Source organism: Pseudopodoces humilis, chromosome 28, assembly GCF_049639895.1.
Source record: "Pseudopodoces humilis isolate 2021_Gansu_Grassland_sample_001 chromosome 28, ASM4963989v1, whole genome shotgun sequence".
Lineage (NCBI taxonomy): Eukaryota > Metazoa > Chordata > Aves > Passeriformes > Paridae > Pseudopodoces > Pseudopodoces humilis.
In genome coordinates, this window is record NC_142227.1 from 1 (window position 1) to 111,561 (window position 111,561).

A 111,561-nucleotide genomic window follows, 5' to 3' on the forward strand; every position below is an offset into this window, starting at 1 on the left:
CGTGCTCCGTCCGGGGCCGGGAGGGCGGGGCCGCCCCCGGGTGCCGAGTGCCGCCGCTGGGGCAATTTTTTTGTATTCACTAATCGATGAGAAGTTATTTTTAAAAAGTAAAAAATGGATTTTTTGTAGTCTGTGTTAGATAATAGAGTTGAGAGAGAATTTGGGTGAGGCTGTATTGTATTGTATACAGATTTTATGTTCGAAGATTTTTTTTTTTAGTTTTGAAGTTAGAGAATTTATGTTTGGGCATAAAGCAAACGATAGGGGATATCCTATAATGTAATTTTAGAACATTTTATTTTTTGTTGTTTATATTTGGCTTAATGCTCCAAGTAATGTATTTTAATTGTAGATATACTTTTATGTAGATCCAGTTAAATATAGTGGTCGTAATATTTAGTAAGTAGAGGTGGTTTTTACTCAATATTTATTGCATTACTTATTTACTTTATTCAATATTAGATATTTTGGTGGTACATAGTGTGTTTTTTTATTGTGTTGTATAGTATGTGAAATTTGGTTTTTGAGTAAAGACAATTTGATGAATGGGTTTGTTTGTATTTTAGGTAGAATCAATTAAAATAGATTTTGATCTGTATTATTGGGATTTTAGTTTTGTTTATAGTATGTAGGGTTTGTTTGGTTAGCCAAGTTTTGGGTGTTAATTAGGTGGCTTTTGTTAGATGCAGTTGTTAATGATCTGAAGTTTTTTATCTAGTGGTTTTAAGGTGATTTTTAGTAATTGATTGTTTTATTTTGTTTGTAGTGGCGTATAGTACCGGATCTCTTTTACTTATTTCATGTTGTGTTTTTCAGTTTGGGTGTTGATGATACGTTTGGATTTCTTTACGTTGTGGTGTTTATTATTAGTTTTATTTTTGGGGACATGGGCATGCATACGGTCGATTTCTATAGGTGTTTTTGGGGGGATGGTGATATTTTTCAATTTCTTAGTAGCTTAGATGGGTATTTTATGTTTTTAATTAGCTTTAATTTTTTTTTTTTATCGAGTATCAGTAACTATCTACGTATTAGTTTAAAGGTAGATCTTTGGGGATTTTTTTAGTAATGTTTAGCGTTAGTTGAATGGTCTTGAGTTTCATGAGTTGGCCTGATTATTTTTTAATAGTTTGTGTGATTTGTTGTGTGGAGTCCCATAGGGTTACTTTTTATTTATGTTTAATTTTTGTGGTGTGACAAGAACTGTTAGTGAAAGAGCATAGTACCTTTTTTGTGGTACTTGGTTGTAGGGTGGATTTTTTTTAGTTTGTGTTACTTGTTTTGTTTTTTGGGGTTTTTTTGTTAGTGAGATGGAAGTTTTTATTTTAGGGTTAATTTTTTAATGATTTTAAAGATTTTAGGGCAATTTGCATTTTTGATATGAGTGCGCTGTGATGAGAATATTTTGTTTGTTTTATGCGGTATTGATGGAGTGGATAGAGGGAATATTTGTTTTCAAGATTAATTCTAGTATAGGTAGTTGAGGTGTTCAAATGCGTTGTGTTTCAGTGTTGAATCTTCTTGAGGTGGTTTGGGTTTTTTCATACAATAAGATTTTTTCTCTTAGTTGGTGGAGGTATTGTGATTTTATTGATGATATGGGTGGGAATTTGATGCTGCTTGTTTTTTGGTTATTTTATTTTTAGGAATGGGATTTTTGCCGTTGGACTGGAAAAATTCACTTTATTTCAAAACATACTAGTTTAATCATGTAAAGGTTCCCGTATTAACTCGTCAGTGTTTTAGATTTTTTTTCTCATTTAGGTTTCCCAGAATTTACTGTTAATTTAGCAATCCAGCAGGGATGGCACCCCGTTCTTGAAAAGATGGCTATGGAAAAACGTGTGTCTAACAACACGTACCTGACAGAGGGCAACAATTTTGCTGTTATTACAGGGCCAAATACGAGTGGCAAATCGACGCTGGCACGGATCTGCTGGAGGAGAGGAGTTTCTGGTAGGCTCCCGGTGGCATCTGATGGAGTGACGGTGAGAGCATCTCATAGGGTCTGGGGGAACACCTGGATGCACTTGGATGTGGAGCATTGCTCAGAGGAGGTGTTGATGGACAAACCATTTTGCCAGGAAGTAGCAGTTGAATGGGTGAGCCAGTGTGGATTTGCAGGGCTGATCTTTCTCCTTTTCCCTTTGGATTTCATCTTGGCAGTCCCTCCCAGTGCCCCCAGTCTGTCCCAAGAGCTTGTAGAAAAAAAAAGGCTGAGCAAACAGTAAAAATAAGGGGTACAGGTAAGGTATAATACAAGTGTACCCCATCCCTAACCCAAACCTTAAACAGCAGCCCTAACAGTGCTCCCATTTCCCTGAGGCAGCTGCAGGCAGGAGCCCTAAAGCAGCAGAGTGCCAGAACCCACGAGAGGTGCAGGCAGTACCCCTGGTGCTAGGGCCAGCCAGGAAGAGATAGTGGGGGGACGATCCGCAGGGTTGGGGAAACAGGGGGTTTCCCGCCCCGCCCCACCCTGGGCTCTCTGTCCCTCCGCAGCCGGGGATTGCTCCCACCCCTCCTCGAGGCGGCGGTTGGTAAGGCTTCGTGCCTGGCCTCCGCAAAGAGTTCGGCTCTGTCAGCCTCTGCCCTGTCTCAGGGCCAAACTTAGGTAGGGTAGGGAGCAACTGTGGATTGCCTGGTCCCGGCTAAGGGACATCTCTTGGGGCCTATGGATAAGGAGCATCCCCGGTTGCAAGCGTAGGGTTGTAAGTTTGTAGGGTTCAGCGCGGGAGCTTGGCAGTGACACAGGGAGGCTGAGGGAGGGCTTCAGAGGTAATAGGCTCGAGGAGTAGAGATAAACAATTAGAAGAAGGGGTACAGGATGGGATATAAGGTAGAGTACAAGTGTTCCCCACTGTGAACCCCAACTCTGAACAGCAGCTCTCACGGCACCCTTATTTCTCTGAGACAGCCGCAGGCAGGAAACCTAAAGCAGGAGAGTGCCAGAACCCCGGAGAGGTGCAGGCAGTAAACCTTGTACTAGGTCCATTTCAGAAGAGATAGCATTTGTGTACGGCCCACTGCTGTGGGATAACCGAGGGTTTCCTGATCCGGCCTGCCCTGGACTCCCTGTCCCTCCACAACCGGGGAGCTTCTAACCCCTCATCGAGGTGGTGGTCATTCAGTTCCACACCAATACTGCCCTGAAGAGTTTGGCTCTGCAAGCCTGAGCATCCTAGCAGGACTGAAGCATACAGCCCCAGGACCTGGGCATTCCCAGGAGACGGTGAGTGCTGGGTTTTCATAGATGTGCTGTGAAGATCTCACATTGATATTTGGTTTTCTTTATTGTAGCTGACAAGGAGACAACAGCCTGGTGATGGCAGGAACTCGGCAGACGATGAGGCAGCGTTCCTTGGCAGCCCGTGTGGACTCTCACCCCCGGACATGCGAGAGCTAATTCAAAGGCCACGAATCACAGAGGGGGATGGAAGCGGGGTGCCAGGCTGGGACTTGTGGCCAGGAAGTTTTGAATCACCTTTGGACATGGCGAGGTCCAAGAAGCGGCTCCTGAGGCCACCTCAAGGACAGAAGCCTCACTTTGGCTCCTAATGCTGAGGTGCACAGGGCAGAGCGGTCCGGGGATGTGTCGTGTCACTTGTCTGTCGTGCCTTTTGTGTCTTTTGTGCACCTCGTGTTCTATGTGTCTTGCCTTAGCCCTTCCAGGGGCTTACCAGAAACCCTGGTGTCACTCTTAACATCTCTAATCTCTGGGTTCCTCGGCCTGGCACTGACACTGTCGAAGCTGTGCCTTGGGACCTCTCAGAGGCTTTGGAATCCCATCTCTCTTTTTAAGCATCCGATTGGGTGTCTTTTGAGGTCTTGTTCTGAGCTGTGTCCACAGCCGTGCAGCGCAAGGATCCATTGTAGCGGGCTAGGACTTGTCCGAATGCAAGGATAGGTAGAGAATTGTGGCCGTAGGATTCTCGGGCATCCGTATTTGCGCTTCTCGGGATAAGTCGTCGTGTCAGCATCTTCTTTCTCCAGGGTTGTCTCAGCCTTGTCAGCTCACCATCATTCTCACCTAGGTCATCTTGTTCTGAATTCTCTCAGTCCTGGCAGACATTCTTCTGGCCCAGAGTTTTGTCTCCCTGTTGTGTCCCCTTGTCTGTTGTCTTGTGTATCACGGGTGTCTGGGTGTATTTGGGTCGGAGCTGCTCTGCCCTGCTGCATAGGCTGGCTGTAGGTGTAAAAGGACAAATCCTGGGTGGCTGTAATTAGAGATTTGTAATGTAGAATGCAGTTGGAGTCTAGATAGTATTCCTAGATTGACACAAGATGTCGGGAGCTGTGAAGTTGTCCTGCAGCACTTTGAGTTGTGTCTTTGCTTTCTTTCAGATGCGGATGGATGGAATCTGTGGCAGAGCGCCCCGTCCAGGGTAAGGGTGTTCCCACGAGAAGGTAAGTCACAGTTTGTCTTTGCAGGGGACCTGGAACCAGTCACTGTGTGACAGCTCTGTTCTTTGTTGTTATTTTTAGGAAGTAAAGCCAGCTATCCACAGTCAGGGCCAAGTGGGCAAGGTGAGCAGTGAGGGGTGGACAGAAGCGGTTGTTATTGCTGGGGTCTCAGTTTCAGGTGCAACTCCAAGCATCCCTTCTCGTTTGCGTGCTTTAGGCGGTCCAGCCACGTTTTACCGAGACCCCCTCGCCGACCGGCCGGCAGACCTGGTTCGCCGCTCCCGTGAGCCCTGCGGAAGCGTTAAGGGACCGCGTGCTGAAGCCTTGGCGTTTTCCACGTGACGGTGCCATCCGGGCAGCCTTTAGCAACAGCCGAGGGGTTGCCGTGAGTTGGGGATGTCGGGAGGAGGAGCGAGGGTCCGCTGGAGTTTCAGCAGTGCCAGATCACCTTGTCTCCTCCTAACGCAGGCGTGCCCCGCGATGATGGCATCTGGCTCCGGGCATGGCCGAAGCGTGCGGCCCCGGGATGCGGGCGTTCTCGAGAGACCGTGAGTTAGCAGACTTGCCAGGTTTTGCCCTATGTTCTGCTAAGATCCTGGGATGATGTTCTGTTCTTTTTCGTGTAGCTGATCAAGAGACAACAGCCTGGAGATGGCAGGAACTCGGCAGACGATGAGGCAGCGTTCCTTGGCAGCCCGTGTGGACTCTCACCCCCGGCCATCCAAGAGCTAATTCAAAGGCCATGAATCGCAGAGGGGGGATGGAAGCGGGGTGCCAGGCTGGGACTCGTGGCCAGGAAGTTTTGAGTCTGCTTTGGACATAGCGAGGTTCAAGAAGTGGCCCTTTAGGCCACCTCAAGGGAAAGCCTCTCTTTGGCTCCCAATGCTGAGGTGCACAGGGCAGAGTGGTCCGGGGATGTGTCGTGTCACTTGTCTGTCATGCCTTTTGTGCATCTCGTGCTGTATGTGTCTTGCCTTAGCCCTTCCAGGAGGTTACAGGAATATATTTGCGCTTCTCGGGATAAGTCATCGTGTCAGCATCTTCTTTCTCCAGGGTTGTCTCAGCCTTGTCAGCTCGCCATCATTCTCACCTAGGTCATCTTGTTCTGAATTCTCTCAGGCCTTGCAGACATTCTTCTGGCCCAGAGTTTTGTCTCCCTGTTGTGTCCCCTTGTCTGTTGTCTTGTGTGTCACGGGTGTCTGGGTGTATTTGGGTCGGAGCTGCTCTGCCCTGCTGCATAGGTTGGCTGGCCTGTGATCAGCTGCCATGGGAGAGGCTTCAGATTAAACCAACTGCTGAATGATTTAATTAGTCTGGTACCTAAGGCTTCTGATCATTTGCTTTGTACAAATGCATTTCAACAATTTGCTGTGCTGTAAGCATCTCATAGCTGCTACTATTGAGAACCTTGTTTTAGAAATGAGTTAAAAGGCATCTTTCCAGTTTAAAGCCTAGGCTCTGTCCAAGCCTTGACTTTACCTGGATAGAGAATTTACCAATAAACCCAGAAGTTTTCTGCATCAAAACAATATTCATGTCAATTTGACTTGGCAATTAGTGAATTAATATAGCAGCTGGATTTTACAGTGGGCTTGGAAAATTGTTATCCGGACATGATTTTCCAATCTTCCATTGATTTATCAGCTGTGGCAAACTCTGGGATGAGAGTATATATTTAGAATATTCAGTAATTCATATTACAGATTATTTAGATAATTTAAATATCGCATAATATCAATTATGCATCTTTTTAATAAGTTTTTGATTTCTGTAAAAATGTTATTTCCTATATATGTACACATATGCATGTGTTTGACGGTTTTTCATTGTCAGAACAAGACAGCAGATATTTTACCTTTGTTTACAAGAGAGGGGGAGGAAACAGAGGTTGCAGTTCAGAAGCATGGAAACACGATGTATGTATTTTAGATTTTGGAAAAAATGCAAAGATTGTATATCTATTGCAAATAATTCTTGAACAGTCCTTTTTAAACAAGTCTGTTACAAAGCAAATTCCATCAATTATCAGGTACTGTTCTAACAGTACTCAAGCAAAGTTGAGAGAGAATTCTTTGATTCTGGTCAAAAGTTCAGAAGCAAGATTAAAAATTCATTTCAATTAATAATTTGGAGGAAAGTCTATGTTTGTGTCTTCACAGGTTCAAAACAGAAGTAACTTCCTAGCGAAGAACATGGAAACTCATGAGCTGCAGAGACAGACAGGCCAAAGAGCAGACGAGCGAGCACGCAGATGTGAACTGTATCGAGACCACAGTTGACAGCTGAACAACTTTGATCCAACATGCGAGAGCAATGAACTTTGGGTTTCATGTGAAAGAGTGGGAAAATTGATATTGTAAAACCTCATTTGTAAAAGTATGGTGTGAACTGTGTCAAGATTCAGAATCTTGCACGAGAGATAAAGTCCTTGAAGGTGAATCAGGTATCAGACTAGAGCTGTATCATTTTGTTGATCACTTTGTGATGCAGTTTCACCTGCATTGCTTCTTTTAGTTAACTCAAAATAAAGTATACCTTATCTCAGTGAAAATAGTTTTTTGTATAATATTCCATTTTTCTTTTTATTTATATTTTTTATATTTATCTATATAAAGAGGCAACATCTTAGTGTAACCTTATATCAATCTTAGTCACACCTGATTGTGAAGAGTTTGACTCATGAAATTTCAGATAGAGATTTATAACAACTCAGCTTTCAATTCAAGTCGCTTCAGCAGAAACTTTAAAGCAATTAGACAAATTAAGCTGCTGGTTAAGTAAGCAACCTAGATCTATTTCTCTAGCTTTGAGTAGTTAGTTAACTGATGTTCAAAACTGGAGGCAGAGTTCTCTGTAGAGCAGAGCAGCAGTTCTGTTGTTGGTGCATAGGGCATGAGTGAAGGAAAAATAACCCTTCTTGAAAATTAATCAAAGAAAAGGTTTGGGTTGATTTTTTTTTTTTTTTTTTTTTTTAAAGAGACGGGCAAATGTTGGAGTCTGGAATACAGAGTGTGTGCCCTTGTTTCTGCTATTTAGTAATAAGATCCAGAAAAACACTGTATTTCATATTATATGAAATTCATGAGCACATTTTCATGGTGATACATGAAAACAAATATTTAAGTTAGATAGAAAAAGCTAAAAGTGTAAGTGTGTAGATTAGAAAGTTTTTTTAAATCACTGGGTAAAAAAGTTAGTTTAGAGAATAGGAGACAAGATAGAGGATTTACAGTGTTGTCTCTTGTCCCTTCTTTCTTCTTCATGTTCTTCTCCTGGAGGTTTTTGGGTAGTAGTAAGTGATGGGATAGAGAATGCCGTAGTGCATCACAGAGGAGATGGGTCATTGGGTCATTAAGAAAAATAATATACGTGTCTATTGTCAATTGGGTAAAAAGAGATATAAAGATAAAAGAACTGCGTATTTGGGGGCCATTCTGTGCATCAGAGACAAAGTGTGCCACAAGGTCTTGTTTGTACCGTCAGAAGAAAGAAATGTACCAGATTGCAAAGATTAACCTTGTGCAGCCAGCCTGGAGAGACCTGTCAAGTTCTGTGATGACCTTTTAAGAAGCACGAGAAACAAGATTCTAACGAGCTTGGGAGCTTTCTTTGAATAATAAGAACTGAGATAAGCAGGGCTCCCCATGAGGGAGGATCCCAAAAGAATTCAATCCAAAGGAGGCTGAGAGATCCAAGAATAAAAAGAAAAATACAGAAGACATGCAGCAGAAACAGAGAAACAGAAAAAGGATTTTTTAGAGAAAAGTTACAAGTGGCACTTGCTGTGCTCATTGTCAAAAGTTGCCAGTCCTCAGGTGACTGCAATCTGCCTACCTTCCTCAACAGCATCGGTGGCTACAAAAACTTACTCAAGTTTAAGCCTCCCCAAGAGGCTGTGGATTATCTTTCCTGCTCCTTGCAGGGAAGGCATGTCTTCTCTGTGACCAAATGAAGTCCCTCCTTCTGAGATGAACCCCAGGCTATGGGCCACCTAGAGCTGTGCCCATCTTAACCTACGAGAGAAAGATCGACACTTTAAAACTTGGGAGCATCACTGTTCACGCTGAAAAGCCAGAATGCACCATCTCCGGATAAGGCACAGAATCACTCCAGTTGCAGACACAAATTTTTAAGAACAGATTGGAAGTAGCTCAGGACACTTATTGCAACATTCAGATCTTGGGTGGCCTCTGCCATGCAACAGAAACTGGAGTGCCAAATCTTCCTAGGCAAAAATTCCTCTCCTTGACCAAATCAATCCTCAACTGGCACGTGGCAGCTGAACTTTACACCCACGTGTGGTGCTAAATACAAGAAGAAATTCAAGTTTCCTTCACTGAAATGAAGGCAACAAAGATCTGTCACTCACAACCGGTCAGGCACACCTCGGCAGACTCTGTTAGCTCGTGTCAGGCAGGGAGAAGGTGCACGAGGACCGTGCGTGTCCACCTCGACACGAGCGGAAGCGTCACTCACGTGTACCTTCCAACGTGCCCTGCAGCACACAGCCAGGAATACACTAATGAATTATTTGTTATGGGGAAGAAATAGACTGTTAAGGACTTTACCTTCATCTGTGTGCAGTATTCCTTGAACTGAGTCCTTTCTGCCTCACCGGTGGATTGAAGGTATTTCTTCCTAGACTCATCTCCCACCGCGTGGAGGCGTTTAGCGAACGCCAGGCTCGGACGGGTCTGTCGGAATAGGAGCAGAGTCAGAAAAAGGAGCTAAAAATGAGTAGGTGGAAACAGTTTCAGACACACAGCACTTCCAGGATGTAGTTACTTCTGGTACATCTATGCAGTACTCTAAGCAATGATTTCGAACCTTTTATCCCAGCTTTAATAGGTTATTCCTAATTATCACCACCTTTATAACCAGCGCTCGCCTGCCCCTGCACTACACAGGCACAGGGAGGACACTGCAGTTATTTAGACAACAGAAGAAGTAACATACCAAATTAAACACCCAGCGCTATACCTCACTTTTGGAAACAAAAACTGGGCACACACTTCAGTGTGCAAAACACCTGTAAGAATAAAACCTGCTTTAAATATATTAGGCATCTAGTCACACGCCTATGAAATTCAGTGCAGCAGTGACAAAAAAAGGAATTATTTCCTTAATGCCGTGTCCCCGCTCGAGCCCGGCCGTGTCACTTTACACACTTAACTCTCTTTCACCCCTCCCTGCTATTTACAGATACTGCCCCGCTCACTCCCTCCCCAGGCATCTGTGGTGCTCAAAAGCAGAAACTCTGTATCCGTGTGCACTAATGTCCATCATTCTTTACATTTCCATTTTTTCTTTACATTTGACTTCATCCCCAACAGTTGTCTAAGAAATAATGTTATTACATCTTTGTTTCTCTTGGTACACCGTGAGAACTTGGTGTTGCTCTGTATGTGTGGCTTTGGCCACACTTGTGGACATGTAAAGTCAGTACTTGGAGTCCTCTGGACACATAATGGGCAAAGTGTGTCAGAAGGCCCCGGTGGATAAATTGCTGTTCTGTGCATCTGTAGTGGTGCCGAGTTTTCCTTTGGTTAAGGAGACCTTAACCACGTTCACTGTGGGGAAAGCTGATGGACTCCTGACTACAGGGCTGGGGTGATGGTGCTGCCTTCTGCATGCCTTTCCTTTGTGGACACAAACCAGTGGAAAAGCAAAGCCCTGAAGCAACCAGGATCCTCCTGAGAGGGCCACTCCATTCCAGCAGCAGTGCTGAACACACTCCCCCTCCTCTTCCAGCCCTGGCCAGCGCTACAGCAGGCAGAGGAGGGAGCTGCCTGGGGAAAATGGAATCTTGGCCCTGCTCCACCAGGTACCAACCTCTTCCTCTGCCAGACAATGTGCCTTCACACAAAAGATGAATCCCCAAAGGATGGGCCTTGCAGGCTCTTGCCTTGGAGTGGGAGCAGCTCCACCCCGCTTTTATTCTGGTGGCAGCTTGCTTCCTCCCAAGGTAGAGACTGGTGCTCCCAGGGTGAGCACTCCCGGTGAAATGGCCAGGCCTCCCAGCCCTGCAGTTTAAAAATGACCACAGACACACAGAGAGAACCATGGACAGGTAAGAAAGAAATGCTGCGTGAGGCGAGGCTGGTTTGAACAGCTGCATCCTGGGCATTGCTTTGCCGTCTCCCATCACCCAGCTCTGCAGCCAAGAGGCCCCTGTGGTCTGTAGCACCCGCCTGGTGCACGTGGGACCGCTCGGGGAAGGCGGCCAGAGCAGGACGTACTGGGGACCCGGGTGCAGCAGCCACGTAGAAATGCTGTGAGGTCCAGAGACACCGAGCGGTTCGGCCAGCCCGGGTCACAGCCACGCTGGAAGGGGGAGCGGGAGCTGAGAGTACGGGATGGGATCACACTTTGTTCCAAGGCAGGTAAATTCCCCATCATTTTTGCTTATTATTTTGAACTCTAACAGCATCAAACACTTTGTGCTTCTCAGTGTTTAACATACAGTTTTCCAGTGAGTTGGCTGCTCATGGTTTTTCTCTGTTTCACCACAAAATCGGTTGTAAGATCTTTTGGATCAAATCCCAACATCTCCGGAAAATGTTGAAATATGCCTATAAAATACCTGTGAAAAAAAATCAAAAACGGTTGGGGGGGGTGAGTTTTTAAAATGCAGGTAATCAGATTTCACTCCAATGAACTTTACTGTTCAGTGAAATGGTATGATAATGAAATAATCACATATACACACACACAATATAACCATAATACATCTACTAGACACATCTCAATTATATACTTGGTTATATAATGGCTTACACAATTCATAAACAACTATGGGCCAAAAATCATATTCCAAAGATCAATTCCTGTCCCTTGCCAACATCTACCGTAAAAACCAGAACAACTCCACAGGTTTTTGGATTCTGCATCCAGCCCTCCCAGGGAATTTCCTGGCAGCCTGGGGTCCCCTCTGGGGAAGGGTACCCAGCACGAGCCCTCCCCATTCCCCGCTCACCTTGCTCCTCCAGCACAGCGTGTGCCTCCCTCTCCCAGGGACCTCGGTGTGCCCCAAGGGACATGGGAGCCCCCCAGTGTCCACCCCGTCCCCCTCAGCCTTTGCTCCTCACCCCCAAAGAAGGCAGAGAACAACTCCAACTGCCCTGGACAGCAGCACCTTGCTTTATTGGAACTCTGTCCAGGTATAGACCCCTCCCAAAAAGGAGCTCTGCTGCAAAAAGAAAGGGGGGCAGGTCCCAGAAATCCCTCCCCAGAACCCCCAGGCACAGGCCAGAGGCAGAAAGAGGGAGTGGTGGCAGAGAGGACAGAGGAACGGCTCGGCTCGGTTCTGCACGGCCCGGCCCGCTTCGGCTCGGCCTGCCCGGCCCCCTTCGGCTCGGCTCGGCCCGGCCCGCTTCGGCTCGCCTCGGCCCGGCCCGCCCCGCCCAGCCCGCTTCGGCTCGGCCCGGCCCGGTCCGGCCCGCTTCGTTCCCTGTTGGCTGTGATGCCAGCGCTGTATGGGATGGGCTGAGCTGTGTTTCCGGAAGTGGGATGTCTGCTCCGATTCCCTCGGACAGAGGGGGCCGTGCAGCACAGAGAGAGAGCAGCACGCGCTGCTCCTGTGGCCAAGGTTCAGTGGGAAAGTGATACCGTGTGTCCTACCCCCGTAATGGCTCTTTGCATCTTAGAGGGTAGACCCGATTCCTTTTCCACAGAGACTGGCAGGCTGAACTCACCTAAATTACAGCACCGTGCTTTAGATAGTTGAGTTTAGTGAAAGAAAAATACCCCATGAGGAGACCCCGGGCTTTTTTATCTGTGGTCTTTGTCGTATTGCCCTTTATTTGAGCAATATTTCATTTTATTACGTTCCGTTTGCTGTCCGCTGAGCTTCCCACACATCCACGTTCCGTTTTTTTCATCGTGCCCGTGGTCCGTATGTAGTTTAATTGGTCTGGATTGTCCTCCGAGGTGAACCGATACTAAATGAGATTAACTGTCAATTTTGTCTCTGATTTTAAGACCGAGAGCTCAATTATACTATATCTATGAATGAAAAGCACGCAAGAGGCCTTTATGTGTGTATCTAGCAAAAGTGTTTACTGCCAAAAATCCCTGACTACCCCATAGATAACCCTCAGCACTGAGCACAAAGAGAACAGGTTATCAAGTACATACAGTCAAATTAAAAGGTCAGTATTGGAGCTTTCTCGATCCTTTTTCTGCCTCTGAAAAATTCTGTACTACTGTGTTATTTTCTGCTGGTTTAATCTGTGGTGTGGTTCAAGTGTGCCTTTCAGGCACGAAGGAATCTCTTCACATCTCACTTGTGAAATGAAATGTTATCTCATTTTCAGAACGAGTAATGCGCAACAGTCTCCTGTCCATTTTAGGTGCCCACCTGAAAACTCCGGGACTATAATCTGTATCTGATGCCCCAGGTGTCCCGGGGTGACGTTATGATGCTTGTATCCCCAGTCGCCTTATGTTACATACTAAGTTCTGCACCTTTAAGACCGGCTCTGAGAGAGAAATGGCGGGGAAGAAGCAGCATCAAGTTTGCGTTCGGAAAGAGCCCTCGCTCCCCTGCATCCTGCTCTCGGACTGCGTTGTCCGCAGTACGGACAGGCAGCGGGACAGAGCTCTCCTTGGCTTTTAGTTAGTTTTTAGCTAGCTGAGGCAGAGAAGTTCCCTGGACTGTTTTTTTTCCTTTTTTCTTGGATCCGTTCAAACCTACTCTGGACCGAAAACCCAGACGAATCCCGGGAGCTCACGCCTGTGGCCCACCCGGCCTGGGCCTCGGCACTTTCCAGGGCCGGAGGGACCGGTAAGAATCGGACCGAGCCGAGACACGCCACACGAGAAGGACTTTTTTCTGGATTTGCCGTCTCACCGAACGGCGAGAGGTTTTATTGTTTAATATTACTCAATTTCTGCTAAATAGTTTTTTTCCGCTTTTCTCCGAGGAAATCTTTTTCCCTAACCAGTTGGGGGAGGGACCCCATTCGGAGGTTCTCTCCCAAATTTGCCCTAAACCAGGACACCGGGTTAATATCACTGACTTGAATCGCACCAAAACCCATTTGTGGGTCAAAACTTAACGTTCAAATGGAACACGAGAAGAAAACAAAAAAAAAAAAACAAACGACAAAACAAACCCTCCCCCCACAAACCAAACAGCTGTACTACACGCCGAATGTGTTGTTCAACCCTGTTTCTGTTACCTTTTAAGATAATTAATAATGCAAGCAAGCATTGGACCTGAGGCAGGTCAATTACTTTAACAGTAACATCCCACCCGTGTTGTTACTCGAACCGAACCGTTCGTTATCTCTCGTTTCTCGTTGTCATTCATTGTCATTCCCACCCCTAGCGCCGCTCCAGCCACGCGTGACCCGCGGCGCGCGCCGTCTCCATAGCGACGGGGCCGTAAAGTGCGGCCGCGCGACTGTCGCAGCTATTCCGTGCGTGCGGCGCGGCCCAGCGGCCTGGGGATTCGCGGCCATGGAGATGCCGCTGCCGCCCGAAGGTGAGGGGCGATCGTGGGGACCGGGGGGCAACCGCGGGAACGGGAAGGGACCGGGGAGAGCTGGGGCTGACGGCGCTGCCTCCCCACAGACCAGGAGCTGCGGAATGTCATCGACAAGCTGGCGCAGTTTGTGGCGCGGAACGGGCCCGAGTTCGAGAAGATGACGATGGAGAAGCAGAAGGAGAACCCCAAATTCTCCTTCCTCTTCGGGGGCGACTTCTACGGCTACTACAAGTACAAGCTGGCCCTGGAGCAGCAGCAGCGTGAGTGGGGCCTGTGGCTCGGGCAGGGCCGGCTCGGGGCTCCCTCCCTCTCCCGGCCGCGGGGTCTCTGGGTCGGCCGGCGGAGACACTTTTGTCTCTTCTGGTCTCGCCCTGCGCCGCTGGGACCGGTTTGCAGCCTCTTCCTAAGCTCTGGGTTCCGGGTGGCTGGCTCAGCGCTGCCCACGGCTCCTCACGGCCCCGGTTGTGGGTTTGGAGGCGGGCAGGGGGAGCCGTAGGGACGGGCAGCGTGGCGAGACGGAGCTCGGCACCTGGAGAGCCGGAACTCGGCTTGTGCAGGAGTTGTCCCTCTGGAAGTGCACAGGGAATTGCTGACTCTCCTCTTTGTCACCATACACCCGTGATTTTGCGTTAACCGTAGAATCGTAGAATACGCAGAGTTGGAAGGGACCTATCGGGATCATCGAGTCCGACTTCTGGCTCTGCGCAGGACACCCCGAGAATCCCACCAAGTGTCTGAGAGCGTTGTCCGAGCAGCTCCAAGCCCTCTGTCCCGCTCAGAGGGAGGGTCTGTTTGGAACCGGTGCCATTTTCACCCGAGGGATGGTGGTAGCAGGTTTCTCTGTGAGGTTTGCTTTCAAAGTTTACTCTGTCTGCTAGTGTTGTGCAAGCAAAGCCAAGATATTGAGGCTTCCGCGCAGATCCAGCCCCTGCCGCAGCCATCGCTCCCACCGGCTGCGCCCATCCCAGCCCCTCAGGGCACCCCATCTGTGGAGGAACTCATCCAGCAGAGTCAGTGGAACCTGCAGCAGCAGGAGCAGCATCTCCTTGCTATGAGACAGGTTGGTTTAAGGATGAATGCTCACCTGGGGTATCCTGGTCTGTCAGTGGCCGTAGGAATTAGGAATGAAGGGGGAGAGGACCGTGTGCCGCTGAGCGGCAACAGAGGTGAGGAGGAGGGATGTTGCTTTCCTTACTTTTGTTGTGTGGCAAATGCCATCGTACCCCTAGAATGGACGTATCTGATGCGTAGGTGGTGCTGGCATGATTGAGCTGTGATTAAAGCCTCTTATTTACTCTTTTAAAAACCTTGTAAGGTTTAGAGTGGAATAAATTGTGACCGCTTTAACGTTGGTTTAATGGTGCAGATTGCTGGGAACTGCAAGATGTTCCAGTTTGTAGTATTCCGACTTAGATGCGATTAGGGGTGGAAGGGTGCTATCAATCAGCTGACTTTTGCAGGAGACGTTTAGCTGTTAAAGCTGCGGAAAACCGAACCGAAGAGTTCTTGCGCCTGGGTTACGTTCCTTACATTTAAGAGCTTCTTGCAATTATTTTTTATTACATGATAGATTTTAAAAGTGGAAGTAAACTGGACTTCTCCCGAAAAATGTGAAGCATCTTTTCTTTTCAGAGCCAAAAAATTGAAACATTTTTATGAGGTCATAGTATCTGTAAAAGATTTTGGTCCTTGAGATGGCTACTCATGTCCAAGAGGATAAGGATACAGCAGTTCCGTTCTTTAAAAGAATGTTGGCTATAATGTAATTCCATCTTTTTTTTTTTTTTTTTCTTTTGTCTTTTTTTGTGTTTTTTTTTGTCAGGAACAAGTCACATCGGCAGTAGCGCTTGCAATTGAGCAACAAATGCAAAAGGTTTTGGAGGAAACCCAGTTAGATATGAATGAATTTGACAGTTTGTTGCAGCCAATAATCGACACTTGCACAAAAGATGCAATCTCAGTAAGTGATCTGAATCTGCATAGGGATTTGGTGGTGCTGTGGGTTTGTTTGAATTTTGAGATTCTCTGTATGTTAACAACAGCTTTATAGGCGTGTTGTGTGGCAGGTAAGATGAAAGCTGTTACCTCAAAACTCCCCTGCCTGCAGTTATTTCAGAGCTATAGGGAGCCCGTATCGTCGGAGCACATTAGACTGACTTAAAATATTTAAAATTTGATTTTCTAAGGCTGGAAAGAACTGGATGTTTAGTAATGCCAAATCTCCCGCGCACTGCGAGTTGATGGCCGGGCACCTGCGGAACCGGATCACCACGGAAGGAGCTCACTTTGAGCTGCGGCTGCACCTCATCTACTTAATCAATGATGTTTTGCATCACTGGTAAGAATTCAGTTATGGGTTTCGGTTTGCTGTTTTGATTAATTTGATCAAGTTTCTCTCCTAGGTACCAGTATTGGTTTGACTAGTCACTTCATATTTTTAATGTATTAGTTATTTTTAGCAGCTGTCCTCAGATAGCCGCTGCTTTGATATAGTGCTTTAGTAATCGGTTTTAGGTAAAACCATTTTACCCGCTTTGCATATTTTTCCTCTGGATGAGATTTTACAATAAAGTCGTTAGGGAGAGAACTCCATTTCGTGATTCCGCTACTTTTAGTATAGAAGAAGCTGAGATGAATTGAATATTCCGGTGTGGTGGAAAACGTAACTCTTCCCGTTCCTTTCTTGAAGCCAGCGGAAGCAAGCACGAGATCTTCTGGCTGCTTTACAGAAGGTGGTTGTGCCTATTTATTGTACCAGTTTTCTAGCAGTGGAGGAGGATAAGCAACAGAAAATTGCCAGAGTGAGTATCTGGTTTTGGTTTAACTGTGACTTCTGCTTTGTTAGGTTGGTGCTGTGTAAATTCACAAATAGGCAGGTGCAAAAAGATCACTGAGATTTTTCTGGTCTGATTGTCTTCATAGAGTGTATTACAGGAGGTGCTCTAGTTCTCATTTGAAATAGAACTCAAAAGTGCCTAGGCTTTATTTTGGACTTATCATAATGATGAATGCGTCTGAATCTTTACCGGTTCAAAAATAAGTACCGCAAATCCTAGGTCTTATGAAAGACTGAAGATGCAAAAATGCCGTGCCTCGGTTTTTCTTCGATTGTTCATAATTTTTAAAATCCTTTCACTCTTATTTGTGCAGCTTCTTCAGCTATGGGAGAAAAATGGGTATTTTGATGAGTCCATTATTCAGCAGTTACAAAGCCCGGCTCTTGGACTCGGCCAGTACCAGGTTAGCCACAAAAATACCGGTTTTCTTATTTATGCGAGTATTTTGAAAATTATTCTCCCCTTCAAAGGATAATGTTAATTTCTGATCCCCCTCCCCTCCCTTGAAGTTGCTTACGAGGGATTGCAAAACATAATGTAAAACATAACCTTGTTATTTCAAATGTTTGATAATCCAGCTGCTGATCTGGTCCTGGATACAGGATATGCACTGATACGGTGCTGTACATATTTGGCGGTGTCTTGTATGGCAGGGAGCATTTGGTCAAAAGGAAAGAAGCAAACGAGGCTTTAAATTGGATACACCGAATATAAAATTCGTTGTGGCAACAGGAACCTTTCCTTTTCATTATTAATAATGAACGCTGTTGATTCGAGCTGTATTGGAAAGACGGTACTAAAGATGGTGGGTTCCAGGCTGCGGAGGACGTTTTGGAAATCTCCGCAAAGCTTCGTAATGAGACTGGGTGGTTCTGCCAGCATTATCCCGCATCCTCGTGCATTTTTTGGGAGAGAGGGTGAAGGGCAATACAGGGAGCTCTGGCCAAGTGGATAGGGTAGGTATTATAGGTGCAGTGTTCATTTGTCCTCCTTGGCTTTTTTTATCAGGCGAATTTGATCACTGAATATGCAACGGTTGTACAGCCTGTGCAAGTGGCTTTCCAACAGCAGATCCAGAACCTGAAAACTCAACACGAGGAGTTTGTGAACAGTTTAACGCAGCAGCAGCAACAGCAGATCCAAATACCCCCGCTAGAGAATGAGGTGAAATCAACACCCCCTCCTCAAGCCCCAACAGCAGCCTCAGCCTCAGCTCCACCATCTGTTCCGGTCACACAAGCAGGTACTGAGCCGACCTGGGAAGTGTGCGAAAATCAGTGGGTGACAATTTTTTTTTACCTCCCCGCCCCCATTCTTTTTTAATAATGAGGCACAATGCACTGCTGGTTTGGTTCAGGCAAAAGCTTGATTCTGTTCAGAGCAGGTGCAGGCTGATGCTTGAGTATAAGAAGAATCAAAGAGATGAGTGTTAAATGAATCAGAAATCCTGTCTCCCAGTAATTAGATTTCTGCAGAAGGAATTCATCTGGAGCCCCGTGTGCTGATGTTTCATTGACCGCACTTGACTTTTGATGCTGACAGTAGTGTCTAAATTGTTCCAGATGATGGTAAATCTCAGCTGCCTCTGGCTGGTTCTACAGAGTATGACACAACCGGCTCTGGAGTGCAGGATCCTGCCTCAGGTGGACCACGTGGGCCTGGATCTCACGATCAGATTCCCCCAAATAAACCGCCCTGGTTTGACCAACCTCACCCTGTTGCACCGTGGGGTCAACAACAGGTAAGAAACGGTCCTGAAAACAGATGCGGGGGTTCGGAATGACTGTCTCGATTGTGGAGGTTGGGAATGACTGTCTTGGTCGTGGAAGCGCAGCGAAAAGCTGTGAAACTTAGAAATCCGGATTTCAATGCTAAGCTTTGTCGTTCTGAGCACAGTTAAAGGCAAAATGTTAATCGTATTTCGGTTTGTTAACCGCCACGCTATTCCTGTGAATAAGAGCTGTTTGGTTCAGTAACAGTTTGGTCTTTTCCCATCTTTTTTTCTGCAGTTGAAGTCATTCAGACTCCTATTTTAAGTGTTCTTTCACTTGTGCCCGTTGCCTATGGGCTGTATTTCCTTAAGAAGGTATGTTACTGTGTTCTTTCTTCTTCTAACCTAAAGACGGGCCTTCTGTACTTCACCTCCAGGGACCACCTCATTGTCCTCCCTGGAATAACAACCATGAAGGAATGTGGAATGAACAGAGAGATCAAGGCTGGAACAATCAGCGAGAGACACCTTGGAACAACCAGCCTGATCCTTCTTGGAACAACCAGTTTGAAGCACCGTGGAACAATCAGCATGAACAGCCTCCATGGGGTGGGGGTCAGAGGGAACCTCCATTTCGAATGCAGCGGCCACCTCACTTCAGAGGCCCATTTCCTCCACATCAGCAACATCCCCAATTCAACCAGCCCCCGCATCCGCATAATTTCAACCGCTTTCCACCTCGCTTCATGCAGGATGATTTCCCACCTCGCCATCCCTTTGAAAGACCTCCTTATCCTCATCGTTTTGATTACCCCCAGGGGGATTTTCCTCAAGGTAAAGTGTGTACCAGGCCAGGTTTTCTTACGTTGTAATGCTGATTGCCATTACAGAATTATTTAGTGATTTGGGGTGGCAGTTTTATCATTGGTGGACTGTTGTGATTTTCCTAAGCGACGTTTGGAAAGCTGCTGCTAAGAACTCGGTAGTAAACGCTTGCAGAGTCGGATGCTTCCATGCTTTTTGAGTCTGGCCTAATGGCTAAGAAATCGTAATCCAAATTCAAGTCGGCATCTCTACGGGCGCCTCTTTTGCGACTACTTTGCTTTAGGAGTAGTAAGTTCAAAGGTGAGAAGCAGCATCTTCCTGTGGATTTAATCGCCTGCACATCAGCCCCTAGGTGAGGGCTGATGAGAGCTGTGACCTGTGTAGACGGAAGAAGTTAAGAGGAAGGCTGAAAGGATTTGTTGCTGTGCATGCGGTCGTTCATTTTCTTTTTATTTTGTCTGCCAAGCGCTCTGGTTGTCTGCCTTTAATGTTGTGTGGCTCGGTAGTGTGTGGTGAAATGATCCCTAGCTCCGGTTCATCCTCTTCGTTGGGTCCGTTCTCTTGTTGGAACGTGGAAAAGTGCGGGAGTGTAACCAGGTGCCGCTTGCCTGGCTCGTGGCTGTCCGCAAGTCCGCTTCGGTTCTGCTCGGAGGTAGTTTCCATTTCACCTGTGGGAGTTACTGTTACTCTGAAATGATCCTTATCAGTGTAAAGACCAAAGATCACCCTGGTTCTGTGTGACAGGTCATGTAGAAGATACGTTATGTTTCTGTGTAGGAGTTGCTACATTAATCCTAAAAGTTTCTCAATTTTCCAAGTCTAAAAGTGGTTGAAAACCAATGGCTTTGAGTTTATGTATTTAGGGTTGAGTTTAACTTCTTTAGTAGACATTTTCCCTTTTTTTTTCCCTTGGGTTTTATTGCTTGGATGGTTTTTTTAAGAATTGTGGTAGAGAACAGGGAGAAAGGGAGAACTCCCTCTTGTCCGAGGGAGTTTAGGTTCAAGTTCAGAATGAGATGCTCAGTTTTGGATTCTAGTGGTGATTTAAAATGTTCGTTGTTTCACGCAAAGTTGTCGGAGGAAGGGATCTACTAAACCGGATGGTTAGAATTGGGACACCAGTGAAGCAATGACAATACAGATTCTGCTTGAGTTCTGATGACAATGAGTCAAATAGTACCGGCTTGAGATTGGGAAGTGGCTGTAATGGCTTTTCCTGGAAAAACTGTTAAACCTGCTGTAAATGATGTTGATTTTCAGTCTTGCGTTTTTCTTCATAGAGTGCAGTGAGTTCAGCAGGGTCTCCTGGCGTTCGTGCCGTTTGTGCATCAGTGGTTGGATGAGTGTCGCTCGCTTCCCCATTTTAATGGAATTATTATCTCTACCTCTTCTCCAGTTTTATTTTTCTCCAAAAGTATTTTCACCCACTGATGTGAATTAATTGCTGCCGTATGCGTTTCTTTATATACGTTGATTTGGCAGAGAGACGGAACTAATTACAGCTCCGAGCTGAGTCACGGTCGCGTACTTAGCTTCCCACCGGTAGCTGCCCTGCTTCATCCAAAACCTTTTGTTCCCGAGTGTGTCTTTGTTGTGGTCCTTTTGACCACGGTATGTCCCAAAGGAAGCGGTGGCTTGGGGCTGAGCTATCCTGTCGTCTAGAGAGCAGTTGCTGTGGCCGGGGAGGTACGTGCGCTGCAGGGTATTGGTGAGCGTGGACCTGTTGCCAGCCTCTGGTCCTTCGGTTCTGGTGCTTTGCCGGATCTGCCAAGATTGGGTTTTAGGATAAATGCAGAAATTGAAGTATGCCTCTGATTGCGTTCCTTTCTTGATAGCTAAATAAAGCATTTTAACCCTCCCGCTCTGCAGAAATTGGACCTCCTCATCATCATCCTGGTCACAGGTTGCCTCATCCTGGAATCAGTGAGCATCCTCCCTGGGGAGGACCACAGCACCCTGATTTTGGGCCTCCCCCACATGGATTTAATGGGCAGCCCCCTCACATGCGGCGCCAGGGGCCGCCTCACATGAACCACGATGATCCCAGTCTGGTGCCAAATGTTCCCTACTTCGATCTTCCTGCTGGACTGATGGCTCCACTTGTCAAAGTAAGTGCTTGCTGTGGGACTGACCGGTGGGATTGGAAGATCCAAAACCAGTTGCTGTTATTAGGGACAGTCCAACGTGGATGTGTATAATTTCAAATCCTTACGATCCGCAGCCAGTTGCATAGGGTGTGAGAGCGCAGGACTGGTTGCGGGGACTAGGTAGTGAAAATGGTGATCATTTTCATGTGTTGTGTGCTAGGGGAAGCTGGTTGAACTGTGTGAAAGACTAATTTGTACTTGAAAGTCTGACCCCTATTTGTAGGAAATGGTGATGGCCAGTGATTTCCAGAAGGCCAGAGAGACCTCACGGGTCTGATGTGGCCACTGTACTAGTTCTTCGTAATCAGAATTCTCATGAAGATGTTTTACAAGTGTTAATGTACAAAGAAGGATAGAGAACAGGAAACGTACTTATATCAGCATCTTCAGGGATATTTACAGTTATGTCTTCTGTATTTGAAATTAACGAAAAAGCCTCTTCCAGCTCTTTCTGTTATTCTCATACACCAGTTTGTGCCAGGCTTCCATCCAGCCACATTAGCACAAAGGTGGATGAGATCTGCATTTTATCTACCTGGTGACCCACTTAATACTGCTACCTGTGCACTGCAGGCTTTTCTCAGAGAACTCACAATAGTGATAGCACGAGTTAGCATCGGGTCATCTGCAGAATCCTTATTTCCAGATCACTTTTTATCTGGTTATTGAAATTTGAGGGCTCCACACAGCGAAATCTCTATTTAACTCTTCAGGTAGCCACCTGAAGAATGACACAAATGTAATTTGCTTTGTTTCCGGCAGCTTGAAGATCACGAGTATAAACCTTTAGATCCCAAAGACATACGTCTTCCACCTCCGATGCCCCCCAGTGAGAGACTCCTGGCTGCGGTTGAGGCATTTTATAGTCCGCCGTCTCATGACAGGCCTAGAAACAGGTAAGAGTAGATGTGATGTAGCCAATAAAATGGTAAGGAAAATGCCTTAGGAAGGTGTCTCAAACCACAAAGTGCCTCCCTCTCTTGCCTGCATCTGGTTCTCCTAATGCACTTGTTGCATTGCAACTGTAGTTGCCATTTGATCTTGTACTGAGTTTTGTGAGACGGCTTTGCCCAGACCCTTCGTTCTGTACAAAATCTGGTGAAAATCCTTAAGGTCGCCGCTGAAGTGGAATTTACACACGGGGGTTCTGTGTGGTTGATTTGTTGCAGTGAAGGATGGGAGCAGAATGGACTGTACGAATTCTTCAGAGCAAAAATGAGAGCAAGGAGGAGGAAGGGTCAGGAGAAGAGAAACAGGTGAGAGTTCCCATGTTCTGCCACCTTCTGCTTTGAGCTGTTCATTTGGAAGGTGCTTGGGCTAAATGCAGAGGGAAAGTCTACTCAGCAACATGCTGATGGAATAAGTGAGTTTCAATGTGCTGGAGTTTCTGTCTGATCTGCAAAAAACAGAACTGGTACAAGTTGCCCAGAGAAGCTGTGGCTGCCCCATCCCTGGAAGTGCGCAAGGCCAGGGGCATGGAGCAATCTCGTCTGGAGGAAGGTGTCCCTGCCCGATGGCAGGGATTGGAACCAGATGAGCTTTAAGGCCCCTTCCGACCCAAACCGCTTTGTGATTCTGTGAAACAGTTTTTCACACTCGAGCTTTCACTTTCTCTGCAGAAGTAGTGCTTGTGTGTAATTTGAATTTGATCGGGAGTAGATTTGTGTTTCTGATGCTTTTCCGTGGAATCTCACTGGAGTTTCTCTGCTCGTCTGTGCAGTGGGCCTTCTCGATCTCGCAGTCGGTCTAAAAGCCGAGGTCGTTCGTCTTCCCGGTCTCATTCACGATCTTCAAAGTCATCTGGCTCCTACTCGAGATCACGCTCTCGCTCTTGCTCTCGATCGCGATCCTATTCTCGCTCACAGTCCAGGTAGGGCACGGGGAGGGGGGCTGAACCTTGGGAACTGGGGAATAGGAAAAACCCGACCCTCCAGGCTGATCCAAGGAACTGCGGGGGTTGCTCTGGTAACTGGCGTGCTCTCCCTTTCAGAAGCCGGAGCAGGTCCCGCTCCTCTCACAGCCGATCGCGGTCTCGGTCACGGTCTCGATCCAAATCGTACTCCCCGGGAAGGCGGCGCCGTTCCCGCTCTCGCAGCCCCACTCCTCCGTAAGTTTTGGGTTGGTCCCATCTCCTTCTACCTGGGCTGGTTGAATGGAGCGCCTGCAGGGGCACTGCCTCGTTACCAGGGGACAATAAGCGTTTCAACAAAGAATGGAAAAGATGATGGAGAGCAGGTTTAGAAACAATTTATCTGCTACATGTGCTTATAGAGAGAATATTACTCCTTTGTGGTGGCTTTTTATTCTTACAAAATGTAATCTAATGGCTTTAATAAAGAATAGCTTAGTAGAGTGGATGGAATCGTGTTGGATGTTAATGCTTAACAGAATAGCACTGACAATGCTTTGTGTCAGAGTAGTATCACCGGTTCCTAATTTGTTCTTCTTATTTTCTTAGCTCTTCTGCTGGTTTGGGCTCCAGTTCTGGGCCTCCTATACCAGAATCGAGACTCGGAGAAGAAAATAAAGGCCATCAAATGCTAGTGAAGATGGGTAAGATGCTGCTCTAGAATCTTACGCGAGCCAGGGAACAATATTAGATGCCAAAGTCTTAGATATAATTAATTAATGCATGTTCATAAGGAATTATTCCTTGGATTCCAAGGTCAGCGTAAGAATATTCAGAGATCTAAGTATGTAGAGCAGTGATAGTTGCCTTTCTGGGAAAGATACAGAAGACAGGGACACGAGTTTGGCATCAGATAGAACTGACCCTACCTGAGGTATTACATCTCCCTGCAGTGCAGGTCAGCAGGGTCGACCTGACAGATGGGGCTTGCACTGCCTTTCTTCTTACCCTCCTAATGGTTTTTAGGAATAGCGCTGCCGTTAGCTCCTAGCATGTCTGCGTACGAATGCTTGTGAAATAAATGGGATGGTTCACATGTTGTTTCAGGTTGTCTGTTCCCATCCTGCTTTATCAAACTGATGCTGTCTTTGGTTGTTTCCAAAATGTCCACCTTTGTCTTCACAATTCTAGTAATAAAAATAAAACACTGTGAAAGGATTGCAATGTTGTGTCCTTGCTCTGCAGGATGGAGTGGATCTGGTGGACTGGGAGCCAAGGAACAAGGAATTCAGGATCCAATTAAAGGAGGCGATATCCGAGACAAATGGGATCAGTACAAAGGAGTGGGAGTTGCTTTGGATGACCCTTACGAAAACTACCGAAGAAATAAAAGTTACTCGTTTATCGCACGCATGAAGGCCAGGGATGAATGTAAGTGAATGTTTCTCATCAATTTAGAAACCTCTATGGACTTGAGAGTGATTTTTGTAAACCCAAATCAAAGTATTGGTAACTCTTTCTAATATAACTAATACAGTGAAACAACAGGTAAGTGGACACGTACTCTGATTAACCCAGCGGGTTTTCCTTTTTAGGCATTGTGCTGCGTTCTAATTTCTGAAATGTTAACTAATTAGCGTGTTCTGTGTAAGTCGCTTCCTGGCTGCGATACTGAGCCCCCATGTCTTTGAATGTTGCCCCACAAAAACTCGGAGCAGTCGCAAAGTTAGCGGAGGGGGAGCTGTGCCACACAAGGGATGGCTGCCGCAGCAGGGAGCTCTTCCTGGCTGGTGTCATGTTAGACTACACTTACTGTGTACACTCCTGCCCTATTCAGAGTTTCCTGCCGTTAGTCCCGTGTTCTGCCAAAGCCAGAACTGGTAATAAATTCCCTGTAGTGCAGGAAGGGTTCAGAAAAAGTGGAGGTGTTTATAAGAGGTGAAGACAGTTACCCAAATGATGGATTTTTGTAGAGAGTCTGTGATACATTGAACATCAGCACTTGCCAACAGCTAGAAGGAAAAAGCTGGCATGCTCAGCGAAATGTCACTTCTGCCTCCAGCTCTGTGCAATCAAATAGGTTCAAATAAAGCCCCATAAGGAAAAATTCCTTATTGACAGAACCCTCTTTCCATAAAACATTTCAGACAGCTTAGGTAGTGACTGCAGAATGTGTAAGAACTCTTCTTCCTATTGTTTCAGTGAAGCGTGAAACACAAGACCCTCCACCACCCGAATAAGACTCTGAAGAAAGATGTCTTGCATCTTCTGCAAAACATTAAACTTGTAGAAATCCGGATTAAAGTCTGGAGGAAGTGACAAATTAATTTTAAAACTATGGTGAAAAATGGAAAGCTATGACATGTACTTCAACACTTGTCAATTAGTGCTTAAAAAAGGCCAGTTGTTACTATGACATGTCTAGCAAGTTTAAAAATTTCCATTTATCTTGCAAAACTTTCTAATTAGTTCCCCATTTTATAGTAGAATTAAACCCCCTTCAAGCTCTTCCTGGTGCAGGACTGTGCCTCATTCATTCCCGTGGAATACAGACATTATCTGATGTGCTTGTATGTTCTCTAGTTCCATAATGTATGTTTATTTCTCTCAAAAGGTTAATTCTATTTGAAGTGGAGGGGTGCTGCCTTGGGATCAAGTCAGACTGATGCTGAGCAGTGTATCCTAATGTCTAAATGGGGAATGAAGCATCTAGTTCCAGTGCAGGTGACCTCTGAGCACTGTGCGAGCTTTTAGAACCTTCCACCCACCACCAGGCCCCGCCCAGCAGCTGCTGCAGCCGCCACTCGGGGCAGGACGCAAGGGTCAGTTCTCCGGTAGCTTTCCCAGCACTCTGAGGGATGAGCAATGCTTTGTAATGGAACACAGTCTTTGAGCTTTTTATATTTTTGTATATACCCTTCAATAAAAGCCAATTAGTTCATTAGAAGAGAATCCATTTTCTCTGCTCTACACGTTTCTATCAACCAGATGTCCTCGCAAACTTGCTGTAATCTAAATGAAAAAAGAAACAAACCTTTTGTAACTGTTTCCAGAGACCACCGGCTAGAGCTGTTTGGCCCTTGCACTGCACTTCCGCTCCCCGGGTCTGCGTGGTGGTTCCCTTTTCCAGTCACTTGTTTGTAGAGCAAAAACCCTCTTAAAATCATTCAGTTAATATGGTGGAATATCAGTTTATTCTAGATCTGCTGTAGTTGTGGAATTGTACCTGTCCATGAATCGGCGTACAACACCTGTATGTTACCAACTTGTGAATGTTGTTGTTTTGCTTTCCAATAAACAATTTTTTTTTTAAATAAAAAGACAGCTGAGATTTCAGAGTAAGTGGATTCCTGGACCTTCATTATAAGCTTCCCTTGTTTTGAATTTATCTTAATAAACGCACCCAAGCGTGTGTGTGGGCTTGTTGTAATCTGACAAGGCTGATTATATAGAAACACTGTTTGGATAATGGCAGGATATGGTTATTTTCTACTGTGGTCATATTTCTCAGGGGCTGTAGTACAGACTTTCATTTCTACCACGATCATAGATGCGGTCACGGATCTGACAATTCACGGGATAAGCGTGTGCATCGTGATGACTTATCACGGTCCCATTAGACACACGTGTTATCTCAATGTCTCTTTTGCGGACGTAGTCTCGCTGCGTATCCCTGTATTGTGCACGTGAGTAAAACTTTCAGGTATAGAAAAGTAAATGATATATAACAATTAGCAACTTGTACTAACTCATTTTTACTCAATAGCAGTTTGTACATATAATTTCAATACAGTTTATAACCTTTTGCCTGTACAACTTGGAAAAGTTTCTTATTTCAGCCTTAGAGCTGTAAATATAAATGTCACTTGAAGTTGAATAACTGCCCAAGCAGTTACTTCTCCTGGGCTCTCTGAATTTCTTCAAGCGCTTGCTCAATTGTTAGAGGTGGGGATTTGTGATTCTTGATGTACTGGGGAAAAAAAAAAAACACAAAAAGTTAATCAACTACTGTCTTAATTATGTAGATTATTATTTACTAAGCAGTAGAAAGCAACGTCAAGATATATGCATGTTTCTGTACTGCTCACTTGAGTACAGCTAAATGCTACAACAGGAACCTTAATCTTTTAAAAACTACGGCCTCCAGCAGGACTTGAGTCTTTTTTTTCCCTTTAAACTTATTCATTGATCATATGCAAAGAAACTGGGTTCACAGCAAATACCACAAGCATTTGGAAAGGAATATACACTCAGTCTCTGGTTTGTCATAAATACCTCTTTAGCCTCTTCCAGGGTATGGTAGTGGAACTTCTCATGCTCTAATGACTCCACGAGGGATGTGTGAAGGTGGTGAACATTCTCAACAAACTGCTGGGTCAGCATCACGTGCTGCTTGCACAGGGCATGTAAAACGAGAACTGAGGGGCTGTACGCGGTCAGGGCTGCAAGAAAGGGACGGGACGTACTGCGGTGAGGCACAGCCGGCAGCAAGGGCTGAACAAACCAAGCCAGATTTAGGTGCAGAAAATAGAGTAAAAAAGAATAATAAATGTGTTTTTGGTACCTTCTACTGAATCCATGCTGATCACGTGACTGGCAATTGGTACTGGATCGATGTAGCTGGTTCCAACAGATGGGGTGAGCACTGCAGAGGGGTTTGCTGTGCATAGGAGATAGCATCAGAATTACTGGGTGGGGAGAGTGGAAAGGCTTAGTGCTACTGCTTAGTTCTTCAGCAGTTTCTTGGGACAGCAGCTGCCCTAAGACCACTGCACAGCCTAACAGGAGAATTCTGTCAGCCAAAAAAATGCTGAGATAGTTATAGAACTTCCACAGTTTCTTTACTCTCAGGCTCACAACACCATTGCAGAAGGGACCTTTTCTAACCCTAGGCACAGTACAAATAAAGACTTTCGTACTCGATGCTTTGGTTTTCAAGCACACTAAAGTTTCTACTTCCTCCTTGAGTGTGGCAAGGAATAATGGCTCTTAGTGCTTTTTCCTTTAAGTAAAGAGACGTAGGCAGGGAGCTACCCCTCAGGATGTGAAAGCTCATATCTGATCCTGTCATGGGGCCATAATGCTTTCCCAAGAGAGAAGTTAAATGCAAAAGAACTCTATGAATGAGCAATCACTTCAGTAACGGGACAATGCTATTATTTACGATAGTAAAGATAGCAGAATGTTGAATTTCATTTGAAAGTACTACTCGTGCTATTGTGAGCTCTGTCGCTAACACTTGCTCATCCAGCCTTAGGTCCTGTGCAGAGTATTTTTAAGCAAAAAAAGATTTCTTACTATGATATTCAATCCCAGTCTTTTCTGTAGACAGCAGATCAAAGTGTTGGGCTTTGGAAAATTTTTTTATTTAGCACCAGTGAGTGTAAGCTGGCACTCAAGTGAAGAAGTCTATCGAGGCTGACTGCACTGGCATACATAAAAGTGTAAAACTTGCCCGACTAGGCCGGTAACTGCTGAACTCACCCTTCGCCCAGCAGTAGGTGAATGGAGGCTCTATTGTCTGAACCGCGGTTTCTGTGACGGTCACTTGGTGCCTCCGGTTGTGCTGCTCTTGGGTAGCCCACGAGGATGACGCTGAAGACGGGCATACTCCAGAACATGAGCAGCTCTCAGAATGCCCCTCTACAGATTCCCGGTCTGTTGTAGACAGAGACCTTTCAAAGTCTTCAGAATATTCTGAATTAAGAGTTCTCTCATTCTGATTAAGATAATCCTGTTTGCGTGGAGGAAAATGTGAGGAAACTCCACTTAAATGTTCACAGATTTCAGCTTCAGAGATGCATTTTTCAACTTCCTCTTCCTTCTCTGTGAGTGAAGAATCACTCACAACAGTCACTGCACTGGTCATTTTAAGAGCGGGCTGGTCCTCTTCCACCAGCAATGCATCTTTTTTCACATATTTGTTTGATTCTTGAGTAAACCAAATGTCCTTTCCCTGTAAAAGTATTTATTTTAGAACCTCCACACTCCACCAAACAAAGGCAGACTAGGAATATGTGCTAGTGGGGATTTTCTACTTACTTTGTGCTTTAATTCTGCTGCCTTACTGGAAGGATCTGGTGCCAAATCATCAAGGCTCAGGATATTCAGTCTGACATCTGCAAACAAATGACACCTACTCGTGAGAACTTGTATGAAAATTACAGTATGCTTTCCCTAAGTGAGAAAAGTGGGGGGAAAAAAATCAGTACTAACTGAAGTACTACAAGTACCTAACTACTAGTTTAGTATTAAAAAGTAACAGCAATCAGTCACTGATTCTTTAGCTTGGCAGGAACTCCTAAAATTTCCTCCTTTGATCTGCTGACATTCCTGAAGTTCAGGAGGTTTTTGTTGCCCCTCATTTCCAGCTGTTCTCACTCCGACCCACAGATCGGTACATTGTGCCACTGATACACGAAAACTACTCTGAATGTTCTAATTGTTTTGACATCGTAATGTCACCCAGGGCAGCATCATTAATCTGAACCCATTACAGTTATAAGAAATATACAAACCTATTACACTAGAAAAAAGAAACAGATTGAGATAATGACTTTGATCAGGCCTTGGTTTGTGTAAAATTTCACCAGTGAATCCTTTAAAAGTGACTTATTTGCCCATGTTTATTAAGAGAGTTTATCAGGAGGTTATCAGTACAATTCATACTGAGATGGTATTTTAGAAAACTTACGTTTCAAGCTGCTGCTGGTTGAATCTTCTGCATCAGCTCCTTTAGAAAATAATTCATCCAACGACTTTATGTCGCTTCTGTCACTTTCAAGGGATTCTTGGATTTGCTTGGTGTAGCCTGCTTTAGGCAGAGCAATCTTTACGGTGTTGTCTTTTATGGAAGGCGAAAGCAATCGAGATCTCATGGTATGTCCTGACAGGTTTCTGCTGGCGGGCAAAGGTGCTGGTGAATTAACTCTACCAAACACACTTTTCTCTGAGTCTTTGTTGTGAATAGAAGATGCTTGAGATAACTCTGCTGGTGAAACCTCCTTGCAAGGTGGAGGAGCCCTTCCTGATGGAACTGGAGTCTTGCTCTTTTTGAAGAACGTGACAAAGAGATTTATGTGTTACTCCACTGTTATGTGTAGATTGCAAAAGGGAGAACAAATCATTGTGGGTAAAACAGACTAATGTTAAGATGTGAATCTGAATTGTATCATGAGTGAGACTAAATTTAAAATTTAGTTCCTGGTGTTAGCTAAATAAAACCAATTAAAACAATTATATAAAAGCATTAATAAAGAGACATAATCCAGCAAAGTTTGTATTTACCTTTCTACCACACTGAGCATCACTTTCCAGAACTTCCTGATTCCCATTTCCAGTAGAAAACCCCAAAGAGCTCTTCATCAATTCTCTCATTTCCTCTTCATCGCTATCCAGATTAAGCTGTTGTTTAACCATAACATTCCTTTTAGGGCTTTGAATGCTTTCCTCGTCCTCAGAACAGGCATCCCTGCGGGTCCCATTCCCGCTGCTGGTACCGTAATTCTTCCGGTACTTCTTGCCCCTGGCACCGCCTTCATGCTCAGAGGCAGATGAGGTGCACTCCTCAGCCAAAGGCTTCGGGCCCGAGTCGGTGGTCTGCAATTCCAGGTACTTTTTTCGGCCCATAATTTTGCTTTCTAGTTGCGCCACTTTATTCAGGACTGAGCTTAACCGCGTGTGGGAGGCGCTGCCCAGAGTGCTCTGGGCTACACGGCTGCTCCCTGCCCACACGGGGCTTCCTGGCATCTGGCACCGCTGGATCCCAGAAGCGTTTCCATCGCATACTTTCAGGAATCTGCCGTGGTGGGACGGAGTTCTTCCAGCGTTCTCCAGCTCTACGTCCACCACGGTGAGGTCACCGCGGGCGCTGTGGCTGTGGCCCTGCCAAGAATCACAGAGTCGCTGATCTTAGGAAAGACCTGACATCATCGAGTCCAACTTGTGACTGATCCCCCCGCGTTGTTAACCAGACCAAAGCACTGAGTGCCATATCCATCCTTTCCTTAAACATCTCCGGGGATAGCTACTCCACGGGCAATCCCTCCCGATGTCTGGCCACCCTTTCTGTGAAGAAATTCTTTCTGACGTCCAACCTAAACCTCGCCTGGCACAGTCTAAGACTGTCCTCTCGTCCTGTCCTTGCTTCCCTGGGAGCAGAGCTGGTCACTACCCGGCTGCACCCTTCCGTCAGGGAGCTGTATGAAGGGGGTTGAAAAGATCCCTCCTCACTCAGGACGCGAACACCGGCCCCGGCCGAGGCTGCCTATGTACAGACCGAGATAGGGCGCTGGTGCCTCACCTGCCCTCGGCCCGCGGGTGCCCGAGAGATCGCGGCCATCCGGGAGGGGACGAGACAGAGATGAACGGGGCAAGACGGCCGGGACGGGGCGGGACAGGGTCGGAGAGCACGGCATCGAGTCCGCCCGGCCCGAGGAGGCGGTGCGCGGCCGTGTCCTGGCCCAGTATCCCGCCCACTCATTGGCTCCGCGCGAGCGACGGAGCCGCCAGCCAATCGCAAGCAGGTTTACAGCCGCCGGCACTGGACGCCCCGACTGCAAGCCCCAGCGTGCACCGCGGTCCATAAATGGGGATTTTTATGAACCCGCGATTTGCTAATTATTGGAGCGAGTTGGGAATTGATCCAGTTGTTCAGCAGGATTTGCGCTAAGACCCCTGACTGAAATACCATATTGTAGGCTATTACCTGCCCTTTGTACTTGCGTGTCATTTCCAGGGACTTGGTGAAACTTGTACTTCGTGTGTCGCAGTGAAATTTGGCATTAGGTATCTAACATCATTGTATAGTTGTAATACAATTATATAGCTATTGAACTTATGCCATGGATAATTTTTATTTTGCCTAGTTTTTTGTTTTTCTGGGATAATTTTCTAGTACTTTCTAGTGTTATTATTCTGTAAGGCAGTTCCTAGGACTTGAGTTTAAGGTTCTTAAAAACTTTCCCTTTGTATCTCTAAAGCCTTGTCTGACAGTTATGCGCACCTATATACTCCGATTATATATTTTGATTATAATGCCAGATAAGACTTACGAAATAAAAATTGATAATGAAATGCATCTGGCAACCCGCAAGATGATTTAGATTGCTTACCACTGAGGAAAATTAATGATAAAAGAAGCCCACGGACTGGGATGATTGAATCTGAATTTCTGATTGAAATTACATCAAACCTGAGGCCGGGCCGGGCTGTCCTTATTCTGTGTTAGTGTATTATTTAATTTCTTTTTAATATTGTTGAATTATGCACTGGGTTTTCCCTTTGACAGTTCTGAAATAGACATACAAAGTGCCTGGATGCTGTCTTAATAATTTATTTTTTTAATTAATTAATTAATTAATTTTCCCTAATGCCGTGAGGGAAATGAATTGGAAACAACGAATGACGTGCCTGATTTTTCTGTCTGGCCTGTCTTTTACCTCCATTTTGTAACTTTTTCAGTAATTTCCTTCAATCTTTTCTCAAGTCCTTCTTGTTTTCTGCACTTCCTTCCTCCCACAAGAACTAAGGCTTCAAATTTAGAAAAAAAATTTACGCAGACTTCAGAGCCCAGGGCTCTGCATTTACCTCTGGACGCCGGCTGAGAGGATTTTGTATGCTGAGGAGAAAGGAAGAGGTGGGAATCCCTGGAAGCCCCGACGTCAGCTGTGCCACTTTATAGTCTGTTGACTGAGTGAGGTCAAATTTTTCTTTTCAGCCCCAAGCACTGCAAAACAATTCCAGTGACGGTCTGGGGTGCAGAACTTTTAAAGCTCTGAAATACGACGGTTGCCCTGCACCTTTTTTTCCTAAATGGATTTAACTTTTATGTGATCGCAGTGGTCCAGCCTCGGTCAGGCTGCTGCTCAGGATTTATACTCTGCAATCAGGGGCTTGTTAACTTTGATGCGTTTGATGCCGAAAATTTGATCCTAGACCAGAAGAAGCTTCACTGGGGATGAAGGACCTCCAGTGGATGAAGGCTGCTTTGACAGGTTTTAGAGATACAAAGTTGATCTAGGACTGGAGCGTCTCTCTGCCGGCGAAGGGCTGAGAGAGCTGGGTCTGTTCAGCCTTGAGAGGAGGCGCCGAGAGAGGACCTCACCCCCTGTCTGTCAGTGTCTTCAGGGAGGGGTCAGAGCGTGGCCGGGCTCTGCTCCGCGGGCCCCAAGAATGGGACAACAGGCAGCAGGCAGAAGCTGATGCCCAAAAAGTTCCACCCGAGTATGAGGAAGAACTTCTTTTCTTTTCTGTGCGGTGACTGAGCACTGGAACAGACTGCAGTCTCTCACTGAAGATATTCCAGAACTGTGTCGACGCAATCCTGTGCCTTGTGCTCTGGGATGGCCCTGCTGGACAGGGACGTGGGACTTGGTGGCCCACTGTGGTCCGTTCCGTTTTGGGATTATGTGACTGCCCAGGGAGGTGGTGGTGAAGTTCCCATCCCTGGAGGTGTTTTAAGGAGCGACGGGACTTGGCACTCAGTGCCCTGATCTGGCTGACAAAGTGGCGATAGGTCAAAGGTTGGACTCAATGGGTTCTAAATGATGCTAAATAATTTAGATTTATTACCCATCAAATGGATTCTAAATGCATTCGAAATGATTCAGTGACTCTGTGGACCGCTGCGGGCAGCGGGAACTGCCGTCGGCGAGCGCCTGCCGGGCCCCGACAAAACCGCGGCCGCTCACCGGCGGGTATCGTTCGGGCACCTCGTCAGCGGCCGCCACCGCCTCCTCGGGCCCGCCCGGCCCGGCCGTGCCGCCGCCTCCCGCCTCTCGCTCCGCCCCGGCCGCGGCCCGACCCAGCGGGAGGAAGATGGCGGCGCTCATCCCCCTCAGCCAGCAGGTACCGGACTGCTTGGGGACGCGCGGCCCTCCGCGCTGGCGGCCGCGCGGGCGCGGGGAGCGACAGCGGGGCTGCACCGTACGCCGGTGCAACCGGGCCGGGACTGGCGCTGAGTACAGGCTCTGTGCCGAGAGGGGCTCGGCCCGCGGGGAATGAGGGTCGGGGCGCGGCGGGAACGGGTCCCGGTTGAGGCAAGGGCGGCAAGCGGCCCCCGCCGTGCGCCGGGGCGGGTGCTGTTGGGGGGCCGCAAGCTGCGCCGGCGGCCTCCCCTCATGGAGGCCCTGGGACTGCGTCCCTGGGGAGGGGTTGAGGGTCTCCTGACGCTTCCCTACCCCGAGCCGCCGGGATTACCGTAGGCCAGAGGTTCGAAGGCAAGGGCCGGTGCTCCGCACGTCATCCCGTTTTCCTGCTCGTACCGGAGGGTTGATGCCGCCTGGAGCTGCTGAGCTGTTGTGACAGGATGTCGTGACTGTGTAGGGTGTTTAGGCGGTACGTGAGGAGCGCGGCCGTAGCGCGGGGACACCGGGAAGGGACTGAGGGATGAGCGGAAGGTGTTCTGTCAGAAGGAGGATGAGCTTCTGCGGGGCAGGGGACAGGGCACATATCCCTGACTCTTGGGAGAGGCTGTTTCCAGCTCTGGTCGAATGCTTGGGATCCTTGGGTTGATTTCTGGTGTTACAAGTTTTTTGATTGATTTCTTACCCAAATAATTCAAGCCTAAGCAATGTGATCGCTGTTTATGATTTTCCATAGCCCTGTGATGACAGTCAGTTTACTTATTTGCTTTAAAGCAAAAGAAAAGCAACACCACCCCACTACCTTCAGTGTCTTGAAATTAAAACTATTTTCTATGCTGTGCCTAGGCCAGTCAGGCATTCCAAATGACTCCTGTTAGTATTTGGGATTATTTAAATATGTTGACTTCCTTTTAATAATGATCTTTGAGTTGCAATTCTCTAAAAATTTATCTCTCAATGGAGTTATGTGATGCTTGGATGACATAACTTGCTGTGTGTCTTACTAAGAACATGTACTGCTGTTTAGCTTCTGTTTAGTAGCTGTCCCGATTAACAATCCGTTTGATTAAGTGAACGTATTCAGAAACATCTGGAATCGTCCATGTATGCACAAACTGTTACGAAAAATTTTCAAGCGGTTAATGTGGTGCAATATGTGCAAGTCAAACTCTGGATGTGAAAAGTTCTATAGTACTTTGGTAAAAATCAAATAATTAGTGCATACTTACTCTAGAAATCCAGTTTCTCTGTTGTTTAAATTCTCATTGATCTTTGAGAAATTGGCATCAGTGGTATTCCTTTTGATAGAATATGTTATGTTTGGGGGGATAAAGGACCACGTTCTGTAAACACATCAGGTATTTTTATAGTATTTTCCAACTAATTCAGTGGAAGCATTGTAGTTCTAAAACTTGTTTTCCTATATTGAACTGTCGAGAGTAATCTAGCTATAATCGGGGCAGAAAACAGTATTTCCTTTACAGTAATAAAGTTCCTCTTTTAATAGCCTCAGTTTTGTGATTACTGAGGAGATGTGTGTTAGAGTAAATGCCAGAAATGGAATTAGACAGAATAGGAGAGGGTACGTGTGCTGTACTGTTGAGGCACGTCCACTCAGAAAGATACAAAGTAAGACTGTTGATACCAACATATTAAGAGCTGCAAACAGCATGGGTAATTCAAGCAGATTAAAATATTTGATCATATTTTATCATTAATCATTTATCATAATAATAATAATAATTTCTTTAAAAGATTTAATGTGATCCAGAGCTCTTTGTGGTCCTGAGATGACCTCAGGAAAGAGAACTGTATTAATTGTTCTGGTGGCAGGCACTTACTCCTGCCTGTTTCCCAGACCTTCACTAAGGGACTTGGAGCAGTATCCATGTGTGTGCACTGCGTACCACAAACACAGCATAAGGATCTGCTGTGAGTGTGCAGGCTCAAGAATTGAACTTCTGAACAGGAAATCAACTTGGATTAAACAATGAGGCACTAGGGCTCCGAACGGTCTGTCTGGGAGACGGTCTAAAGTGTTGGTCAGAGGTGATGTTTTGGGGAGTATAGACCAGGCGCAGGAACCATGGGGTGGATAAACTGTTAGTCAAACTGAACCTCTCTAACAGGTTATGCTTTGACATCATCAACTTTGCGCTCTTCAAAATTTTTGTCTCTGTTGGCATTGACGATCTTGGGTTGGTCCTTCATCAGCAGATGTCAGTAAATTACAGAATCCACTTGAATGATAGTGATGTCATCACATATAGTGGTGGGTAGATAGACAGCTGTGCTATTTTTATCACTTGAACCCATTTTGCCTGGTCTGCTTCATCACAGAGATGCAGCCATTTAGGTAAATCGGTCAGAGAGACTGAATCTTTGTAAAATTCTGCAAGTAGAGAATCGATGCCAAAGTGCTTTCAAGCAGCGCTTGGGTGAGTAGTAGAAGAAATTTCACAGCATTGAAGCACATCACCCTGGCTTCCCACCACCTCTGCCAGGTAAGTCAGCTCCGCATCACGGCTGACAATATCAAATGAGGGTGACAGGAGTGTCTGGTGATGGGATGTGATCATTTAGTCCTGCTGTTGGAGCAGTTTGCTCATGGTATCTTGGTATGAATCCAGTCTCTGCATGCTCTAGGCTACTCACCACATCATTTAGAGGAGCTTGTAGTTGGTGGTTGACTCTCTTGTCTGAGCTTTCTGATAAACAAGAGGGGCATAGTTTGCTGATAGTTGGCTGAAAACATGCTGGGTTTTATTCAGAGTGGAACAGGCTATTTCCTACTTCCACCTTTTCTCGGAATGATGTGTTTCCTGCTTGGACAGGAACACAGTACTTATATGTGTTGATCGTTTACATGCCAGCACAAAGAATAGTCAGGTTTATGAGTTATGCTTGCAGCATCCTTCTGAAATCCTGTCCACTATCAGGAAAAGCGAGAGCTTCCAGAGGGTGCTGATGTTGGAAAGTGCGGCGGCTTATTTTGTTGATGGATATAACTGAAATACATTCAAGATGCTTAGGAAAATGTTCTGAAAATGCAGGATTTTTCCATTCAAATAGAGCTGTAATCTTCAGAGATTCAGTGTTTGCTTGCGCTCGGTTCAGAGAACTTAGTTATTATGGATAGCTCCTTAAATGAAAATTTAGCATGTTTACTGTAAACTCGCAAGAAGGTTCTCTTGGTGTAAAATAAAGTTTTCATGTTCCTGATTGGTCTTTTCTTTCATCGTGTTCCTGCCCTCCATCCTCTCAGAGTAGGCAGAACATCTGGAAATCCATGAGGGTGACAAGAAAAAAAAGGTGACATTTGGGAGGGGACATAGGAGTTAGTGATAGGACTTAGTAAGAAATACTCCTTTTTGGGCATCTTACTGCTCCACCTGGAGGTGGAGAGTGGTTGTCCCAAGCGAGTTTTGTGACATCTCTGTGTCTTGCTCATTAAACTCTATATGGAGTTGTTCTGCTGCTTTCTTTTTAAAGCTTCTGAGTGGTCTAAGGACTGATGTGATTTTGATTGGATCAGTGTTGCTGTTGGCATTAAGGCTGAGGAGAACAGTGTGGAGGGACAACCTACCTGCGCAGGGCTAGAACTCATGTGGCAACTGTAGGAGGCGAGTGAGAAGATGGGTTTTGGAGCTTCTGTATCTTTTGGCATTCCAGTTCCCGTCTGCTCGAAATGTCAGCAAGAGGGACCGGGATCTGCTTTTTTGGTGCACTGAAAAGACAGGGCTTCCCTTGGGTCTGCAGCTTTCATGTAATGCAGTGATTACATCAAGTTTAAATCCTCCAAAGGTGTTGTCGTGGAATTGCGAGAGTTGTAATTCGCCATTCATTCTGTGTGTGTGTGTGTATATGTATATACATGTATATATATGTGTATATACATATATGTATATATGTATGTGTGTTTGGTTATTTGGGGGTTTGTTTTGTCTTTTGTTTGCTCTGTTTCAGTATAAGATCCTGAAAATGTGTTAAAGCAGGCACAGGTTCTCTGTGTGTGTGTGTGTGTGTGTGTGTGTGTGCGCGTGTGTGTATTTGTCTGCTGAAAATACTCTGTAAGGATGTATACGCGGCAGGTCAGCATTGTGTTGAAAGCTGGGCCTTTGTTATCGGTACTTCTCATACTGAGATCTGAAATACTTTGGCAAATAATTCAAAGGTGTTCTTTGAAACCTTGTCCCTAGGTATTGTCATTCAGTAGAAGTGTGAGGAGAGGTAGGAATCCTGATGAATGAGAAGTACTAAGAGATGACAATAGCCTGTGGTCTTGGTGGATCACTGTTATCCACACTTAAATTTCAAGTGTCCGGTTTGAAACACAGGAAATTAACACACTATTTTAGGTTTTCAGTAGAAGTTATACACAAAGTGCTATACATTTCTTTTCCTGTCAGTTCTGATTGTTGTTTGTTCTGTTTTCTTACTTGTGTTTCAGTTTTCTACTGGAAATCCAATATATGAAACATATTACAAACAGGTATGTTCTTAAAAAAAAAGTAAAAATAAAGTGCAGCTTCTTCTTCCCTGAGATTTCCTTCTCTCTCTTTTCCCCATTGCAGTGCTAGAACTGTGTGAATTGTGAGTGGTGACAGAGTTTGTGTAACTCCTTTTGAGCTAGAGGCGAGAGACACTTCATTTCTTAAATCTGCTTTCACAACAGTCATGTTTCAATTAAATGTTAATTTTTCTCCTTCAGGTAGATCCAACATACACAGGGAGAGTTGGGGCAAGTGAAGCTGCTCTGTTTCTTAAAAAATCTGGTCTCTCTGATATCATCCTTGGAAAAGTAAGTTGCAGGAATTTGATAATGCAGTAGTTGTCTGCACACTTCTTTTAAGTGAAAAGAAGAAAGTAAAAAGAAAATTTGTCTTTTGTGTAACATTTTTGTTGTTAACTCGACAATTCAGTAGCATTGTATGTCATTACTTGAAAGCTTAATGAACACTTTAAGAAGACCTACAGTAGGAACTGTTGAGCTAAGTCTTCTTTGAAATTCACAGCAGCATTTTTTTTTTTTTTTTGTATCTCCACAGATATGGGATTTGGCTGACCCAGAGGGTAAAGGATACTTAGATAAACAGGTAAATTAAATGTTCGTGTGGACTTCCTATATTACCTTTCCCAGATTAGCCTTGTTTCAGTCAAGCCCTGGTGCCACTAGTAGTTATCTTTATCTTTTTCAGGGTCGATTTTTTTTGTTTACAAGATGAGTTTTTTCCCCAGCACTGCTCATATCCAAGTGTATTACTCAGTGAGGCTGCAGGAGAAGTTTGGTTCTAATTTCCTGTATCTCTTTTGTTCTGTAAATACTTGGTGTGTGTACTGTGTAGATACACAGTCATTGAGTCACAAATGAAAATATTTTGATTTTAGAAGGCTTTAGTGTGTGAAAAAATTAGCATTTTTACAAAAAATGGTTTAGAATATCAACTAGCAAGTTACTTGCAGATACAAATAAACTCTTTCAAAACATTGCTAATTTTTAAGAAAAATGGTTGAATTTTAATTAGGAGAGCGTTCTTCATAAAAACCAACTTCCAGTTTTCTCCTCTTTGTTTCCTGTTACTGTAAAATTTTTCCTGACTCATCCTTAAAAGCAAAGGGGTAGTTGTCATTATGGGGTTGTACATCTGGGGTTTCTTTTTACCGAGTTGCACATGTACAGTGTCAGTAAAGATCATAAGTGGCTTTTTTTTTGTGATTTAAACTGGTTTTTAATAGACAACACAATTGTTTGTAGGGTTTCTATGTTGCATTGCGCCTTGTAGCATGTGCACAGAATGGCCACGATGTAAACCTGAGCAGTCTGAATTTGACTGTGCCACCTCCTAAATTTGTAAGTAATACCCATTTAAATGCAGGTATGTGTTAAATGAGAACTTAGGCTTCAGTTGGAACATTGGAATAATCTTCTGTTTCATAAATGTCATGGTTCTGGGGCTTCAGGCTGCTGTCTCACAGTTCCTTAGGACACAGCAGCCAGGGCTGTCGCAGTCTTGTCATGCTGAGTGACAAGAAACCAGCCCTTTCTGGGACTGCAAAACCAATGTGAGTTTAAGTCTGGTCAGCTCGGTCGGGAAGTTGATGTGGCTAAACTCTGAATTTATGAAAAAAAAAAAGGAAAGAAAAAAGATTGGTTTTGGGGCTGGGTCAATAGTAATGTGTAGTAAAAGGCACCGCTGCAGCTTTGCCCTGCAGTAGCTGCTGCAGAATCTCCTTGGGTTGTGTTGGTACTGTGTTCGGATACCGAATGCATCTACTGAATGTCCTTACCCAAGTACTGTAGTGCCATAAAATGAATGTGACTTTTATTTACATGTTCATACATACATAGGAACATGTGCAGCCTTTTTTCCTCAATGTAGTTAAGCTTTGTGTCTATAACCTTCTCGAATTTAATGCAATTAGTAAGTATTAGAAACAGAATTGTATCTATCTCTTTCTCTCTTTCTCTCTCTCCCCCTCTCTCTTTCTTTCTATCTGTATATATGTAGAAATAAAAAATTTTCTGATTTTTAGCATGATACTAGCAGTCCTTTGCTGATCACACCACCCTCAACAGAGACTCACTGGGCTGTTAGGGTAAGTGTAAAAGAGACCGCATTCCATCCATTTTTTAGAAGTAAATATTTTTCTTACGTGTAAGTTTCCCAGTGAGAATGTATTTCCCATTTCAGAAGTCCTCCCTTTCTATGCAAACCTGTGCACAATAGAGAACACCAAGGTGTAGTTTTAGATATGCAATAAGTATTAAAAAAAACCCTTGACAACCACTGGTGTGATGTTTTTGAGACAATGAATTTAAATCCTCTGCCTGGATTTCTTCCAGAATTCTACAGTTCTCAAATTTGTTTGTATAAAGGAATCCCACTGGGAACAGCAAATTATTTCACCACATCCAGTCTGAACTATTAATTTAAAGCCCAAGTTCCTGTGTTCTAATTAGTATTCAATGATACAAGCAATATATATCATTTGGGAAAAATAACTTTTGATGCATATGTGGGGGTATTTATATTTAGGTAATTTTCAACTGCAAACATTTCCAAAAGGTAGAAATTTAATGAAAAATTGTAGTTACGTGTACTTTGACGTGCGAAGAATAAGTTTTAGTTCTATAGAATTTATCGAAGTAGCTTTAAAACAGAAGAGTGCCTTGTCTGCTGCATGGTAAAATCTCTCAGCTATCAAAGCTGAGAGAGCTTCAAAGCTTTCTCTATGGGTTTGCAGTTAAATACAGTACAGTGGCACTTGCAAGAAAGCTTTGAAATTTAGGATGAATCCATGTTACTGACCAGTCTGACTCTCTTGCAAGATCTCATTTTCATTACTCACGCAGACACACTTTTTTACTTATTCAGACTATTTCTTACCAACTAGGTGGAAGAAAAAGCAAAGTTTGATGGTATTTTTGAAAGCCTTTTGCCAGTAAATGGTTTACTTTCAGGAGACAAAGTAAAACCAGTACTGATGAATTCAAAGCTACCTCTTGATATCCTCGGAAGGGTAAGTTGTTTAGATTTAGCTAGTCTCTATTTAGCTTCTCGTAGTTATAGTGTTAAAAATGTAATTTATCAGCAGAGATCGGCTTTTGGCTTTTGAGATTTTGCATCGTGTGCATGCTATAAAGCAGGAATGTTAAGACTCCAAACTCTTTCATTTAGAAATGAGAGTAAGAGTAGTAATTTTGGCCCTAGAGTAGATTGGCCTCATTATCTCTCTATTCATTTAAGAGCTGGAAATTTGATTTTGGTTGTTTAAAAACAAGAAACAGCTTTCCTGAACCATAATAGCTGTTATAACATTCGATTATTCTGTCTTGTCATTTTTACAAACATGAATTATTAGACATACCATTAAATCCATCGCCTGTTTGTACAAAACCCCTTAAAACATCCTCCTTTGTTTGTAGTACAAATTGTCAAGTTGTTTTTTCTTTCATGTGTATTTATAAATACTTCCAAGGTCTGAGTTTAGTGCATCCATTGTATATTTGAAAGGGAATTGGACCTTAAAGTATTTTTCTGCCTTCCTTAAAAACGTGTTCTTTAATGCTTTGCATATTGATATTTCGGAGAATGAGTACATTCTTTGTAAAAGCTCTATCTGCGTTACATGAATCTCTTCGGGAAGAAGTGCCTCTTGCTCTGTATTATCTACGAAATCTAAGTATGATTTGTTTTAATTCGGTACTTGAGTATTGTGAGGTGTTGAAAAGCTTTGGGTTTTATCTTGTTATTGTCACAATAGAAATTCAGGAAGCTTTTGCCTGTTCCAGAAAAGTTTGTGGACAAGATAAGGCACTGATGAAATGGACAAAGGACTAATCAAGGAGCTTAAATTTGTCAAGAGTCCAGTGATAAAGCAGAGTTCTTACAATTGAGCCTCAAATCTTGGCTTTTTGTGCACTCTACTGTCTCCGGGACATATTCATGATTAAACAGTGCTATGTTAGAGTTCACAAAGTTTTGTATCTCCCTAGATCTTCTTCAAGTTTCATTGACTGTGCCTGACCTGAATTTAATTGATTTAATTTAATTTAATTGATAAATGCTTAAATTCTCTCCAACAGGGAATTGAGGGGGCCAGAGGGAGCTGCACATAGTTTTAGTTTTTAGTAGAAAACCCTGATCATCTAGGACTGGAATAGGCGTTAGAGATGTATTGACTTTTTTATTGGACTTTCTTATGAGGAATTTGAATGATCTGCTAGCCCACCCCCTCTGGGCAGTTCTGAAAGCCATCTCTCAATACTTTTACTCAGCTTGATGACTCTGTAATTGCATCTCAGAAAGATGAAAAACATGCCTGTGTTGCAGCCAGAATTTGTTAGAGCCAGTGTTGATTCGTGTGGCCGGATAACTCTAATCCAGTCTGTTTCATCAGAGAATGTTTAGATAGGTAATATAGCTAATATGATCTCCTACCAAAATCTATGAGGAGTCTTTAGAGGGCATGTTAATACAATGAATACGTAAAATGTAACTTGGTCTGCAAATCATTTTTTATAATCTTAATTGCTGTAGGTCTGGGATCTCAGTGATATTGATAAAGATGGTCACCTGGACAAGGATGAATTTGCTGTGGTAGGTTGCTTTAAATTCTCAATTCACTGCTTAGTCTGTCTGTCAAAGCAAATAGCTCATTTCTTTCTCAAGAGCTTTGTGGCTTTCTGTGCTACAGACGACTGTTCTAATCTAAATTGTTCACATCAGCTATTAAATGACCTTCCTCAAATCCGTCTACTGACTCTTGACTGTCAAGATTAAACTTGTTGGAATTACATTCAAAATTAATTGCTCTGGTTTGCATCTCTAGTGTTACTGTCTTTGTTTTACTAATATGTAAACGACTGACACAGGAAGATCTTGTTGCTTTATCTAATAATTGTGAATGTTATCTGACCTTTTTGCCTTCGCAGGCAATGCATTTGGTTTATAGAGCTCTTGAGAAAGAGTCAGTTCCGTCACAATTGCCCCCTTCTCTCATACCACCTTCTAAAAGAAAGAAGACACCGGTCTTTCCTGGTGCAGTTCCTGTTCTACCTGCAAGTCCTCCACCAAAAGACAACCTCCATTCCACACCATCCCATGGCAGTGGCAACAGTCCGAACAGCGTAGGGAGCTTGTCTCCCAAGCACAGCATCAAACAAGTACGGGTGCACTTCTTTCTTTCTTATTTTTGCAGTTTTGTGTATTTGTAAGCTGTAGGAAAAATAAATCTACTTTTTGATTTCTACCTCATGTGAGCACTTATGTCCGGGAGATTTGGATGGAGAGGGTGAAATGAGAATGGTAAGACTTGGAAGGACATCAGGTGAATTTTAATCGGTGACCACGAGGTAGCAAAACTTAGGGGGAATTTTCACTTTTCGTAGACAGTGAAACCATGGAAAGGTTTTGCTTGTGTATCTGCTTTAATACTAAAGAAATCTACTTCTAAGTCTCCTGCTATTAGCATGAGGATTTTATATGCCTGTTTTGGTCTGTATTTCCAAAGAATTAATGCTTTTCAACTGATGAATAGCTGTTTATCAGTGTTTTTATTCCAATAAAAAGTGTGAAGTTAACATGCAGTGAAAATACTTATTTACCAGTCAGACTGGAGCATACAAGATGTTCAGCACATCCAGCTCTGGATAATGTCGTATGTACTCAGTGTGTTCATAAAGACTGCTTCTGTTCATCTGAAATACCAAATTTTGTTTTGCAGCCAGCTGTGAATTGGGTGGTACCAATGTCTGAAAAACTGCGATATGATGAAATTTTCTTAAAAACAGACACAGACATGGATGGGTTTGTGAGTGGCCAAGAAGTAAAGGACATTTTTATGCATTCAGGTCTGTCTCAGAATCTCCTAGCGCATATATGGTAAGAATTCCGTACTAGCTGTGTTTTTGTAACGTGCTGATCTGGGAACTCAGATTCAGAATGTGATCCTAACATTAAAAAATGCCAGAAACAAAAAACCCCAACTTCTTTTACTTGTCCACGTGTCACTGTTGGATGTGAAATGAGTCACATGGACGCAGCTTGAGGTGTGGTGAAAGAAAGATTTGTTTTTTTGTTCTTTCAATATTTATAGGTTTCCAACTACGACTAAGGATTGGATAGTCAGGTTAACGCTGAGAGACGTCCATCAAAAGGCATATCTTTAATGGAATGTATAAACACTTATGTTTATAGTTACTTTCCTGGGAAAGTGGCTAGAACTTGTAGAAAAACAATATCGAAGGCCTGAGTCTCAGGGCGACATCCACATACTGCAATATGTGGGCTATGTGGAAAATTAAGGGAGAAATAAATACTCCCTTTGCTTTTTTGGGGGTAGGGGCAGTAGGTCAGTCTGTTAATTGTGACTGTCTTTTGAAGTTCTAGTGCTCTAAATATTTTCTCAGACTAACGCTGCTCTATTCAGTTAAATATGTGTAATAAAATACTGCACTGTTTATGGAAATCTAACTAGAATAAGTAAGCTCTGGTGGGGATGAACCAAAAAGAAATTATGTGTATATACGTATTCAGGCTTTTTGGTAGAGCAGAAATAAGATTTTCTTGTTTGTGAGTATTATCTATTTTTATCAGGGCTTTGGCAGACACGAGACAGATGGGAAAGCTCAGCAAAGACCAGTTTGCACTCGCCATGTATCTCATTCAGCAGAAGGTCAGCAAAGGGATTGATCCTCCACAAGTGTTACCTCCGGATATGATCCCTCCCACAGACAGGAACACACCCATCCAGGTAAGTCAGCAATTTGTTGTTGATAACACTGAACTTACGGGCTTTGAGTATGGGTTTTTTTTTTTTAGTATTACGTTAAAGAATTGCCAGTACTTTTTCTTATCTCCGCTTACAAATTTCTTTTAATATTTGAAAATATAGCTAATTTTTTAACAACCAAGACAGTAAGTAAAGAAAAATGCAGTAAAGTACTCCATAAAGCAAGAAGTAATAATGCTGGAAAAAATCTAGACTAGAAAATGATCCTTTATAATACAGAGGGTTGAGTCAGGGAACTTGTAGCAGAAAATATTAAAAGCTGGTTGAGCAGCCTGTCCCCGACTATGATCAGCACCCAATTCCTCCCATGAAAACATAAAATTTTTTAATGGTTAAATGAGGAGTGATGACTTCTTAGTTTCTGGGATTCATCCTTTATAGCATGGCAGTCCACAGTCCTGTGTCCATCACTGCTAATACCACTTTACTGGAGCATCTTTTCCTGTGCTGACCCTGCTTTGTTCCTTTCCTCGAGAGCATATCAGTGCATTTCTGAAATGAAATTGAAGAAATACTTCTGTCATGTCACTACATTCACCTTTTCTATAAATTATATTGTGTTTTTCTTTACTTTTATTTACTTTCCCTAACCAAAAACCTTTGGAACTCTAAATAAATATTGTAATTATTGCTGTTGCTATGATCCTCCTAAGGTTTTTTCCTCTATCCTTTTCCTATAGACTCTGTCAGGTTACTTGACCTCTGTAGGAACTGAGATCTCAGCACTAACAGAAATGCGTCGTGTGAGTAATTGCATTGTCCAAAGGAATGCACATTTCTAATGTATGCTTTTTGCAACTTCAAAAAAGTTTTTATTTCTACACCTTTGCTTTTGAGTTCTGTGCCACTTGCTCTTGGTGTGGTGGTAATGTCACAGCAATGTGAAGTGCCCAGCACTGGCTGCCAACCTGGTGGTGTTCCTTCCTTCAACAGCTGGAGATGTATTGATCTGGCAGGAAGTTCCTGGGACAGGCAGCTCAGGGCTGTTGAAATTATTCCTGGATTAGTTCTCTGCAGCTGTGAGCAGCAAATACATCTTGGTGTGAGGGCTTTAAGCTTCCCACTATTTTCAGTTAATTGCAATTTTCTTTTTCTATGTGGTATGTGCTTAGCTGAGCATCAGATAAAATAAAAAAATAGAATATGCTACCGTGAGCTTAGTTAAGCGACTCTTATCCTAATCAGTGCAGCAGCTCATTTTAATATATTACGTAGTCATGTTGGGTGACGCCTGGCTGTGATCCTGTGAGCCAGCATTCAGTACAGGTCTCCCAGCAAATCTGTATCTGGCCTGACAGTATAAAAGTGGTTTTTGATTTGCTGCCTTGAAGAATTAGTCTGAATTGTTGTTGTTATTTGTGATTACTTAATAGCATATTACCAAAACAATGATCTGTCAAAAGTGAGGACTTAATTACATAATTTAAACTGTATATTCACCATTGTTTCTACAAAAATGTCGCATCTTACTCTGTGGATCTTGGCTTGTTGGTTGGGTTCTTGTTTGTTTTTTAATATTTAATAAAACCAAGTTTTCTGTGGTTACCACAGCACTCTCAAAGTGAGTGAAACAAGCAAACTCTCTATATTCTTCTTTTGAAAATGCTGTATAAAAGTTGTAGGTCTCCTGCTTTGTCATACTAGCAGTGAGTAGAGTGCGCCAGTTTTTGCTCAGTTTCAGTGTTTGTTTTTCCAAAGAGCGATCCTTTTTATAATAAGAAACAATTTTTTACCTAATGCTGACATCCTTCCTTAACTTCTGATAGTGGTTGCCTTATCTAAAAGGCAGGGAATGGCCTCTGTATCATCCCTGATCTACACTCGAATGAACGTAGAAACAACCTACAGGAAATGGGGTATAATTGCAGAAATTGCCATTAATTTGTGGCAGAGCTCTAGAAGACTGGAATTACAATCTGCTTTCATTAAGTCCCCTGTAAACTTTACTAGTGACTATAGCAGAACTGAGTCTTAGGTTTTGAATTTTAATTCTACCATAGCCTGCAATTTCCTTGTTGGCATTGTGCCTATCCTTTCGATGCTGTGTATTCAACTGTCCTGTTTGTTAAACAGCCATATTAAAAATTCTCCTTTCTCAGGGGTAGAATTGTGTGTCACATTCCTTGCTTGTTACAGAATAATGTGATGTCTCTCATAGAATTTTGCAAATGCAAATGGTAAGGATTTTGTATCCCACCTCTGTCCTCAGCCTTTGTTAAAGGAGGCACTTCTTTTACAACTTGACGTTTTAATAGATTGTTTCATTCTTAACAGGATAGTGCAAGTTCTGTTGGATCAGGAGAATTTACAGGGGTGAAGGAACTGGATGATATTAGTCAAGAAATTGCACAGCTGCAGAGGTAATAGTTGTGGACTGTTAACAAAATCTTGATGTAGAATAACAAAGTAAGTCTATAGTACTAATGTGTCAGTTACTTTTATTTTCTTTTAGTCATTTTGTCATTATTTGTTGCTGTAATTGGTGACGAATTTCCTAGTGATACCATATAGGCCTATCAGGGGACTTTGGAAGATTGATGATGGGCACGGATGGTATTTTTCAAAGAATAATTGATACATATGCACCTTTTCTCCTTTAAAGAATACATGAGAGTGCAGGCTGGCATTTGTCTGTGTGGTGTTTCCAGAATAATATTTAATTGATTTTTCCATGTGTGGTATTTTTTAACTAATCACAAATACATGTGCTTGTTTATCTGACAGAGAAAAATATTCTCTGGAGCAGGACATTAGGGAAAAGGAAGAATCAATCAGACAGAAAACCAATGAAGTTCAGGTAAAAACTCTGTTTATCATCAGTAGTTTTCATGTTTGTCTAAATAACAAATGACAATTTAGCATTTTTTCTGTCATTCTATCATTCTTTCTGTCATTCTTTCTTGGGATTTTCCTCTGACTGGCAGGAAAGAATTCATTTTACTGTTCTCCATCAGAGATGTTTTCATCTGATGCTGGCTAATATAAGCATAGTATATGTGAACAGTTTGAAATACCTTCTTTGTTAGTGTTTAGTTAACACTGTAATTTAGGAAATTGTTTGGAAAGTATTGGTTTTGATAATTGGGATGACTCAATACCGTGTGCTCTCCCTTTTCCTTCTTGTGAGCAGTGATTTATTTCCTGATGTCTTACACAAGTTCCTGCAGAAACAAAACAGGCCAATGTAGGGTGTAGCCTATATGTTGTAGAAAATAGTCTGAATTTTGCCAAGTTCTTTGTCTGTGGCTGATCCTTCCTTAAGACAACAGCTAAATGTGGGTTACAAGTTGCGGAATTTTCTTCAGGAACTGCAAAATGATTTAGACAGGGAAACAAGTAGCTTGCAAGAGCTGGAGGCTCAAAAACAGGATGCCCAAGACCGCCTGGATGAGATGGACCAGCAGAAAGCCAAACTGAAAGATATGCTGAATGATGTAAGGCAGAAATGCCAGGAAGAAACACAGGTGGTAAGTGTATGTTAATTCTGGACCTGCTCAAGAGTAATATGTCTTCTGTTGAGGGAAATTATATTTGTTTAATGAATAAGCTTGCTTGCTTGCTTGGTTTTTACCATGAGCAGTAATTTTCACACATAATATAGAGGTCCAAGAAAGGATTTTGCTATCCTCAATACCTTTCATAAAGGTCATAAATGAAAGGTTGAACCCGACGATCTCCAGGGTTCTCTTTCTACAGGAACTGTTGTTGTTCTGAGAATATATGAAACATTGATTCAGCCTCATAGGGCAGTTGAAAGTCAGTAGTCCTAACCCATGAGACTGTCCATGGCAGTGGTGCTGGTTTTGATCACTCTGAGTGTTATCAGGATTGAGTTTTCAGGTGGATGCAATTGCCAATGGAAATGGATGTTACATTAAGGTAGAAACTTACTGTGTAAGGAAGTCACATAAGAAAGTGTATAAGGAAGGTTATAAGCAACTCTGTAATTTTAACTCTTAACAGAGTTAAAAATCAAGCTCAAACTACTTGATAAATGTTTGAATGGAACCAAGTTCTGAAGGTGAACATCTAGGAAACAGCTTTTGATTACCTTTATGAGTAGTGGAGTATTTCTGTGATTTAAAATAGTAACTCATTCGTGGTCTTATTGAAGGTGCTTTTATCAAGGATTTTGTGTAACAGCGGAAGCAGCATGCATTTCTTCATAAGTTCTAAATATTTTCCTTAGTAGTTGATAGGTTGCTTTACCACTTTCTGTTACTTACTATAAATTCAGTTTAGTATGCCCCATTTATTCCAAATTTCTTTCTGATTTTTCTACTGTGTTGTTCCAGATTTCATCGCTAAAAATGCAGATTCAGTCTCAGGAATCAGATTTAAAACTACAGGAAGATGACCTTAATAGAGCAAAAGCAGAGCTGAATCGCCTCCAGCAAGAGGAGACTCAGCTAGAGCAGAGTATCCAGGCTGGAAAAGTGCAGCTTGAAACAATAATCAAATCTTTAAAATCAACCCAGGAAGAAATAAACCAGGTATTCATTGGTTATACTTTATAGAATTTTTTGCCTCTTGAAATGCTGAGTTGAAAAATTATTTTTTAGAGGAGGAAAAAGTCCTGGTTCCTGAAATAAGCCTTCATAGCTCATGTTTAGTAGGTTAATTCCTGGTCTAAGTTAGGAAGCATTCAGTTCTGGTGGGGATAAAATGCAACTGTCAGGCACCAGTTTTTAAGGAGACTATAAGAATGACAGAGTGTTGTTGAGTGTGTAACATGCTAAAGCATTTTTCCTTCTCAGGCAAGAAGTAAGCTCTCTCAGCTGCAAGAGAGCCATCGAGAAGTGAATAAAAGCATTGAAGAATACAATGAAGCGCTCAATGGGATTCATGGTGGGAGTCTGACAAATTTAGCAGACATGAGTGAAGGCCTTGGGCAGACAGAAAGAAGCAATTATGGAGCTGTGGTAAAAAAAAATACTGTTTAGTATATTTTACACTAATGAAGCTTCTGACTTGCACCTAATCTGAAGTATTGTTTAGTCGGTATTTGTCCCGCGGTCTTGCGGATTTGTAACCTGCCACGTGTTCAGTCTCAGGACAGAGATGGGGCTTTGTTTCCAGCTCAGGTGTTCTGTTTTTTCTTGTGTGTTGTCCAGTTTACCAAGGTGAAATCCTCTCATGCTGTAAATTTCCCTTTATCATGTACTTCCTTCTTATTTCCAGAAGAAGCTCTAAAAATTTCCACTTTATAGTGAGATACATTTATTACATATCTTATGTTCCCTTTCCAAAAGGATGGTTCTCTTTTGCTAAATAATTCCAACATCTTATTTCTCTTCTTTTTTTTATTTTCTTTTTTTATTACGTTTTTATTTAATCAGCATTTTTTCCCAAATCATAAAATCTTTCACATTCTTTAACATTTTTCAAGTCAATTTCTTTTGGATATCTAATGTCGATTTGGGTATTCAATAATCCTCTAAATCACAAGAATTTTCTTTTGTTTCTTAAGCCTATTTCTTGTCTTAAATAAGACAAGATAGAAGTTGCATACTTGCTTGATTCTGCTTGCACATCTACGTGGCCCTTCCTCATTATGAAAACATGTTTACCCTTGTAAGCACAGTATTTGTTATGGGTTTAGTATGAAGTTAAATATATAATGTGTAAGTAAATATTAACCAGCCATTGCTGCCTTTCTGCAGTACTTTATGCTTGATCAGTAAAAACAAACTGCTCAAAAGAAGAGCAGTGTAGATAAAAAAAAGCCAGTACATTGAGAAACATGTACTTAAAGGTCTTAAAAGACTTTAGTGCTAAGTTTCTGTGCTTGCGTGGCTTGCATAAATAGATTTAATTTCCAGTGAAAATTTCCTGATATTTCACTTACTGGCAAAACCTAGGAGCCACTTACTGGCAGAAAACACCAGTCTATGTTCATAGCAATTTTTTTTAAACTGTTGTGCCATTTTCCTGTTTCTCAATTCGGCCTTCCTCTTCCTTCTCTCCCCACCTCCCTCCCCCTATTCTGAGAAGTATTAATAGGGATGTTTTCATTTACATCTTGTAAAGGGATGAAAGAAATCCTTTCTCTTTCTGGTGTTGGGGGCAGTGTAAGTGGGTAGTTGTTTTTGGATATTCCTTATGTTGGGTTGGAATGGCTCTCGTTGTCCCTGGAATTCTGCTGTGCAGAAGTTGTCTGCTCTTGGCGCTTCATCCAAACCAGACCCAAGCCAGGGATATCGTGCAAATGAAATGTTATGAAGAGGTTTCATAACTTCAGCTTGCTGCTTGTTCATACACGGTATTTTCTGCAACTTGACAAATGTAGATGTGGCCTCTGCTGAGAAACCTCTTGTCATCAAAATGTTGGGGTGACTCTTCCTACATGAAGTGCTTTATCATGGGAAATCACTGTTTGGAGCTTTAAGCTCAAAGATGAGATAACAAGAAGCAATCTAGTATCTGACTACTCAGTAGTAATTTGTTGTAGTTGTAGTCCACAGATTATTTATGTATCCTTTCCTTTTAAATAAGTGTCTTACCTGAAGCTGAGCTGTAATGGCGGGGGGAGAATTTTTGGGTAGTGTGATGTTTGGGGTTGCTTTGCTTTTGTTATTTAAATGTTTGAGAGTTGAATATATTAATATGGGCAACAGTTTAACATTTAATTGCTATATGTACTGTTATCTTTTGGTTCCGTGTAGCCTTGGGGTACACCTTTCATTCTGCTGTATAGTTACTTCTACTTGGAAGTCGCATATTCAGGAAGTTCTATAGGAAGTAATTTTAAAGACTAAAGGTTAAACAGGAACCAAGATAACATACAATTTCTGCTAAATGGGTAACTGGACATTTTTATCATGACAAGCCGCTGTGAAGTTTCTCCTCTTATATTTTTAGGATGATCCATTTAAGAATAAAGCCTTAATGTTTACCAATAATACACAAGAATTGCATACAGACCCATTCCAGTCAGAAGATCCTTTCAAATCCGATCCATTTAAGGGAGCAGACCCCTTCAAAGGCAGTAAGTGACATCTAAGTGCTTATCTAAGACCTTGAAGTCCAATTGTTGAATAAATTATATTTTCGCATCTTGCTAATTAGTCGATAAAACAAATTGTTTTTCTCTTCTACTTAGGTGACCCATTCCAGCATGATCCTTTTGCAGAACAACCACCTGCTCCAGCAGGTAATAGCCCTTTTTAATGACAGTACAGATATAAACAATTTGTAGCCAAACACAAATATTAACAAACATGGAGAAAGCATAAAGGTTTCCCTGTCTTCAGATTTTTGGTTTGTATGTGGGAACATAGAAACTCAGCAGGATGTGCATTCAGAATCAATATGTTTAATGAGAAGTGTGTAACTATTGAGTCTGAAAGCTTCATATAAGCATCTACTTGTTCAAACTTAGTAAATACCCTCGGTAGAGCGGTCCCTGGAAGTCTGTCAGATTTACCAAAACGCTGTATGTTTGTGTAAGAAAAATTGTACGAGGGAGTATGAGGTCAAATATAGAATGTTCCTTATAGATGCACTTGTGCTACATTCTGTTTACCTTTTAATGTTCCTTCTAGATCCCTTTGGAGGAGATCCGTTTAAGGAAAGTGACCCATTTCGTAGTTCCGCCCCTGAGGATTTCTTCAAGAAACAGGTGAAGAGTGACCCATTTACCTCCGATCCATTCACAAAAACCCCCACTTTACCCTCAAAGGTCAGTAATTTTTAAATCTACACTTAATAGTTTTCTTTACTATTGACAGACTTATTGTCTGAAAGCTAAAAGGAGTGAAGTCACACCAAATACTTTTTTTCTAACTGATGAAATATTATTAATTGTAGTCTTAAAATGTAAGTATGGATTGTTAAGGCAATCAGCAATGTTCTTTCTGGTTCCATGATAATAGAACGTTCATCATGAAGGTACTGGTAGCTGGCTATTTTTTCTCTCTGTTGGGAATTTCAAGCCAGCAGCAGCCAGTCATTCCCACCATTCCCTCCATACCGTAGATTTGTGATAGTAAATGAGATGGAGGAACTGCTCTGGCTAAAGGATTCCTAAACCTTCAGCAGATGCTGAATCTTTTATTTTTTCTCATGTGTTCAATAGGGACTGCACAGAACACGCTTGTTAGAGCCATAGTCACAGTTCTAAGCTATCCCGATGTACATGTGTGTGTTTGTTTGGGGGGCAGTATGAATTTGTTTTGTTTTGTTTTGTTATTACTATTTTCCTCGCTCTTACGCAGTTCATTGAGTGTTGCTACCCAAGACCGGTTTCATTTAGTGGGAAGTTAGTTCGTCTTACAGTATAGGATTGTTATAGGTTTTCTTTTAAATAAAATCTAATTTGTCAAACTGAAGAGAAACTGTAAAAACCATCTGTTTAAAAAGAAGTAGTATACAGACTCTCTGAATTAATAATAATATAAATGCATAACCTGCATATTCTGTCTCTGTTGCTTAAAGACTGAACACTTCTGGGTGTATTTTCTTATTTTGCCTGGCTACCTAATGTTGTATATATTTCAGTGGGATGCTCTTCTCACTGGTAGGTAACTGGTGTTGTGTTCAAGGCTATCAGTAGCCAAATAGACTAATAATGTACATTTCATATAATCGGTTGATTTTATCCTACTCTGTCCACTGAATAGAGTGGTCTGAAATTGAAAACTATTTGTCTTAAAGCAAGAGATTTTGATAGGCATGAAAAGGTAAGTGCGCAGTCCAGCAGAAAAATAATTGTGTGTATCTGTTCTTATTTAGCCTGACCCTTTTGAAAGCACTGATCCTTTTACGTCTTCCAGTATCTCTTCAAAAGGTCCAGGTAAGAAGTAAACATTTTCACATGAAGATGTATAAGGAGGTATCTTTTCATGAGACAAGAGTCAAATATAAGAGTTGAGAATAAAGAGTCTTGTGAGCCGTTAGTGAAAAGCGTCATGGTCTTGTTACAGTTCATGAAGACCGTCTTTGTGGCACTAGATGTGTCGCTTTTTTCTTCTTGTATTTTCCCTCCAAACAACTGGTAGAAAATCTATTGTTTAGTGGAATTCTCTTTTAACATCTCATGACAAGTCAAAATGCAGGTGTGTTTTAATCACCTGCCTAGTTTTGTGCTTCATTGGCATCAAGCATTCCTTGTAATTCTTAAGTATTATTCAAACTAACTTTTTTCCCTATGCATCTGTTCCAGATCCATTTGGAGCACTGGATCCATTTGGAAGTGGTGCTTTCAGTGGTGGTGAGGGATTTGCAGACTTCAGTCAGATGTCAAAGGTATAGGTTAAAAGGAAAACAACTGTCCTTTTAAAACTGTATGTACAGACACCTCTTTAAAGAGTATGATACGGTTGTAACTTTTCAGCTGGCAATCTGGTTTTGTTCATTTTTTTCCAATCAGCCTCACCAATTATATAGCAAAGAATTTTCAAACCATGTCAGATATGGCAGTCTTACTAAGACAGGTAGATTTAGTAAGGATAAATAAGCTTTTCACAAATATTTTCAAATACTAGATCAGAAAAATAAATTAACTTGTAGTTTTGACTTGTAAGAAGAGGTCGTTGTTGCGAATATTAATATATTTCAGTGTCCAGCCTTCGTCTAAGCCCTGGAATTTGCCAAGTGTTTGGTGCTTGGTTACTTCATAGTAAGTATCCTTACTTGTTTCTAAACTTACATAAAATTATTAAGGTTGGATAAGGCCTCTAAGATCTCTAAGACTTGACTCTATGAGTCCAACTATTAATGAAACACTATACTACTAAGTATATGTAAGCTAACCTTACTCCGCTCTTAAGAGTCAGTCTCTCACATGTTTTCAATGGGCAATTTCTGTTCCTTTTAAACAGCAGATGAAGAAAAAGGTTCAGGACACACATGAAAAAAAAATGGATCATTGGAAATGTCTTGGTCTGCTCTTACTTTCCTGAGGTGGAATTTGTAATTTACCATTAACATCAGTGCCCAACTCCTTACATTAGTTCTACAGTAACACTCGAACACTGTAGAGTAAACGCTAAAAATAAAATAGGCAATCATTTTACTTTGAGTAATTGCATTCTTGATGGTGTATTTTTTTACCTCCCCTAACTTTTACTATTTTGGGGAGGGTTTTAGCTCTCCACTAGATGGCAACAACGTTTACCAATAGACATGGCTGGCTTGAGATAGAAACTTTAGCAAAGGTTTGACTGCAATTTTTACCTTTGCTCACAAAATTCCTCTTTCTTCATTTCACAATGATAAATTTCCCTGTGTGGCATAATACTTGTGTGATTCTTAATCAGTAGGACAGTCCTTTAGAAAAGCCGTCTGAATATGGGAGGATTCAAACACATGCATTTAGATATTCCCTAAAGTTTTGCTAAAAAGTCAAATACCTGTGTATAACTTCACAAAAGCTTGGAATAAAGTTATCCCTTCTTCAGTGAGCAGCGTTTTTCCAGGTTCTGTCACAGTTCTGTTTATCAGAGTGAAGGTCAGGCTGTGGTATGACTGTTCATTGCCAAATAGTGAAAAAGTAGTTTTACTTCCTTTTATTTGCTCATCAGGTGTTTTGCTACAACTAGAAGTTCTAGAAGAACTTAAATGATTAAGAGCAAAAGGTCCTTTGAATGTTAATGTTAATCTTAGCACCTCTGTCATTGGGCATTAGCTTCCGACAACACTGACAATTCTGTACATCTGCCCTCAGGTTTTGAAGTTAATGCTCTTCCTTGACTTAACCTGTAGCTTTGTGAAATCACAGGTATTCTACAGCATGCTTACATCCCTTTTCTTTTATTTTTTCTTATGTAGTCAATAGCTTCAGACCCTTTTGCCTCCTCTTTTGGAGGGGCGGGATTCACAGATGACCCTTTCAAAAGCAAATCAGACACACCAGCTTTACCACCGAAGAAAAATGTCCCTCCGCGACCCAAGCCACCCAGTGGTAAGGAGATTTTCTTTTTTTAAAAGCTGCTGCTTTCAATTTATAGTGGATTGCTGGACATAAGAACAAGTTGACAGTCTACTATCTATCTTATATTTCAACCATGGAGGAAGATATGACGTTGTCAGTAAATCGACAAAGCTATCAGTAAACCAGACAGAAACTCTTCAAACTGGAAAGCAGGTGATGAGAGAGTGCTATGACAGATCCGTAAAGTCACATGCAGCAGGAAAAAACGGGAAAACCCGCTGTATTTTCAAAGTAGGCAATACGTAAGATTAGTAAATGGCATCTTTAAAATAAAAAGGTCCGTTTCTATACGGTAATCTAAATTTACGATTTATTTCTATGTTTGCCACAGAATATGGTGTATGCAAAAAAGTTTAAATGGTCTTAGAAAAACCTCTAGATAATTCTCAGAAGAAACAGAGGCAATGGGAGTGTCCCAAAAGCCAAAATACTGGCTCTAGCTCCTTTGTAGCCGAGTAGCAAGGCAGTCTGACTGTGGCTGAATCTTTATCTTGTTTTGATGTTCTTTCTGAGGCGTCTGCCACTAAATACTAACAAGAACAGACTACACGGATAGACAGACCTGTCCTGATCTGTCTGTTCCAGGTAGGATCATTCTTGCATTTGCACATTACTGCATGAATTAAACAGAAAACACTTCCTGAATATATATGGCTTTGTTCCTGCTTAATTTCCACTATTTATGGAAATCTGGGAGATACATAAATCTCACTAATTGAAAATAAGATCTCTTAGCTGAGCTTCAATTTCTGTTCTCTCTGGAGTTGTTTTTAAGATATTCAACTACCAGTGAATCTGTTTAAAGAACTGAAGCCATGTAGTTTCAAGTCTCCTTTTAACAAAAGTGGTAGAGTTCAGTTGATATTAAGAGGGAACTTTCAGGTGGCTTAAAAAAAACAACAAAAGCTGGGTTCTGCTTATGGATAGGCACAGAATTTTGCACTAAACATGTTGATCATCATGTAGTATTTTTATGTATCCACAAACAATATTAGGAAGCATAGTATGAAAAGAACAGATCCATGCTTAATGTCTCCCGCACTGTGTGGGTTCTCCGCCTTTCTGCTGGTGCATTTTGGAGCAGAGCATGCAGCCCGTTTGTGATGGGTATTGTTGATCTGGCTGGTTTTGCAAACCGGTCATTCTAGAATGCAGTCCTTGGATAATCTGAAAAGTGCTCACTTATTACCAAGGTATCCTTAATGTCATTAGCTATCCCATAAATTGATCCAAGATGTGAAAGATACCTCTTCACATGGTAGACTTAAAAGCAGACCATTGCAGCAGCATCAGTTTGTTCCTGTTGCTGTGATTTTGTTGCTTAAGAGATGATAGTGCACCCTAAAACCCTGAAAGCAACAAATGAGAGGTTTCTTGAAGGTGAGAATTGATGCAAACTTGTCAGGAAATGCTCTAGGATCGTGGAAAAGCCCTTGAAGCAGTTTGTTCCATGCTTGCTTTGTATATTTTCTACTTCTGAGGTACTGAAGAGCTTTCAGTAAATAAAAAAAAGAACCCCACATAATATGTCATGTTGGCAAATATCAATCACTAGGACAGACATGAATAAAAGGAAAAATAAATAAGCTGAAGGGAATCTTATTTGACACAGTGAATGATATTATTTTTCTTTATTCGGTTTTCAAGGAAAGAATACAAGTGGCCATCTTTCAAAAAAATGTCTACGTAAAATGTTATAGTGTTAACAGGGCCTATATAAAGTTGGATGATTCAAATAAATACTAAATATACCCAAGTAATCTTTTATATGTGGTTTCTTTCTATTCCTTGTTAGAAACATGATTACTCTTAGCAAATTGCACTGTAGTAGTAGCAGCAAAGGTGAGTAGTGACTCACCTACATGAGGGATTTTGGATTTTCTGTGTCCTGGTTCCCTCTTTTGTACATACTGAGGAATTTGATGAATTTTCAGCTTTATTAATATGTTTTTACTTTAGACCTGTGCACTCAGCCTTTAATCAGTTGGTTAAAAATGGTCTGAGTGTGTCTCTCCCTCCCTTTTAGGGAGAGAGAATATTTGTGATGTCCTGCTGCTCTACCAAAAGCAAATGTTGTTATGATAAAATAGACTAAGGAGGAAACAACAGGGGTTTTTTTAAAGCAAATGAGCCTCGTGTGCTTATACAGTTCTACTCCTCCCTTCCTTCCACAGCTAAGGCAATCTTCAGTGGTTACTTGAAGCATGAGAAATTATATAGTAATATACTCCGATTGTAGCAAGAGATAAAGGCATAAAATGTGTGTTAGAATGGGCTTAGCAAACAAACAACAGACAAGAAACTTCCGTTGTTTCTTACCTTTCTTATTGGTCTATTTAATTAAAAAACAACTAAGTGATAAAGATCTTGCTGAAGGTTGAATAAATTCTAGTTATTACCAGATAAGCCTGTAATTTGCCTTTCTGTTCCATGCTCGTACTCTTTTTAGTAAAACTGTTCTTTGGGGCGGTGGCAGGGGGGAGGTGTTTAATATTGAAAAACACTTTTGTGGTTTGGTTGCATTTTGGTTGGCAGGTGCAAAAAGCTCTAAAAGAAAACTTGTCTTCAAACCTCTGTAGTCAAGTAGAAAATATAAATACTTTTGCAGAGCATTGGAAACTGATTTCCCAAGTAGCTCATAATGGAAACTAAACAGGGTCCACCAGGGATTGTTTCTGATTATGCCTGATTTGGTCCTTTTCTGTATGGGAGGCTTTTGCATGTGACATGCGAACATTGTCTGATAATCTGTTCAGGGATTGCACACTGTCCTGGACCAAAGTGTTCCACAGTTCTCACCTTGCCCGCAGGTCTCTGTTTTGTCCAGATGAATGATGAGTTAGGAATCAAGTCTTATTCCTTCATGAAAACAAAGGAAGAGCAAACCCTTGGAGCTGAGCACAGGATCAAGGGAAACACTTAAAATAATGGCATGTCCTGAGTTGGAAGGGACCCATAAGGATCATGGAGTCAAACTACTGGCCCTGCACACGACACCCCAACAATCTCACTCTCTGGCTGAAAGCATTGTCCAAACACTTCTTGAGCTGTCACGGCGTTTAGGCTGTGACCCCTGCCTTGGGGAGCCTGGGCAGTACCCAGCAGCCTCGGGGGAAAGAACCTTTCCCTGAGATCCATCCCAAGCCCTGGCACAGCTCCAGCCCTTCCTGGGCTCCTGTCCCTGTCCCAGAGCAGAGCTCAGCCCCTGCCCCTCCGCCTCCCCTCGGGAGGAGCTGCAGCCCCCGAGGAGCCTCCCCTCAGTCTCTTCTGCTCCAGCTGAAGGAGCCGAGTGCCCTCAGCTGCTCCTCAGAGCCTTCCCCTCAAGACCCTTCCTCATCCCTGTGTCTGTCCTTTGGACACTCTCTAACACCTTTAAATCCTTCTAATCTTGTGGATTAGAAAGTGCCCCCAGCACTCAAGGTGTGGCCACCGTAGAGCAGAGCAGGAGAATCCCCTCCCTTGACTGGCTGGTGATGTTTGGCCTGGTGCCCTCCAGGACATGGTGATGCTTCGGGCTGCCAGGGCACACTGGTGACTCAGAACTAACTTGCCACCAACCACAGACCGCCAGGTCCCTTTTCACGTGACTGGTCCATAGCCTCTTATGAACAGCTTGTCCAGGCACAGAGGGCTGCCCTGACAGAGGGGCAGGATCTGGCACTTGACATGTTAAGTTGGGGATTGCCCAGCCCTTTCCTTTGTTGAGATCTCTCTGCAGCACATCTCTGCCTTCAAGGAGTCAACAGCTCCTCCCAACTGCGTGTCATCGCCAAACTTACTTAGTCTGCCTTCCAGTCCCACATCCAAGTCCTTCATGAGGAAGTTGTACAGCACTGGTCCTGAAACAGAGCCTTTTGGACATGACCTCTGTTTACCATATAGTAATGGTCAGAGCAAAAGGCCTTCAGATGTATCTGGAAAGATCTCTAAAAGGAGTTTGTGGTTCAGGGGAGCTGCTCTCATCTCCAGGCTCTGGACAGTCTTCTCAGAGCACGTAGAGAAACTTCTCTGCTGCTTCCAGGGTTGTCAGCAGCAGGATTGCAGTGTGTCATCAGGTCTGGTCCTACACATCCTGACCTGTTTGCTGGCAGCTTGTAAAGAGAAAATGGGTTGGTTGTTTTAATTGGCTTGTTTTTAGTTGATATTTGGGTTTTTTCACAGCTGGAATATTGAGGAGCAGCTGTGACCTGAATGTATTAGCAGATAGTTCAGTTCACAGCTCTCTCTGATTCGTTCTATTAGGCAGTGATAGGCAAACCCTTATTGTGTGGCGTGGAATAGGCACCCTTCAGATCCATATCTTTCCCTTCTTCAATACTAAGATTAAGAGAGGCTATGACAATCATGAGATTATTTAATTAGAGTTGTATCTTGGGTAGAATCTCAGCCTTAAGTTTGTTTTGTTCATCATAAATAATTTTCCTTCTTTCTTTCTCTATTGTTGACCAGTCTGTCAAGATCTTTTAGATGTTTCAAAGTCCTGATCTCATCCTTGCTTAGTCCAAGAGAAATCTCATGTTTGTTTTTATGGTAAAATACTCTACTGAGTATTTTTTCAGTATAAGTGTTTAGAGGTTAAGTGCAGAATCTTTAAAGAGAATTGGAGGAAGGTTAATAACTCAGTGAATCCAGTAGAGAATAGCAAGGAGAAGTGGTTCCAGAAGTGGCAAGCCTAGACACCAGTGTACCTCAAAGCTCCAACTTAGTGTTCATGGAAAGATTTGGAAAATCACTATCTCTGTCCTGTACATGGTTTAAGATTCTCTTTAGGTTGAGGAAGATCAGCCAAGAAAAAGTTCTTTAGCTCTTCTGACAAGACTGTTCTAATGAAAATCCCCAAGAAAATGTGTGTGTGTGTTCTTTACCTTCAGGAAGGTATTCATCTCCATGAAGTTCTTAATGCACATTAGGTTTCATAGGGCTCCCCTAGGACTTGGCTGGAGTAATTTGATGTTCACCAGGTGCTAATGGAGAACTTGCATTGGAGAACTCGTCTAACTGGAGAGGAGTGGAACGTTTTATGAATTTATTGATGTTATATCTTGAATAATGCTCAAAAAGCACCAAAGAAATGTCAGTGCTTTGTGTAATGAGCTATGATAAACAGAAAGCAAATAATAGTAACGTATCTCAGCATTCTTAAACAAAGGTGCCCTGTGACAAGGATTTATATTCCACTGCACATAATTTTCTCAAACTCCCGTAAAACATTGCTGAGTTTTGTAGATTTATAAGTATATTTTATTTTCTGGCAGAGGACTGCCTGTGGTGTTCATCACTACCAAACTTCTGCTTGCTTTCTATTTCTTATGCAGGTTCTCAGGGTTTATGGGACTTCTGTGTAATTAAGGATAAAAAAATCTGAAAGAACTGGTAGACTGAAACCTGTCGGTTAAAATGGCTCTTGTAGGTTCTCACAGATTAAAAATTATGTTTTCTGCTGTGAGCTGCAGATTGAAATCAGTCAGAGTTCACCGCTAACTAGTTTCTAGGTAAAAGTTGTTGATTACAGAACGAGAGAAACAGATTTTTTTTTTTCTTTTTTTTTTTTTAAAGTACAGGAAGTTGCTGTGTGGGTGTCAGTGATTGGGTTATAAGTAAAATGCTCTAGTGCTTTGATCGTGGGACCTAGTGCTTATGCCCCACCCTTACCACTTCCTTTCAGTGCAGCCCCATGCATTCCACATTGCGGTTATAGCAGTGCTGTTAACCAATGACACTAACCACTACTGACAAGCATCTGACACATTACTCTCTATGCTCTGGACTCCTTGTCAGGCCCTCAAGTTCCTGAAGGAAGCCACTCTATATCCAGGGAGGACGAACGACACTTGACCCCTCCTATTACAGCAGGCCATGCCTTGCCTTACTGTAATCCTGTACATTAAAGATGTGAGGAGAAGACACAGGCATTGAGCTGTGTGGTGCTGTATCTGCCTTTTGTATGCCCTTTCGGACATGAGAGTCCTTTCCCCATCAAGTTAGCACCACAACAGGGGTTTGTGACCTGGCTTCCAAGGGAACAAGGCACACCGAGTTGTAGGATACAATCAATTCCCAATGATGCATTGTCTTGGGTTTTACTACTGAGTATTCCTGTAAGGCCTCCTTAGGGATGGGAGAGGTAACTCACATACCCAAGTGTCAAAGAGATAGATTAGTGCCTTTAAAGCTGCTGGTGCATTCAGTGACCCATGCTCCATATCTGCCACTCAGTATTCCTGCATGGTACTAAAATGACGGGATACAGTCGGTGTCACCAGGTACTAGTTGGCAACCTCCAAACAAATGTTACTGGCTGTGCTCAGCTAATGATGGTCCAGGGGAACGTGGCTGCCAGAGAAGCTCAGAGACAACATTTTTTGCCATCAGTGAGTTCTTGGATGAATGTGATTCTGCCTTAATCCTGATTCCAGGAGTGATGGATGAACTGCCCAAATTTCAGGATGCATGGAGAACCCTAGAACTGGCAGTAGGTTCAAAATGGCTTCTCATGCAAAAGTCACCCTGGAGCCTCCAAACTGGCACTCTCAGTGTTTCCATGACTTGCGTTGGCAGCGCTCTTACCTTGCTGCAGAAACATGCTCAATTTTGAGGCAGTATACACAAGGGAAGCCTATCCCTGGTGGAATTCCCAGATTCCAAGTTAAGAGAAGTATTTAGAAAGAAGCTTGAGTATAATGGGCAGGTAGTGTTTACTGAGGAGCAGTGGAGGATGCTTGAATCATTCAGAATCACTCAAGACATAGCGGTCAAGACTCTCAGGAAGAAGAGTGAGTCCTCAAGCTCAAGGACCAAAAATGTATCTGTCTCTTGGGTGCCCAGCACAGGAGGGACATGAAAGTGTTGGAGCAAGTCCAGACAGAGCACCAAGATGATCAGAGGGATGGAGCAGCTCTGCTATGAGGAAGTGCTGAAAGAATTGGGATTTTTTCAACCTGGAGAAGAAAATCTTTGGGCTGACCTAACTGACCTAATCCAGTACCTGAAGGGAGCCCAGAAGAAAGCTGGAAAGAGACTATTTGCAAGAGCCTGAAGTGACAGGACATGAGGGGATGGCATCACACTGACAGAGAAGAGGGCTAGGTGGGATGTTGGAAAGAAATTCTTCTCTGTGAGGGGAGCAAGACACTGACACAGATTGCCTAGAGAGGCTGTGGCTGCCCCATTCCAGGAAGTGTCCAGGGCCAGGCTGGATGGGGCTTGAAGCACCCTGGGATAGTGGAAGGTGTCTCTGCTCATGGCAGGGGTGGCACTGGATGAGCTCCGAGGTCCTTCCCACTCAAACTGTTCTGGGGTTGTGTGATACTAGTGGAAGAACCTTCAGCACAGAGCAGTGTGAAACCTTCAACCTTTTCCTATTTTTTTATTGCTTGCTTATAGTGGTTTTCACCTTTTTAACACTGAAAGAATAAAAGTCCTAAAAACACAGGAAGACAATACATATTTCAATTTCAGTGTGCTGCTTTCTTACAATGAGTATTTAATCCACGCAATTATTCTAACATTCTGCCTTTTTTTAGCTTGTGTAGATGTTATAATTTATATTGTATTATTGTATATTAGTGAATAATAGATGTAGTGAGTATTATATTAATAGTGAACTTCTTAAATGCTAATGCACTTTAAAAATTCAGTTTTTCTTTGGGGTGACAATATGTAAATAGCAGAAAAACACTATGTAACTTGGAATGTATAGAATCATAGAATCTCAGACTGATACATGCTGGAAGAGACATTAAAGATCGTCCAATTCTAACCCCCTTGCCTTGGGCAGGGACACCTTCCACTAGACCAGGTTGTTCCAAGCTTCATCCAAACTGGCCTTGAACAATTCCAGGGTTGAGGAGTCCACAACCACTGAGTAAATTTTAAGGAATAATATATTGAATTCATCCTGTGTAAGAAATAAATTAGTGGAGTTACTTGGCTGCTATTTGAAATACAGATATTAAAATAAATTCCACTGGTAAATTACGATTCCAGACCGGACAGGGGGAGTCTGTCAAAAACTTCAGCTTTGTTTTGTGATACATTTATTTTTTGTAGCTCTGGTCTGTGATGGCAACTGAATATTGGCATTTCAGAGGTTAGTGGTTAACACCTCTGTGTTAACCTTTTTGAGCTAAGGACTTCAGTTTTGTTCTCACAGTGTTTTTATTACTTGTTACGGTTTTGAAATGTTAAAATACTGGAAAAGTGTAGGGGACAGTAGCCCGCCTTGGGTTAGGAAGCATGACCCTGATCCCCCAGAGAGGCCTGGTTCTGTGGAGCTCCAGACCTCAGTGCAAACACAAAGGTTTTCACAGTGTTTGAGTGACTAGAAATTATTACAAAATAATAGTAATAATGCTGCTGGTAATAAATTTAATCAGTCAAGGTGTTAGGGTTCAGTATTTCACCAAATAAATTATTACAAGACTCCTAGCTATATTTTGCTGTCCTGCCAAAAAAGACCGAAAAGGCTGATTCAAGCAAAAGCTCGCTGATCAGATCCTGTTTTTTCATCTTGCCAACTAGCTGATAAACAATATCTGAACCTGTTGGTAACTTAAAAAAAATAAAAAGGGGTCAGGGGTTTAAGACCTTAACAGGTCTTCAGGATCTTAATATTGTGTTTATTGAACCAGTCTGAAAGCTTATAGCTGCACTGGATGTTGTAATCTATCATCCACAGAAACACTAATTCCCTAATTTGGCGTGGCCATCCTTTGCCTCTTCTTAGAAGTGTGGTTGCAGAAGGCTATTGTTGGCCCCAGAGAAGCTAGAAGTGCAAGAAAAATTACCAGCAGAGCATCTTATTGTTCAGTTCCTGTAGTGCAGGGAGCTTGCAATGGAAATTGCAGATAGATTTCCCCACTCAAGTGCTCACAGTTATGGAGGGAGCCTGAAAGAGCGTGTTCTGATGGCACTTTGATATCAAAGCTTTAGTGAGTAGATACCCAGATAATCACATGTATGCAGACATATTCCAGGTTTCCCTGGACCAGGAATGTCCAACTGAAAGTTTTAGATTCACTCTTTGGGGGATGTCTTTTGTACTCTTGGGACCATTTCAGAAGCCTCTTGTTCCTTCTGTGTATAACCAGCTGCTAGCCCAGCTCAGGGCAGTGCAGGCGATATTTGTGCAGCTTTTGCTGCTCCCTTCCTTTGTGTTTGATGCTTCCTCCTCCTTCATGTCAAAGATAAATATAGTTCTTTTTTGTATGTGTTACTTCTCTAAATTTAAGGCATTTATGGTTTGACTGTTTTTGCAATTTTACACTTATTTTTCATCTTTAAGGCAGCTCAGGAGCACTGTCAGTACATGTTGACCTCATATTGACACTTTACAGTGTGGTAAAGAAAGCTTAGATCTTTGCTACTTTTTGAGTTGGACATACAAATGGATTTCATTAGTTTATTTGCCTAAGTGTCTCAACTAAATCAAAATTAAGACTTCACAATTTGTTCAGTATCTTACTTATAAATGCAGGCCAAAGTCTGAATGCTTTGTCTTATGCATTTACTGAGTTCAGTTCTTGAAAGAAAATGATGTCTTGTGAATACTTAGTGTTTAAACGCATCACGTTTTTGTGGACTTTTTTTTTCACTTGCATCATGTACAGTGTCCCCATGCAGAAGTTTGCTCTATGTGTTTAGTTAGATAAGTTTTAAAAGAAAGAAGCCATGTTAGGAATAATGGATGTAATCAGGAGTTAGCAACAAAAGAAAGGATTGTGTTAATCTGAAAAAAAATAATGTCATATAATTCCCTTAATTTAATTTAGATTTAACTCTAAATTATGTAGATTTATTGAAGCTGTGAGAATCAATCATTTGGTCTAGAGCAGGGTATATAGATTTCTGTTCTTTACTCATTGTGAGATCACGGTTGGGATGTTGGGATGTTTATTTCTGCGTGATACCACACACCTGTTTCCTTAGAACTTTTACAGCACCCAAAGTTATTCAGAAGTACCATGGTGCCTGTTTACCTTTATTTTTCCCCTCATCTGCAGTCAAGAGTGAGAAAATCAGCCTCAAAGTTGTGACTGACAGGAAAAGTTTTTTTTATTTTTCACGCGTTCTAGAAGACCTGACAGTTGCATTAGAACACAGGCATCCCTTGTTGTGTAGGATAAATGACTAATGGGTGGAGCACCTGCCTGGCCACAAGCTAAAAATTCCATTCACGCTTTGGTTCTCTTGTTTATGCTGGCCTCTCAGAGTAAAGATATTTCAGTACTGATGGTTGAAAGAGGTTGTCCAGAAGCTGTTTCAGAGCAGATTCAGAGAGAGATTGTTGGGCTGAAGGTGTAATGATTTCTCACCTTTCAAGAAGTTTGTAGATTGTCAGAATATTTCTCTTAAGCAAAAGTTTTCAGTGAACTCAAGGTGCAAACTTTGCAAATATGAAGCAAAAACAGTTCTGAAGGGGTTTTACATGGGAAAACTTCTCCCTTCTGTTACAAAAAACATGTTGTGATTTTTTGCAAAGAACATTATCATCAAATAGTTGAGTTTTAAATACAGCATAGAAATAGCCCCTGTTGAAGACAAAGACCTCCAAGTATTCTGTGGAAAATTTAGTTTAATGTAACTAACCTTCAGGCAGAGTTTGAAACTGGTAATCATTTTTCTGTTTGTAAAGTTCAGTTGATGAAGGTTTTACTGTGCATGACAGGAAGAGCTGCATATTTTTAACAGGATGGTGGAAAACATGCTGAGTAAGTTTGGAATGAGATATAAATTTGGTAAACTACCAAGAGAAAGATGTGCTGGGAGGCACCTGAGGCTTCTTCTGCCATGTGAAAAACAGGAGAGGTGGAAATCCTAGGATTATATATTCAGATACAATCACAGGTATGGACTTAACTCACCCTATCACTCCTTATCCTCTGCAGCACAACTCTGACTTCTTAAAGGATATTTTTCAGTTTAGAAAGTTTCCTGGAAAGGTGCCCTTGTTTAGCGCAAGTTTAAAGTTGTGCCATTTCCACTCTGTCCCATTTGCCCCATGAGCATGATCCATCCAGGCTTCAAAGGCAGGAAAAAGGCTGCTTCTTATCATTCAGCAAGATCCTCTTCTAAGCAGAAAGTCAGACCCAGCACTGAAACATAGAATATTGAGACAGCTCTAAATATTTTGCTTTGTTGTCAATATCTTGTGATTCAGTAAGACAAATTTTGTGTTTGCATCCTACCAGTGAGGTTATATTTGCTTTGAAATACAGATCCCAGCCCTCCAAACTCAAGTTTGCTGTGGGGCATGAAATTAGATAAACCCTTTGTATGGGTGGAGTTCAGTCTAAGTAACAGCACTTGCTGTGGTAAACCATTTTGTTCATCATCTCTTTTTGCTGAAGTGAGTCCTCTGTGTGGTTTGGGTGCACCACTTGGGTAACTGCTGAAACTGCTGTGGTTTCAGAATAGGACCTGTTTTGCTTTTTTCTGAACTTTTTTTCCCTAAAACTATTAGCAGAAAAATCAAATAAGGGTTACAGCTGTTTGCCTGCCATACCTCAGAATGATGAGCAGAGTCATGTAAAATACAATGTTTTCCAGCAAGTAGAAGATTATTGCAATCTTAGTTATGACTGTATTGTGCAGTATTGCAATTTTACCAATGTCCATCAGTACAGCTGGTAACCTTTTACTGTGGTTTGGGTACTTTTGCTTTATGTTATAGAAATTCCGTACCAACATTCCTGACACACTAAACATGGGACTACAGAAATCTTCGTGTAGTTTCATGTACACTCGCTACAATGGGAGACTTACACTTGCTGTAAGTCAGCAAAGATATCAGAAAGATAGTGCTGGTGTTATTACTACTAATTTGTGTCTAATATATGAGTAAATTTGAACATATAACTGAACCAAACAAACTTCTGCCAGGCCTCAAAACCATGTTTGCAGAGTGTGGCAGGATCAAGCAAACTGTAAGCAATGTACAAAGGGCACTAAAAGAAAGAATTGGACTTGGAGTTTGACTTGATGGTCCTCATGGATCTCTTCCAGCTCGAGGTTCTGTGATTGTAGGGCTCATTGAAGATTCTTGTGCATGGTAGGGCTGATGTATTCAGAGTAGGTGCTGCCCTTAAAATTGCTCTGCAAAAGATAAACCTGATTGCATAAGGGTTTCCCTCACACTTTTCAAAACAGAAAAATTATCACTCTATTTTATTCTTTAACATCTAAAAATCTGAAGAAAATGGCACTCAGTGTGTAAAATGAAAGCTTTCAATATTATTAGCAGTAACTCTCATTTCATGGTGGCATTGCATTTCCTCTACAACAAAGTGATTCTTTGTGATCTTTCGTGAAGATGAAGCACGAGAAACCCTGATGCTCTGTGCAGGTTCAAAACCACCTGGGGCTTTGTGCAAAAACCTTAAACAGGCCACCCGGAAAAACCAGTCTTGCTGAACAAATACGTTGGAAACCCAGCGTTTGTGTTAATAGTCACCAATTCCACATAGTGGTTTTGCTAGCAGAAGATTTAATCTAAGAAAAGGGCATCTTAAAATGGGTCAGTTTTGCCTCCAGCAATCCAAATTGGTTTAGGGCAATACAGGGTGAAGTATGAGGGGGAATTTCCTTGCTGGTAACTGGCAAGAGAAGAAGAGAAATAATGTAGAGGGCTCTTTTTTGCCTTGAGCAGAAGTTGGAAATGCAGATACTTAATTCTCCAAGGCCAGTTTGGATGGAGCTTGGAGCAACCCAGTCTAGTGGAAGATGTCCCTGCCCATGGCAGGGGGTTAGAACTGAATGAGCTTTAAGGTACCTTCCAACCCAAGCCATTCTGGAATTCTGTGACTCTAATTTAAAACAAGTTAAAATAAGTTGCTCTTCTATGTGGAGCATTACATACGAATGCTGAGTTGCTCATCCCTTGACAGGTTTTTGTGTCCCCTGGCATGGGATGGCTGTGGCAGTGGTGAGATCTGGAGGTCACGGGAACGGGCAGGATATAAGTGCGACACTGCATTCCAGAGAGCAAAACGTGGCCTGTGAAAAGTCAGGTTGGAGTGAGGGAGGGTCCGTGCTTGTGAGGAGGGCAATTTCCTGTATATTGTGTCACTTCCTTCCATGAAGGACAAAGCACTGGCCTCATCTGCCTCACTTTAGGAGTTGCACAGGTGGTTTTCTGCCAGGGGATCTGTATATCTACGTCATGTATCTTATCCAGGATGAAGCATGTACTGAACCATGGAAAATAGTGCTGGGTTAGGGTTAGTTTTAAAAGATCTGCTTTATCTTCCAGCTTCAAGGTAGCTGAATCAGTGTTACTTCTAGAAGCTTTTTCAAATCTTGTGGATGTGTTGATAGAATGGCTCCCCAGATCAATGCTCATGCCCCTGAGGCTGCCAGAGATCAAGGAGCATTTGGACAACGCTCTCAGAATGGGATTGTTGTGGTGGCTGTGCAGGGCCAGAGCTTGCACTGGATGATCCCTGTGGGTCCCTTCCAACTATGAATGTGATAGGTTCCCTGGGCAGTCTGGAGACCCTTTAGTTTTAAAAATGTTGAAAAAAATTGTTGATGTGTATCTCTTTTGGTCCAGTCTAAATCCATTCACCTTTTTCCTATGGAAGACTTGCAGGACTATGATCAGGTTCCCCTCAAACACTGTCAGAACTAAACAAATCCAGTTCTATCTCTGCCTGCACGTGCCTTGTTTTCCATGTCTCTCTCTGTCCGCTTGTTCAGCTGGGGACTTCTTTGCTTCCCACTTTCTATGCAGCTCAATGTCTGCCAGTGGTGCCTCTGTTGCATCAGAGTCTGACGTTGACACTGCACTAATGAGAGTCTGCGTGATTTCCTCAGGTCCACGTAAACCTGATTTCCTCAGTTCCCTGTATACCCAATTCCTTCAGCTCCCTGTCCACATGTGCCTCTGGCTTTGGGGAATAGAGGCCAGCTGAGTACAAGGGAGGATGGCTTTTTGGCTGGCCCTGGGGTAGGAGAGGCTGAGCAGGGATTTACTGGAAGTTGCTGGATTGGTAATTTATTTAGTGCAAGCTTGCTGATCTTTATTTCCCTTTGATAAAAGTATTTCCACAGATCTGAGCATATATTACAAAGTTCATGAGCACGTACTAAAGTGCTTTCTGAAAAGCTCCCAGGCTATGACTTAGATGTGCCAAGTACACTCTGAAATTTGGGGTTTGATTCCATTTCTCTGTGCTTTCGTGGTGTGTATGTCATAATGAGAATAAATTATAAGATTCCTATTAAATTGGACATTTCAAAACAGCTCTATTACTACAAATAATGTATGGAATTCAGTTTATTACGCAGGAAGTTGCAAGTATTTGTTTACTTTAAGAATGCTTCTAGATTTTCCTTTATCGAGTTAACACATTGCAATCAAGAATGATCACACAAGGAATATTTTCCCTGGAAGCTGGATGAACACTTGTCAGGAGCAATCTTTTTTTTTTTTTAAGGTGGGGTGGGTGGGGGAGAAATATATTTATCTGTTTAGTTATTTAACCTCACAAAATAATCTTTTGGCAAGGGGAATTAAAAATCAACCATTGAGGCTTTAATTGCAACAAATGAAATATACACATATTATTTATGAGCATACACAATAATTCCTGTGATTTCATTTGTTTTTGGGGTGGAATATAAGAACAAACAGTCACCTGCAGAAGGCGAGTTGTGGAGCAAACGCCTCAGAGAGGTGATTTCTTAATCAGCCTCCTTTTCTTTTCTTTGTGTATGTGATGATAGAAGGATAAACCAGTTCCAGGAAAAAAAAGCAGAATGCAGGCATTCTGTAAAGTGACAGCTAAGTTACTCTTTAATCCTATATAACGTGACTTATCTTTAGTGATACACTTTTTTTTTATTTTTTCTTCTGTAAAATACCAAACTTAAACTTGAAATATCTCTAATCCTGGAAAATCAAAGTCATACTTGTCAATTTTTTCTGACCAAATGTCTTTGTAATGGGTTTCGTCATTTAAAATCTTGATGGTATTAGTATTTTTGTATGTATAAGATAATAAATCCATTTAAATAAAATAACTGCTTTAGATGATATGCACTGAGAAATAACTACCATTATATTTGGTTAAATTTCCACCTACCCCAAGAAGGATGGATGATGCTAGAGTATATAGCACAGTTTCCTATTTCAGGGCTTTGCACTGTCCATGGTAAGTAACTTCTCTTTTTCTCCTTTTGTTTTTTTTTTCCTAAACTTTCCAGGTAAAAGTACTCCTGTAAGCCACCTTGGGTCTACAGATTTTCCCAAGCCCCATGATCCATTCCAGCCATTTGGGGCTGACAGCAGTGACCTGTTTCAAAGTAAAAAGGGGTTTGGGGACCCATTTAGTGGAAAAGATCCATTTGCTCCCTCCTCTTCAAGTAAAACTTCTAAAGACTCTTCCTTGGGGTTTGCAGACTTCAGCTCTGTAAGTTAAGTTCCTTGTCTCTGAGCAAACCACTTTCTGCTCTGCTTGCAGCAGTCTCTGTTGGGTTTCTGTCTTACCTACAAACCTACTGTTCCCTGGCTTCTGTCTCTCAGCTGTCCTCATTGTTTTTGTATTAATATTTCTGTAATAAAAAGGCATTATTTCAATAAAAAAGAAGTTTCATACTAAATTTTCAAGGCTTTACGTGCATTTAAATTATTTTAGTACAGTGTGCCTTTACTCTCAAATTCTTTGTAGCAGAATCTGTGTATTGCTTTTGTTGCATGGAGGCCATTTTGTAAACAGATTTTTGGGAGCCAATGATGTAAAGACTCAAAACCAATTGATGAAAACATTTCTATAGCAATTTCACCATATCCTGAGAAGCAAATCCTTAAAGGAAAAGTTTCTAATAAGTACTTGTAACTGGTTATGGAGAAAGTTCTGACAATCCTGTTGCAACGTTTACTGTATATGATGGAATGTGGTCATAGAGAGACACAGATGAGACAGAGATTGAAAATTTAGCTGTTGGATTTTGTTCCTGTTACTGATGTTGTAGAAAAGACAGAGAAAACAAAAAGGTTTCATAGAACCGAGATAGAAAGGTCCACACTGCACTCCAAAAAGACAGTCCCAGAAGGTTTGAAAACAAAGCCATTAATTTAAAAATATTGGGGTTTCCAAAGTCCAACTTTGGTTTTAATGCTGGAATTGGGAACCATTGTAAATGCAATGGTGCTGTGGTTCTTATTGCTTCCATAAGTGGATAGAATCTGTCCCATCCACAGCCTCAGGCTTCTTCCTCCTTTCACATGTTTTTGTTCTCTTACATTGCCACGCAGTAAAATTGCAAACTTATTCTGTTCCTTAACTCTGCTGGACACAGGTCACTGTTTAACAAGGGGAGATACTTAAACTGAATCTTTCAGGTTGTTTCTTTTTAATGTTTTGGGGGGGAGGTTCCTAATTATTATTTAATATTAAATGTGTATCACTTTCCTATTTGATATTGTTAGCTGAAGTCATCTGTGCAGACTTTAGTTGGCCTCAGGACTTTAATTTATCACTTCTGAAACGTCAAGTTCAAGATTTGTTGTATGTTTGACCACAGCTAGTTGGATTTGCACAGTTAAATTCTGATTGTATACAAACTGATGACATTCTTAATAAAAATAAGACATTAAACCTGCTTTATCTGAAGTTTCTTCAACAATATCTAATTTCTTCCTGCAAAGAAAGACAAATGATGGAATGGAATGACTGTTACCCAGTTATTGTCATCTTACTTTACATTAAGAAATCCAGACTGTATTTCTTAAGTTAAAATGTGGTTTACTCTGAGTGATTGTATCAAAAGATTAACCAAAATCTCTGGTCCCAATCCTAGTGGGTGCTGCAGGGTCAAATTTGCTGTGCCATCCAGTTCTCAGATAAACTTTAGAAGATAAGGAACAAGTAGGAAAAATGAGATAATGAGCAGTAGCCACTAAATAATTCCCGTTAAACGGCATTTCATCAAATGAAATAAATTTTTAAAATTTGAACTTTAAATTTAAAGTTTTCTGAATTAATTTCTCCTCTTGTAGGGAAAAAAAAAAAAAAAAAGAAGTGTTGACTGAATTTGGCTGAAAAGACAGATTTAATCCCTTTTCTCCTCAGTTCATGGAGTTTTTTCCTTTTCCATGGCACAGTTATGCTGCTACACTTGACAATTCCTAATCCTTCTGTATGATGTTTTGAATGTACCAGTTACCTTGAAATCATTGAGAATATTGTGCTTCTCTTTGCCTCATGGTTGGGAAACTTTGTTCATAGTGGAAATGAAAATCAGTCTTACTTTGAGAGGATTTTTGACATCTAATTTGAATCCATGGAATCTGAGAACAGAATCATGTAGAACATGAATAATCAAACAACTTAATTTTTAATTTTAATTCTTGACTGTTGTAAGAAAGAACATGGGAACTTTCATCATTATATTTTAGTAGGACAATCTGGTGCTTTTTTGACACACTGGCAAATTCACGCATCCAGAGTTTGCAGATACTTTCATTGCGTTCTTAACTTTGTTGTTGTCACTAAATATGATTCATTGGAACAAAACAGTCTTTTGGTAGCTAAGATTTCAGATATTTCTGTGTTCCAGCTGCAGTTTACAGAACAACAAGAAAAGCCACTTTTTTTTTGCCAACAGAAAGTGTTTAAATTTCCAAGAAACAGAACACTTACGAATAAACTTTTTGTGTCAGTACTAGCTGCTAATTCAGTACACACAAGTTAGTGAAGCTTTTTGAGATTTGATTGGTCTTGCTGCAGTCTGCTGGTTTCCTCATCTATGCCTTGGGTCTGACTGTATTTCTGAAAAAGAAAAGGATGGGTTTAATGCAATTACACGTGTGACATATTTATAGACTTGTTGAAACCTGGACATATGCAAAAAAATGGTTATTGTATTAAATTACCTGTAAGTCATCCTTTTATAGGCAATCTGTGCAAGAATCTGTGGCACTATTGAACTGTTCTGTACTTACTTCACTACTCACTGTTGAGAGTTATCTCCTGAAAATTGTACTTTGTGCCAATCACTTGTAATGAGGCACATCCAGATTTGTTTCCAATGAATCATTTGCCTATTTTTACTTTTTATTTTTTCCACTCAGCACTTTTAACCACAAAAATATAACTTGTGTCCCATAAACAAGTTATAATTGGGACTCTCATAAACTTTGGAAGCCTTATCTTAGAATGGAAGCTATAGAAGTAAAACTGGTTTCTCAACATTAAAAAAATATCCCAAATAGTTTGACAAAGTGTCTTGTATTTCTGAAAATACTTACAGTTCATTCTCCATCCCAGCTGTTAGACTTACCTGAATTCCTGGACTAAGCAGAGAATTCCTGCTTCCATTTGTGTCTGTACCACTTCTGTTGCATTTCAGTAACATCAAATGCAAAGTTTTTCATCTAAATTTCTATAGCAATGAAAGCAGAGATATTGCATGAAGAAAAGCTTGGGTGTTTTTTGCATCAAATCATCTCAAAAGGCATACCGGGAGAAATTAAAGGAGGAATGATAGGCATCCAGAGGCATGATTAAATTATGAGTAAATGAGAATTGAGCTTGGGTTGAAAGAAATTAAAATAGGTAGATTGATTTCAAAATATATCAAAAATAAAAATTACAGATACACTGCAGAGTGGAGGAGGAGGAGGCTGGGGTGGGGCCATCACATAGTGTTTGTGCAGCTAGGCAGGGTTTAACACTGAAGCTTGCATTTTAACACTCAGTTCAATATTTCAAGTCAGTCTGGGCAGGTGTAACTACATCAGTTTTTGCCATGGCACAGCAGACTCTGCTCAGAGTCACTGTGTCCTGGGCCACAAAGAATTTTTGCAGTATACATCCAGCTGAAATTTTTCTCCTCAAAAAACTCAAATAATATGTTTTCCTGCATGCACACCAAAAAAATCGCCAAAAGAAAAAAAATGGCACAAAGCATATTTTAGAAGTGGGCTTTAATGCAAACATTTGCATACAGCTGTTCCCATCCTCCTCCTCAGCAAATGCTAAAATTAACTGGGAACAGATTATGTTTGCATTTGAAATTGTTATGATTTCAATGAAATAGTTTCAGATTTTCAAAAAGTTCAAACAAGCGAACTTTTGCATCTTTCAATGGTAAATACTAGAATATAATTTTGCAGCACTGTACTTGTGTTTTGGGAAGCCCAAACAGGTTTAGGACCTGAATGTTGTAAAGTGTGATTCTTTTCTTAGTGTTCTCTTCTGAAGTAAATTGGATTCTCTCACATTATTTCTTACTGGTGAAACTCTGTGTATTTTATGAACAGCAACAGAAGCACTTTTGGTAACTTTTGATTTGGTGATAAAACTTCCCACATGTCAGCAGCGTCCAAAATCACTTATCAAACCCCTCACCCTTAGCAGGAACTACCGCAATAAAACTCTCTGTTGTGCAGTTGCACAAGAGCAAGCTATTAGCTTTACCAAGTATTTACCAGCTTTTACCAGCTATTTATTCTTAAAAATGGTTGTAGTTGCTGTGCTTCCAAACCATTCATTTCCTTTTTTTGTGCTTGTGGAGGGTTTTTTTTGCTGTTTACACACCCGAGTGAGCCACAGATGCAAGGACTTGCATCCCATGTGGGTTAATTTCCAGGTGGGAGGAGGAAGAAACTAAGCGTATAAACTAAGTAAGGAAGTAATGAGGAGTTAAAGAGATAAGGGAGGAAATGAAGGAGGAAGAAAATAAGGAAATAAAGGATGAAGTGAGGAAACCAGTGAGTGCATTTCTTTGTCAGTCTAGAACTGCCCTAAGACAGCCTGGTGTACTTGAGCTGTATATTTTAATAATTCTGATTCTTTGTATTTTTTGCATAATTTCTTTGAGCTGATTGGTAACTTTAATAATTAATTTTCCATTTTCATTTTTTAGTTTGGAAATGAGGAACAGCAGCTGGCCTGGGCAAAGCGAGAGAGTGAAAAAGCAGAGCAGGAAAGACTGGCTCGATTGCGGAGACAAGAACAAGAAGACCTTGAGTTGGCTATTGCACTCAGTAAGGCTGACATGCCAAACTCTTAAAGAGGGTCTTGGGTTTCACCCTTTTTAAGAGAAACCTTGGAACAAGGCTTTTATAAAAATACTAAATCGTTGGTTTATATTGTGAAAATAATTTTAGTCATCTTCAGATCTAAACAGGACTGGCTGGTTGTGTCCAACCAGGCTCTGTGTGGCTTCTCAAGTGCATAATCTGCAAGAAACACTGTATAAGCTGTATTATATGTTCTAGATAAAATTTATTGCTTGTAAGAAATTTAACGTATAATCCTAAGGTACTGAAAGTTTCTTTATCCAAAACACAAATGTTGCATAGAGTAAACTGCAGCTTGTGAATCTGTTTTTTTATAACCTGAATTCCACTGGGTCTTTCAAGCTGCAGTATGGATTTCAAAGAAAATGTCATAAAAAGATAATATTTACAGAATTAGCTTTCACTTGTTACATCTATTTAATAATTCATGGTAGGCTAATCAGTACTTCTGCATCATCTGTGTGAAAGCATAAATTCATTATTAGATGGTCCCTTTTTATCCAGAAGTTGTGGCTTTTGCAAAAGAATCTGACAATTTATATATGATGGATACAGAGAACTCTGTAAAACAGTACGAATTTGAAGACTCTAGAAATCAGTAGTTCTTCTAATTTAATCATTCATTCACACTGAGTTTTAATAATTACATGTGACTAAAAGAGGGAGTTAATTCATTTGTAGTAAATGGGATAAATAATTTAGCAGTTAAATTATGAAGTAAAAATTTGCTTTATTGTATGTAAACAGAATTGCAAGACGGTGATACACATTTGAGTACTGCTTTAATGTGACATCAAAACATCAAGTGGTAGAAAAGTTGCCATGTTTGAGGAGTGCTCACCCCTGCAACTCATCGTACTCTCATTTACTCCAACTCCCAGCACACAGACTAGGTTGTGTTACTCAAGTGACTCTCTGGGACAGTCTCTACCTCTGCTTCTTCAATTCCACCTCTTTGGGGTTACAGATCAAGCAGATTTAGCTGAAATGAAGCCAAGTTGAATCAGATTTTAGTTGCCAAATACACATTCACACATCAGTTCTGGCAGCACTGTCTGGGTTGGCTCTAAAATACAGCTTGCAGTACTCAGACCGGGTAGGAACAGGCTTTATATGCACTGAACGCTTCCACCTGGAAAAGAGAATACAGAATGTGTTTGACATGTCATAGAAAAAATAAGTCTGTGAATTAATTTGCTTCCTAGAAATGCCTTTTCTGATTACAGGAATTCTAAAACTTCAGCTGTGTTTGCCTTGGAATTTTCTGTCTCATACAGTAGGGATCTAGCACAGAATTTTTAAATGTCCTCAGTCTTCTTTCCTGCCCTTTTTTCTCTGGGAATACAAAAGCTTTACATTCTGTGTTTTTACTGATGCGGCCCTTATCTTACAACATTTTCTCTTTTTTTTTTTAATGTGGTATTCCTTCATCATCTTTAATGCATTTCTATTTTTTATGTCCTTGCTTCCTTACTTTTATTTTCATACTACAATGACAGTGCCTGCTCAGTGAATGAAAACAATCTTTCCCTGTTCTGTTGGAATTGCCTTATCCTGGATGCTTTCCTTACACAGAGGAGTCAGATTGGATCGTTTAAAGCATCTTGGTAGTTTTCAGCTCTGAAATGCAGCCAAGACGTGGCATTTGTAGTCTCAGGCTTTTGTGGGGAGCTAGGTGGGTGGGTGAGTGTGCAGGCACACACATCTATCTGTGTTTAGGATGTTATTTTTAAGAGCCACAACAAATGAACAAGGACAGAACACAACATATTGTCTATGCACAGTATTAGATGTAGGAACCTTAAATTTACTGAAACACTCTTGATTCAAAATGTTGTCACTGCAGCAGAAGAAAACCTAGCTATGATTTCTTGCTTTGTATTTAATATAGTTTTTCATACAAAAAGGAAGATTCCCCACATTCTTTCCCCATGCTGTAACTCAGTGTTTGTGCAATACCTGCATTTGCTTTTTGAGGCAAAACTTTATTGCAAGACATTGCTCTTCTTCCTCCAGACCAGTAAAATTTAAAGCACAAACAGACCTGTTGCTATTTGGGCAGAGAAAATATGTACAATGTAAGATATGGAAAATGTGAATACCCCCAGTGCATATACAGTGTACAGTGAGATCCATATTATTTGTGTCATGTATGTGTGTGTGTATATACATATACATATATATATACATATACATATATATATATATAATTGTATAATGTAATCATAGTGTGTGTATATACTCTACATGTCCACGTGCTATATCTGCTATATAGCTCCTTGTGTTGTACATAAAATGTGTATATACAGTGAATATGTAGAATATGCATATATATTCTATATATTAAAGCTTGTGTGTATGTATGAATTTTGTAACCACAGATGGATACAGAATTGGAATCTTTACAGAAATTCAGATTAGCTCATGGCTCTGAGAATTTCAACGTCCCGGTTAAAGAAAAGAAGATAAATGATTTCTAATCAATTTGTATCAAAATTTCTTTCATTGACATGAAAAACTGTGTCCATTAGCTGTGCCAGGTGTAAGAGAACCCTGGCAGAAAGTAGTAATCATTTGCACTGGATGTAATTTCACATTCTTTGTAGTTTTTAGAGGATCTGTTTAGAATGTAGGCTCAACTGCTCATCTTGCGTGTCATCTTTCTTCTCTGGGCTGACGCAATGAATTTTTTCCTATGTTTGCTTGTAGTCTCACTTCCCTCTTTCCTTTTTTTCCCCTTTCTAAAAAGTTTATTTCTAAGGATCTGTTCCCATACACACACCCCAAACAGTCACAGGCAAAGGTGGGAAACATGTTTTTCTTGTTACATTCTAGTTATATTGGTTGCACATAATTGTCATCTGGATTCCAGTTCTGTTTTTCCTCCATTTCTACCCAAGCTTTTACTTCAGGAGAAATGAATATCCATTGCATGTTTGGCTTAGAGGAAACAGTGGGGGTGATTCCTCTTTCTGCTTAGATAAATTATTAGACTCTGTGGAACCTTGAGCAATTACTAAGAGTTTAGCAGGGTTTTATGGTGGCAAACATGTTTTATACAGAATATATACTACTGGAATGACTCATGGAAAGCCCTGGATTGCACAGAGCACTGAGGCACAACAGTTAAACAGGACAGATAGACAATTATTCACGTTGAACCTACAAGTGCGGACAGTGCACATAGGACACAGATATTGAATTACCACGTGACCCTTCACAGAACTGTGTGTTCACATTTGCCTTGATTTGCCTGATTTCCCTCAGTTAACTTCGAATTGTCTTGCTGTAAAACCTCCCAGTCACCCTGCAATAAAAAAAGATGCTCATAAAAGTCATACTTCCACAACAATGCTGTATGAAATATTTTTATATAGGCAAATTTTCTTCATGGAACCTCTGCCCTATGAGGGTCATCAATCCTCCTTATATCTTGTTCTATGTACTGTGTTCTCAAAGTGTAGGAAATTCCAAGCTGTGTCTATGTAAGCCTTTTTATTTTTAATTCCCATCTGTGAAATCTGTTGGCACTATTGTAGAAATTATTTAGTCATCTTATGCTCAAAGATAATGCACTTTTCTTGAATTCTTCTTATAATCCTTTTGGGGTTACTATTTCTTCTTTAGTGTTTCTCCATTGAGAAGAATATTTGTTCTGTAGAACCATGGCCCAAGGCGTTTTGGTCCAAGTAGAATTGTTTCTTTCCCTTGTGTAAGAGTTTGATTTCTCCTTTCTTCTGCATTTTATTCCTCCCTCTCAGGAATTTCATTTCTGCTTAATCCTCATTTAGAGCTGGAACTCTGTTGAAGTGAATTGATCTCTGCTGTTAATGATCTAATTGAATTATCTTCCTATACTAGTGGAACAGCCAAGTTTTTGGTTATGCAAAATATATTTGGTTATATATTGCATCTATGTAGACTTCACAATAACCATCTTTTCTTAGGAAGGAATTTTGCTTGGAGTATGATGGAATCATAGAAGATTTATTTTTAGAGTAGATATGTTAACTATAATTCATTGACACCTGTTTGATCAGTTGATATACTGCTCTTTTTACTTGAAAGTTTTATAAATAAAGGCTAATTTGTTATAAAATGGAATTTTTGTTTCTTCCAACTTTTGCCTCTCCCTTTAAATTTCAAAGGAAAGCTTCTAGTGACTGTGGTTTCTTCTGCCATTGCAAGTACAGAGTACTCTTCTAGTGTCCCTTTTAATATATATCATTCTTCAGTCTGACCTGAAAAAGGTGGAAACACAAAGCAGAAACTGCAATGTTGACCTAAATCTGACTAATATCTCCAAGTATGTACATTATTGTGGTTATATTTATCTTTCAAATGTTATAACAAATTGTAAGGTATTTTAATTTTAACCCATCTCATGTGTTTATTGTTTAATATAATAAGAGAAATGTTATTGTTTAATATAATAAATGAAAGTTACTTTTTGGAGCTCTGAGATTTCAGCACTCTTTCTTTACCTTTTTTTTTTTGTCCAAAATTTCACAAGTTTTTATTTTACATTCATGAATCTTGCTTTGAATAACAGTTCTGTTCTCTGCACTGAAATCTTTTTCTTGTTGGCTGGTGCCCTCTGCACTATTTTCCCTCCTGTCCTTCCCTTTCTTCCTTGTCCCAGTCAGATTTGGGCTGAGACCAGTCCCAAATCCAATGCCACAGCCTTTCCAAGCAAATTGTGTGCAGCAATGCTGGATGTCCTGGCAATTTACACCAGGAATGCTTGGGGAGATCACTAGAGACAACCTTTGGCTGGCTGGAAAAACACACCTCACTATTGGGCTGTTCCATTTATTCACTTTGACTCATTCTTCTCCCAGCTGTTCACTGGCTGCTCCTGCTCACCTGGCCAAAGTGAGCAGCAGGTTGCCAAGGCAGGTTTCTATGCAATATTTTTAGTACATTGACATTTTGGAGGATTTGACTGCAGTGTGTGACAGATGAGCACAATTCCCTACCCAATTCTTCTCATGTTGTGCTTCTCATCTCTTATAAAACCATGGCCCAGCGCTCCATGCGTTACTCCCACTCAAGTGGTCTGGGGTCTGACATACACAGCATTCTCATCTGTATGCTTTCCCAAATGCTTTCCTTAATCCACGTCGTCTGGGCTTAATCTGAAAGGACCCCCCTGTACCCACTGTGGCTTAAGAGCCCCTTCACTGAGAAAGGGAGAAAAGCATCACCATTCTGTTCAGGATGTGGAAATTTGATGCTAAAGGCTGTCCAAGGTCTGAACCCAATTGTTAAACCTCAAACACAACTGTAGCATTTATTGACTGAGCCTAAGTATGTCCCAAGCCCAGGTCGCCTCTTGGAATTCTGAACTCCTGGAGTCGTCAGTGCCACCCCTACTCTGGGAGTGCCATCAGGATTATCTCTGGAATTGCTGAATCTCCCATCTGTGGTATGTGACTATGAGTGCAGTCACTCTGAGTATCTTTTCCCTCCTGTCTGGTTGGCATTTTTTTTTAATGTAATGACCACAATTAAAACTTTTTATTGCTGATGCAGCATCTTTTAAAACTGCTGTAGCCTTCCTAACTGATGAAATTTCACAGGACTCTGCCAGCAGCAAACATAATATATTTCTGCTGTTTAACTTCCATAAAGTTCCTTGATCACAATTTTCAGAATGAAAAAGCCCTGTGCTCTCTGCCTATCCCTTGCACCTACAGAAAGAACATCCAAGCACTCTATATCCCTTATTTTTCAATATAATTTAAAATAATTAAGATAACACTTATGCTGTCGTTGCACATAGGCTGTAAAAAAGAAGTTGTTGGGATCTGAGGATATTTTTGTGTGTGTTTTGTTTTAAGCCTCAGACTCAGTAGCTATTCACCTGATAAACTAAATGTCACAGATCATATCCCAAATAATATTCCAGATGTTTCTTGGTGACATAATGAGTCAGAACTCCAGGTATGCTCTTAGCTGTAAGAAGTGCAAGAAACCAAAGTAAAAGTGATTTGAAGTGCTACTCTCTTTAGTTATAAACCTGTACCAGGTTAGTTCACCTGCAGTTTCTGTGTTGTTGAGGTTTATGCTCATGTCAACAGGCAGAAAACTTCTGATTTGCTAAAAGGACTTACAATGGGAACAGGTAAGTGAGCAGGTAACTAATGCTAACAATGTTTACAGAGTAAATGAAAACTTGAAAGCTCTCCTTGTGCTAAGAAAGGAGGTTTTGGTAAAGTTAACTCCTTCATTCTATAAAGCAGTCCTTATGGTTCCTCTTTAGTGTGTGCACTAAATATTACAAGATCAAATAATTGTGGCTGAAAAATCAGACCTCAAGAGAGTAAAAGAAATATATTTTCTACCGAACAAATTTTGGAGAAATCTGCATCCTTTGCGTGCTGCAAGTGGAAGGTGCTGATTTGTGGCAGGGGCTGCTCCCAGTCTCAGCTGAAGTTATAGGAAATGGTTGTTCAGGATCAAATTATACAGAGCTTTAAGGAGTCTCTGGGAATCAATGCATTGAACTAGTTACCTCCAGGGCTTGTGAATTGAGCATGGTTATATGCTTTAGGTTACTAGTGTTTGGCTTGTAAACAAATTATTTTTCCAAATTAAGTGGGAAACAAATATCTGCCAGAGCCTGGGCCATGGCAGAGGAGCAGCTGCAGTGCCAGGGTTCAAAGCTCTGACTGCTTCACTCACAGCACGTAGGACATGTCTTGAGATGGTGGGAACTGGGGCAGACCCAGCTGAGAGCAGCTGCTTTGAGGACACCAAGGAATTTTAAGGTTTGTAGATGACACCAAGGAATTTTAAGGTTTGTAGATGCCACCAAGTGTGGTGGCAAGGTTTTGGATTTTGCTAGTTACCATAGCAATGGCTACATGATTTTGTTGTAGTTGTTTTATCTAAATATAGCAAAATAAATTGCTAGAGCTTGGGGCTCTGGCTTTGAAAATTCAATTTAAGCAAAGCCTTACAGCTACTCTGTTAGAGGTGCACAAAATAGCTTAAGAAACCACAGAGCCTCTACCACAGAAAACCACAGAACCACACAATCCTATAATTTGAAGCATGGACAAAATTATTTTGGCATTCTTGTGGATGGAAGACCAAAGTTTAGAGCCAGTCGATATTTTCAGGCAGGGCTCTCACAGGTTGAAATGCCCCGTCCTGCATGAGGTGAGCCATGTCCAGCACTAAAGTTTCAGCTCTCCCAGATGTGATTAGCTACAAAACTGAATCTGAAATAAACTTACAGAAAAGCCAGAGGGTTTCTAGTTCACCCTTCCACTTTAGGGTTAAAAAAAGAGATTTGAAAGCCTGCTGGCTTGCTGAGTGCTGGTTGCCCGCAGGGTGCTGGTGCGGTACTGGACTGTTTCACAGGGCACTGCTGCGGTACTACGATGGTGCTGGTTGTGTGCAGGGTGATGCTGGCTGTGCACAGTGTGCTGGGGTGGTGGTGCTGAGCTCTTTCACAGGGTGCTAGTGTGGTGCTGGGTAGGCACAGTGTGCTGGTGTGGTGCTCTTGTTGTGATGGGGTGGTGCTGGGCTGTTTCACAGGGCCTGGTGTGGTGCTGGAGTGGTGCTGGTATGGTGCTGGGTGAGCACAGGGCACCGTGTCACCTTTGAGAGCCAAAAGGCGACTGAGCGAAACAGCCCTGCAGCGGCTGGACCTGGCCCCACTCTGGGCTCTTTCAGAATTATAGTGTGTTCTGACAGTGAGGTCCCATCTCAGAGGAGCTTAACTGAATCAGGTCAGCAGGTGAGGAAAAATCATTTTCAGCAGTGTGAAACACAATGCTCTGAAACTTTGAAACACATGGAATGATCTGACTTTGAGCAGTGACTGCTCTGGATGGTACCTGAGTTTGGCAATATTTACAAAAGTTTTCACTATGATCATTGTGCAGGATTTGCTTGTTTCTACACTTAACCTGCTCTAACTTACCTCACAATCTATCTTACAATAGGAAGCCCATAGCTGTAGTATCTTATATAATATGTGTGAAAATCTTGTTTTCAATGGACTCTACATTTCCCCCCATCAGGTTTAACTACAACTTCAGTAGTTTTTTCCTTTCCCTGGTATGTCAAAATCGAATAGCTACAGGTTGTGGTCGCTGGATGCTCCCTGGGAGGCCGATGGTTAATAGAACAAAATTACTTAAGAGATAAGTGACAACCTGATGGTCAGTTATTAGAAGATGCGGAACATTCTTGGTTTCCTGCTGACTGGGGGAGGCTTGGTAGATTACTGGAATTGCAGCAACATATCTCTGGATGTACTAATTTAAAACAATTAAAGAAAGAAAAAAGAAGAGAGTTGGCAATTACTCATAATGGAATGTGAGAAGAATGAGATCAGCATCTCTTTTTTTTCTGCTACAAGATGATCTCAAGATTCAAGAACGTGCAGTTTCCTGTAAAGACCACACAGCAATTATCACAGATGCTCTCCCTTAAACAATGACAAGAAAGTTTATTGTAAACTTTTATTAGTGCTTTGTCCCCATATCCCTTCCCACTTTCAGAGGACTGACTTTATATATTTTTATACAAAGTCTTTTATATTTATATGTGAGGATTCCTCTGCTCTATTTTCAGTTGAGTCACAAATCAAAAAACTCAGAGAGCACCACCTGCTCCTCTTTCCACATGTCCGCTGCTCATCAGGATCTGATCACTATTTGGTAACACACTATCAGGCAGATACCAACTGTCTTATCTGAAGACTTTTTAGTGAGCAGGAGCAGAGGCAGCAGAGGTGATAACTCTCCCAGCCAGACTCTTCCCTGGAGCAAAGGCAGATTTGGATGCTCCCATGCTGAGGCACTGAATGAGGAGGAGGAGGAGGAGGAGGAGGAGCACCCAATGTGGTGGGTGCTGCAGAGTAGCCATATGAGGGTTTTTGAAGGGTTGGTGACTGTTTTGACATTTATTTCTGCACAAAGGCCCTGAGCAGCACACAATGCCTTTGTGCCACTGACTAGCTGCAGCTGACTTGAAATCACAGAATCCCAGAATGGTTTGGGTTAGAAAGGAGCTTAAAGTCCATCATGTTCCACCCCCTGCCCTAGGCAGGGACACCTTCCACTAGATTCGGTTGCTCCAAGCCCCATCCAAGCTGGCGTTGAACATTTACAGGGATGAAGCAGTCACAATTTCTCTGGGAATCATATTCCAGTCCCTCACCACCCTCACAGGGAAAAATTTCTTTCCAATGTCCCACCTAACCCTGCCCTTCGGCAGTGTGAAGATATTCCCTCTTGTCCTGTCACTTCAGCCCTTGTCCAAAGTGCGTCTCCAGCTCTCTTGGAGCCCCTTTAGGCACTGGAAGGGGCTCTGAGGTCTCCTTGGAGCCCTCTTTTCCAGGCTGAAGATTTGGAAGGGAAGAAAACTGGCTAGACCAGCCAGAGGTGAGGAAAGGACTGGGAGCAAGCAGAGCCAGATGAGTACGTTGCGATGTTGTGATGCTTCCAAAATCTCATCCATCACTGCAAAGCTCTGGCTGGGCCTTTCCCAAGGCAGATATGGGGCTGGGCACTGAGATGTCACACCTCTTTTAAATTGTATCACAAAAAAGGGAATCGTTCAAGCTTGTACTGTATTGCTGAAACCTGGTTTATAACAAATACTGGGAATGCTGAGAACTGGGTATGACTATAACCATTTCCAGTTCTTCAGAAAGAGCAAGGGAAAGCCAGGTGCGTATGAAGAGATGAGAGTAAGAATTTTAAAAGTTGTTTTCTTAAAGTTATAAACACCAAAGGACATGCTGAAATATGAAAGTATTCAGCTATGGGGAAAGAGAAGGAAATATCTAGAACTGTTGCAACAATGAATGTGCCAAGTTTAGAACATCTTTAAGTCATCCTCACTTTCTGGAATTAGATTGTGCAATGTTTTTTTTTTTCTAGCAAATAAATGACTTTTGTTTTTCATGAAGAAACGTTAAAGCTCCCTTATATTTCACTTTGAAAGAACTACAAAAGTGAAATGTGGAACCCATTCTTCCATGCCAATGATTAGAAGCCCAAAATACATCTGTTCCACATGAACAACTTCAGCCTTTGCTTTCACAGAAGAACAGCTATATTTGTAGTTACTCTAAATGCATTCCTGTTGATTTCATTCTTGTGTATTCTAACACGTAAAGTCAGAAAAAAAAGGTCACAATCTTGATTAAAACCAAGTTCCAAGTATCCAGATGTTAAGGAAAAAAATGCTGCAATATTAAGCTGAATCTGCGTGTTTGATTAGCAGTGATGTACAAGTATCAAGACTCACCCTAACACTGCAGCTGTAAAGATAGAGGATGCCCATCAGACTGTCAGAACAACTGCTTGGATTTACTGCCTGCCCTTCTGAGGTCATTTACAGCTGTGAAGAATTTTTGGGGGGCTCAGTTTGACTCTTATAGCTGTCTTTACTGCTACAGCTGTTGCAGTATCCAGTTTACTTGCAATTAGTTTGCAGAAGCTTGATTCCTGGCTGATTTTTCCCCCAAATAGTTAATAAATATCTTAACTCCTGAAATCTAGGTGGCACTACAAATTATTAAGTGAATTTAAGTTTTGGGGAACGAGTTATGAAGGTATTTTAACCTGTGTTGTGAATTCATGCTGGAATTCCACTACTGTTCCATTGGAATTCTGCATTGAGCTCTTGAGAACAAGGGTAATTTATGTACAAGAATGCCTTAAAATAAGCCTCCATAATTACAAAAATGCAATGTTTAAATTTATAGTAAAAACCCACAGACTGCTGGCAAAACTATAACTGCATCTGGAAAACATTAAGAATGCTATTAAAATAGTCTAGCATAAACTAGAAATGAGACTGAAATTACAGTGTTGCTTCCTTAACCATTTTTAGGAAGTATATTTTAAATATGATCTACTTTCCTATTTGATTTTTTGGTAAAGCACTGTACTATGTCTTATTTACCACTGAGAATACCTTACTTACTCTGTTACGTATTTCAGAAAAATCCATGGCTTAGATTTTTTTTAAGTGTCTTGTTACAGTTGTTGATAATTTAAAACACAACCAGGTCCAGCTGGTCCAGCCATCAGGGAAAAAGAAACAGGGATATCTCAGAGAATAAAAATCACAGCAATTAAAATCTTATTTTATTAAAAAGATGAAATGTTTTCAAACATTGAAAAATTATGTTTTTATAAAAACAGAAATAGGCAAAATACCCATTTGTCTTCTATTTACATATATAATATTTCTCATTGTATAAAATTATTTACAATATATAAAAAAATTACAGTAAATAGGTTATTTTCTTACAAGACATCAAGCCCTGTACTTCTAGTGTAGATCATGGCAAACAAGAATACTATTGCACCTGTGAACCAAACAGTCTAACAAGAGGAGTGTTCTCTTAGCCATGCCTTCAACTGAGATCTAAACTAACATCGTTAGCTACAGTAACATTCATTTCATCTCTTCTAGGGTCAACTTCAGGCAGTTTCCATACAAACATTGTCTTGTAAAGCTTAGGAATGAGCAGTTAGAATTGGGGGGAAAAACATATTTACAGCTTCTTTTATACAATCTGTATGGAGTCTTATGGAGTTTACCCTTCACAGAAGCTGCATAAATAACCCCTGTTCTCCTGACCGGGACGGGGAGGTCACGTCAGATTCAGTCACGGCAGATTCTCTGCAGGAGATGCCTGGCTAAGCCTCCTTGTGTCAGATCCTCAGTGTCCATCCTAGAGCGTCGATCGGTGCCTCCCTATGTAGTACCAGCTACGGATTTTTAACGCTTCTGCACCTGAGCAGTTAAATAAGGTCCACTGTTGGCAGGGCAGAGTCCCCGTGGCTACATGTGCCGCTTCATGTGCAAAGCCAGGTGGTCTGACCTGGAGAACGCCCTGTCGCAGAGGTGGCACTGGAAGGGCCGGTGGCCTGTGTGCTTACGATAGTGACGGGTGAGCTCATCAGAGCGTGCAAACTTCCAACCGCAGCCTTCCCAGTTGCAGTGGTAGGGCTTTTCACCTGTTTGGGGAAATCAGAAAGCATGACTCAGCATGGCATCATATACCAGGCAACCTGCCGAGTTTTATTGTAGCATGCCCCTTTATTTGCTACCAAGCCCTTCCACAGCAAGATTCAAGTGCTTTTAAGCTAAATTACTAGAAATTCCTTTACCCACCCATACCTGCAGCGAAAATCCCAGAGAAAGGGCTTTAGAAGCCCCCAGAAAAGCTTTGACTACATAAGTAAACACCCAGATGTTACAGGCCTGGCCACCTGCCATAGCTCAGCTATGAATTTAGTGAATTTAACAGACTACAGGGTAAAAGCCCAGGCTACAAACTGTTTTACACAGGGCTATCCTAACCGGCACACAGCATATCTCCGTATGAAAGGCCATCCACAATATTCACCTGTGTGTGTCCTGAGGTGGGCCTTCAGGTGTGAGCTCTTGGTGTAGGTCTTCCCACAACCGGCATAGCTGCACGTGTGAGTGGCTGTCCTCTTCCTCGGCCAGGACCGGCGTCCTCGCTTTGGTTTGGAGTCCAGCAGCTCCAGAGGGGAGGAAGGAGGGGTGAGCATGCCCCTAGGAGCCGAGGGCTGTAAGGGCAGGCTGTCCTCGAAAAGGCCAAACTGGGAGGTATTCTGGTACTGGAGGTGGGTCTGCGGGTGGTGGAAGCCGGAGGCCGGGTGGTAACTTTGCTGGTAGGACACGGACGAGGGGCACATCATCTGTGTGTGGCAGTCATTCACCATGAGATCATCGGGGCTCAGCGGGGGCGTCTCTGCCCCAGGGATCTGGGGGGAACTGGCCACCCGGGGCTGCTCGTAGGCCATCATGCAGGTCGCGTTCCCTTCCTGCTTGATCTTCGGGCAAGCCTGGGGCACCAGACCCAGGATCGGTCCGTAATTGTCCATGTCGGGTTCGGGCTTAATGTTTTCAACGAACTGCGGGCCCCCGAAGGTGGGTGTCACAAAGAACCGCCCGTGGACGCTGCCCGAAGGGCAGTAGTTGGAGTCCATCTCGGAACGCATCATCTCCGGCACAATGCCGGCGTTGTAGGGCGGGGGACTGCCCTGCTCCAGGGCATTGTAGCATCCCGGGGACGGGTTTGTCTGGTAAAAGCCTGCGCTTTCGCCTTGGGCAGGGGGATAGTCCCCGGCGGCAGCGCCCTGGCCGTAGCCATCGCTGCCCATGGAAAGGATAAAGTCCAGCACGTTGTTGAGATCCTCATCCTCTCTGCGTGGGGAAACGCCGCCCCAAGCGTCGGCGGGGGTCTTGGCCTCCTGCTCACACTTCCACCTCTGGGGAGAGAGAAAAGGGAGAGGGTTAGAGGTGCCGTTCGCCTCGGGGCACGGGGGGGGGACGGGCTGGGTGAACAGCGGGGCGGCTGCTCCGCCGCCCACCGGTGCGATAAGCCGTCGGTGCCGAGCGCGGGGGACACTCACTTCGTGCAGGGCTTTCTCGCGGCAGGGGCTGGCGAAGGTGGCGAAGGAGGGCAGGGCGGTGTCGCTCAGCGCCATGGTGCGGGACGAGCGCGGCCGGCCGCCCTCCGCACCTTATAACGCGGGCGCGGGCGGCCTCAGGCCAATTGCAGGAGCGGAGGAAACGCGTCCCGGACGGGGCGGGCGGGAGGCAGCGGCTCGGGCGCAGCCTAAATTTAGCCCCGGTATAAAAGGACGCGGCGGCGGCGGTCCCAGCCCGAGCGGGGCGGAGCGGAGCAGAGCAGGGACGGGCCCCCTTCGCCGCCCTCCCCTCGGCGCGGGGCTCACGGGCGGCTCGCGGGTGGCGTTCCCCCACTTGGGGCAGAGACCCCCTCAGTGTCCCGTCGCGGGCCCACATCGTGTAGCGGCCAGCGACGGGACACTGAGGGGTCTCTGCCCCAAGTGGGGGAACGCCAAGGGGTCTCTACGTCCCTGGTCCAGGGACACTGAGGGACCCTGTCCTGTGCTAAAAGAGTCTGTGAGGGACTTGTGGGATGAGGGGCCACAGGGAACCCTGCCTTGGAAACACCTACAGGACCCTTCCTGACACGAGGGGACCCTGTGCTGAGATACACTGTGAAAGACCTGCTGCAGCAGTGGAAGGCATCAAGGGCTCCCTGACCTGGGGACACCAAGGGACCGTCTGTGACATGAGGGGGCACGGATAGCTACAAGCTTCAACAGAGACTATGAGGGATTTGTTGTGGGATGAGGAACACTGAGGGCTCCTTCTCCTGGGGACACTAAGAAAGACACCATGAGTTAGGGGTTTGATCCGCCCACACCTCAGAGCAGCTGCCCCACAACCTAGCCTCATCCCTGGGGCATGTGGTGCAATCAGACTCAGAAAAAGAAGGTGGGATTGGAAGGTGTCAGGAGCACAGTGAGGGAGAGAGACATGCCCTTGCTCCCATGTATAAGCTGCTGTGCTGATGATGGGGGTCAATTTATGGTCTTGGGCTTGATTTTTCAGAAGGGAAGATTGTTCCTCTCCCTTACCTTGGCCTCCAGCTCAGATGCTGAGTCTGAAGGAGCAATTCTCCCATAACTTCTGATGACATGCTCCAGATTCCTGTTTCTGAGGATCATGGCTGCTTGGCCATAATCCAGGAGCAAAGGTGGCAAACCTAAAGAGGGGGAAAAACTATGATCTGTCAAGGGACAGACTGATTCTTTGAGAGCCTGTTCAAAGAGTGATGCTTTCTCCTTTCCTCCTCCATATTTCCTTTGCAATCGCTTTTAAAGGGGTTTCTAAGTGAGCTGGAAATGAGGAGAGTGGAGGAGAACAGCTCTCACTTTTATGCATGGTGTGCCCCAGGAGGGGAGGGAACAATGCCCCTGATGGGCTCTGGTTTTCCAAAGTACTTCGAGCCTGTTCACCAGAGCCCATCCCAGGCTTGTGGCTGTGTTTAGCCACCTTGGGAAAACTCAGTTGCTAGGGTGAGTAAATGATCTTTTCTATAGCTACACGTGTTTTAAAATCAGGGATATCTCTTGTTTGACTTTCTATAGTTTTCATTCTAAAAGTTCACAGGTTGGCCAGAAGGAGCAGCCAAACTTCTGTGTCTGGAGCAGAATCAATACACTGAATGCATGGTAACGCTGTACACAAAGATGTGTGACTCATGGCTCTGTAATGTCACACTTGTGTAATCTTTCAATGTAAACTCTTTTCCCCTAATAAAACGTCCATAAGTGAACGATATGTATATATGGGGCTGTGAGTCAGCCAAGAAAATATACTCTGATGAATTCAGAATGAATGTGAATGCTCCCTCGATAACACACCCTGAATGTCTGTGTCAGTTTATGTGCTTGTGATTTCAGCAACAGCTATAACAAAATATTTTGTTTCTAGGATATACAACTGGATGTGTAGGTTTCACCGAGAAGCTCCAATCTGATGCTGCCTTCCAGTAGACACTGGAAAGACTTTGTTTATAGCACTGCAATGGCTCTGTCACCAAACTCTGCATTTTCTTTGTGTAAAGGAAATGTTTAGTGGGCAGCGAGGATGAAAGCCAAGCACACAAAATAATAAATTCTCTTCCTTCAGTTTCTTTTTGTTTTCAAGAAAAGCAGTTAGGCTAAAAATTGAGAGCTGCACTAAACCTGGGGAGACAAATGTGAGAATTTATTTACTTTGTGAGTCACTGGTTCTGTGCAAATTGAGAACAACTTTGCCGTGACCTTCCACTCGGTCTGTGACAGTTGTGCTGACATTTTCTGGCTTTCTGCTGCTCACAACTCTAAATACCTAAATGGAAGATCCTGGCAGTGATCTCACTTAGTATAGATCAGGAGTGATGCCACTGGTGTATAAATGTGAAGAATGTGAGATTAGAAAGTATTTGTTAATCTGTGGGTAGAGGAGAGCTAAATGATGTGTGATTTGTTTTCCAGCCAAAGTAAACACGGACTCAGACATTTTTATATGGCAAAGTTCGTTTTCCTAGGTGTTGCTGCTGCTGTCTCTTGTTGCTTTTAGATCAAGGAGAAACTTTTTAAGGGATTGCAATCAAGATGTTTCATGTTAATAGAAGAATCCAAGCTAGGGCTGTGCTGGGCTGTGCCCACTGAAGCTTGCAGCTGGATGGGTTGGTACAATACCCACGTCACCTGTCTGCCCCAGCTCTGAGTCATTACGGAACGCAAGCAAGCAAAGAGCTCCTTTCTTATGGATTGTTCTCAGAAAGTCCTGATTGAACCTAGAGCAAACTAGTAATAACAGTAATAGCAGGGTAAACGACCCAAAAAGGACACCTCTTAGCATACACAGTACAGGTAACACTGACCAACCCCTTCATACTGAAATGAGACAGAGGATTTCCTCTCTTGAGTCTCAGATTGTCACAGTTCTGTTGACTATACAATTTTTAATTTTTTTTCTATTTTAAACTGCAAGTTCTGAGTTAGCACATTTTGGAATCTGCTGTCAAGGGAGTTGATAAAATGATATAACCACATAAAATGAAATATACAGGTATGTGTCAGAGACTCACATCTTAATTTGGGGAGAATGATTTAATCCTGTAGGTCTTTTGTCTGAATAAAGTAACATCATGAATTAATTGGAGAAAGGAGGCTTTTTGACCAGACCTTTCATGACTGGAGCTGATTCCCATGCAGGGACTGACAGACAGATGAAGGTGAACCATCTCTTTGATCAGCTGAAGTTGAAGGGACTCATTAAGTTTTTAGGAAAACATATTTTCCTTTAATACTTTTCTTCTTAGTGATTCTCCTCTGAGCTATCTGCATATTTTAAAAGTCTTTCTTGAGGTTTGAGCACTGGAAAAGTGGAGTAGCAGACAAATATGAGTCACTTCTCTTTCAGGATTTGACTTGTGCCGTATGTCATGGTCTTCTGCTGAGTAGTTGCTTGGCAAAGGCCTCCTCTCCCCCAGCTCTGTGTCATGGCTTCCCACTGCCAGAGGGCAGAGATAGATGGGATATTGGCAGGAAACTTTTCCCTGGGAGGGTGTTGAGCCCCTGGCACAGGTGCCCAGAGAAGCTGTGGCTGCCCCTGGATCCCTGGCTGGACAGGACTTGGAGCAACCTGGTCTAGAGAAAGGTGTCCCTGCCTAAGGCAGGAGCTGTGACTGGATGAGGTTTAAGGTCCCTTCAAATCCAAACCATCCTATGATTCCATAATACTGTCTCAGCACCCCAGTCCAGGCCAGCACCATCATGTACACACTCTGCACTCAGTGTTTGCTCCCAGGCTTTTTGAGAAGGTTGAATTTATGACAGTGTTGAAAGCAGAGCATATGGGATATATGGGAAGAGTGGAAGGTAGAACAAAGCCCTGGGAGACCTGATGGAAATGCTGGTGGCAGAGCTAGGAAGCATGAAGAGAGAATTGGAACCACTGGGAGAAATCCAGGCAGTTTAGGGTTGCACAGATGGAAAGTAGAGGCTGGAAAAAGATACCATGAAACAAGATGTCTGAGAGCAGTGCAATTTTGGTGTCCCAGTTTTTTTGAATAATTCCCCGTTGGCTTACATAGGAACCTATTTTTATCCATGCCAAAAAGCAGGACTGCTTGCATGTTCTGTTCCTAGAACTGTGGCCTTCAGTTTCTCTGTATTGCCGAGCCCACTCAGAGAAACCCCACTGTTTGTGTCTGCCTGGATAGTTAAAATAATCCTTTAACAATTACATGTTCTTCAAATTATGTTGCACTTCTTTGATCCTTGTCATCTAGGACTTTATCAGAAACAACTTTTGTTTTCTTCCAGGTTATTGTTAAGAACATTGAATGGTAATGATAAAAAAGATTGAGAACCAATAAACCTGCTTGATTGAAATCTAAATTCCATTTCCAGATATATCAGCCTGTGGCTGGACCAATTTGCATGTGCACACCATGTTAATTTGTCATGTGCTTATTTCTTACTGTGAAAATCACACTGCACCGAGGCATGTACTTATTTAAAACACCATCACAAATGTCATTAACCAAACCATCTTTATTTAGAATTCTTTTTCTGTCTCAAGTCCTCCCTGTCTCTGCCCAGGTTTATGTAACACTGACAGGGATATCTGGCTCATTCTGTTTACCCTGTTGCAATATTGACATAATACTAACATTCTCCAGGTCACCTGGGGCTTCCCCACTGCTCTGAAATGAATTGATAATAAACATTAGCCATCTGGATATGTCCTTAGTTGGTCCTTTTGAAACACTCACTTCTAAATTACCCAGACCTGGCAATTCAATACTATTTGAGATGAGTAGCAGTTGTTTTAACATCCTCCTTAGTTACTGTAATGGAAAGTATTTCAACATCATTATTGTCTGATCTCAATGCAGCATCTGGCCTTTTCCCAAAGAGAGAACAGAAATATTTTTTATTTTACTTCTGCTTTTTCAACATGATTATTGGCAGTTCTATCCCTTCCATTCCTTGTGATGGCAATCTTAATTGGTTTTAGTGGAAGCCTTATTAACTTAGCAAAAGTCAAGCTCTGATGCTTCCAACCTGCTTTAGCAAGGCAGACTCCCATCAATTCAGAGGGAAACCAGCTTAAATTCCAATAAAATAAGTAAGTCAAACTATAAAAATAAAACTTTCTCAGAAATATGCAAGAAAATATGTTCATGGTTGAATAAATCATGAAAAAAATTCAGCTCTTTTGTGAATATAATTGAGGTAATTATGTCTTGCTACTTGAATTTGCTGTGTGAAGAATGATAGTGTTCAGCTGTAAATGATTTTTTGTAATTTTTCATCTGGGGACTCTTCAAACCTAAATAACGTATGCCACTTTTTTAATGATCAGCTTTGATTAGGTATGTAGCTGTGTTTCTGTGTCTTACTGACGTGTGTGCTGAATGCCCATGTATTGTACTGCAGATGTCCCTTTCAGCTGTCAAATAAAAATACGTTTGAAAAATCTTTTTTTTACAGAACTGTGAAATGATACCACAGTTTCCAAAACTTGTCAAGCGTGTTGAATCATATTAGCAAAACTGCTTGAAATGTCAGTCACTTATCATGGCAAGTAGTTTTCAGTTGCTGCCAAATGCTTTAGATTACAGAACCAAATATTTAGTGAAGAAATGGGCAATTGGGGCAGGAGCATAGGGCAGAAGTACCTATGTGGTTTCATCCAGAAAATATTACTCTTATGGTTAACAGATGTTTAATTTGTTATTACATAGATTTATAATATATATATATAATAATATATATACTATAATATATATTGTTATATAAATATTTAAACAACATCAGAAACCTAAGAAGATTAAACTCATTGAATTCTGGAAAACAGGAGTCCTACTCTTTGAGTGTTCATACTGATTGTGTCGTTCCTGGCATGTGTTTTTAATAGACAATTTGTATAACTGGTTGGAGATGACAGGAGGAAAATGGAAATGATGTCTTACCTGTCACGTCCACTTAGGACAGAAAGTGTTGTCAGATGTGCCAAGTTGACTGGGTTTAGAAGTGAGAAATGTGTTTGGGGTTTAATAAATGCAGGGGGAGAAATCTGTTTGAGAGAACTTCAAAGCCCTAATCAGCTGCTTTTATTTCTCTTTTCAATTTGTGAGTTATGTCACAGTCTGAGCACAGATGCAGGTGCCCTTCTTAGCAGTTTTTTGCCACTTTGAAGTTTACATGCTTTAGCTGGGGAAGAGGGAAAGAAGACTGGACAAAGCTTAAAATCAGCCACAAGAAGAGAATTACTTAGGAGTGAGGAAGGCTTAGGGGTTGTTTCCCTTGCTGGCAGCTAAAACATGGTTATGGGTTTGGATCTGAAAAGTGGAGCTTTATTCACCAAATATACAAAGCAGGAGTTCATGTAGGGTGTAGGTTGCAAAGCCTTGTTTAACGTGATGAACATGTGGGGTTTAGTTCTCCTTTATGAATTACTTTCTTTGTACTGGACCTGTATGATTTCTTAGTCATATGTCCTGCAGTAAAGTAATGGGAAATACTGGAGCAAGCATTTCATTAACCATGATGCTATTAATTGGTATTGCTGGCTGCCTGGAATTACTTTCCCTAACTGAATACATGGAAGTGTGAATCAGAGGTATGACTTGGCCAATGAAAGGAAGACAGGCACCTCTGCCGGACAGGCTGCATGTATAGAGCAGCTGATTTCATCTCTTCCTCGCCTCTCAAGTCCTTGCAGACTTAGATCACTGAAATATTCAATATGGTATATAATTTTTTCCCATGATCACAATTAGTTATATAATTATGATTAAGCTTTGAAACTTCAGTGGGATATTTTTGGATAGACTTTTTTTCAGATGCTTGTGTCCATTGTTGTGCTAATTTTTTTTTTCTTGAGCTATTAATGCCTACATTTTAGGATATTTATATATGTAAATTCCTGGCTATGTCTGAGCTTAGGAGCAGTGCTTTGTGTTTCATAGAAAGTGCTTTCTATTCAGAAACAAAACTTCAGCTTATTTTGTTCCACACACCTGAACTTTTACCCCAAATTTTTCAGCTGATGCCTGTGAGGAATGTAACACTTACTGCTGAGGGTGGAATCAAGTATCAAGTGCCAGTTGTCAGGGTTAATACTGATCAAAATTATTAATATTTGGCGCTGTAGTATATCTAGCAATTGTAGCTGAAGAGAACAACGCTGTTGAAATCCCTTGAACGGTTGCAGCTATTCTTGAGCAATAAAATGCTTTTTCAAGGGACAGCCTGATACAATGCAACTTTCTAGAATGAGTTGTGAAATTCTCTTTTCATTTGCCACATAAAGCTCCAAATAAATGTTTGTAATAAAAACACAAGCCTGGGAAGAATGTGTTTTGCCAATTACAGCATAATGTGAGCTACAAAGAAGTGTTCGGCATGGACTGCATGGGGCTATTAGTGTCAGGTTACAGCAGGGAAAAGGGTGCCTTAATTTACCAAATAACCAGCATGGGTTTCACCCCACATTTGCAAGGAAAATCACTGCTTTGAGAGAAAAGAGATGGGCCTAATCCCATGTCAAATGAATTTGGTAAGGAGAAGCAGGGTGAGAAACCAAGCAGGGGGACTGCAGAGCTCTGATTGATGGTAGGTGGCCAGTCCTCCAGCTTGTGGTTGCCATGTGCATCTCCTCCAGCTGGGCAAGGGGGGCACAGGGTGGGACTAAACCTTCTGTAGCAGAAGTGGTACAAGCCACACTGAGCCTGATGGTAACAATTTTAGGAGGCCCTTTCACCTATTGCTCAAGACCTTGCATGATTTGCCTTGTTCCCCTTTTCAGGTTTCATATCACAGAAAACTGAGTTATTTTTTTCAACATAACTTTTACTTCAGCCTAAAGTTAAGACACTGAAATGCTCTGTGTCCGTGGCTGTGGCTCAACTCAGCCTGACAATGCTCTTGAAATAAAGCCTGGATCCTGCTTGCTGGAAACTCAGTAAGAGCTGCCTTGTGCTCATCTTCTCCACAGGCTGTTTTCTGTCCTCTTCTGCTTAAAAACCACCTGCTCTGAGGGGATGGCAAAGCATCTCATTCACATGGAGTCAGCGGGAAGCAGCAGCCAAGAGGCAGCAGCGAGTGTGAGTGAGAGGGGATCCTTTGCAGCCTTTATATACCGGAGTTATTTTTAACCACAGCCTCCATGCTTATTACAGTGTTTCCTCTCTCAGACGCTCAGGAAGCCCACTTGGCTCTGTTTCCTGCTAACATTCAGCCCTGGCTCACAAAATCTTTGAGAACAACAGGCCTGAGACTGCTTGGCTCCATTAAAAAAACTGGCAACTTTTCAAGCCCTGACAGAAAAGCTTTGAAAACTCTGGATTTCCTCCAGCTAACGTATGAGGCTCCTACATCACTGACAAATTAGACTGAAACAGCACAAAACACTCCTATGTAAATAGCCTTTTTCTGCGTTCACTCTTTTAATAGTTCAAACATTATTTATAGTTATTTCTCTGGGTGGAAAAATATTTTTATATTTTTCCAAAGATGGGTCCTTGTGAAATGTTTTCTTTGTTTGTTTGGATTTTTATGTTTTCTTTTTTCCTTTGAGAATTTTGTGACAGTTTTCTTAGGCTCCAGGAGCAACCTTTTCTTCCTGGAAACCAGGACAAAATGGCTGTTGTGAGTTCTTCACTGAAAGACCTCTGTCCAACACTCAACACAAGTCTCTAAATGCTGCCATTCCCCCAACTATTAAATAATAGTTGTAACAGGCACGACTGAGTTCTGATTTCTTGAGAGACAACAGGAGAGGTCAGCTGCACTTAATCACTGACTTCACACTTACGTTTTACATGTAACGTAAATTGTATCGAATTTTTTCTTGCAAAGTTTTCACTTCCATTCCAAAGGGACTCCTACTTCCAAAATTGCTTTCAAGTATCAAAATACATGTGATCTTCATGGCTGAGAATGCTGTTTTATTCCTGTGTTGTGATTGTACAGCATCCTAAGAAATCTTCATGCTAATGCTTCTTATATCTGTGAGTAAAAATGACCTAGAATCATAGATGATAAATGCAGATTATTCGACTGGTGGGATTTACTGATTTTCCCGGAGTATTTCCAGTATTTCACATCCTTTTCTGCATCAGCATCGCCTTAAAGGTTATTTATTGCCCTAGGCACAAACAGGAGCCATCAGTAACTTCTCCATGTCCTTTGTAGTCCCAATGTTTGTCTCACTGTGGCTGGTGGTAGCAAGTTCACTGGAGCAGGAGGATTTCCCTGACTTGCCCATTTTCTGGGCAGTAAGGTGCTTTTCTTCTCTCCTCCCAATTTTAATCATCCCCAGCTTGAGCATTTAGGCTCAGAAATTGTAAGGTTCCATACTTGAAGGAGAAAGTGATGGAGAATTCACCCCTCCCTGGGTTGACAAAGCCAGTTCTTACCCAGCTAAAGGCAACTGTAGCTAATACTATTGCAGCTCTACAGATCCAAGGAATTCTCTTCTATTTTCTCCTTAAAGGGCTGCCTTCACTCCCTTAGATGTGCCCTGAACCACTAAATTATGCCTATTATGCTGTTGTTGAGTTGACCATCTCTGTGGGGTTTGTATGACAGTAATATTTTTGCCCTCAGCCTTTCCTTTGGAGCTTGGCTGTTGTGTGAGAACACCTCCAATGGGAAAGCTCATCTGTATCGTGAGAAAGTGTCTCAGCTACACTGTTCAAACAGCTGTGCTTTGCTAAACCAGAGACAAGGAAATACTGAACAGGGAGCTGAGTGTATCAAGCATCATCCTGAACACGTGACTACCACCATCTCTCAGCCACCAGCTCTACGATGACCCTTACTCTGAAATCACTTTACTCCCTGATCTATCTACATTTCACTCAGATGTGGCTAACTTGTGCAGTTGAAAATTTCTCTTGTGAGAACAGAAAAGTGTAAACAGTTCCTACATGGGAAAGAATTGAATTCCACATTTTTTAGCTTTTAGTAACTCGTTGTCCAGTTCAGTAGTTGCTTTTTGGGGCTTTTTTATCTCACATCATACCCAACAATGGCATTTTGGCTGCACCAAGGCTGCCCTCTTTTGAATGGATCTTGGTATGTGAGGCTTTTAAATCCCACATATCATTTTGGCAAGTGATCCTTATTTTGCAAGTCTAAAATGGTTCCAGTCATAGCTCCCAGCACTTGCCCTTGTGCTTTATGGAACAAGTGGTATGGAATAGCAGATTCACATTTATTTTCAAGCAGGAAGCCAGTAGTGCAAAAAAGCCTCATGAACTGAAGGGTCAGGGTGAAACCTTTTTAAAAAAGAATCAAGGTGGTTGGGTGGTTTATCATCCACAGCCCAGAGGTCTAAAAACTACTTGTTTTGATGCTATTTGGAGCTCACTATAATGAAAACCTGACTTTGTGCAGATTGACTTTCTGCGTCACAGCCCATCTTGGGACAGTAATACCAACAAGGACAATTAGTTTAACTATCGTTCACAATTGCTGTTTGTTTGTACTCAGTGGTTTCTGGTAGAAGCTGCAGGACGACCCTTCCATTCCCACTCTTGCCAGCAGCCTCAGTAATTGCCTACTAGTCACTGAAGGACAGACTCACCAAAGACTTTCAAAGCTCACTTACCCTCCTTCAAATATAACTGAAATTTATAGCTAGCGGCTTCTAAAATAACTCACATCACTACCACCTCCAAAAACAGCTCTGGAACCATGTGGCCTTGTGGTTATGGCTCTGGGGTTGTGGTGGTGAAGTCAGAGATTCAAATCCAGTTGTAAGGAGATAAAAAGCTTCAAAGAAAGTGAAACTGGTTTAGCCTTGATTAGGTGGAAATAATAACACCTCATTTTGCTTACACCTGAAAACCTAAATTCATAGCCAAAAATCAGGTACAATGCAGAATTCCATGTCACAGCAAGAGATGCACTGGGTGTGAAAGCATGTAGTTGCTATGAAGATAGCTCATGCCAATTATGTCAGAGGGGGTTTGCTTCTCTTAGTACATAATATCGAGGTGTGGGATGATAAAAGTCAAGGTCTGAAGCCTTCAGAGGCAGCACAGACAGAGACTAGTAAAGCCCACTATATTTTTCAATGTACCTTTTGGCTCAGTGGCAAATAGGAAAGGATTTTTTTTCCTTCCTACCTTAGAGCAGCCCAGAGCTCTCTCTCTGAGCATTTAGGCAACATTCTAAGTTGTGCAAGAATCCCATGGATACTACACTGGAAATTGTTATTATTGTACAATGATTAGTAAATGCAAATATGATAATAGCTCTATGATTTTCCTTTGTTCAGGAATTACAATCAGAAGGAGCCAAGTAAAAACTGGACAGTTTTATAAGCAGATGACCTTAGCCCTCAATACCAAAATTAACTAAACCTGGCCTAAATGTAAATAGATTTTTGAGTTATTTGGCACAAGAAACATCTGGAAAGCTCTGACTTCCCCCTCAATATGCAGAATTTTCACAAAGCCATTGCTGTCCTGCTGAGTTATTCCCATAGCCAGTCAATATGTTTTGGGCCCCTTGCAGAGAAATCCTTGAGGGAATTTCCTTCAAAACCTCGGCCAGCTTCTACATTGTTTTTCGGAGGGACCTCCCTACCTGCCCAAAAGAAAACCCACCCCAAGCCTCACTGAAACTCCAGCCTTGTGGTGTTATCTTTCAGGTTTTATATCTTTCACTGACATTGGAATTAATTCCCACTGTTTACACAGGGTATGAGAGGAATTTTAGTTTGAGAGTGAAGGTCAGGTTTAAGTCTCACTTCATTGTACACAGGATATAAATGTGAAGACATATTTCACACATAAATGTCTACAAACTCTCTGGTACAGATGATACGAGAGGAGTCCATGGAGCTATTAATCTTAAGAATAGCTGTTACTGGGTTACAAGGACATCTAAAAGTGAGCATGTAATGTTTTTGTGATTTATTTAGCAGCATTCCAATGGGAAAACATAGAGATGATAACGTGCATCTATGGTACATATTGCCCCTGCAGGAAAATCCAAACCTGATTCCTTGGCGAAGCTTGGCAGATTATTTCTTGAACTGCATCAAGATTAAGTCTGCAGCAGAGACAGATCTGAAGCATTTACAGAAAGAGAACTGATGTTTCCATTGTTGCAATCCAGTGGATATCAAAGATGTCTTTGAATTTCTACAATTAGAAGGAGCCAAATAAAAACCAAATCATTTTCCAAGCAGATGGCCTTAGCCCTTGATACCAAAATTATCAAGTTCCCTTGAAACATAGTGGTTTTAAGATAGATGTTAATGGATCTTTGAGCAAGAGCATTAGTGATCTGGACTACAGCAACATTTTAATTAAAAAGTTGTACAATAACAGACTCAAAATGTAAACTTCAAAACATTTAAAGCCTAAATTACTGTGGGTTCAGAACTGGCATTAAGTATATAATTTTTAACATTCCAGACTGCCTTCATTATAGTTCAAGAAGCCACAGAAATACACCGTTATGAGCCAGGAATAGTTCGTCCTTTTATTTGGAAAGAGAATTACAGAGGGAGCTATTGGGAACTGAAGTTTAGTTCCTAAAGCAGGAGCAGGCTACAGTATTTTTATACACAACTGCAACCACAGACTCGCACTCATTCAAACATGCCGGACTAAACGGTGCCGGCTGTATAAATACTCAACACTAAGTTAAAACACAGGTTCTTTTTTATTTCAGCTTTGAAGGTTTATCATGCTATTTCTACTTTTTCAATATCATTTAAAGTCTAGATGACATATATATATATATATATATATATATAAAGGGTGCCAGTAACTTAAACCCACAAATTAAGACCATGGTTCTTCAATAAGTTTGGAAAAAGGCTGATTCCTTTCTGGACATTGTTGATGGACAAAAAGCTTGCTTTCATTTGTGAACACCCACTTAAAATTACAAAGTAAATCCTTCAAGATTTGTTGTATTATTTTTTTTTTTTTTTTGAGTTACTCTACAACTGCATCATAATACTTGTATAATCTTTTTTTCAGAAATTGGACTCATGTAACTTGTTGGTATGCAGAATATGTAAGGCCCCAGTCTGTTCTGAATTACACCCATGCAAACCGTTGAAACTGAAAAGGGAGTTTAAAATATGCATGAGTAAGGAAAACAAGTGGAGCCTCACTTTGCAAAGTGCCTTGAGATCTTTAGAAGATTTTCTGGAGATTTTTGCAAGATCACTGTACTCATTGTTACCTGTACCTTCAAGACAGGGAGGGGCTCTGATTCTTAAACTATTGTAGTCCAAAACAGGTTTTATCAATTCTTTTGATATATAAAAATGGTAGGCGCAGTGGATGCCCCACATTAATGTTCTGAACTCACTACAATGAGTTAAAAAGCTCTAATGAAGAAATATCCTAAATCTCATGGCTGGTCAGAAATCAACTCTGGTTTTGTTTTACCAAGAGCAGTAAATAAACCCGGCATGAATAGACATGAAAGAACATTCTGGTTGGTTGCAATAATTCTGTCCAGAAAGTTGCTGAAGAGCACCACAGACTGGCAGCCCTCTCCTTTGCTGTCTCTTTTTCCCGGTGTTGTTATAAAACCAGGGGAATTGATTTTGCTTCATGACGTTGGTTGACTTGGATGATAGAGCTGCACTTCTAAAGCCTGCACTTTTAACATGCTTTACCAACTGTTTTGGCTATTTTCAGATTGACTATTGAACCACAGTGGAAGTCTACATATTCAAGATATTTCGGGTGATTGTGTAACTGGAAAAAACCGTCCTGATTTTAAAGTATTTTTGGCCTACAAGTGGAAGTAAATAAGCAATTTTAGAGACTCACTGGAAAGTAATTGCTCCTGCAGGATGCTGGCTGTGCCAGGAGCTCTGGCAGATGCACTGAACCCTCACTATTAAGCTTCAAAAAAACCCCTGTTTTCTGATGCAAAGGATCAAAGCCAAGGATATATAATCTAAAATGTAAGGAACTTGGAAGGAACGGATGCCAGTGAAGGGAAATGTCTAAATATATGAACTGCATTAGAAGGGAATACAAGGGAAAAAAATGCCTGGTAAAGTCAAGAGACTCCTTGGCTTGTTGTGCTGGGAAGCAGAAGCTGTGGTGGCAATGAGGGTGTCGAGAGTCTGGTATGGGGGTGGAGCTGCTTTGTGACACACAGACCTCCAGGGTTATAGATGTGATCTTGGGCTGATCAAGAGCTTGCGCAGGAAGAACTGCTGATGACAATGACATGAGAAAGGACAAGAGCAAGAGAAGCACCTTGTTTAGGGTGACACTGAACCACTGGATTGCAACCCTTTGTCAAGAACAGTCTGTCCCTGCACTTCCATCCAGTGATTCATCGGTGACTAGGAAAGAGTCATAAAAGCACCACTGTCAGCTAATGTGTCATTGAAGGAAGGGCTCTGCTTCTATTTTTCCTAAACAAGAAGTTAACAAAGTGTTATTTTTCCCTGCTCACACTGTAAACTGGCATTTCAAAGGCTGGAGTGACTTGCTTTTGCTGTTGCTTTACTTGCATCTCAAGGCTGTAGTTGAATTCACCCAGGCTGGTTTGTAGGTCTCTGTACTGTCAGTACACGGCTCCTCAATAGAAATCCATGCTCTTACTTCCAGCAGCCTAAGAATTGATCAGAAAACCTCAAGGAGCTGTGGATAGCCATGTACTCTGTAGTAAAGGACAGTAATGCTTTGAAATTGAAAGAAAAATTTTTCACCTGCAGAAAAATTTCAAGATATGTGTATGACCAACTCCCTCCCCCTGAATTTACCTTTTTCTTTTTCTTTTTCTTTTTCTTTTTCTTTTTCTTTTTCTTTTTCTTTTTCTTTTTCTTTTTCTTTTTCTTTTTCTTTTTCTTTTTCTTTTTCTTTTTCTTTTTCTTTTTCTTTTTCTGTTTTCCTTTTAATTTTTTTTTTAACCAATATTTGCTTGGACTGCCCTTTCCCTATAGTTCCAGACTGAGGACTATAGCACAGCAATAGTTTTTGGTTGTGTAGATTTATCTTTGTAGATGCTTCTATACTAATCCAGCCCAAATGGGCATGTCCAAAGAACTTTAGCCTTCCTGAGTCACCCAGAATTGTTCAATTCAGGATGACAACAGAAAAAAAGGATTTTCAATGCTTCAGGATGTATGGCTTTGTCTTTAGGATTTGTATCTGGGTTCAATTAATGCAGTGGCAGAGTAGTAAATCAGCCATATGAGCATCAGGTCTCTGTTTACTCTGATGGGACACTCAGTTCCCTTCTGAGACACACTGAGAGCTCAGGGGAAAGCTTCCAGAGAGAGAAAATCTTCCCAATTACAATAAAATGCCAATGTCATGGTGAAATTTGCATGTCTCTGTTTTACTGTAGTGTCATAGATAGTAAGTATGAGGTGCTAAATTCATTAATATTAGCAAAGATCCAGTTTCCTGTCTGATGGAAATTTGTAGCATAATAACTCATTTTTTGCTGCACTTTAGAGCAAGCATAGTCATTGCATCCTGATTAAATTATATATATTATTTTATATATTTATAAGGTATAAGCCATCTCTGTATAAGCTATATTTACATGTACGTACACATATCTTTATAAATCCAAAGATTTTATCTGAAAGGGGCATTGAAGGAATGCTACAAGAAGAGAAGGGCCAATGTGATCTGTGCAAAAAGAAGCTATTTAGCCATAATGCAGGTTTTTGAAATTGTTTCTGTATATTTTTTAGGAAAAATAAACACCCTTGTTATGTAATAAATCCATGTGTATAAATGTATACATTATTACATTTATTACATATATGTAATAAATACATGTGTATAAATACACCAGCAACCATCACTAGCTCAGCATCACATGGCACAAAACAAGCACACCCTAGTTAAACCTCTCCAAACAGCCTGCCCAAGGCTCCAGCCTTAAAAAGGTGGAAGAAAAAAGTGCAAGGTTCATGTAGCTACCCCATGGATATAAATCTCATAAACTCTTCTGTCATGAGCTCATCTGAGTGGTTGTGTTTGACTGGGGTTTTTTGCTGACAAGCATCACCCCTCCAATGATGTGTTGGCTCAGCTGTGCTGTGGGAAGGGTTGTTGTGATGGGATGTGGTGCCAGTACTGTGATTTTTCCATCTTGTCACTGCCTCTGGCTGTGTGGCAGCATTTCCTGAGTAAATGGGCTTGTGGCAGCAGAGATGTAGCTCAGATTTTCATCCCAGAAGCTTCTGCAAATGGATGGTGTTGCAGAACATGAGTGCACACCTTCCAGGAGTCACTGGCACTGGGGTTTCAGTGGCAGGAGGGAAACTGGCAGCTTTGGGTGTGTAACGAGTTGCCTCGCGGACAAGGTGCAGGCCTTGTACTGGCTTTTCATTTGTCTGTTTGGCCTAGAGCACAGCTGAGTTTTCAACTCCTCCACAATTTCATATCAACCGAACAAGTCGTTGGAAACCACTGAAACTCAACCCTCTACGAAAGCAATGGTTCCACAACCCTGAGCTGCTGAGCAGCAACTGATGTAGGGCTTGAACTGACGTCGTATAAATTACAGTGACTATTAGCAATGCTCCTTTTTTCCTTTGGAGCTGGTTTGGAGGGTGTTGCTGTGGCCAGGGAAGATACTCCTGGAGAAGGACAGGACAGCTCTGTGTGCCAGGCAGCAAAACTTGTAGTTGTCCCCTCCTCCTGTTGCTTTTCTGAGAGCTCAAACAGCCTTTTTGACAGAAAAGCAATTTTTCAAACTTACTCTCATCTTTGAAACTGCAGCCTGAGCACAAACAAAACTCATTGCATCTCACCAGTGGCATTGCCTGTGTCCTTGAGATCTCAGCCTGTGCTATCACTGACAGAGGTGTGCAAGGTGGGGAGTGAACCCCTGGGCCTACAGGAGAAAGACATTAGAGACTAGATTTAAATGTGAATGACAAGCAAGCTCTTTTGGCAAGAGCTGATTTTCTCTTTGGTGCTTGTTCACTCTGTGGTGCAGGGGAGGTTTTTGCGTGCTTGGGACTTTTTGATACCACAGCATGAGTTGGTGCCAATAAAATAACACGAATCAGGGCAGGTCGATGCTAGGAGCAGCAGGTGATGTAACATCGACAGCAGCCACATGTCACTGAGAGATGCAGCACTCCCAGCAGACGTGACGGATTTGCTGCAGGAAACGCGGGAGAGATTCTCTGGCCCTTCTGGTGTGGGTCAGATGGGGAATCACAGTCCTCTTCCAATTCTCTCTCCCCCTCCAAACTACTCTTGGCTCCTGCACCAGTGCAGCTGGTAAGGACATGCTGTGAGGCAACCCCTATATGCGCTCTGGATTCTGAAATGTGCTGCTCAGTGAAGCAAGTTAGTAGTTGTCATTCCCTCAAAAAAGTCCAGAAATAATATCTTAGAGCCAAAGTGAAGCCTGCCAAGGAATGAATGTCCTTGGGTGGAGATTACTAATGCTGTATTTGTTATATTAGGCAGGAGTGATCAGACCATTCTTTATAATAGGCTACAGTAAACAAGTCGGGTAGCTGAGCCCTTCAAATGTTTCATTACTGATGAGTTTTAACGTTAAGAGCTTCTATCATACAAATCTTGATCAGGGGAAAGATAAATGTGCTGTTTTTTAGCATTTCACTACAAACATGGTGTTTGTGCCAACTGACACAATGATTAAATATGATCGTCTCTTCTGAGAAATGAGAACTGTAACCACACTGAGCTCTCTGCCGCCGATTTGAGATAAAAAGAGTCAAATCATGTGTGGTTTCCTTGAGACCAAACTTGTGGTGAAGCGTTTCATGAATGATGTTGTCCAAAGTCAAAATAATCTGTTTTGCCCAAAGGTATTTTTACAGAAGACTGCGAGAGTATATTTTTCAACAAAACAATAGAAAAAGTTAATTTATCCTTTGCACCATGCTCAGTGATGGCTCTTTGTTAGTGCAGAGGTTCAATGCTACAGTGTGGGATGGGAATTATTATGTGCCCAATTGCTTTCATTCTAACAATGGCTAAAATGGCAATAGCCTCAAAACAAGCTGAATATCTGGTGGGTTTCTAAAATAAAATCTAAAATTCAGGCTATTTTCCCACCACTGTGCCCTAGCCCCTATGCCTGTTCTTGCTGAGTGGTGCCTCCAATACCCCTGAGACAGGAGCTCAGCCCACCTTCATGCAGCATCATGGGGCTGTGACAGCAGCCCTGGCACTGATGGGTGGTGTTTTACACAGAAAACGAAAAGCAGCTGTTTCTTTCTTTTCAAGACTATCAGAAAAACAAGAAGATGGTTCCTTCCCTATGTGGGCCAAAGGCTCCTTCAGCCCTTTCACTTTCAACCACGCTAGCAGCAATAGTTCTGTGCCTTTCTCTGAGGAGTTTTTCCAATTTATTTCACTGTTGTTTTTTCAGGCCCGTGGGAATTAGTTACAGTTCTCCTTCCCCTGCTACAGACCAAGATAAAAGCAGTGGTGGAGCCACCCAAAAACCCCAGAGAAGCAAAGAGTTGCAGCCCTAGACACCTCAGCACCCTGTGGGTGCTACACACACTGTGCTTTGCAGCCTCTTGAAGCCCTGCAGAAAGCTTGGTTTGCTCACTCTGGGGAGGATGCCTCGCCCTCCTCATGTGCCAAGTGCAGCTGTACTCACGCTTCCTTCACCATCAACTCTGATACCTCACTGGTACCTCCAGTTGCCAGCAGCCCCTTTTGCCAGGCTCCACCAAGGCATGAATCTTTGCTTGGCACAGCTCAGTCGCGGCTCATTCCCCAAGCTCCAGCAGGTGTATCCCAAGTCCTTTAAGCTCTGCTTTATAAGACATGGGCTTTATAGGACATGAGCTCGGGGCAGTGCCCTGCTGTCCAAATAACCTTCTGGAATATCTGGACGCTGCCAGGAATAGGATCTTAGAGAAGATTGATTGTGACTGACGATTGTGATTCATTGTAACTGACCTGCTAATTCCTCCTGAGCCCCGAGATGGTCCTGAACCCACAATGTGGTATTTAAACCTTTCCTCTGTTGATGGAGCTGTTTAATGGCTCTGAAACAAAGGCTGTTGCTGATGGGATCCGACATGGGGCACCATTAAATGTTGGGCCACAAAACAGCAGGCTGAGAGCCTCCTTTCAGAACTGCACTATGGATGCAGGGAACAGCAGCTGTAACATTTACTTTCTCTCTCACTCTGTGGCTATGGGGAAAGGAGATGGTCAGAAGCCAGGAGATGTGAGGCCAACATCCCCCACGCAAGCACCAAGCCAGCAGCTTCTAACCCGTATGGCAAAGGACAGGGGAACCAATGGCCTGGAGCGAAAGGGAGAAATACCTGGTGCTCATTCTAAAAAATGAGGCAGCATTTGCAGCTGTGAGTGTGGATGGAGAGCAGGGAGCACAACATTTTTGGTACCAGCTGCCCAGCAAGGCAGAATGAGACACACCATGTGCCACTGTACTTTCCCACACCACTTGGCTTTCCCCGTGCCCTCGTGCTGCCAGCACTCTCACCCAGGATTCATGCAGGAAACGTGGGTGAGAGGTTCTCCGAGAGCAGAAATAATCCTGCACCCAGCCCAGCCTCCCTCTGTGCTGTGCTGTGCCTTGACTCAGCGTGTGGCAAGTCGCAGCTGGGGACATCCTACGGCACCTGCAGGAAACTTGAACTGAGTGTGAAGGTGGTGGTGTTGTGAGGGCGAGAGCTTTGATGAGCTCAGCAAGGGGGAAAAGCCTCTAGGAAGGATTATGCTGATGTTTTGGAGGTGAGGAGCTCCTACAGTCCTTGGGAGCATCACCTGCAGAGTCCAAGCCTAAGGACAGGACCTATGGCAGCAGCTCTGGGGCTGCAATTTTTGGAAGAGGTGCAGTTCTTGGTGCAGGTTCCCTGCCATTTTCACACAGGACTCCGACCTCTCCCCTGCATCAATTCTATCAGCAAATGCTTGCACACAAGCACATGCTCTCCTGGAAGCAAACTCTTTTAGCTTGACTTTACTTTAACTTCCAGTCATTGCAGCTGCTGTTTCTTTTCTCTGCTGAATTCACATTCTCACCCCAATAAGAAAAATAATCTTGTATTTGCTACAAAAAATATTCGCTTCATTAATCTGAACCCCTCTGGCTTTACTGTCACAAAATACTGCTTGGAAAAGAGAAAGCTGCTTCAGTGCTGCTGCCTCAGAGAATTTGAGCACTCAAACACTTCAGTCAGGAAGACCAAAATGTTCCCTCCTTCCCACCACCTCCACCAGCATGTTGCAAGAGTGAGCAAGAGGGAGGAAAATAACTCTTAGTGCCCCATCTATGACTGTGTCACTCCTCCAAAATAACTCCTGTCATCATCATATTTTGGTTATTTGACACAATACATGGGAGATAAGTTTGGGGACATAATTTTGCACTGCAATCATGAGCCTTCAAGTGCTACAGCTCCTGGCTCTGGCTTTGCTTGGAGACGTCAGGATGCTTTGAGACAGGCATCAGTGAGGGCCAAGTGAAGCTTCTGCCACCAGCTAAGTGCTCAAATGGGCCTGCAAACTTCTAGTTTGGATTGGTTTTTTTAGGGTGTACTATATAGATGAAAATGGAAAATTATCCTGACTTTTCTCATTGTAGAAGTCAGTTTTATTGGTAAAAAAATGATCATTTTGTCCATATTTACAAAAAAAAAAAAGCTATGTAAAAGATACCTTTGATTTCTGACGTCAAGAGACATTTAAGAAAAATTGTAATAAGAGTGGAAGTTAGAAAATCTGTCTCTTTGAGCTCTCTAAGAGCAACACACAATAGTGCATTAAAGGTTGTGTAGCACAGATTATTCTGAAGGATCAAAATGACCCTCAAGTTATTAGAATTTCTCATTATGCACTTTTTAGAGAAAATTTGGGCAATCTTCATGCTGCAGGTTTGGTGGTGTAGTTTTTCCTTCTTGGTGGTTACAGCTACTTCGGATGAAAACAGTGATGACAGCTGTGGAAAAACCCTCTCCAGATTTATCAAATGGGCCGAGTGAGGCTTGCTATAATCAGGGAGTGGTGTAATTCCATACAGAATATTAATTACAATATTGGCCCCATTCCAACAGAGCTTTTTACAGCTCCATTGAGACACTATTTACTCTGATCTAACATTAGGTATAGATGTTATTGCACTTTTTTTGCCATTGACTGTGTGAGACAAAGGGGCTGTTCTGTTCAATACATGGAGCATGCAGAATGCTGCTTATTTTAGAGCCCAAATATAACATTTTATCATCAAGTGAATCTGATATTTGCTTGGATAGAGCTCAGTCTTGCACCATAGAAGTCTATGAGTATTTAATGAAAGCTAAACGTGGCCTGCATTGATATGATTTATGGATTTGTTGTTTATATGCTAAAGGCTTCTTTACAAGGCTTATATCACCATATTAATTCCTTTAAACATGCCCATCTGCACTCAAATAATAAAAATACACATATGGACTGTAATGAAATACCATCCTGAACCATGCAGGGCAGGAAAATTCATGCTGCAGCTATAGCAACTACTAAAATAGCAAAGCACACTGATTTCTGACATGAACCTGTTCCTAATGTCCAAGAGACACTGTGTGCTGCGAGCTTTATATACCAGTTCCCAAAATATCTGAGTCCTGATAGGATGAGAAAATACTGTCATGTTCTTGCACCAGGCCAATTACAAAGCTGTAGTTCCTGTGCTGGTAAAGATGTTTCCTGTTGATAACACAACAGGACAACACAGCACTTAGCTGCTAATGTTATCTGGGACCCTTGTGACCTCTTGGAAACTTTAACAATTGTAGAGTCCACAACATGTAGAAGCCTCTCTTC

At 42.1% G+C, this 111,561-nt stretch overlaps 5 protein-coding genes across 12 annotated transcripts; 3 read left to right on the forward strand and 2 right to left on the reverse strand.

The window, feature by feature from the left end:
- The first annotated feature begins 127 nt into the window (after positions 1–127).
- Positions 128–6,925, forward strand: LOC148182494 (uncharacterized). Of its 2 annotated transcripts, none has more exons than XM_088067877.1 (7): positions 128–1,988; positions 3,298–3,562; positions 4,342–4,382; positions 4,483–4,524; positions 4,619–4,786; positions 4,870–4,949; positions 5,028–6,925. In XM_088067877.1, exons 1-2 carry the CDS (start codon positions 1,827–1,829, stop codon positions 3,553–3,555), a joined length of 420 nt encoding a protein of 139 aa, XP_087924003.1. In that variant the 5' UTR covers positions 128–1,826; the 3' UTR covers positions 3,556–3,562; positions 4,342–4,382; positions 4,483–4,524; positions 4,619–4,786; positions 4,870–4,949; positions 5,028–6,925. The 2 variants fall into 2 exon arrangements, with proteins under 2 accessions (XP_087924003.1, XP_087924002.1); XM_088067876.1 differs by having other exon boundaries at positions 4,342–4,404; positions 5,028–6,924.
- A 6,874-nt stretch (positions 6,926–13,799) lies between these two features.
- CHERP (calcium homeostasis endoplasmic reticulum protein) lies at positions 13,800–26,596 on the forward strand. Of its 2 annotated transcripts, none has more exons than XM_005531599.3 (18): positions 13,800–13,888; positions 13,978–14,151; positions 14,770–14,951; positions 15,714–15,851; positions 16,078–16,229; positions 16,581–16,692; positions 17,042–17,131; positions 17,737–17,971; positions 18,291–18,469; positions 18,877–19,273; positions 21,134–21,372; positions 22,174–22,307; positions 22,581–22,667; positions 23,132–23,281; positions 23,402–23,518; positions 23,870–23,964; positions 24,506–24,691; positions 25,875–26,596. In XM_005531599.3, exons 1-18 carry the CDS (start codon positions 13,864–13,866, stop codon positions 25,877–25,879), a joined length of 2,697 nt encoding a protein of 898 aa, XP_005531656.1. In that variant the 5' UTR covers positions 13,800–13,863; the 3' UTR covers positions 25,880–26,596. The 2 variants fall into 2 exon arrangements, with proteins under 2 accessions (XP_005531656.1, XP_014115801.1); XM_014260326.2 differs by lacking the exon at positions 25,875–26,596 and adding an exon at positions 25,463–25,861.
- Positions 26,597–26,996: 400 nt separating this feature from the next.
- On the reverse strand, positions 26,997–34,574 carry C28H19orf44 (chromosome 28 C19orf44 homolog). 2 transcript variants are annotated; one of them, XM_088067775.1, is made up of 8 exons: positions 34,460–34,574; positions 30,548–31,144; positions 29,955–30,309; positions 29,303–29,379; positions 28,745–29,216; positions 27,825–27,920; positions 27,536–27,702; positions 26,997–27,230 (listed from the first exon to the last, which is right to left on the reverse strand). In XM_088067775.1, the coding sequence occupies exons 2-8, from the start codon at positions 31,007–31,009 to the stop codon at positions 27,153–27,155; spliced, it is 1,707 nt and encodes a 568-aa protein (XP_087923901.1). In that variant the 5' UTR covers positions 31,010–31,144; positions 34,460–34,574; the 3' UTR covers positions 26,997–27,152. The 2 variants fall into 2 exon arrangements, with proteins under 2 accessions (XP_087923901.1, XP_014115802.1); XM_014260327.2 differs by lacking the exon at positions 34,460–34,574 and adding an exon at positions 31,563–31,719.
- On the forward strand, positions 34,058–80,483 carry EPS15L1 (epidermal growth factor receptor pathway substrate 15 like 1). Of its 5 annotated transcripts, none has more exons than XM_014260321.2 (25): positions 34,058–34,108; positions 38,576–38,617; positions 38,837–38,926; positions 39,174–39,221; positions 39,881–39,976; positions 40,660–40,722; positions 41,521–41,646; positions 43,167–43,226; positions 43,562–43,792; positions 44,353–44,510; positions 45,225–45,381; positions 46,101–46,163; positions 47,695–47,780; positions 48,145–48,217; positions 48,726–48,887; positions 49,716–49,913; positions 50,178–50,342; positions 52,282–52,408; positions 52,523–52,573; positions 52,965–53,101; positions 54,154–54,214; positions 54,584–54,666; positions 56,191–56,323; positions 71,558–71,763; positions 76,223–80,483. In XM_014260321.2, exons 1-25 carry the CDS (start codon positions 34,079–34,081, stop codon positions 76,367–76,369), a joined length of 2,793 nt encoding a protein of 930 aa, XP_014115796.1. In that variant the 5' UTR covers positions 34,058–34,078; the 3' UTR covers positions 76,370–80,483. The 5 variants fall into 5 exon arrangements, with proteins under 5 accessions (XP_014115796.1, XP_014115797.1, XP_014115798.1 ...); XM_014260322.2 differs by having other exon boundaries at positions 52,965–53,041; XM_014260323.2 differs by lacking the exon at positions 46,101–46,163.
- A 6,994-nt stretch (positions 80,484–87,477) lies between these two features.
- On the reverse strand, positions 87,478–89,947 carry KLF2 (KLF transcription factor 2). Its single transcript, XM_005531602.3, has 3 exons — positions 89,807–89,947; positions 88,771–89,662; positions 87,478–88,378 (listed from the first exon to the last, which is right to left on the reverse strand). Exons 1-3 carry the CDS (start codon positions 89,879–89,881, stop codon positions 88,203–88,205), a joined length of 1,143 nt encoding a protein of 380 aa, XP_005531659.1. The 5' UTR covers positions 89,882–89,947; the 3' UTR covers positions 87,478–88,202.
- Positions 89,948–111,561: the final 21,614 nt, after the last annotated feature.

Excerpts from the sequence above, each read along its gene's own strand:
- LOC148182494 (XM_088067877.1), top strand. The coding sequence starts at position 1,827 with ATGGCTATGGAAAAACGTGTGTCTAACAACACGTACCTGACAGAGGGC. Across the intron at positions 1,989-3,297 it reads TGGCATCTGATGGAGTGACG|CTGACAAGGAGACAACAGCC; the intron begins GTGAGAGCATCT and ends TCTTTATTGTAG.
- CHERP (XM_014260326.2), top strand. The coding sequence starts at position 13,864 with ATGGAGATGCCGCTGCCGCCCGAAG. Across the intron at positions 14,952-15,713 it reads ATCTCCTTGCTATGAGACAG|GAACAAGTCACATCGGCAGT; the intron begins GTTGGTTTAAGG and ends TTTTTTTGTCAG. Across the intron at positions 19,274-21,133 it reads CCAGGGGGATTTTCCTCAAG|AAATTGGACCTCCTCATCAT; the intron begins GTAAAGTGTGTA and ends CCCGCTCTGCAG.
- C28H19orf44 (XM_014260327.2), bottom strand. The coding sequence starts at position 31,601 with ATGGCCGCGATCTCTCGGGCACCCGCGGGCCGAGGGCAG. Across the intron at positions 31,145-31,562 it reads CACCCGCGGGCCGAGGGCAG|GGCCACAGCCACAGCGCCCG; the intron begins GTGAGGCACCAG and ends GATTCTTGGCAG. Across the intron at positions 27,703-27,824 it reads CAGCATGGATTCAGTAGAAG|CCCTGACCGCGTACAGCCCC; the intron begins GTACCAAAAACA and ends CCTTTCTTGCAG.
- EPS15L1 (XM_014260321.2), top strand. The coding sequence starts at position 34,079 with ATGGCGGCGCTCATCCCCCTCAGCCAGCAG. Across the intron at positions 50,343-52,281 it reads GAAGCAATTATGGAGCTGTG|GATGATCCATTTAAGAATAA; the intron begins GTAAAAAAAAAT and ends TTATATTTTTAG. Across the intron at positions 54,215-54,583 it reads TATCTCTTCAAAAGGTCCAG|ATCCATTTGGAGCACTGGAT; the intron begins GTAAGAAGTAAA and ends CATCTGTTCCAG.
- KLF2 (XM_005531602.3), bottom strand. The coding sequence starts at position 89,881 with ATGGCGCTGAGCGACACCGCCCTGCCCTCCTTCGCCACCTTCGCCAGC. Across the intron at positions 89,663-89,806 it reads GCGAGAAAGCCCTGCACGAA|AGGTGGAAGTGTGAGCAGGA; the intron begins GTGAGTGTCCCC and ends CTCTCTCCCCAG. Across the intron at positions 88,379-88,770 it reads CCACCTCAGGACACACACAG|GTGAAAAGCCCTACCACTGC; the intron begins GTGAATATTGTG and ends TTCCCCAAACAG.